Source organism: Schistocerca nitens, chromosome 6 (genome assembly GCF_023898315.1).
Source record: "Schistocerca nitens isolate TAMUIC-IGC-003100 chromosome 6, iqSchNite1.1, whole genome shotgun sequence".
Classification (NCBI taxonomy): Eukaryota; Metazoa; Arthropoda; class Insecta; order Orthoptera; family Acrididae; genus Schistocerca; species Schistocerca nitens.
In genome coordinates, this window is record NC_064619.1 from 639,853,324 (window position 1) to 639,997,502 (window position 144,179).

The following is a 144,179-nucleotide window of genomic DNA, read 5'->3' on the forward strand; positions in this document are numbered from 1 at the left end:
TCCTTCGCCTTTCTTTAATATTATGTTTTTAACCAACCTAGGATCAAGCTTCTGCCTGTGTCATTTCAAAATGGAGTAAGCCCACTTTTTACTTGGGCAGACTTCATTGCGAATTTATGTACTTTTTCAAACAATGGAAAATCCAGGATGAAATGTAACACTATTATGAGAGGGAAAGTTGCCACTCGCCATATAGCGGAGATGCTGATGTGGAAGCCCATAAGTATGAGGGTTGTTTTTTAAGTAAGGGCCATTTTTATTTTTAAAAAAAAGATATAAATACTTTTGTAAAAAAACTTTTATTTTCTGATTCTACACACTTTTACCTATTTTTCTACATAGTTGCCTTGTTTATTTAAGCACTTGTCATACCGTACAACTAAGTTTTTAATTCCCTCTTCAAAGAATTTGGCCGCCTGCTCCGACAGCCAAGAGTTCACGGCCACTTTCACTTCATCGTCGCCATTGAAGCGCTGCCCGCCAAGGTGGTGTTTCAGGTACCAGAAAAGGTGAAAATCGCTAGGAGCAAGGTCGGGGCTGTATGGTGCATGGTCCAAAACTTCCCAGCCAAAAGAATCAATCAAATCCCTAGTCTTTCGAGAGGTGTGAGGCCTAGCGTTATCGTGCAGGAGCAAAACTCCTTTTGTCAGCATGCTGCGCCTTTTGTTTTGAATTGCTCTGTGGAGCTTCTTTAGAGTTGCACAGTAGGCATCTGAGTTGATTGTTGTTCCTCGTGGCATTAAGTCCACTAGCAAAACACCACGCCGGTCCCAGAACACAGTTGCCATAATCTTGCGCTTTGACAGCGTCTGTTTGGCTATGACCTTGACGGGTGAGGTTGTGTGTCGCCATTCCGTCGATTGTCGCTTGCTTTCAGGAGTGATATGGGATACCCATGTTTCATCTCCAGTGACAATTTGACTCAACATGTCATCCCCTTCTTCCTCGTAACGAATCAAAAAGTCCAATGAAGGGGGAAATCTCTTCCCTTTGTGGTCCTCTGTGAGGAGTCTGGGTACCCACCGAGAACACAGTTTCTTAAAGTTTAGGTTTTCAGACACAATTTTGCACAAAACCGATCTTGAAACTTGTGGAAATTCCAAAGAAAGAGTGGAAATTGTGAATCTTCTGTCCTCATGAATCTTTGTTTCGACTGCAGCCACCAAATCATCAGTGATCACAGAGGGCCGGCCTGAGCGTTCTTCCTCATGGACGTTTTGATGGCCATTTTTAAACTCTCTAACCCATTGATGCACTTTACCTTCACTCATTGCATTCAAGCCATAAACTTCTGTTAACTGATGATGAATTTCTGCAGCTGATAGGCTTCTCGCGGTCAAAAAACGTATCACTGACTGTATCTCACACGCGGCGGGCGATTCAATAATCATAAACATTATAAAGTAGCACAGCGACTGCAACTTGCATCAGTGTGAATGGGAAGGATGCCGGCAAGTGGCGCGGTGGCTTGTTGCGGCGTCCGCGCGAACTACAGGACTATACACGCGAACGGCCCTTACTTAAAAAACAACCCTCGTAAGAATGCCACAACCTGGGCCACCATATGTTCTTCTCTTCTGAGGTGAAATTCATAGATCAATTACTTTTTATTGTGTTTGGGTTCTCACTATTTTTCATTTTGAGAATTAAGGTGCTTGACGGAATTTCATATCTGGAAATAAGTGAAGGGAGTAAATTTAATTCCCTGTTTTTGCCTGAAATTATTGGTATGAGAAACCCATCCTACAGATGTTACACTACAGAATTAATTATGCACTAGGCACAGGCCTGCCTTTCTAAAAGCCTTGCAGAAACCAATTTTCAGTAAAGGTTACCAGTATAGAATGGAACCCACCCTCCTGCCCCTACAATCTGATGCTGACATAAACATTCCAGTCACTTTGTTACCACAACCAGATTTCCTAATTTCACATTTGTTGGCTGTACCAACTTGCGACCAAATTGTCATCTTACAATCTAACCTAGACCCCGGACTGTGCTACAATCAGTCTATCACCACAACCAAGATTTAAGGGGGAGGGGTGTCCAATTCGTAACTTTATCCTTGATTTTCTTTCTCTTGATTTGATCTAGAACATCTACAAGGTTTTTACTGTGTAGTTTTGATAAGCCTTTGCCCCCAATTAATCAGTATACTGCCATGACATCGTTTCTGGAATGAGCATGTAGTTTTTTAGACACAAAATGTGTGTATCACACTCACCCTTCCAACCATTAGACTGAACAGTTATGCTAAACTGACAAGACCGAGCTTCATATTAACATTTTGTCTAATTACTACTGTAATAAGTGCAGATAGAAAAACAAATGTTATTGCAAATTAAACAGGGATATATAGTTGTCAAAATTCACACTTACCTTCAATTTGGCACAACAGGTGAGTTTTAGAACTTAACAACTCACTCCTAAAACTGATTTGTACATAACATCCTGTTGTGAGAATTCAGAATGGGAAGAACTGATTATTGACCAGTATAACAAACCCAAAGAAACTTAACCTATGTGATGAAACAGACAAATTCTGTTAAATTTTTGAACTAAAGTTTATCAAATGCTACAAAAACATACTGATGTAACCTCATTGTATGGTACTGTTTTGTGAACTGACTGTTGGAGTGTTTGCCAAATAAAATTCTCAGCAGATGTAAAAAAATATTAGATCTAAAGTATGTCAGTTTTTGGTGAAGCCAAGATGGGAAGTACTTGGCCTTAAATGTACTTCTGTTGACTGAGTTTGCTAAGGTGTTCTCAACTTCGAATACTGGCTGGCCCAGCTGCATTCACTGCTGCCATGTGAACTATCCTCAAGCATTGAAGAAACCATGACTGAAGACATTTGGCTCTGTTTTAAATTTCATAATGAAATTTTTTGGACAGAACATGAAGCTCAGGGGCTTCAGTATGGAAACTTGTTGTTGCAAAAGGAAAAACAATTGCTATAATGGAAAAGAAATTTGTAAGTGTTCAATGACCCCCACTGAAACCCTGGTAAAATGGATGACATAGGAGGCACAGTAAACTGTGTGAACTACTTCTGTGGAACACTTCTGTTCATGTTGTATTTCATTTTTTATGTTACATTAGTTGGATTACATGGATCCTGCAGAGATTTGGAAAGAGATCAAACATGTACATTTTAAGTACGACGGTGAGTCAAATGGAAATCTTAATATTTTTTTAAATATTATTTATTGCTCAGAAGTAGTACAAATCTCCCCCACACTCAATGCAAGTCCTCCAGTGCTTACAAAGTGAATAAATTCCTTTAGAAAAAAATTCTTTTGGTAATCTGCACAACTGCTCATGCTCCGTGTGGCGTACATCTTCATCAGAATGGAACTTCTTTCCCCCCATTGCGTCTTTGAGTGGTCCAGATATATGGAAATCACTTGGGGCAAGGTGTGGTGAGCATGGTGGATGACGAAGACACTCAAAATGCAGGTCTGTGATTGTTGCAACTATTGTACGGGCAGTGTGGGGCCTTGCATTGTCATGTTGCAAAAGGACACCTGCTGACAGCAATCCACGTCGCTTTGATTTGATTGCAGGCCGCAGGTGATTTTTTAGGAGATCTGTGTATGATGCACTGGTGACAGTGGTCCCTCTATGCATCTAATGCTACAAAATGACGCATTTTTCATCCCAAAAGAGCATAACCTTCCTTGCTGATGGTTCTGTTCGAAACTTCTTTGCTTTTGGTGATGAGGAATGGCACCATTCCTTGCTTTCTCCCTTCATTTCTTGTTGGTGGAAGTGAACCCAGGTTTTGTCCCCAGTAACGATTCTTGCAAGGAAGCAATCACCTTCTCGTTCAAAGTGCCGAGGAAGTTCTTCACAAGCAACAACACATCGTTCTCTCATTTCAGGAGTCAACTGCCATGGCACCCATTTTGCAGACACTTTGTGAAACTGGAGCACATCATGCACAATGTGGTGTGCTGACCCATGACTAATCTGTAAACATGCTGCAATGTCATTCAGTGTCACTTGGCAGTTTTCCTTCACTATGGCTTCAACTGCTGCAATGTTCTGTGGAGTCACAACTCGTTGTGCCTGACCTGGACGAGGAGCATCTTCCTGAAGTCACACCATTTGTGAACTTCCTACTCCATTTGTAGACTTGCTGCTGTGACAAACATGCATCGCCGTACTGAACCTTCATTCGTCGATGAATTTCAATAGGTTTCACACCTTCACTATGCAAAAACCAAATAACAGAACGATGTTCTTCCCTGGAGCAAGTCATAAGTGGGGCGGCCATCTTTATACTGATACTGCGACGGTATTTGTGCATCTGCACTATGCTGCCACCTACAGGCCATTCTGCATGCTGTTTGTAGTATGCTTACCAACTTACAGGATAATGGTGTGAAATTTCGATTTGTTATTACAAATTTAAGGTTTTTATTTGACTCACCTTCATATAATACACTAAAATGACATTAAATTACTTTATTATGCTAATTATAATTGTAAATTGATATGAAACATTAAATTTAAAGAGTTTCTGTGAAAGTAATAAACGAAGTAAAAGAAAATGCCCAACAGAGAACTCTTCAATTCAGCTTTAAAGTCCCCAATCCCATATAATACAGTAAGCCGTTTTCAAACTTGTTTCCAGATGTAAAGTTCAAGTATATAAGCTTGATCAAAGCTGGAATATTCAGGCCTGTTAGTTGGATTCAAGCTTGAAACAAACATCAAAGTTGGCATAGTTCAAGCTATATTTCAAGCTTGACTTATCAAGTTTGGCTCCAGCTGTATCTACACACGTGGAATACAGCCTGGTACTTACAGCTTGTTTTAAGCTATATAATTATTAATCTGAATTTATTGAATTAATTAAATAAATATGAGAATGGAAATGGTGTGAAAAAAATTATCAAGATTTTTATGTTTAAAATTTTTTATTTTCAAAGTGTTAAAAATTGTTTTATTTCAAAATTTAATTATTCTGAAGCCCCTCCGGCCCCAGGACACAGACCAGAGCAGGATCAAATTTTGCTGACTTCTACCGGTATAATGATCCTGTAACAGGTAAGAGAAAATGTTAGCCACACCTAAACATAACAAATGTAAAAAGTTGAAACTGATCAACCTAAATATGAAAAGTAATGTTACGCTTATTATGAATATGCTTAACTTTTGCCAAGCATGAGTCACAAGAAATTTTGTGTCCATCGCCAAAGAAAGAATTAACAGCTTCAACAAAATCTCTCAAGACTGATGGCGTAATAACAGACTGCAACTCTGATTTTAGTGTTGCCCCAACTTTAAGACTTTTTTGACTTGAATTTTTTGAGTATGTTTACTTTGTACAAGAGTGTCATACTAACAGGAAGGAATTTCATATTACCGCAATTAAAGAGCAGTCAAAGCTACGCAAATAAAAAAGACTGACACCTATGTAGTGACTGGTTCTTGATGTACTTTTTCCCGTTCACCACGTCATTACTATTTGTATTCACAAAGAAACTTTTCGCACTTCACGATTATTCATTCATGGTGTGACACACGCAAATACTTACAAGTAAACAAATGTAATAGGGCGATATATATAAAAAGGCGAGACTTTAAAAAGGTAAAATAACATTCAGTTTTAATTTATTGGTGCCACGTACTAGAGAGCTAGTTTAAAATGACCTCTTTTTGCTGAACAACTTGTAATATGTATTCTTAGCTGGTAATCCATTTCACTTTCATCCAGGCTCAATTTTTCTACGTAAAAGAATATGATATTTCTTTACGTTACGTAATAGTATTTAACATTTGTAATATTAACGTACCACTAGAGCAAAATGCACCAACATACCTGTAATACACTATATATCCTCTTCAGACCCGGTGTAGCAGTAAGGCACGAGACGCCACACACTTACCGAACTATTTTCCAGTATAAAACAAACTTCACAACAGTCAACAATCATTAATACGCGTCACAAAGTTAAAATGGCCGTAAACCTAGCAGAGTCAGTGCAAGGCTTATAAACGCTTGTGGCGCTTCCCGTGGACGTCTATGGAAGCTATGCTGCGGGCACATCTGCTGTACAGCCTTCCAGGGAAATTACAGTTTATTTCAAGCTTGGGAAAATTATTTTAATTCAAGCTAAATTTTTACAGCTTGATGTAAACTGTGTAACAGGTTGATTTTTCAATCTTGAATTTTCAACTGAACCTAAACTCAATATCCACCTTGAAATAAGCTGTATAACAGGTTGATTTTCCAATCCTGAACTTTCAACTGAACCTAAACTCAATATCCACCTTGAAATAAGCTTGAGTGCTATCTGGGATATGACATTGGACATGCTCTGGTGGGTTGTTAAATACATGTGTACCCATGTATCTATCTCCTTTCTGTTCTAATGTTAAACCCGGTTGTTTTTGTTCTTCATGTTAAAGTACCTTCACACTGAAAACCAACTCAATGAAAGTGAACGTGGTTGACAACTGGTGTAAACTTGAAGTTTGACTTAGTTATCAAACATTGTCAATAGTATTTTTAAATCCTAAGTTTGAAAAACCAATTGAGGGAAGCTATGTGTGGAGTTTGTAGTTTGTTAGTGAGCAATAATAAAGCACATTGGGGAGGCTGGCACTTGAGCATTGCCATCTCATCTGCTTTGTTTCTTTCTTGTGTTTACACAGCGTTGACTCCAGGACAGTCCACGTAAGTAATTATTGAGTTTTTATAAGAAAATGAAGCTAGGAAACCTCTGAAGGATCTGTCTGGTTCAATAATTTTATGGATAAATTATTTAAAATTTACCATGTTTTTATTATAAGTTTAAGGCAATGATACCTGCTTTGTTTGTTTTGGATCTTAAAATATGTGTTAGTTGCTTTCGGAGGGAAATCCTGGCAAGGTGTAGTGTTTCTGAGTATGGGTGTGTGTATTTAGTGTTTCCAGCCACTTTTGTTTTTTAGTTAAAGGTTGAAGTACCTGCTAGCTACTATGGTAATCAGAGACTTTAAAAATAATTTTTAGTGCCATGCCTTTAGATAGTGAGGTATTGGAAAGGAATTGAATATGACTGTGGTATTTGTTTATAAGTTCATGTATTAATGTCTTAAGAATACTAGAAAGTAACATAACAGTATTTACTTTCACAAAAATACTACAGTACATTCGTGATATCCCAGCACTTGTAGTACAGTTTCATATTCAATGAGAGTAATTAAACTTATTTAACCTTCACATGTTGCCAGAAAATGAAAGGTTACAAGAAGCTGTTCAGCAGGTGGAACTGTAACTCTGAAGTTTTGTCATTCCATTGAATATGTGGTGCTGTTAGCCTAAAGAATTTGTAAATTTGCCCACACCTTGTTCTGATAAAATTTTTGAAACCTTGCTTGTCTTCAGTAGACTCCTCCAATATGTGATTATAAGCTCTGTGGGTTTCTCTTTGTAACAAAACTTACTGGACCGTATGTGCATTTTTTGGTTTGATTTTTGTAAGAATCAATTCCACCAAGAATTATACCACAAAGTGCTAATGCATCTTCAGTCAGAATCCATTTTCTTTCCTGTTTGTGTGTGTGTGTGTGTGTGTGTGTGTGTGTGTGTGTGTGTGTGTGTGTGTGTGTGTGTGTGTGTGTGTGTGAATTTTGCCAAAGTTACAACAGTTGTGTTTGTTTCTTAGTATGAAGGTGCCTTAACATTGACACTTTAAACTATTTTTTGCGAAGAGGGAAATATTGGTAATGAGAGAATTTTAGTGTGGGTTAGGTGTTTCTTTGAGGGATTTGTGCATATAAACACCACATTCAATCTTCATATCATGGTTCTGTATTATGAAAACACTATTGCTGTAATTTGAATTTCTCAGAAAATGATTTCATAACTCAAAAGCAAGGAAACACGCAAAATAAATTACTTACTTCATTTTCAGTGTTCCATACCTCAATCTGCAAAAACTGAAAACAAATACTAATGTTTTGTTATCTGTATGTGCCTGCATGCCTGCCTGCCTGTCTATCTGTCCAACTATTAAGAACCATTTTACTCATGAACAAGTACATGTATCAAGTCCAAATTTGTCACACACCAAGGTATATGATCCCCTGGGGGGGGGGGGGGGGGGTGCAAGAATTATAAGATGCCAAGTAATGCAGTTAAAAGAGATGGCCACTTACTGTATGTCACATATTGTGATACTCAAAAACTCTCATCAAAACGTGTACGGTACTTCCTGTTGGGCTAGAACTGTTAAATTTTGCAAGAAGCAAGGCTTCACTGTAGAAGTAAAGAGAAAAAACACAAAATTGTTGAATTTTTAATTATAGCACATGAAAAATATCTTTTGTCATTTTTTATCAGACTTCATCCCTGGGACTAACACCTCGCCAGTATAAATGTTATGGATTTTTATATATATATATATATAGAGCACCTACAGAAGTGCGTGTGCACACTGCAAACACAGCTGAAGCAATGTATTTCAGTAATTATAGGCAATGGATCTTCCAGCTGAGGCTGTGATCTATTTAATGTCTCAAAAGCTGAACTTTTTGCTTTATTTCCTTGCTTGAGGAACTTACTTTCTGTAGCCTAGGAAGTTCTGTGAGTACTGAACTGTATGTACTGAGTCTTGTCAAAATTAAATAGTAATCCATTTGGACTGAACCATTTGTTGTTTTTGAATAATCATTAGCTGCCTTCTTAGTACAGGGGCTGGTATTATATTTTTATTCCTATTATTCTAATTAAGTGATTAATGTTGGCCTTCCAGAACAGTTTATGTAGACTGTAAATTCCCATTTCCATGTAAGAGATATTGAGTAGTGCTTTAGTTGTGCAGAGATAATTTTCCATTATTGAGAAAAAACTACATTCAACTTGATACGTGATCAGTAGTGTGTTTACCTACCTGCTTGAGCTGTTGCTTTAAAAGTTTGGTCTGAAAGTGATGTTAATAACTTTAGTTTAAAGATATATTATGAATTTCATTGTTAATTTACTGTGTAGTAGATGCAGGTGTAGACTTCTGAAAACTGTGCTTTGTTGTGGTGAATGCTCTTTGCTATTTTGTACTATTCCTTAAACTTCCTGACAATTTAGTCATTGTGTTGTCTGCAACAAATGTTCTTGTCTTTCTTAACCTTCTCTTGATTGTCTTTCCTATTTTTCTTTTAATATATTGTTTCCCTAAATCAACAAGTTGTCCATTTTTAATTTCTGAATGTTAAAGCCATTTTAAATGTCCATTGCAGGCTGTCAAATTCTGTACACACCTGAAATTTATTCGTAATGTATCCCATTACATTATGGATAATTGGTCTTTTTCAAGTGCCTGCAATAACAAAATCAACAAAGTTAAAATGTAAAAAGCTTTTTACATGGTTACATTCTGCAAATTTCTGTAGATTACCAGTGAAGATATGACAAATTAATGAGTGTAAAATCCTTGTCTCCAACTGGAAAAGTGGGAGTAAACACATAGGAAATCTAATGAAGATGTTCAGTTTAGCACATTTTGCTCGTCTTGGAGGTTAGAATCATTTCATTATGTCGGTCTAAAGAAAAGTCACCTTAATTTGTATGGTATCATTTCCTTGTCCTCCAGAATTTTCTTCTGGTGGATTACATCTAAAGTAAGTAGTGTTTATTCAGCAGAATCCAGCAGTCAGAAAATTTTGTAAACCAGATATTCTTTTTTAAGGAATGTGAAATGTTCATTCAATTAGAAATACATTTATTTCTTTACAGTTTTTCTTGCTGTCAATAACAATAAGTTTGGGCTGAAAAGTGACTTGATCAAAAACAATAATGTGCAAAAATAATTTCAGATTGACTTTGTGTACTTCAGTGGGGTTGTGGGTAGATCTCTATATACCAGTGCTAAGATAATCAATGAGTTCCCATCCAAAATAAAGCAAAAAACTGGAAACCCCTAGCAACAAGAAAATTAAACACATAGCTCATTAGTCATAATATTAAATAAATGTGTTGTCTAGATTGAAGGATTAAAAATATATCAGCCTAGTAACTACTCTGCCATGCTTCAGTGATTCACGGAGTATAGATGTAGATACTTAACCTAAAACATCACTTCTTCAACTCTCAACCAGGCACCTTTAAACCCCACATAGGTCTTGGGCTATGCACATAGTAGTCCTGTCCCACCAGTCTATATCCCAACAAATATATTGATAAAGTGTGTGCATACTCTTCTCTTCCTGTTTGTCCATGAATGTCACACACCATGGCATGTGACAAAGTCATCAGTGGGTATAGGTAGGTTCAGTTGACCTATTCAGCACATAATGTTAAAGCATAGGAAAATGAATCTATTCTGCTTTAGACACTGGAAGTGCGAAGAATACCACTTCACGTATGCTATAAACAGATAGCATTTGTAATGTCACAGTGTGATGAAGCAAGCTGGAATCTTTTTACTTCCTGTCTTGTTTTGTCATCTGTCTCCTTACATTCATTTTATTTTCATTTTTGCCTATTTACCATTAACATATGTGAGTATAATCTTCATTTCCATAAAAGAGAAAGGTTGGCCCTCAGTCTTAAGGAATGTAGTACCAGTTCTAATTTTGTGCTTAGTTTTGTGTATGTAATTAATCTCCTAACTTATTCTGACCATTCCTAGTTAATAGCTTTTGTTAGGGTTAAATCAGTAATTGTTTCGTGACTTAGATTCTATTGTTGACCTAAAAACAAATTTAAATTCTGTAATATTTATAAACATTTGGAAGAAGAACTACTAGGATTCTTAAATTATTTATTTGGCTCCATTTGAAAACATATTAGCAAAGCCAGCCCTTAATTAACCCCCAAATAATTACCAGGTCCACAAAAGCATTGTTTGCCTAATTATATCTGTTAATTTTGTTATTTAAATAAATAATTCGGCCTAACATTTGTGATGGAAGGAACTGTTAAAGAGGAGGTATTTGTCGATGTATTCAGTTAATTGAATGAGTTACATTTTAATTGTAATTTCTGTAACTTAAACATAAAAAAATATATAGTTTCAGTGCCTGTTATAGCGAGGATACATAAAGGATGGAGTTTTGGTCCTGAGACAGTCATTCCATGCCCAATTTTCAGATGGGAAGTCTGTATCAGATAGAGTAATAATAGATAATGCAGTAGAATTAGCTTAACACCAATAGGCCATGTGTTAAAACAATGACAGTGTCTGTTCACTTTATTTGAGAAATAGTGAACTGTGTAGTTAGGTATTTACTGATCATCGATATTCAACAGCAAACTATTGTAGCAGTATGCTGATGTTTGCCTGCAAACTATTAATCAGTCTTATCAAAAGTTAACCAAAATTGAACTGGCCATATAACTGTGAAATAAAGCAGGCAAACGTCACAACAGGTTTTCTTGGTATGATTAATAGCATACTATTAGGTGTTTAGAAATTGTTGATTCCATTTGTCTGCACAGTATGAGGCAGCAAGTACACATACACCAAGTCCCAGCACCTGAAGATGACTAATGGGTCGGTCATTGAAATGTTGTGCAGATAAATGCAGTTAACTAGACTGAATACTTGAAACCATATTATTAATACAAGTTGTGTAAAAGTTGGTCTGAATTACTAGAAAAATCTGTTCAGTACAAGCTTGTTCTTGTACAATAGGCCTAATATGTTATTTTCTCAACAAGTGCAAAATTCTTATGGTTTTAACTAACTACCATGTTTTATATTGACCACCTAGTATGGTATTAGACTTTTAAAAAAAATGGACACAGGAATTGTTTATCAAATGTTCAGCACTCCCCACTCTTCACACCTTGTACACGTCATCCGGCCTCTGGCGATTCTTGCGCCACTGCGTGAGCACTTTCCGGGTTTCGTCCAGTCGGGCCATGACCACTCTCAGCTTGCATGGTGTTTTCTGATATGTTTACATGGCCCTAATTCCGCTGTTTGTTCATGTTAATGTTCCACTCTTTGTTGTTCGTGTTTAGGGGTGTTTTATCAGCATCAAATTTTATTTTTATTTTCTAGGTCATTGCCACTCCCATCATTAAAATTTTTTTTAAAAAATACTTTTAAATTTTAACTACCACTTTCACTAGATGACAGTATATTGGACATGAATTGTGGAGAGTGGCTACAGGGCAATGTTCAACATTAATATGTTATAAGTAGCGTATGTGAGTACTTTCTTGTTTCTTTCAAAAAACTGGTTGTTTAAAAGTTTAATTTATACCTAAGAATTGAGGGATTGAATAGTTTATGAGCTCTTATTATATTATTTTTTGTACAGATTACCTGAGGATGCACCGATAAGTGGTGCGAAACCGGTTGCAGATTTAATAAAAATCATTCATACAGGCAGAGTGGAATTTTCTTTGGAAAAAGTGCAAAATCCAAATAAAGTTGCTTGAATTTTGAGCAGCAAGAGGGAGCAAAATGTTTTCAACTATTATTATTGTTGTTGTTGTTGTTGTTGTTGTTGTTGGGGGATCAGAAAGTAATGCACAATAATTTTTTTCCTCCACTAGTATTGAAGCTGGAATGTTGAAATTCCATGATGATATAGTTTGAAGTTTTCGCAACAGAGAGTATTTTGTTTCCCTGTGCAGCTTTAGTGAGAGAAGCCTGAACTATGAAACAAGCTTGGCATGCATGTTACTGTCAGCAACTTGTGAAGATTAGTGAAGTGTAGTTCGATATTTGTGGACCAAAGGCATAAACAGAGAGAAATTCACGTTTACTTGGGTGGCATGTATGGGGATGATTGTATGGACTGTAACATTGTCTTCAGGTGGTGTGCATTCCTCCAAGAGGGCTGTATGATCCTTAGTGATTTGCCATGTTCATGGCAACCGGTAACAGCTGCAACCCTGCAGAATGTAGAAGCCATTTTGTACTCACTGGGTACCTAAGAACCTGACAGACAATCACAAGTGCCAACAAATAATGACAAACTTGGATTACTTAACATGTTACACCATGGAATATGCATGGTGGATTGAACTTGTGACCACTGTGAATGCAGCATCCTGCATTAAAACTCTGGTTAAGTTGCATCATGCCCTACATGATGCATGCCACAATATTAATGGTGTCTAACTACTTCATGAAATTAGTAAACTGCATTACACTAACACTGGTATCTCAGTAGACATAGCTATCCAGTTTTTTTAAACATTACAGAACTCTGTACATGGACTATAGATTGTAACATCTAAGTACAGTAATTGATGAAGGGTGAAACATAAAAGGAGATCTTTCTTTGATGATTAGTGAAATTAAAAGGATCTTTCAGAGAAAGGCAAGATTTTTCTTGGCAAAACCAGTTGGGTAAGTTTAGACAATACATATTCGATGAAGATTGTGAGACAGTTTAGATGCAATCATCATGTATTTTGAGTAAGATCATATACACAGGAATTTCTTCCCTGCTCAGCACAAAAATAGGGCAGCAAATAGCTACTACTGGTTTAAAGTACCCACTGCCACACACTATACTGTGGCCTGCTGTAAATATATGAAGATGTAAGGGTAGGTTAATGGATTTATATATATCTAAAGACTGGTTTGCGCTAGTCCCTAGGCTTTACCATAATTGGATTTATAACTGTTTCTGTGGGAATAATGTTGTTAACTTTGCACACATTTCTCCAGAACACATGTAGTTAAATTTGCATTGCAGTAAATAGCTGTGGTAGAAGTTTTGTCTCCTTTAGTGGCCCATGTTAACGTAAGCAATGTGTGTGCATGATAGTGTGTGCAACGTCCCCTGCCCTCCCCCTGAGGGCTCAAATCTCTTTTGTGACTATGTGCTTGGCCAGCAGGGGGCCCTGACCTGTGCTGCAAGTCCACCCTTCTACTATTCTTCCTGCCCCACTGTACCTCCCCACCCCTCTGTCTTTCCAGTGGATGGTCTTGATGCTGACCTTATTAGAACATAAGTGGTAGTCAGAAAGTTTCTGTCTGTGATTTCTAGGAAAATGTGTGATTGTAGATGATATATACCCAACAATAATGAAAGCTCCTCAACTTTCAGTTATCTATCGATCTCAGCAATTATGAGTTGCTTGCACACAATGAGTTTGAGGGTTGTTTTAGTGACTAACTGGGGAGGGGGGGGGGTTATTTAAAATATCAAAATATCTTAATCCAACAATGGAAAATCCAGGATGGAATGTAACAGTGTTATGAGGAGGGAAGTTGCTACTCACCATACAGCGGAGATGGCGAGTCACAGATAGCCACAACAAAAAGACTGTCACAATTATAGTTTTTGGCCGTTAAGGTCTTCGTCAACAATAGACACTCATATGCACATGCACACCCACAGTCACACAACTGCAGTCTTAGGCAACTGAAACCACACTGTTGGTTTCAGTTGCCTGAGACTGCAGTCGTATGTGTGTGTGTGCGCATATGTGTGTGTATTGTTGACGAAGGCTTTAATGGCTGAAAACTGATCTGCAACTCATTTTACTTTTCTGCTTTCACCTCAGATGTGACATGCTGGTCTTAGTGCACAAGTCTCCAATTCTTCAAATTTCCAGTTCAGAGAGATGGTGTGACACTTCATTCTTTGTCAGTCAGATTCATTTGATCACAATGGACATCTTTGTCCACCCAGCCATTGTGTCCTATGACAGTAGCACTTGTTGCAGCATTGTACCCCTTTAAATACAGAAAACAAATTAGCACAAGATACTCCAGTTTATCAATGGGCTGTGCCATTCTGCTTTGTCTACACTAGCAGTGCTGTTATATGGAGATTTCAGTGTGCACTAGGATTTGTACATCTGTAGCTTAAATGAGACAAAAAAAGGCTGTGAACTTTTATTAAGATGATTATTAATACTCTGACATATGCCTGATGTGTGGCTAATGTATAATATTGTAGTTCAATAATTTAAGCACTAACAGATTCTGGGCACCTTCATTTTTAAATCATTATTAGAGCAGCATAATAAATACCTGTATTATTCCCTACACTAACACAACACTGTTAGGTCCATTCATGTAACCAGGAAAATAAATCACTGTTTATGAATAAGTTTATTAATCAATTTAAATAAAATCTTTGGTCCATAAGCTTTTTGGGCTGTGTATGCACTGAAAGTGACCAGTGTGCTCCTACTCTCCTTTTTAACTTACTGGTAAGAGTAAAGAAACCACTTCTCCAGGTTTATACCATCTTTTGACTTACTGGCGAGGAGAACTGACTATTGCAAATTCTCACTTGTGCAGAGAGTCTCAAAATTGACTATGAATTATTACAGTTCGGTAGAATGTACTTTCAGATCATACAGTGTAGCTGGGCACCATATAGTAAATCATCATTACAAACCAGATAATGAAACCTAATCTGTGTTCTGCTTACTGCTGGAAACTGCAGATCTGGCACAGCCACTTTCAGCATGAATGACAGCACTGCTTTACTGGTATCTGATTGGGTTAAACATTACAACATGCATGAAAATTTACAGAAACATGTTGAAACATGGTAGACAAACATGCTGTAAAAAATGTGTGCCCAAATTCAATCTTAGTGAAAGGAAGATAAAACAAGACTAGATTGTCACTAAACTCAATTGAATACCAATAGCTGTCAGACTTTAGTTTCCTGGTGATCTGTTTTCTGATCCTGTATGGAGCAAGGGAAAATATTGTTTATCTGCACGTGTAATACAGGGTGAGAACGGCAGTTGTAGAAAGGTCCTACCGCAATGGGACCAGAGAAAAGTGTAATCAATGAATACAGGTACATCTCGACCAGTTTTTAAGCAAACATTGTAAAGAGAATTGCTTGCAAACACATGAAGCTGAGTACTGCAGAAAAGGTCATCACAGCAGCAAATAAAGCTGCATGTCTTCAATACACCGAACTACATAAACTGGGCAGTAAAGAGCTGGAGGCATGTAATGTTGTAATGTTATCAGAGGAATCAAGATTTAGCCTTTTCTTTTTTTTTAATGATGTGATGAGCCAAGTGCACCGGTGGTCCAATGAGATCTTTAACATGATCATCAGCCAGTACAATTCATTTGAGTTTCACGTAGTGTCCATATCTGACTGTCAGAGCAACGGAATGTAAATAGAGCAATGATGCAACTTGAGTAGGTGCATAAGAGGTGATATAAAGCCACAGAGCCTTCAGCTCATTACAAAAAGATAAAGTGTTCAGCTCTGAAATTGGGAAAGCGATAAGCGATTTGGCTAGAAGACTACCTGTGATCTCACTGTATTTATCCCAGATCTGTCATCAAGTCAAAAGTATACTGTGTTTGAGATGCATGTCAGTGACCTTAGTATCCTCAAAATGTTCATTGGATGGCATAAAAGAATAATTGAAAGTGAGGAGAGTACTGATGACAAAAGCGTGTTTTAGACAAAAATAGAATTTCAAAGAGTTCAAACCTCAATACAGAGGAATGAAACAAAAGTGAAGAACTTCATGACACATTGGAAGAACTTGCTGCAGACAGAGAAGAAGAACTGAACTCTTTCGATGATTCATTCGACAGTATCCAGGGAAATGAATTCACTAACAGGCAACAGTCATTTCCATCCACTGAAAAAGGTGGGCTTCTGATAGATTTGCCATGTGGTATTATTGCAGAGTAAGTTCTTTCACTATTCTTAGATGAAAAAGTGATAAACTTGTTAGTCACAGAGACTAATAGATATGCTGAGCAATAACTGCATCAACTGACTGCATGACTGGACTTTCTCAAATGAACAGATGAAAACCCACCTCATCTGAGAAAATTACAAACTTTACCACACTGATTTGGATGAGTGTAGTGAAGACACCACTTGTCACATGTCGAGTGAATCTTCCACATAGCAAGATATCCCATAATTGTTTTGCATTACTGTTAGCAACCTTGTAACCTTGCTGTTCCTTATCTCCCTTTGCTGTTCCTTATCTATATAAACGATTTTGGAGACAATCTGAGCAGCCATCTTCAGTTTTTTGCAGATGACGCTGATGTTTGTCAACTAAAAAAGTCATCAGAAGATCAAAACAAACTGCAAAACGACTTAGAAAAGATATATGAATGGTGTGAAAAGTGGCAGTTGACCCTAAATAATGAAAATTGTGAGGTCATCCACATGAGTGCTAAAAGGAACTCATTAAACTTTGGTTACACGACAAATCATTCTAATCTTAAAACCATAAATTCAACTAAATACCTAGGTATTATAATTACGAACAATTTAAATTGGAAGGAAACATATAAAATGTTGTGGGGAAGGCTAACCAAAGACTGTGTTTTATTGGCAGGACACTTAGAAAATGTAACAGACTTACTAAGGAGACTGCCTATAATACGCTTGTCCGTCCTCCTTTAGTACTGCTGTGCAGTGTGGGATCCTTACCAGATAGGACTGATGGAGTACATTGAAAAAGTTCAAAGAAAGGCAGCACGCTTTGTATTATCACGAAATATGGGAGAGAGTGTCAAAGAAATGATATTGGATTCTGACTGGAAATCATCAAAAGAAAGGCATTTTTTGTTGCGACGGAATCTTCTCACGAAATTCCAATCACCTCTGAATGCAAAAATATTTTGTTGACACCATTCTACATAGGGAGGAACAATCACCACAATAAAATAAGGGAAATAAAAGCTCGTACTGAAAGATAAAGGTGTTCATTCTTTCTGCGCGCTATTCGAATTGTGAAGGTGGTTTGATGAACCCTCTGCCAGGCACTTGAATGTGATTTGCAGAGTATCCATGTAAATGTAGATGTAGATTTCACAAATAATGGAATGATCGACCAGAGTAGCAGACTTCGAAAAGTTTTACCACTCCCAGACATATTGGTAGACAATTATGAAAAAGTCTTTTTACCAGGCGAAGATATTGTGCTCAACGAGATAATTTTTCCTTGGAGGGGAATGACTTAGATTCAGATAGTACATAATAATGAAACTGTGTAAGTATGGTATAAAACGTTTCCAACTGTGCTCCACCAAAGGGTATACATGGTCTGAGAAAGTGTATTCTGGATGCAATATCAGCAGAAGAAAGCACGTTGGCTTAGCCAATAATGCCTGCACTGAACTTTTAGCTAAATTGCTAAATGAAGGGTGAACTTTTTTGCCAACAACATTTACATGAGTTATGAATTATCAGTCAGATGTCTAAAATTCAAATTGCAAGTTGTTGGAGCTATACAGTACAACAAAAAATGTATGCCATGTTTTGTAATGTTGTACCCATTGAATAGCACATAAAGATAATGGCATTGTGGTGCTAAAATAGAGAGATCTTCATGATGTTAGGATGTTAACAAAACATGCACCTATTATGACATCAAGCTTGTATTCTACACATTACAGTCATCACCCAAAACAGAAGCCTTTACTGATACTGGCATATAATAATGGAAAAACTAACAATGACCAACCAAATGGTGTCATGTGCCACAATACAGTAGGGTATCAAGTGGTATAGGAAATTAGCACTACATTTGCTTTTAGGGGCAAGTATATATGATGCATGGACACCTGGACTTGTACTGGCCACAGAAATGTATCCACAGATCAGCCCAACTGAACTATCAGTTGTATTGAATGGTTCAATAGTTAACGTCATCCCTTCCAGACAATTCTTCTCTATATTTTGTTGGTGCTTATTTTCAAAAAGGATGAACAAGCTCCAATATCTTTTACTCTCATAAAGATTCATGATGTAAACATCAATTTCAAGCTACTTTTTGAATTCAGATATATTGACGTTAGTTTCTGTTGTCAAGACAACCAGAGTTGCTCGGGTGTATTACAGATCAGTCAAGCATGCAATAGTGTTCAGAATATCTCTGATTTGCATAATGTAACTGTCAAAATATTTCACTTTTAACTATTAACTTTCAATAAACTTTCAAAACTGTCAAGAATTTCAGATTAACTTTAACTATTCACACTGTTTTCACAAAAAATACCTCATTATCAATTATGAGGAGAAATTATTCACACCTTAAAGCAAAAAAAGTGCAATATTCATTCAAGAATACCAGCGCATGTAGATACTGACATCATGCAACAGAGAATGCCATGAATACAAAAATAGAGATCAGAAAATTTTGGGAACATCTCATTACCAAATGGTTGTCCACTGACATAGTTCAATGTAATATGTAATCCTAAAAATAAATGAATGAAATGTATAGCATTCTCTGTATATTGTTTGTAGCCTACAGTTTTATTACAGTGCTTATTCCATCTGCATATAAGGCACACTGTAAACCATTGTTCTGTGAACAGAAAATCATGACTGTTATAAACTTGTACATATACTATGTTCTAATTTATACGAAGAAGAAATTACCAGAAACAAAAACCAGAGAAAATGTACACAGCCACAATACAAGAAGGTATAGGTGCCTCTATATTCCTTACCACAGATTGTCAAAGTCACTCAACAGTTACGAAATCATGGGGTACAAATTATTTAATAATCTTCCTCAATCTGTTCAAGAATTACCTGAACAATTATTCAAACAAACAATTCATGACTGGCTAGTCCTCCACCCATTCTATGACATAAGAGAATTTATCAACTGTAATATAATACTATAATGTTAACAAGAAACCTGTTGTTTCTTTCAAACTATTAATTGTATTTTAGTATTTATATGACGTTGTCTATTGCTGTAATGGCCGAATGACAATAAAATTATTATTATTATTATTAAATTCCTTTGAAAATTCCAACTGCAAGTCCTGTTGACTTTGAACAAAAAGAGCATCATCCATACTTCAGTGATAGGCACCCCATAGAAGCCTACCTGTTGCCCAGTTATGAGTGACACAGCGATGAATGTGTTAACCTGCAATGTGTGGAGGTGTAGTTCAGTGCCGAACTGATTTGTAATGGTTTCTGGGTGTTCCTTGAACCATGACTTGGGCCCATTCATACAGGTTGCACTGAATGTAAACCAGGATATTGTTTTCAGCATCCCTGGTGACAGTGTTGTCCTTCCCCTGTAGACATTCTGATCTTACAAGATGTCAACATAAATGTTCATAGGGGTGCAAGCATACAAAACTTTCTTGACAAAACTGTAGGCACCCTACTTCACTTCTGTTAGCCTGCTAAATAAACCAATTTTAATCTTGTAGAAAAGGTGTGGGACAATTTGAAGAATATGCTCATCAAAACTGCTGCATTTTAGTGGATCTGTGGGATGTAATCAGCAATGACAATTTATGCACACAGAAATAAATACATGTTGTGAACAAAGACATTGTGTAAGTGCTTCAATTGTGGGGGGGGGGGGAGATTATGACATTAAGAAATTATTATTTATACCATTTACAGATACTGTTCTACAGGCATCATTTCTTTTATATGTCTGTATCAAAAAGATATAATTGAAAATTTTGGTCGGTTCTGGTAGGACATTCTGTGTCAAATCAACGCACTGAAGAAGTTTGACATTCTCAAATTTTGATGAAAATAGGTGTACCTAGTGTCCTTACATAATTATGAATGAACAAAATAAAAAAAAATTGTTTTTCTGACTTAAAAAAATTATTAAGCCTTTAATTTTCCAATTTTCATTAGAAAATTGCTACACCCTGCAGTAGTAAATTGCCATTTTCTCTGGAACCAGATGAGATACAGACCTGAAGAAAGTATCACTTTAGAGCTCTTTACATGGGCTTTCATTTGGTATGTTGCAAAGTTTTCAAGATCAGTGTGTTGTGTGAAAAATGACTTTCATAGAGGTTCTACATTAAGGAATCACCATATGAATTTAAAAGGTTACTACATGACATTTATGAGTAGCTGTATCTATCACAACTTCTTACAAATAAAAATTAACTGTAAAGACTCTTTTGGTTTTGACCATGTCATTTTCAGGCAAGGTGTATATTGGCCTGTGGGAGATACTAGCTTCACCTTACATGGAACATCCCCCACATGAATCCACATAACATCCGTCTTCTTTGGGCATGCAGAAGGAGGAGATAGACAACATGCATGAAGAAAAGTCACCTTTAGTTCATCTGCTTCTTCATCTTTCCCCAAAATGTATGCAAGCTACCACTAGTTGTTATACACCGTAGTTATACCTGTCAATGACAGCATTTCTTGGTGTTTGGTGGTCACCTGTTGTAATGAACTTTGAGCATATGGAACTATATTGACAAAGATTTTTACCATATCTGAAACTACAGAAACGAATGCATAAATTGTTTGAATCGATAGAATTGTTAATGCTCTGCTGAAGCAACTGTTTAGAAACGTGGTTGTCTCTACGTATTCGTCCTGAGTTACAAATTTAAAATGTATGCCAGAGATGTTTTCCACTGCCCAGTTGAAAAGCTACTGAGCTGTAAGAATTTGTTTGTCATATGAATGTTCCCAAACTTTCTCATGCTCCCAACCTCTTTACTGTGCCACTAACTCCATTGCAAGACCCTTTTCTGTGAGCTGTTGCTGAAAAATGCCATTCATCCTCTGCCAAAATCAGCTATATGAAAATATAGATCTAAAAATTAGTCTTGTTTTTCTACTGACAAGTGAGCAGCAGCACCATCTGAAAAGTAGCCATTTTTTTTAGGTTCAAAGTGCTTTCTCAAGAATCCAATGAGCTCTTTCTGGACAGCTGTAGACAGCCACAGTGATATGTTCAAGACAGTGTGAAGTAATATTGTAACTGAGATGCTCTGTTTCTGTTTCTCCTTGGTAGTACACAACAAATGGGTGAACAGTGGCTTGCTGACTTATCCAGTGATAGCTCTGGATCTCATACTGCATCAGAAATGATCAATTCTTTGAAAAATCACAGTGCCCAGCCAACTGTGAATCTCACAGGCTTTATCTAATGTGTTTCACAAATTAACTTTGTTGTTTTGCAATAAAGTCATGATGGACCAACATAGACAGCTTCTTGCAAAATAAATAGATGAAATCTGTAATTGATGTTTGTAATGTTTCCAATTCACACTCATCCACAGAAGTCCACTGTTGGAACATGACATTGTCTGTCAGCTTTTCTTTGAATGCCTTCTGAAGTATGGTCTCGATTTCCTTATTCCCAGGGTATGAATTGCAGTCTCCCAACTGACAATCTGTTGAGGGTGCATTGCACAGAAACTTCACAAGACAATGTTTGTATGTCTGTATTTCTCCACTTGTTACTGAGTTCAACCTTGCGTTTTCAAGTTTTGGTGAATGGCTCATACACACTTTTGAGTCTTGTACTGCAAGGAAGCAAGGGGGAGGATATTGTCAGGGGTGGGCAGTATTTGATTTCTGTAATAAAAATGCACACATGGATTAATATGGCCCTTTATTTACATGATCAATTATTTCACTGGAATAGAGCGTGTGTCCTATGGCACAAGCTCATTAATGCAAAATAATGGTTAAAACGTCTTATTTTAAGTCTGACGACATCCGTAGGATAGGAGTTTCAGTGGACAACCAGGCCTCATCCCCTTTGATCCATCTGCGACTAAGACAGTAATGTTGGCTGCTATCACAGCCTTAACGATGCATCACACCTGACACGATTCACAACAAACATCAACAAAATGGCGTGGCCTCCTGTATGCTCCCAGATGTCTGCAATTAGAGTTCCTCCTCCAGACCGATGCTCTCTCACAAACATGGCACGCAGCCAGCTGCAGCAATGCCACAGTGGCCTCTGGCTAGGGTAAGGAAACAACAGAGCATGAAATGGAAATTTAAAAAAGGAATGCACTACAGACAAGGGGGAAATGCAGAGATCCAACTGTGACAATTGGTCACAGTTCAACCTCTCCCACCAAAACCACACAACAGGCGGTAACAAGAGATTACCCAACTTAAGGCTTATCCTGATTTACACGAACCATACGCATTTTACCAGTATGAGAGTCTTTAAGCAAGATGTTGGCAGGACTTAAAATATTCTGTATACAATACAGACCAGTGAAGGGTGATGCAAACTTCTCACCAGCCTGGGCCTGGAAGCACTTTCCAAGATAAAAATTCTTAACAAAAACTGTATCCCCAACCTTTCTCTGAAAGGAGTGTCGACCACAATTGTAACAGAGTGCCTCCCAACAATGAGTACGATGAATATTGGCTTTAGCACTCTCCCAATTGTTATTGATTGAGTGGGAGCCTATGACTTCAGATGAGATCGTTGATACGCCATAAGTTGGTGAGCGGACAATTCAAAGGCAGGAGTAGACCTAGAAGACTCATGGCAGACAGACTTAAAAGCAAAGTTTAGCCATGGAAAAGACTAATCCCACTTAGATGGAGAATGGGAATGATAAATAACAAGAGCCACCTTCAAATTACAGTTAACCCATTCCGCAAAAGAAGGCTGCAGGTAATAATGTTTAGTGCTGAAATGACGAACCCCATTACTAAAACAAAATCGTTTAAACTGGCGAGATGTAAAGGCAGGTGCATTAATACTGACTAATGCTTTAGGTGGCCCAAAGATCCCAAAAACTCTGGTGAGATGCTGGACAGTAAGGTTAGTTGTAGTAACCCCCCGACTGGAGAGAAGCCAAAGAAAACGACTAAAAGCATCGACAACCACAAATATATACTTATTCCCACGGCGTGTTCAGGGAAGGGGACCCACCTAATCAACAAACAATTTGTCCATGGGATCTTCTTCCCTTTCAGACTGGAAAAGCCCTGCCCCATAACCTATTATTAGGTTTACTAATTTCGCAGCATTGGCATCTACTTACCAACTTCCTAATATAGTTGTTGACTAACCTTGGCAATGGTTTTAGCAACCCCCAACTGGCCTCCCACAAGCGAATCATGGAAATAAGTAAAAACAGGACGTACCAACTGTTGAGGGAGACAGATCTTAAACTGACTAGTCTTCCCAATTCACTTACACAAGATGCCTCTATTTACAATGTACCCAGGCATCTGCTTTCCGGAAAGAATAGCTTCCCTAACGGCGCTCCATCTGGGATCCTCTTCCTGCTTCTCCTTGATGTCGTTAAATAATTCCAGGATCTCTGAGAGGACATTGGCCACACTAACTTCGTCAGAACGGAGGGGTTCCTGTTTCTCCTCAGAGAACATCTGACTGAGGGCATCAGCGACCTGATTGTCAACGCCAGGTATATGGCGAACTTTGAAATGAAAGGCCGATATATGGACTGCCCAGCGAGCCACCCTACCATTTTTCCTGGGTTTGGGCAAAACCCAACTCAACGTCTGGTAATCAGTCTCCAGTAAGAATTCCTGATGTTATAGATAAAATTTGAACATTTCAAAGGCAAATAAAACAGCTAAGGATTCACATTCATAAACTGAATACTTTACTACCACCTTCTGACTGCCTTATCCAAAATTCTTGAAAAAGTAATGTATTGTAAAGTAGCTTCACACCTTTGTAAAAATAAAGTTTTAACAAAATGTCAGTTTGGTTTCCTGAAGGGATTTTCAACGGAAAATGCTATTTATATACTTTCACTAACGAAATATTAAATGCTATGAGTAACAGGAAGTCACCCACTGGGATTTTTTGTGATCTATCAAAGGCTTTTGATTGTGTAAATCATGGAATACTTCTAGATAAGCTCAAGTACTGTGGTATGAATGGGACAGTGCTCAAATGGTTTAAATCATACCTAACTGGAAGAGTGCAGAAAGTTGAAATAAACAGTTCACATAATATACAAAAAACTGGTGATTTCTCAAACTGGGGAACAATCAAGAATGGGGTGCCGCAGGGTTCGGTCTTGGGTCCTCTGCTGTTCTTAATATATATTAATGACTTGCCATTCTATATTCACGAAGATGCAAAGCTGGTACTTTTTGCCGATGATACAAGTATAGCTATCACACCCAACAGACAAGAATTAACTGGTGAAATTGTAAACGATGTTTTTCAGAAAATCATTAAGTGGTTCTCTGCAAATGGGCTCTCATTAAACATTGACAAAACACAGTATATACAGTTCCACACAGTAAATGGAATGACACCATTAATAAATATAGACTTCAATCAGAAATCGGAAGCTAAGGTAGAATATTCAAAATTTCTAGGTGTGTGCATTGATGAGGGGTTGAACTGGAAAAAAACATACTGAGGATCTGCTGAAACGTTTGAGTTCAGCTACTTACGCTATTAGGGTCATTGCAAACTTCGGCGATATACATCTGAGTAAATTAGCTTACCACACCTATTTTCATTCTCTGCTTTCGTATGGCATCATATTCTGGGGTAACTCATCATTGAGTAAAGGAGTGTTCATTGCACAAAAGCGTGTAATCAGAATAATTGCTGGAGCTCATCCAAGATCATCCAGCAGACACTTATTTAAAGAGCTAGAAATCTTCATTGTAGCCTCACAATCTATATATTCACTTATGAAATTTGTTATTAACAATCCGAACAAATTCAAATGTAATAACAATGTACATGGCTACAACACTAGGAGAAAGGATGATCTTCACTACTCAAGGTTAAATCTAACTTTAGCTCAGAAGGGGGTAAATTATGCTGCCACAAAAGTCTTTGGTCACTTACCTAATAGCATCAAAAGTCTGACAGATAGCCATATAGCATTTAAAAGGAAATTAAAAGAATTTCTTAATGGCAACTCCTTCTACTCATTAGATGAATTTTTGGATATAGTATGTGGGTAATTTCCCCCACAAAAAATGTAATATTTTGTGTAATGTAATATCTTGTATAGACACCTTTTATTAACCTGACACGTTCCACATCATTACGAAGTGTCGTATTCATGATATATGGAACAAGTACTAATCTAAAAACCTTGAGGCATAAGCAACCAGCCACCTATCACCACTGAATTTCTGCATAAGAACGGCGGCAGTCCCACCTCTGGATGCATCTGTTTGGACATTAAACTTTGACTAAAGTCAGGAACAACAAGAACCGGAAGGTTGGTAAGAGCAGTTTTAATTGCTTCGAAAGCTGCCTGCTGAATTTCGCCCCATTGAAACACTTGGTTCTTGCCACACAGACAGTTAAGGGGAGCAACTAATTGAGCAAAATTAGGTACAAATTTACAAAAAGTAATTGGCCATTCCAACAAATATAGCACTCTCTTTCTTATTACATGGCGGGCGAAAACGTGTTAAGCTGACAGTACGCTCCTGATCGATCCTAATGCCATCAGCCGAGACCAAGTGCCCAAGGAAGAAAATCTCTCCACGACATAATTTAATTTTATCAGATTTGACAGTCAATCCCTCCTCACTCAAGCGATCTAAAACCAACGCCAGATGTTGTAAGTGTTGATCAAAGCTACGACTGCAGACTACAATGTCGTCTAAATAATTATACACACAGTTAAAATTTAGATCACCCAACACATTATCCAAAAGATGGAAGAGCACTGCTGTCGCAGTAACAAGTTCAAAGGGAACGCGATTGAACTCAAAGAGATTCCAATCTGTTGCAAATGCGGTAACAGACTTAGAATCCTCAGTAAGTGATATATGGTAATAGGCCTGATTTAAATCCAAAACGGAAAAATAGAATGCTTCAGTGAACCAAGTGAAACAATTGTGAAGATCGGGCATTGGTACCGACTCCAATATGACCTTCTAGTTAAGGCGGCGATAATCGACGACAGGTCGATAGTCTTTACCACTCTCCTTAGAGACTAAGAATATAGGCGAAGCATATGGGGAAGTAGACGGTCTGATAAACCCATTATTCAATCTCTCATCGATTTTATGACGTAATATCCGCATCTTGGGACTTGACAGGCAGTAAGGGGCCTGCCGGATCAGAACATCATCCACCAAACGAATTTTGTAACAAATACCACCCGTAACCCTCAATCGAGTAGTCAAGACCTGAGGATAACTAGTAATAATTGGAGCAAACGAGATGCCTGCACAACAGACAGAGGAAAGCCCTTGGGTGGACCATCCTTGCAACCGTTGCCCCTTCTCTTGTGACCTTATTTACTAGAACGAGCCGCTCGCTGATGTGGACAGTCACGAACCAAATGACCGGTAACCCCACACCTAAAACATCGACGCTGGGCAGGAAAAGGAACAACAACTCGCTTAGACTCCATTACTACAGATGTTGACCTTTCATCTGATGAGCTTGCACAGCGGTGTTCATCGGCAAAACTAAGCGCCTCAATATAACTGTTAACTGAACTCAGTATATGAGATCAGCTCACGAACAAACTGAGTCCGTGATCGATCCTTGGGTCTCATCCCTTGGACTATGACTGGAATGGAGTCACGTTCAGTAACCTTCATATCAAGAGCTCTTACTGCCATTTGAACCCATTCTACAGGGTGGTTCATTGATAGTGACTGGGCCAAATCTCTCACGAAATAAGCATCAAACGAAAAAACTACAAGAAACGAAACTCGTCTAGCTTGAAGGGGGAAACCAGATGGCGCTATGGTTGGCCTGCTAGATGGCGCTGCCTAGGTCAAACGGATATCAACTGCGTTTTTTAAAAATAGGAACCCCTATTTTTTATTTCATATTCGCGTAGTACGTAAAGAAATATGAATGTTTTAGTTGGACCAATTTTTTTGCTTTGTGATAGATGGCGCTGTAATAGTCACAAACATATAAGTACGTGGTATCACATAACATTCCGCCAGTGCGGACGGTATTTGCTTCGTGATACGTTACCCGTGTTAAAATTGACTATTTACCAATTGCGGAAAAGTCGATATCATGTTGATGTATGGCTATTGTGATCAAAATGCCCAACGGGCGTGTGCTATGTATGCTGCTCGGTATCCTGGACGACATCATCCAAGTGTCCGGACCGTTCGCCGGATAGTTAAGTTATTTAAGGAAACAGGAAGTGTTCAGCCACATGTGAAACGTCAACCACGACCTGCAACAAATGATGATGCCCAAGTAGGTGTTTTAGTTGCTGTCGCGGCTAATCCGCGCAGCAGTAGCAGACAAGTTGCGCGAGAATCGGGAATGTCAAAAACGTCGATGTTGAGAATGCTACATCAACATCGATTGCACCCATACCATATTTCTGTGCACCAGGAATTGCATGGCGACGACTTTGAACGTCGTGTACAGTTCTACCACTGGGCAGAAGAGAAATTACGGGACGATGACAGATTTTTTGCACCTGCTCTATTTAACGACGTACCGTCATTCACCAACAGCGGTAACTTAAACCGGCATAATATGCGCTATTGGGCAACGGAAAATCCACGATGGCTGCGACAAGTGGAACATCAGCGACCTTGGCGGGTTAATGTATGGTGCGTGCGGCATTATGGGAGGAAGGTAAATTGGCCCCCATTTTATCGATGGCAGTATGCTGATTTCCTGACAACATACGTCAGCGCATTGTCAGTGCATGTGCGAACATTACGGAAGGCGAACTACTCGCTGTTGAGAGGATTGTCGTTACACATATTGCCAAATGCATTGAGGTTGACGGACATCATTTTGAGAATTTATTGCATTAATGTGGCATTTACAGGTAATCACGAACAGCATGCGTTCTCAGAAATGATAAGTTCATAAAGGTACATGTATCGCATTGGAACAAGCTAAATAAAATGTTCAAACGTACCTACGTTCTGTATTTTAATTTAAAAAACCTACATGTTACCAAGTGTTCGTCTAAAATTGTGAGCCATATGTTTGTGACTATTACAGAGCCATCTATCACAAAGCGGAAAAAGTGGTCCAACTAAAACATTCCTATTTCTTTACGTACTACACGAATATGTAATAAAAAATAGGGGTTCCTATTTTAAAAAAACGCAGTTGATATCCGTTTGACCTATGGCAGTGCTATCTACCGGGCCAACCATAGCGCCATCTGGTTTCCCCCTTGAAGCTAGACAAGTTTCGTTCTTTGTAGTTTTTTCGTTTGACGCTTATTTCGTGAGATATTTGGTCCGGTCGCGATCAATGGACCACCCTGTATATATTCGGAGAGTTTCCCATCTAACTCCTGCACTCGCCAATAGTATTGGCTCTCTAAATGCTGCCGAACCCTTGCTGAAAGTTTAGGCCTAGTGATCGAGTCTCTTAATTCACCTAAGGTAGCCCGTCGGTGCAAGACCTTACGTTCTTCTATCAGATTTACTACACTCGTTACACATGTGCTGTCTTTTGCCCTTACCAGTGCTCCTCGTACACAGACTCCAGGTCTTAACTTCTTGCTCATGAGTGACCGCTACCGACACATTCATTATGTCTACCTGCATTCTGAAAATTTGTTCTTCTCTGGGACCCATGGTCAATCTTTGTTTTTATCTCTTCTCTAATGGGTTTCCTACTACACTGTCATTTTCTTCCTCCATGGCTCCAACCATAACCAAATTATCACTCTGCCATCGAACTAGCACCGACTATTGTATGTTCGACACAACTCTTCTCATATACTTTATATGGATATGTCCGAAAGAACAGACACCATTATGACCTGCAGCTGTCCAGAACGAAATTAGAATTATATTAATACCTTCAGCTGCTAACGGACGGTGAAAATGTGTGCCCCGACCGGGACTCCTCGAACCCGGGATCTTTTGCTTACATGGCAGACGCTCTATCCATCTGAGCCACCGAGAACATAGAGGATAGGGCGACTGCAGGGACTATCTCACTCGCGCCTCCCGCGAGACCCACATTTTCACGTTGTATTTCCACACACTACATTCGTAGTGTCCCATCACAACACACTCATTACTCTTGGAAGACATTCTTACCAAGTACCGGAAGAGTTAGGGGAATATGTGTGCATCCGCACAGAAGAAGGACGTCATGGCCAGTATTGCCTGAACTATATACTTTATATGGATATTATGTCCATATCCCTATGAAGTGTAGTTCTGTCCTCCTGACCTCTGCTCCTCCCAGAACCTTCTCTACAGCCAGTAACATAATCTCCTGCTTCCCAGCGTCCTTTTGGACGTTAGGTTACCCTTGTACATCCACAGACTGCGCGTTTTATAACTCTGGCTATTCACTCTTGATATCTCATGCAACTCGTTCATGACATATTTGCTCCAAACCGGAACTTTATCAGAACTCGCTGACACGAGATAACGTCAGTTAAATATGATGTACAAAGTCTACTCGTGTGTCAAGTACTAAGAAACGGCTCATATGCTTTCGTTAAGATAAACAGACTGGTAAGTTTATAATTAACCTATTATTAATTATTCTGATCTACCTACTTATTTCTAACCCCCAAATAGGATTCTGCGTGCTTCTCACGACGAGAAAGCTATATTATGTCGAACAAGGGAAGATCTGGTCCAATGGCTGCAGAAGCCACAAAGAAGCAAGATGTTAATGTTAAAGGCGCAGAAGGCGTAAGGAAACCATTATTGTTCAGGTTTGATTCGAGCTGTGGAACTGAGAAGAGTTAAAAGAAATTACAATTATATTAATGCCTTCAGCTGGAAGTTGCAAACTGAGTCTACCACAGGCACTGGACCTGCTGTACTCTGCCCCCAGAACGGGACATCTTTCGTGGCACTTAGCTGCAGGACGTACAAGAAGGACTGCACAACATAGGCAGGGTGTTCGTGCCTCATAAGATTCGGGAGCAGTTTTCTATTTTCACTTATCAGAGTTTCTCAAACTTTTACCACCCAGTTTCCTTATCTGCAAATATTTCACACCTTCAGGCACCAGGACTACGAGTTGGCCGAGCCACTTCAGAACCGGAAATAGCATCAGCTCCCACCTTCATCCACTCACTGGACGCTACATACGCGAAATGTTTTGACTAAAAATAGAAACTCCTGTTCTTTAAGGCTGGCTAAAAAGAGGCACCTCCGTTCCATGGAGTTGGCATAAATCAGGCGTCTCTATCGTCAGCTGTTGGCTTTCAGGAAACCACGGCCTTCCTGTGTCTCTACATATCATTGGGACTGGTCAGGCTATGGATAGGAGAAATAGGTATAGGGGCTTGTTAATTTTTCGTGGTACTCGGCTCTTTGACAGCAAAAGACTAATGGCTTTGACAGCTAAGACTGGGATGAGGTGTCGCTGGCATCTTAACCTGAAGGAAGAGGGAAGAAGAGGATCTACTATGGCGCTGGTTGGACTGTGTGAGAAGCAGGTCGACAACGAGGCGTTACAACACGCCAATCCATAGAGAGAAGCACCGTGAGAAATTCTGATGGGCTAGAAAGGTCCAACACAGTGTGGATTTGACTTCACAGGAGGTGCGTTGGCACGACATTCTGGAGGGAGCCGGTGACATCAGTGAACAGACTGTCCAGAGTTGTTCGCCAGCTGTGAGGAAGCAGATAATGTAACAGGGGGTGTGTGCCTAATGGGGCTGGCAGACAGCAAGGGCTGCATGGCTGAGAGGCGATGCTAGGTTGAAGTGACGGCATCGAAGGCAGTGCAGACAGCAGACACACCTACTTAAGATTAGCGAACTTGTTGGTACACCGTGCTGCAAAAGGAGCACGAGGAAGCAGCTGACGGCAGTGTTGTGCGATCGCCACGTCTGGAAGTACATTACTTTATACGATGTATTACAGTTACTGACATGACCTCTTCGTGGCAACAAAGCATAGTTAAGCGAGTTTTTCGATAGGGAATTTGAGCTAGTGGCCCAAATCAGCGTGATGTCTTTATGCTTAAGTTTGTCAAGTCTTTTTTTATTATGGATTTAGGACGCAAAACTGCTACGATCAAAAGCATCGATTCTGTGGCTTATCGGGGGGGGGGGGGGGGGGGGGGGTAAAAACCGAAATTTAAATCAGTAGCAATGGGAGCGAAACTCAAGAAGGAGGGAAACTAAAAACGCAAGGAAATCTTAGAAAACTGCTATCGAAGGGGATTGTTTTCCGCGGAAAGAGCTTCAATGACCGATGTCATCTCACTGACACTGATAAACTCAAGGACGCAATCGGCTAAGCGCGTGTCATCTGCTAAAAGGGACGATATGTCAGGCGACAGCTGTAAACTGGCACGTAACGGATTAAAATGGGGCCACTGAAGTAAAGGTGCCTCACCGTCCACAGTTGAGAGCAATGGGGATAAAGTGGGAGAGGATCGCCACTTAAAAGATGTTAATGGCTAAAAAGACAGTGGCCAATCTGGAGTCTAGTTAAAATAACCTCCTCCCAACGACGAGGTTTGGGAGGAAGAGGTCCAAGCAGAGGGAAGAGTTTTTATGTCCCATAACTTTATCGGGAAGTGTAGACCAATGTGTGTGCCATAAAAGAGCAAGCCGACATAAAACGCTCTGTAGGCCGGCAAAGGGAACCATAAGGGCAGCGGGCCTAGGAAGAGAGACAGCAGCCTTTGCCGCTATATTGGCTGCCTCGTGTCCGTAGATACCAACATGCCCTGGGACCCAGAGGAATACCACAGACACGACATCCAAAATGGAGCACGTGGAGGCAGTCCTGAATCTGGTGTACTGGAGAGTGGACGGGATAAAGAACTTGGAGGTTGAGAAGAGAGCTGAGCGAATCCGAGCTTATAATATACTGTACCCGCTAATGGCGACGGATTGATTGAACAGCCTCGAGTATGTAAGAACAGAACACTGGTCGGGAAGCCGAAATCTAATAGGGGTGTCGCTAACAATATAGGCACTCCCAACACCAAAGGCGGTCTTTGAGCTGTCAGTGTAACTAAATGTGGCATCCTCCATTTGTGCGCACAGAGCAGCAAATGTCCGACGGTAAACTATATGGGGAACACTATCCTTGGGATGCTGGCGAGGGTCACGGAGAAGGCAGGTCCAGGGGCGAAGCCAAGGTGGCGCCGTACCCTCATTTGTCAAGAAAGTTGTAGGAAATTGGAAGGAAAGGGAATGTAGGAGTTGACGGAAGTGGACTCCCGGTGGTAGTAGAGAGGAACGGCGACCTGCGTACCCTAATTCCAAGGAGGCCTTGAAAAAAAGGGCATGGGTCGGATGAGCAGACATGAAGACAGATGACTAGAATAACGACTCAGGACAGCTCACCGATTGGACAGTGGGGGTTCAGCAGTCTCAGAGTAAAGGCTCTCCATGTGGCTGGTGTAAAAACGCTGCACGCAATCCACGGTGGCGGACAGAGGCTAAACGCCGAAGAATAGATGGCCGTGCAGAGGAGTAAACTATGCTTCCATTGTCCAATTTCCAGCGCACTAAGGCGCGATACAGGCAGAGGAGGACCACTCAGTCCGCTCCCCAGGAGGAACCACTTAGAACTTGGAGGGTGTTGAGGGATCGTAGACAGCCAGCCGAAAGATATGAATTGTGGGAAGACCAGCACAGTTTGCTGTGAAACATAAGTCCCAAGAATTTCGAGACGTCCACGAACGGAAGGTCGACAGGGCCTAGATGTAGGGATGGCGGATCAAACTCCGTACGATGCTAAAAATTTACACAGATGGTGTTACAGGCAGAAAATCGGAAGCCGGTTTCGATGCTCCATGAGTGGAGTCGATCGAGATATCCTTGAAGACGTCTTTCAAGGAGGCCCGTCCGTTGAGAGCTGTAGCAGATTGCAAATTGTCACAAAGAGGGAGCCCGAGACACTGGGAAGGAGACAAAATGGCTCTGAGCACTATGGGACTAGAGTGCTGAGGTCATCAGTCCCCTAGACTTAGAACTACTTAAACCTAACTAAACTAAGGACATCACACATCCATGCCCGAGGCAGGATTCGAACCTGCGACCGTAGCAATCGCGCGGTTCCGGACTGAAGCGCCTAGAACCGCTCGGCCACAGCGGCCGGCGGGAAGGAGACAATCCATAATAGGATTCATAGCGATAGCAAACAGTAGAACACTTAGCACGAAGCCCTGGGGCACCCCGTTTTCTTGGGAGAAAGTAAGCGATAGAGTAGTGTTCACCCGCACCTTCAATGTGCGCTCTGTCATAAATTCAAGGATGAAAAGTGGTAGCCGACATAGAAAGCCCCAAGAGAACAGTGTGCGGTGGATGTCTGTGCTCCAGCAGATATCGTATGCTCTCTCTAGATCAAAAAGTACAGTTACCGTTTGGCATTTACTGAAAATTTTGCTCATGGTATAAGTGGAGAGAGCAACAAGACCATCAGCTGCCGAACGGTGCTTTTGGAAACCGCATTGGGTAGGTGTTAAAAGGTTTCGGGACTCCAGCCACAAGCCTAAACGGCAACTTAACATACGCTCCAAAACCTTACATATACTACTCGTGAGAGAGATGGGGCGATAGCTAGAGGGGAGATCTTTGTCCTTTCCAGGTTTCGTAACAAGAATGACGACAGCTACCCGCCATCTTCTGGGAAAGGTACTGTCAGTCCAAATCTGATTTTAAAGCCGAAGGAGGTAACGCAGACTACGGTATGATAAATGCAGCAACATTTGGGCGTGAATGCCATCTGGTCCTGGGGCGGAAGAGCAAGAGGAAGAGAGTGCGTGTTGGAGTTCCCGCATAGAAAAAACGGTATTATAGCTTCCGCGATTTTGAGAGGAGAAAGCAAGAGGTCGCACTTCCGCTGCTAGTTTCTTCGGGAAAAAGTTGGCGGTTAATTTGAGGAGCTCGAAATCTCAACAAGTGTTGACCCAATGGGTTAGAAATTGCGACTGAGTCCACTAAGGTATCTTGTGCAACGGTTAGCCCAAAGAGAGGGGAGAAACTAGACGTGCCGGATAACTGTCCAAGCTACAGATGAGGGAGTGAAGGTGTTACAGAAGCTGGTAAAGAAGGTCCCGCTTGCTTCTTGCTAGCGCGAATGATGCGACGGCATCGCACACGTACAGAGGATACAGTTGGCCAACGCAGGATGATGGCGGAAAACACAAAGAGCACGTCTCCGCCCACGTATTGCGTCACGGCACGCTTCGTTCCACCAAGGAACTGGAGGGCGCCGGGGCAAAGGGGAGGTACGAGGTATTGAACATTCTGCATCTGTAAGAATAACTTCCGTACTGTGAGTGATCTGATCGTGGATGCAAGGAAATTGACGGTCATTAAATGTTGCTAGAGAGGAGTAAAGTATCCAGTCGGCTTGGGAAAATTGCCAGCGTCTTGGGCACATATATGGCAATTGTGGCTGTAATCCAAGGACTCTTGAGTGTATATCAGCAAGAGCAAACCATTCAAAGCGCCGAACTAGCTGAATAGTACCGACCGAAAGGTCCAAATGAGAGTAAGTTGATTTGGAGGCAGACAAAATAGTAGGTTCCCCAATGCTGAGGCAAACAATATCCGCTCGGTGGAAGGGGTCAATCAAAAGGGAACCTCTCAGACAAGGATGCGGAGATCCCCAAAGCGCTTGGTGGGCGTTGAAGTCCCCAACCGGCAAATAGGGGGGTGGGAGCTGACCAAGGAGATGAAGGAGATCAGCTCTTGCGATTGGTGTGGACGATGGAATGTATATGGTGCAGAGAGAGAAGCTGTATCCACAAAGGGAAATACGAACAGCAACAGCTTGGAAGGAACTGTGTAAGGGGATTGGGTGATAATGGATAGTATCATGGTGAAGAATCAGAAGTCCCTCATGTGCTGGAGCGAATTCAACAGAGGGGTGATCAAACTGGACTGCTTGGAAATGAAGGAAGACAAAGCGATCATAGGGATGTAGCTTTGTTTCCAGATGACACAAGATGACTGGGGAGTACAATCGTAAGAGGATCGACAGTTCATCCCGATTGGAGCGAATTCCGCAGATATTCCAATGGATAATTGACATAGGGCGGATAGAAAAGAAAAACGTCACCACGGTTGCCGTCATCTCAACGACAGCTGAGAGCCGACAGCCGACGGCGCGGAACGGCATTCAGCCAAACGCAGAATCCTGATCCGTAGGTTGTTCAGGGGCAGCTCCTGCCGCCAATGATCGGCTGGTTGATCGGCCGCCAGCCGGTGCGTCTCGGCGACACGCAAGAGGGCCAACGGCGGCTACCGCTGGGTGGCGCTGTAGAAGAGACACGCCGTGGCGAGGGAGAGGAACTTTGTGTCTTGTGAGCCTTCTTGCAAGAAGGACGTTGAGATGAGGGAAGAGTCAATGGTTGTGACGTCTGGGTATGTAAAAAATCTTCACTAGGCTCTTTTGTACAGCCTGTGATTTAGCAGGAGCTGATGAAGATTGAGCCTTAGAATGAGCAGTTGATAGTGGGGAGGTTGAAGGGGGCGATCATTGGGCTGGCCGATCTGACGACCTTGGCGCTAAAGGTGAGATCGCAAGTCTGTTGGCTGCCTCCTTAGTAGGTCGAGGAGAGGCGAGGACGGTGCTATATTTACCCGCTGACAGAACAGTGGGCTTTCTACTGGCGAATAACTTACGACCAGCAAAGGTAGACACCTTTTCCTTCGCTCGGATTTCCTGAATACTTCGTTAATCTTTAAAAATAGGGCAGAGGAAGCAGCATGCTCGCCCATACAGTTGATGCAACGAGGGGGATGGAGGTGGAGAATCACACTCATGGGCATCCCTGCCACAGGTAACGCATTTGGTCGTATTGGATCACGACTGGCTAGTATGATTAAATCTCTTGACACCGATAGCAACGCTTAGTGTTGGGGATGTAAGGGTGAACTGAATTATCTCATATCCCGGTTTAATGTTCGATGGAAGTTTAACTCTGTCAAACGTAAAGAAGAGAGTGTGGGTTGGTACCAATTCCTTTTCAACCCTTTTCAGGACCCTATGTACTGCTTTTACGCCCTGATCAGACAGGTAATTTTGAATGTTCTCACTGGATAATCCGTCAAGTGATCTTGTACAAATCACCCCGCGTGATGAATTTAAGGTGTGGTGTGCTGCCACCCAGACAGGGAAGGTGTGTAGCAGTGTAGTTCGAAGCAATTTATGTGCCTGGAGGGCACTGTCTGTTTCTAACAACAAGGTGCCATTTCGTAACCGGGAACAAGACTTTACAGGAACTGCAGTTCCGTCGACACCTTTGTGAACAATGACAGGGTTGACTGTGGATAAGTCTTGACCTTCGTCCGACCGAGAAACAACTTTGGCAGTGACAGAAGAATTGTCTGTGGCTAAGACTCATCTAGCTTTCTCTTCTGGGCAGAAGTTGTAGAAGTAGGAGAAACCATTGCGAAAGTATCCACCATGATTACCGGCGTCTCCGATGGTGCACTCCTTCCTAGTGGCGGCCCTCTCTGAGGGCAATCCCGCCTTAGGTGATCGTCCACACCTCAGGTCACAGCTCCAGAGAAACGGAGAGAGGGACCAATCGGCACATTCGGGAGGTACCAGCTCAGGTAATCACCTCTCCCTTTTCCTGGCCTTTGCCAGGGGGTACATACATGTCCTACCTGTCTACCCAGGGCGGGGAATTATGCGTTACCCCGTCATTGGCTACGCGTGGGAACGCGTGGGTCGGCCTTCGGACACGCACAGAGAGGAAGGAAAGAGAAAGGGAAAAACAAAGGAAAAGAAAGAAGTGAAGGATTCTCAAACGCCGCAGTGGAGAAGAAGGTTCAAAATGGCTCTGAGCACTATGAGACTTAACTGCTGAAGTCATCAGTCCCCTAGAACTTAGAACGACTTATCGTGACTAACCCAAGGACATCACACACATCCATGCCCGAGGCAGGATCCGAACCAGCGATCGTAGCGGTCGCTCGGTTCCAGACTGTAGCGCCTAGAACCGCTTGGCCACACCGCCCGGCTGGAGAAGAAGGTAAAGAGAAGATTGGATTTGGATTTCGTAGAGGTAGAAGGCAGGGATCTGACTTAGGTTGGGTTGATTTGGGGGAAGAGACCACGCAGCAAGGTCATCAGTCTCATCGAATTAGGGAAGGATGGGGAAGGAAGTCGGCCATGCCCTGTCAAAGGAAGTAAAGAGAAGAATCAAGGAAAAGAGAAGGAGAGAAGGACAAAGTAAGGACTGAGGATTTCCAGTATAGAGATAAAAGAAGAGAAACCACGTCTTACAAGCGTCCATCTCCAGGCGTAGGCACAAAACAATACTCCCAAAGAGAGGGAAGAGAGGAAGGGAAGGGAGGGGGGGGGGGAAGGATCAGGGACAGGGAGGGATGTGGAAAGGGAAGGTACGCAGCCCGGAAAGGAAAGAGAGCTACACGAGCTCGGGGTCCCGTGCTCGCCAAGCTCGTATCCACTAAAGAGTTGTGGACCCCCTGGGAGATTTGTCAAGTCATGAATAGCAGGAACTGCCAGAAGTAAATTGTTAGTCAGGTGTATGACCTTGCCTGATGCACGCGCTATTTTAATGAAAAGTAACGCTTGTAATCTCACATCAGACTATTACACCTGTCAACTGTTTGCGAGTAGATAAGAACACAGTGAAAGCGTTGCGCAGTGGGGTTCACGCATTTACTGTTGTATCGGTAGAAGGAATAACTGCCGGATTAACTTTTTTGTATTCTTTATTTTAAAAATAAATCCATTTTATTCCACAAATGTCCGTTGGACTGCTGGCTTCATTTTAGCATGTCTACCAGCTGCTGTTTGTCCCGCTCCCTGGCGATGTCCAGCGGTGTGTTCCCCAGGTTGCTTGTGACCCCCTTGTCGGCCCCAGCCTCGAGCAGCGCGGCTGCCGTCTCAGCGACGCCACTAAATGCCGCTAAGTGGAGCGGCGTCCATCCGTCGTGATCCGTAGCGCTGTGGTTGGCGGAAAACGCCAGCAGCAGCCGCACCACGGCTGTGTGTCCCTGCTCTGCCGCGGAGTGGAGTGGTGTCCTCCCATACGGAGTCCTGGCGTTGGGGTCGGCAGAAGAAGCCAGCAGCAGCCGCACCACAGCCGAGTGGCCTCTCTCTGCGGCCAGGTGCAGAGGCGTGCTCTGCCCGTCGCTTCTGGCGTCAACCTCTGCGCCGGCCTCCAGCAGACACTTCACCGAGTCTGTGTGTCCCCATTGTGCTGCCCAGTGTAGGGCGGTCTGCCCGATCTCGTCCCTCGCCCCCACGTTTGCTCCAGCCACGAGCAGCGCTTGCAGATCCTCCACCGCCCCCTCTTCAGCAGCATAGATCAGTCTTGTGCCCTTCTCTTCTGCAGGAAGGTTCCTGCACAAAACACAGAAATATTCGCACTTTCCTGCAAATACACACACACCTGATAAATGGAAATATCATAAAAGAGACAGGCAAATTCTCTGTAAGTATATATACATATATATATCAGTTCTTTTGACCTTTCGATCACATCACTAGACAGTCGTTTCGCCCTATTGAAGGAAATGCTTCAAGCAGGTAGTTCTAGCCTTCTGACTGTTGCAAACAGGACACACAAAGCTAATCGCAATATGGTTCAAATGGCTCTGAGCACTATGGGAGTTAACATCTGAGGTCATCAGTCCCCTAGAACTTAGAACTACTTAAACCTAACTAACCTAACGACATCACACACATCCATGCCCGAGGCAGGATTCGAACCTGCGACGGTAGCAGTGGCGCGGTTCCGTTCTGAAGCGTCTAGAACCGCTCGGCCACAACGGCCGGCTGCACTTCTTAAGTCACTCAAAAGGAGAGAACACGTTTTCTTAAGCTGACTGTAGTATTACTTGCCCCATTGTCGATGTTAAAATGCTTGTTTTAGTCAGATATTTCCCCTTTCTGTATTCTGCTGTGCTTAATTACAAAAGGCAGGTTGAATACACTCGCTATTGCTGGTTCAAAAAAATGGCTCTGAGCACTATGGGACTTAACATCTATGGTCATCAGTCCCCTAGAACTTAGAACTACTTAAACCTAACTAACCTAAGGACAGCACACAACACCCAGTCATCACGAGGCAGAGAAAATCACTGACCTCACCGGGAATCGAACCCGGGAACCCGGGCGCGGGAAGCGAAAACGCTACCGCACGACCACGAGCTGCAGACTATTGCTGGTTCTGGGCCTGTGTTGTTCAGGTAGCAACTACATTGCTTAGAACAGTAACTGCATTGGCAACGAAATGCAGTTGCAGTTGCAACCCTATAAATACACTAGCTGACGCCGTTAATTTATTTGAAATGTTAAAATGAACGTCCACATGAGTCACTGATTTTCAAGTACAAAAGTGAACTTTAACTTAGATTTACTCAGTAGGTGCTCCGTGGTAAATAAAAGAAAGCTGCGCAGGGGATGCCTGCAAAACACTTCGACTCGACTACGCCCACAACATGATTTTCCGGACTTACTGATCACTGCGAGCGGCCGTCATAACCGTCAGACCTCCTGAGCACACCTGCAGAGCAGACTCAACCTTGCACTGGGCTCATGTACCCGTGGATGATTTCTGAGCGCTACCACCGGATGTCCTCACATACAGCTCTCCCAGTATATTAAACCACCATCCTCTACACACTCCATTCCCACAGTGCTGCTCTTCCCATATACGCCGTTTGGAAAATAAAACGTGTAAATGTAAGCGACGATGGAAGTTCGACCCACGGCTGGTCGTGTGCGGATCTATCTTATGGTTAAGGTGACTGCTTGTCATAAGCAAGAAATGAGCGTTTGAGGCCCAATAGTGCACGGTTATAATTGTTACTGAGTATGGAAGTGTCCAAAAGAGCAGTTTAAAGACATGTTTACAGAATTCACAAGACATTTCAACAGCCGCATCACAACATGTCTTAACCATATTCCGGAACTGCGTGTTGCTTTTGTTGCAAATTTCGCACTTATTTTTCCTATTGATTCCTTGTCTCCTACGTATTATTGCATCATCGTTTCTTTTTTAGTATCACCACATCAAATCTACATTTAAGAGAGCTGTAGTGCATCAATAACCGCTTTCCCACTCTTTTCCAGGAGGATTAATTTGGAAGATAGAACAGCTTAATTGAAAACCGAAATTGTGTCCAACACAACAATACATTCACTATCTTTCGAAAAGGATTTCCTTTTATAGTACGTTCCCATATCATAGCACTGAGTGGATCATTAATGTCTGGAACTGAATATACAGTGAGGCGACGAAAGTCATGGGATAGCGAAATGCGGATGTACAGATGGCGTTAGTATCGCGTATATAAGGTATAAAACGGCAGTGCAGTGGCGGAGTTGTAATTTGTTCTGAGGTGATTCATGTGAAAAGGTTTCCCACGTGATTACGTCCACACGACGGAAATTAAGAGACACTGAACGCGGAATGGTAGTAGGAGCTAGGCGAATGGAAATCGTTAGGGAATTCAGTATTCCGAGATCCACAGTGTCACGAGCGTGTCGAAAATACGAAATTTCATGAATTATTCTTCATCACGGGAAACGCATTGGCCGATGGCCTTCACTTACCGACCGAGGGTCCGCCTCGATAGCTGAATGGTCAGTGCGGGAGAATGCTGTGCAAAGGGGCCCGAGTTCGATTCAGGCTGGGTCTCGTGTTGTCTTCATCATTATCATATCATCCCCATCGACGGGCAAGTCACCGAAGTGGCGTCAACTCAAAACATTTGCACCAGGCGACCGATCAACCCGACGGGAGGCCCTAGCCACACGACATTTCATTTTCAGCGACCGAGAGAAGCGGAATTTGAGTAGAGTTGTTAGTGCTAACAGGCAAGCAACACTGCGTAGAATAACCGTACAAATGTGGAAGGTACGACGAACGAATTCGTTAGGACAGAGCAGCGAAATACGGCGTTAAGGGGCTCCGGAAAGGCTCAAAATCATGAAAAGTTCAATTTTTACTTTATTGCGTTTTCTGAATCTGCAGACTATTACATTTTAATAGATATATAATTTACTCAATTCCGAAGACTACAACTATTTTTACATTTTTTTGAAATGTGTTCTACATGGGCGTGACCCACTGTGGCGCTGTTAAACTGCTGTCAAATGGTGTTATTATTAACGTCCGTGTTCATCAGGTACATTTTAGTGATGTGAGATAAAGTATGTGTTGTGGGTAACCTGTGATGGTTCACTATATATCGCTGGTGTGATTGTCGATTGTTTCATGTTTATTTACTCTGTCGTTATCTCGAAAATATTCGTAATTAATTCTGTTTCTTGAGTCTCTGTTTTGTTGAAGTATAATAATGAGTAAAAGTAAAGTTATTAGAAATCCTCTGAAGGCTTTTAAGAAAAGGAGAAATGTTGGAAAGCCAAAGGTATTTAGAAATATGGGAATGAAGATAGGTTCTAACATGATACGAGCGATGCTTGCTTTAGACAAGGAACGCCTTCGGGCTGCAGACAGGGTTGTAAAGAGTCTAGAAATACAAGCAAGAGTAAACAGGAGGAGGAACAAGAGGAAGCTGGAGGAGGAGTTTGCAGAGGATGAAGATAATCCATCCTATGGACCTGGAATGCACTAAAAAGTTAATCCAATCTTTGTCGCTCGATTCCCAAAACTTTTATTTTCTCATACTAATTACATTTTTTCTAAGGATCTTCCAAACATATTTGTTTCAAACTTTCAGTAAATGTTACACAGTAACTTCTGCATAATTTAACACAGCCTTTTTCCAAAAAACTGTATATTTTTGAATATATAAATAAAAAATTGCAAAAAAATGTTGTGAATTTTCATTACAATTGAAAAAAAAATCATCTTTAATAACTGAACTGAAATTTTGTAAAATCCCTGTGTTAAAGTTGTAGCCCATATTCCAATAAATAATCTGTAAAAAGTTCAACTTCCTACCTCAAATACTTTGTGAGGAAAGATGTAATTTATAAGCGTTATTTTAATATTGCAAGTATAGAGCGTTCCGGAGCCCCTTAATGGATTGCAACAGCAGACGACCGACGCGAGTGCCTTTCCTAACTGCAGGACATCGCCTGCAGCGCCTCTCCTGGGCTGGTGAAGGTATCGTTTGGACCTTAGACGACTGGAAAACCGTGGGCTGGTCAGATGAATCCTGCTTTCTATTGGTAAGAGCTGGTGGTAGGGTTCGAGTGTGCCGCAGACCCCACGAAACCGTGCACCCAAGTTATAGTCAAGGCACTGTGCAAGGTGGTGGTGGCTTCATAATTGTGTGGGCTTTGTTTCATCCAAGGGGTGGGTCCTCTGGTCCAACTGAACAGATCATTGACTGGCCTTCATGTTCTCAAACTGTAGTATCATTGCCACATATACTACTACAACGCCGCGCCAACGCAAGGTTGGCAGCCCGTCGTCTGCCGAGCACAACGCACTCTAGCGGGCTGTGCAGCTCGACGGAACTGGAGTGGATTTCAACCTAGGCCTGTTTGCATTGATTCTCTGAGGACGGCCCATTAGGCTTAGTCCCTGAGAATATGTTGCATTAGTTCATGGCATTCCATGTTTCGAGATTGTTAGTTCATAGCCGCAGCTGCAGTCCTACAAACTACTGAAGATAAGTAATTTTCATTGTACTATGTGTTTCTTGAATAATAATACTTCTAACAGTGTGCCGTGCTGCATATTATTGCAACCTGGACTCCTTCAGCTCCTATCAACTCGGCCTCGTACTTATTTGCATTTAGTAACGAGCTGAAAACACCCACGCGTTTCGTGCCTCTAAACAGCGAGACACAATACAAACAACAATGAAATTTCTGTGGATGACAATGCGCCATACCAGAACATTTTGCATGAGCGAAGGGTTTGGTCACCCAGATCGCTAGACAACAGTCCCATCGACTATTTATAGGACATAATGGAGAGGTCAGTTCAGGCAAAAATTTCTGCACCCGCACTGTCGCAATTATGGACGCGTATGGAGGTAACACGGCTCAGTATTTCTTTGGGGCACTTCCAGCGACTTGTTGAGTTCATACCACATCGAACTGCTGCACTACCGTGCGCCAAAGAAGGTCCGACGTGATGTTAGGAGGTATCCCATGACATTTGTAACCTCAGTGTAAGTCACATTGTGAATTCAGAAAAGGATGTAGAGAATCACTACGTTGCATTGCTACTCGAGCAACTTAATTTAGAAAAGGAACAACCATCCTTAAGTCCACTATGAATGTTAAAAATGTGCTCATACAGTGACAGAACTCACCGCAGGAGAGACACGGCAGTGGCATTAACCGGACGGCTGCTGCAGGAAGCTGCAGGTGTGACAGCCGAGGCAGGAGTCCGGCCGTGGTCACCATGGTCGCTGTGCGACTCAGCGCTGGGGGTGGGCCGGCTGTCTCCAGTGGCTGGCGTGCTACACAGAGAGAGAGAGGCGACGTGGGAATGCATATTCACACTGATACCAGAGGTCAGCCTACTACGGACAGTACCGCTGAGGCATTCGTCCACATACCCTACTGGCCGTTAAAATTGCTACACCAAGAAGAAATGCAGATGATAAACGGGCATTCATTGAACAAATATATTATTCTAGAACTGAAATGCGATTACATTTTCACGCAATTTCGGTGAATAGATCCTGAGAATTCATTACGCAGAACAACCACCTCTGGCCGTAACAATGGCCTTAATACGCCTGGGCATTGAGTCAAACAGAGCTTGGATGGCGTGTACAGGAACAGTTGCCCATGCAGCTTCGACACGATACCACAGTTCGTCAAGAGTAGTGACTGGCGTATTGTCACGAGCCAGTTGCTCGGCCAGCATTGACCAGACGTTTCCAATTGGTGAGATCTGGAGAATGCGCTGGCCAGGTCAGCAGTCGAACATTTCCTGTATTCAGAAAGGCCCGTACAGGACCTGCAACATGCGGTCGTGCATTATCCTACTGAAATGTAGGATTTCGCAGGGATCGAATGAAAGGTAGAGCCACGGGTCGTAACACATTAGAAATGTAACGTCCACTGGTCAAAGCGCCATCAATGCGAACAAGAGGTGACCGAGACGTGTAACCAATGGCATCCCATACCATCACGCCAGGTGATCCGCCAGTATGGCGATGACGAATACACGCTTCCAATGTGCGTTCACCGCGATGTCGCCAAACACGGATGCGACCATCATGATGCTGTAAACAGAACCTTGATTCTTCAGAAAAAAATGACGTTTTGCCATTCGTGCAGGCAGGTACGTCGTTGAGTACACCATCGCAGGCGCTCCTGTCTGTAATGCAGCGTCAAGGTTAACCGCAGCCATAGTCTCCTAGCTGATAGTCCATGCTGCTGCAAACGTCGTCGAACTGTTCGTGCAGATGATTGTTGTCTTGCAAACGTCCCCATCTGTTGACTCAGGGATCGAGACGTGGCTGCACGATCCGTTACAACCATGCGGATAAGATGCCTGTCATCTCGACTGCTAGTGATACGAGTCCGTTGGGATCTAGCACGGCGTTCCGTATTACCCTCTGAACCCACCGATTCTGTATTCTGCTAACAGTCATTGGATCTCGACCAACGCGAGCAGCAATGTCGCGATACGATAAACCGCAATCGCGATAGGCTACAATCCGACCTTTATCAAAGTCGGGAACGTGGTGGTACGCATTTCTCCTCCTTACAGGAGGCATCACAACAACGTTTCACCAGGCAACACCGGTCAACTGCTGTTTGTGTATGAGAAATCGGTTGGAAACTCTCCTCATGTCACCACGTTGTAGGTGTCGCCACCGGCGCCAAGCTTGTGTGAATGCTCTGAAAAGCTAACCATTTGCATATCACAGCATCTTCTTACTGTCGGTTAAATTTCTCGTCTGTAGTACGTCATCTTCGTGGTGTAGCAATTTTAATGGCCAGTGGTGTACAAATAGCAGAACACACACACTGCCAACGACAATAGAGATTCTGCTAAGATTACCGACATGCCAGTGAGCTAATAACTTTACACACCACTTCTCCTGAGATCTCTAATCAGTAACTTAGTGTACTAAACAAGAGAATGTAAAAAGTAAAACTCAAATGAATGTTAACTACGAGATGAAAAGTATTGTGGCATGAGAGGGCAGGCAAGGGTCGAGTGTTCAACAGCTATTGGACAGCTCATTTGGAATACATAACTAAAGCAATTACGTAGATATTTAAACGGCAATAAGCATTCAGTATACAGTGATAAGCCAGAACATTATGACCACAGACCTAGCATCGATATAAACCCGACAAGGCAATAGCAGCGTCTCCTGGAGAGGAATGACTGATCGTCAGACGCAGGCATAGTGCATGTAGTGTCACTCGCTTTGTAATTCGTGTTCAAATGGTTCAAATGGCTCTGAGCACTATGCGACTTAACTTCTAAGGTCATCAGTCGCCTAGAACTCAGAACTAATTAAACCTAACTACCCTAAGGACCACACACATCCGTGGCCGAGGCAGGATTCGAACCTGCGACCGTAGCGGTCGCTCGGCTCCAGACTGTAGCGCCTAGAACCGCACGGCCACTCCGGCCGGCTGTAATTCGTGTGTAGAAGGGGGAAGGCAAGTGATCTGTCTGAGTTTGACCGAGGGCAGATTGTGATGGCCCAGAGGCTCGGCACGAGGAAGCAGGGTAGGAATGAAATACATCCCTTAGCCCTCAAAGCATGTTGATTGCGAATACCTACGTACAGCCAGAGCAGAACTGAACTTCTGGACAGAGAGTGCTGTCATTTGTACAAACGTCGGTTATTCAAGAATGCCGTTATTTACACAAACATCGAATATTCCAGAATATACCCACATTACAAACCTAAGATGTTTCTAGAGTCTTCCAGAAATGATAAATACTAGATAACAAATGCTGGTTGTCGGGCTTGAATAGGCGAACCGTAGCACCGCAGTCAGAGACGCTAACCACTATGTTACGCTACTTGCACAACAGCTCGTGGCCATATAATCGCACAGATTGAAACACTGATCGATAACCAGGTTTGATCCACATTGGCCAACGATCATTCTTTATGAATTGGCGGACACTGAATATCACCTACTGCGGAGTAAAATCAATTTGTGAATAAGGTCAGTAAAGTAAGCCAACATTTTGTACGTATACCTCTACGACAGGAACGGATATGAGATTGTCATTTCAGTAAAATTAAAAATTCTCTTCCGTTATTGCACTTAGTGTTACCAAGTATATCATGCTGCGATTAGATTTCTTGGAGTACGATAGAGTTAATGCGACTGAAATTAAAGAGAAAGAAGCTAAATAACAAAATGGACAGAATATTTGTGTAAAGACTCTTGAAAGCGTGATTGCACGACTGTCAGCTGTGCCTTCCCCTGAGGAGAAGGTGCAGGCTAATACCTGCAAAAGAAAATATAATAACTGAAGGGTGCATCTGTTTGAAAAAGCCTTGAACGAAAAGACATAGGACGTTCGTATTCGCACGACACTCACTTTATAATGAAATTTCCTGGCAGATTAAAACTGTGTGCCCGACCGAGACTCGAACTCGGGACCTTTGCCTTTCGCGGGCATGTGCTCTACCAACTAAGCTACCGAAGCACGACTCACGGCCGGTACTCACAGTGGTAGAGCACTAGCCCGCGAAAGGCAAAGGTCCCGAGTTCGAGTCTCGGTCAGGCACACAGTTTTAATCTGCCAGGAAGTTTTATATCAGCGCACACTCCGCTGCAGAGTGAAAATCTCATTCTGGAAACATCCCCCAGGCTGTGGCTAAGCCATGTCTCCGCAGTATCCTTTCTTTCAGGAGTGCTAGTTCTGCAAGTTTCGCAGGAGAGCTTCTGTAAAGTTTGGAAGGTAGGAGACGAGATACTGGCAGAACTAAAGCTGTGAGTACCGGGCGTGAGTCGTGCTTCGGTAGCTCAGATGGTGCGTGTGGAACAGACATCATTGCTAAAGAAGGGATCGAGATGACAAAAGTGTGCCTTTTAGAGTCGGGGAGGGGAATTAGCTGCAAAATTTTTAACACCACTTTTATAAACCTATACGCACCTTCAGGCAAAAGTGCGAGACGAGAGAGGGCAGCCTTTTTTAAAAGTGACATTTTATTTCTACTCCAAGAAAACCCTGCAGGAATTGTCATTGGTGGAGATTGTAATTGCGTTTTAAATAAAAAGGATCAGCAACCAAATTTTAACTTCTCCCAAGAACTGCAGGCGTTGGTCACCAACATGAAGTGGTTTGACGCATGGGAAATAAAATATCCGACGCTGGTTCGCTTCACATATATCACTGGTGCTACACAGAGCAGAATCGGCAGAATATATGTCACTCCAACTTCAGCCACCAAAGTCAGTAGTATTGAAGTGATACCAGCTGCCTTCTCTGACCACCTCGGAGTGAGATGCAGCATCAAATTAACCAGGCAAAAGACATATTGGGGTCGCCCACTATGGAAATTAAATATCAATTCCCTCTCTGAACACGCTCTAGTTTTAAAGATGCGAGAAACTATGCAGTCTGTTTTAAGTATGCGTACTAAATATAGAACAACTATTGAATGGTGGACTATGGCCGCTGAGAAAAAGATAAGAGCAGCGCTGATATCTTACGCCAAAGAAAGGGCAATATGGTCAAGACACACAACGGAGTTTTACTACTCTTGCTTAAGAGACCTTTACGACCAACCAATGTCTCAAGACGTCTTTATTAATATTAATAACGTTAAAGCCAAAATGATAAATATCAAGAGGGTACATTTGGAGGGATTACAAATCAAATCACACACTAGAACGACGGTGGAGGCAGAAAACACCTCCATCTACGACTTGATACAACACACAAAAAACAGAAGAAGAAATTTTATTGCCAGCCTCAGAACGGAAGATAAGAGAGTCCTGACAGAACAAAGGGATATCTTAAATGAAGCACATACATTTTTTCATAAATTATATTCTGGAAATGCTACTGACGACAACTCAGTACAAGAGTTTTTACAGAATTCCGGAATAGAGGCAGTTGTTACAGAGGAGGAGAACAAAGGTTTAACGTTAGAAATCACGAATGACGAGGTTTTTGATATACTCAAATCTTCACCTTCATGGAAGTCTCCAGGCCCAGACGGCCTGCCTGTGGAGTTTTATAGGACATTTGGCACCTAATAGGTTCCCAATTTACGGAAGTAGTTAATGACGTCTTGAGAGGAGAGGAAATTCCTGCTGCTTTCAAGGAAAGTGTAACTGTACTACTTCCAAAGGGAAGGAGCACGGACACGAAAGATATTACTAAAATGAGGCCGATTAGTCCAATGAACTCATATTACAAAGTAGTTGCACGTGTAATTAAAGAACGAATGGGACCGATTTTAAAAAAAGTCATTGGATGCCACCAGACGTGTCTCCCTCGACGTACCATTTTTAAGACTGTATGTGAATATCGAGACATTAACTCTATTTTCTCATCATCGTCAGCGAATGGAGGCCTTGCCTTCATTGATTTTGCTAAAGTGTTTGACAGAGTAAACTACGGATATCTGTTCAGAACCTTGAAACACATAGGTTTCAATGATGGCAACTTAGCGGTTTTAATGAACATCGTCAGAGGCATACGAGCCAAAATCTCGATCAATGGACAATATACTAATGAAGAATTGATATCTAGTGGAGTTCCTCAGGGAAGTCCCCTGTCCATGTTGTTTTATGTGGTTGCTCTGGAACCCCTTTTACGGCTTTTGAACACAACCTTAGAAGACATAACAATAGCTGGGCTGAAGACGGTTACTAATGCATACGCTGACGACGTGGAAGTTCTAGTAAGGAGCGATGATGACTGTGCCCAGCTAACGGACAAGTAATTGCTTTATAGCAGGGTAACTGGTGCGAGGATAAATGAAACGAAAAGTTCCTTTTTAAATTTACAGGGTCTTGACAATGTGCAGCTACCGTGGGCAAACAGGGTGGACCTTCACACTGCTTTGGGCATAACTTTTTACAGTTGCCCATCAAGAACAACGGCTGCTAATTGGAAACAGGTGTTAGGAAAAATCAGAGGCAGCTTAATACTGCATGAAACGAGAGACTTAAATATCAAGCAAAGAATTAATCTAATAAACTGTGCAGTTCTTTCGAAAGCTGCGTATGTCGCTCAGATTTTACCAGCACCTCCAGATATAGTGAAATCTATAACGAGCACAATCTGTCGATACGTATAGAAAGGCCATATTTTTAGAGTAGCAGTAGGAACGACTACATCGAGACCCGATAACAGAGGCCTAGGGCTGACAGACCTTCGGAGGAAAAACACTGCTGTCTTCATTAAAAGAACGCAGCCGAATAGCATAACTGCCGCTCTATTTGACCTTCTCAAACCCGGAAGCATGCAGCCACCAGTAGATGTTCACAACATAAACTACAACCTAAAGCATATTAAGGATTTTTATGTACAATTAAGCTACTTGACATACGTTTTAACAGACAAAAATAAGAGGACAAGTAAATATATAGTAGAGAAGTTACAATCACGCGAAAACCAAAATAAAATGGAGCTGAAGTATCCCAACAAAAACTGGGAAAAGATATGGACTAATATAAATAACAAAACACCGATTACGGAAATGCAAGCGTCATGGTGCAGAGTTGTCAACAACATTATTAGTACCAATGAAAAACTGTATTCAATAGGACTACATGCAACCAATGTGTGCCAAAAATGTCACAATTTGGACTCCTTAAAGCATCGCTTCATCTGTAATGGATACAAGAATATTTGGAATGACATTGTATTGCAAGTCACTTTTCTCAAACGGACCGATGGAAGAGAAATCACACTAAACGATATACTCTTTCCAGAAGAAATTTCCTTTCAACCACAAAAAAACAATGTCATCTTGTGGCTATTCGGAAATTTTGTCAATTATGTTGTTAACAACAAAGGCAGTGACAATCTACAAGAATATCGAGAATATATGAAAGACGAATACTTCAAAATATACCGGAACAAAGACCATAAAAAGAAGTTCGGGAATATGATACAAATTTTGTTTCAGAAACAAGGCATCGGTTAATACCTAAATAATATGAAATCGACTGAACAAGATACACTGCCAAAGTAAGGGATTGCTGTTGAGGGTGAAGTACGGTGGGGACTTCGTGTGCCCCGGGACCGATACGGTAGCCGTGAAGGCCTCAACAGAACCCCGAAAAAGCATGTTTTCCCAAATAGTAACAGGAGTCATGCCACAGCACAAGAATAGTAGGTACAAACTATTCTCATGCATAAGACGTGCATCACCGAAGAAGTTCAATTTCCTCTCTTAATTTATTTTTGCTTCTCTCTCATTTTTGTATTTTTGTATAAATTCCAATGGAAGAGTATTTTGCGTTCCGTTAATGCAGTCCATAGTATTATAGAGAGAGTTATTTTCGCCGTAAACAATTCGGATTACAATTTTCTAACGTTGTCTTCAAGATGCAATTCAGTTTCATAACCCATTAAAAAAAAATAAAAGTGGGGCATTGAAGCTCGCCGAAGGAGGCGCATGAAGAGAGATGGTAGAGCACTTGCCCGCGAAAGGCAAAGGTCCCGAGTTCGAGTCTCGGTCGGGCACACAGTTTTAATCTTCCAGGAAGTTTCATATCAGCGCACACTCCGCTGCAGAGTGAAAATCTCATTCTCTCATTCTGGATCACTTTATAATGTTCTGTAGAAATGGTTAGTGTGGTGTCACCGCAAGATACCACACTGGCTATGTTGTAGGTTTAAAATCGCCCGCGGTTCGTCGGTACACACCGGACCCGCGAGCCGCCACTGTCGACGCTAGCAAACCGAGCGCCGCCACTCGGCTGGTCTTACGAGACAAGCTAGCGCACTGGCCACTTCTACAGCCGACTTTAATAGGAATGGTTCACTTGTTATAGCTTCAGAGCTCTCATTTGCAGAGACGCTAGTTAGCATAGCCTTCAGCTAAGTCAGTAGCTACACCCTATCCAGGCGCCACATACAGTTTATGCATTGACAATTGATCTATATGTGTGAAGCAATCAGAACTGTAAAGAAGTATTCTCAATTCATTCTATAATTGCACTTGTAACTATTATTGTACAAAGTGAAGACCGACGTTCACCGTTGATGCTGAATTAAAGCTCAGTATTTAATTGTATTCCTGTCTACTAACTTTCTAATCACCTAAGATGTTCCAGATACATCCCGTCAGGTATAGTTCATTGGTCCTCACGTCAGCCTACGTGATAAAAGCGTGCAATTAATGGCCACACCTCGTGATCAGACTAAGAGTCAAGTTGCGTGACAGTCGGGTCACCCTTTTTCCATAAGGCTCGTAGTTCCGCCTCATACATGACAGTTAGCATTCGAACCATGTCGGTCCTCGGGTTCAAGGTCGACACCGATATCACGGCACAAGACAGCCTACTGTTGAAATGTGTCTGCGGCAATCGTTGTCGGTAGAAACCGAAGGTAATGGAGCAGTATCACTTGAGCAGACGCGCAGATTGCCTGGAAGCCGTATGCGTGAACAGTACCTTCAAATCAGTGTCTTTGAAAGAGGACGCATTATTGGCATTAGCGAATGTGATGCACCCATCCGGGCAATTGCTGCTCGTATGGGACGAAGTGTTTCGGCAGTGCAACGGGTGTGTACCGAATGGTTCACCGAAGGCCATGGAACAAGACGAGGTCGGTCAGGTCTCACCACCCAGACCCCTCCCCGAGAAGATCGAAACCCCATCCGAATGACATTGCAGAACTGATCTATTTCCTGTTCGTCTCTGGCACAACAGTGAAACAGTGTAACACAACGTACACAGTCACGGGTGACAGTCCACCGCGGTTTATTGCGGTATCAGCTACGTGCGCGTCATCCACTTCTCCTCCTACGTCTGACGAATGAGTAGAAACATGCTGGACGGAAATGGTGTATGGAACGACGCCGCTGGAGACAGGAGTGGCATCAGAAATGTTTTCGGACGAATACAGTTCCTGTTCGTTTGGAAATGGCCGCATTTTGGTTGGCCGCAGACAGGGGGAGCGGTCTCACAGTGACTGCATTCGCACAAGACTTACAGCGCCATCTCAAGGTCTTGTGGTGCGGAGTGCTATTGCGTGCAACCACAAATCACAGCTGGTGCCGTGTCCAGGGCGCTGTGAACAGTGCGACATACGTAGTGACATCCTGCGACCCGTAGCCTCACCCTTTCTGCACAACGCTCCAGACGCCATTTTTCAGCAAGACAATGCACGACCGCATGTTGCTGCACTAGCATGTGCCTTCTTTGTGTCACAAGATGTCAGCCTTTTGCCATGGCCCGCCAGAGGATCACCAGACTCGTTGACAATCTAAAACATGTGGGGTATGGTGAAACGACGGTTACAGCGCTGTGACCTAATGCCAACCACCACAGATGAGCCTTGGAAGCAGATGAATGCAGCATTGATAGCTATACCATTGGAAGCCATTCGCACCTTATACGCGAGCTGACATCCTGCATGGAACAAGTTATCCGAGCCCATGGTAGACCAAATGCCTACTAGGCAACAGGACAAATGCTGGACGAAGGCGACAGGACAAATGCTGGAGGAAGGCGACTGAAATGCTAATCATATCGGTAAAACATAGTAATGAACATGTCCTGTGAATATGTACGTCATATCTCTTGTCGTTCAAGGTGTTCAGTTTTTTTTTCTGAACATGAGTGTATTGTCTGTAGTAAGACAATATGAAAGACAAGAAAGGCACGTATTTCTCAGTGCAGTCCAGAAATATGGCAGGAATCCTTTGACAGGAGAGCTACACAAAGTAATCGACTTGGCGGGGCTTTGTAGGTTATAGGTTGACAATGGAAGCAACTGTGGTAGAAGTCTGTACGGTAGTGGTATTTGACGGGACAACTACGAGTGGAGCTAATAATGCAGGAGACGTTGTCATGAAAAAAGGAAACAAAACATTTTAAGACTTGCGCAAACCATGCTACATGTAGAAGCAATATTTACTGGCAGTAGATTTTTGAGACGCTCGTGTATCAAATGATGAACAGCTTTTTGATGGCGTGCCAGCTTATGGATATGGCACGAGTAGTAGTGGTATGTGTGTGTGTGTGTGTGTGCGTGTGTGTGTGTGTGGAGAGAGAGAGAGAGAGAGAGAGAGAGAGAGAGAGAGTGGGTGGAATGGAGGGGGAGAGGGGAGGGAGAGAGAGGGGGGGGAGGAACAGACAGATAGAGTGAGAGCTAGAGAGAGGGAGAGAGGCAGAGAGAGATAATGTCTGTGAGTTACCATTACTTAATCTAGCAAACTGGGACATGGAATTACCACTGGCGCAACATGGAGATTATCGCGGGGATGAAGTGAAAGGGAATGGGAAGTTTTATGAGAAATTGATGTTATCACAAGCAGAACGAATACTACCATCCAACACAGCGTGAAGAGGTAATGAAGAAGTTGACGGTTAGCAATTACGACACGTACCCCGTTTCCGTTATCAAGAGAATTTTCGAACTATACTTCTGAATAATGCACACAGAATTCTATTTGAAGGTAACGTGTTGGTAATACGATTTTTGAGTATTACTTTTCATATGTAATTATGGAAACACATTTGTGCGTTGATGCACCTAAACGAGAAGTTTTTCTATTAGTGTAGGCAATGTTATCTCAAAGACATCAGTTTGTGAAGCAGCTCGTTAAGTGCTTCATAAATATTTAAACATATTTGAGAAATAAAATAATTTTGTGAGAATTGTTAAGCTCTTAACACACAGAGAGTATTCGTACAATATACAGCACGTAACAGTTGGATCCAAAGGTATCATCAACACTAGTATTTTCACAGGTCAGTATTTACAGCAACACAATATAAGAGCCGGCCGGGGTGGCTGCGCGGTTCTAGGCGCTACAGTCTTGAACCGCACGACCGCTACGGTCACAGGTTCGAATCCTGCCTCGGGCATGGATGTGTGTGATGTTCTTAGGTTATTAGGTTTAAGTAGTTCTAAGTTATAGGGGACTGATGACCTCAGAAGTTAAGTCCCGTAGTAATCAGAGCCATTTGAACCTTTTTGAACAACATAAGAAATGAGAGATTTCAATTACGTTGGCCCTCGAACCGTTCTGCAGCACATCTCTAGAGTTCCTGGTGCTGGAGTTTTGGAAATTTGTGGTAAGTTCCTATGAGACCAAACTGCTGAGGTCATCGGTCCCTAGGCTTACACACTACGTACTTACTCTAACTTAAACTAACTTACGCTAAGGACAACACATACAACCATGCCTGAGGGAGGACTCGAACCTCCGACGGGGGCAGCCGTGCGAATCGTTTCAAGGCTCCAAAGGCCGCGCGGGTACCCCGCGCGGCGGTGCTGGAGTTACGCGACTCGCTTGCTCCCCGTCGCCGTCTTGCTCGTGAACGGCTTGAAGCCGTTTATCGATAGCAGCAAAGACGCCGAACAAGAACAGAGGTAACTTGGCATGTCCAGGTCTACAGTGACAGGATGAGGCCTTCACACTCAAATGCACTCGCTGTGAGTTGCACACGGGACCGTTTCTGGCCTGTTTCTGTCGTCAGCTGCACATTATTGTGCTCACCTTTAGAGTAACTCCTGCTGTTTCCACAGCAAATGACCCTCCTTTTGTCCAAAGACTTGATACCAGAACCTAAACAACAACTTGTGACACATAAGCAATTTAAAAGAATTAATGACTGTAAATAAGGCCAACACAATTTATGAAGCAACGAGGATCTTGGTTCGTCCTTGTTTCTTGTTCTGATAATCGCAGTTAAGATTGAAGATTAGGTGAAACTATCACGAGAATTCAACGAAATCATCGTAAGCTATCAGCAAATGGCCATCAGTGATGGTGTACCGTTCACCATCGACACGCACAGCGACGAACATTGCAGGCTTAGAAATACACACTCGTAGAATTTGCCAACAGAGATGAACGGCTTGCCTCGTGCTTACCTGGTTTCTGCTGGTGGCTCAGACAGCAGCGGGGTGTCCACGTCCAAAGCTGTCGTCTGTCTGGTCCCCTGAATAGGCTCCACTGTGAACGAATCTGAAACACAGTGTCACTCAGCAGATCTTTTCCATGATACAGTATCCTCAATAGATGCTTTAACAACAGGCACATCTGTGTCAAGCAACAGCTGTTGTATATTGTCCATCAGTAGTCAGATCGAAAGCGCTTTCTTACAGTGCTATTACAGAAGGCATAGAAATCAGTTGTTGCAATAAACATATGAACAATGCATAAGATAAAGTAACTGCAGAAGCAGCATCGATGTTTCGCGATTGTAAGTACGAGAGCTAGACAGCGCGCCATTCTCGCCAGTCGCCGATAGGGTGATTTCCAAACTAGTTCTTTACTAAGTCCATTCCCTCAAGAAATTGCTGGTTTTAATTAATAACATAATGGTTCAATACTGCCAGTTTACGATGTTTTCGTAAATAAACACATCATGAGGGTATCTACGAACATTTAATGCAGCTTCTTGCATCAACACTTTGTAATTCTATGTCCAGTAATGGTATTTCCACACAATCCGTCGGCGCTATTACTTCTTGTGCGAAGGACACCAACTGCGAGAGTTTTTCGGCCGGCGAAACAGATAGGAAAAATCCTATACAATGACTCACTAAGGTAATTCAAAGTTGAGTTCTCTTAATCTCTATAAGTCTCGGATGAAAAAGCGCGGCCAGTCATACCGTACGCGTCTTGTGCCATCATCCATGAACTACCTAACTAAACTGAGACACTTCAGGAGAATTAGTAGCGCGGGGTAGCCGCGTGGTCTTTGGCGCCTTACCACGGTTCGTGCGGCTCCCCCCGCCTTAGCGTAAGTTAGTTTAAGTTAGATTAACTAGTGTGTAAGCCTAAGGACCGATGACCTCAGCAGTTTGGTCCCATAACTTACCACCACCACCAAGAGAATTAGTAAAATGTGGGCGGCGGGGTACAAGGGGAGGATTTTTACTTGACATCCCTTGCGTGGGAAAATTCGATAGCATCTGGATAATTTGGGGTGATTGCATTTGACATTCTTCGATGGGAAAGTATAATCACATTTGAATAACTTACGATGGAAGGAACTCATTGTTGCAAACTTTGTGTTAAGAATAGGAAGTGCAGCTTCCACAGTAAGTGCGAAGGAAATGGAATCGGGAAGTGAACAGCAAATTTAAAAAGTGACTGAAATTTGTGATTTGCGAGTAGGAACATTAAAACTGAGACGCGGAGGGCGAATAATGTGTTTCGAGTTGTGACTGGTCCGCGTAGCGGAAAATAAAAATCGCGTCCAAGGATTACGAACATTTCGCGAGGGAAACTTAATGAAGGATCGTCGAGAAGACGTCGTAATGGAGGAGAAAGAACAGACAGCATGAAGGAAGGCCGCATTAGCAGAGGAAGTGGCGCAGAGCGCGAAGACTGCGCGGGATGCAGCAGAAAAGCGTTGCGCTGGAGAGCCCGCATAGATGTCTGGAGTCAAGTGTGCGGCGAGGAACCGGGTCGTTACTCTGACCATACTCTACTGTAATCTTCCAAAAATAATCTTAAAGTCACTCCGAGAGTACAAAAATTGTACTAATGGAAACGTAATGATCCTTGTAAGTGGTAGCGTATGTCAAATTGTAGGAATGAGTAATATCAAAGAAAGTGCAGGACAAAATCTGGGTTAAGGAAATGGAGATTTGTCAGATAATGTTGATATGCTTCCACTTGCAGAATCTAAGAAAGGATCAACAACTAAAATGAGTAGAAGACAAGGAGCAAGAAATGCCGTTGGTGACTTTAGAACGGACAGAAAATACTCTGACGGTTTTTTGCGAATGTGTGACTGCAGAACATGAAGATAACAAGAACAGGGGCACACAATTTAACAAGCAGGAAATGTTTACAGCTCAGTGAAGAACATAGAGGGAACTGCTAGGAATACTATGTAACAAATCAAGAAAAGAGACAATGAAATACATGCAATTAACAAAGAAATAGATGAAAAACTAGACCTCATTAACGATAAAGTAGAAGAAACTGCTACGAATACTAACCAAATGCTGATGACAGTGATTCAGGAAACGAACAAAAAAACCAAACAAACAAACAAAAAAATCACCGTTACGTGAAAAGGATTACACCAAGGATTATTAAAAAAGATTTGCAGAAGTGGGTGAGAAAATAGAGAACATAATACAGGAACAGGGGTCAGTAGCTAATGGTCTATTAAGAAGAATAACTCTTGAGATACCAAGGCAGGAAATCATGATAGATGTATTGAGGAACTCCAACAGAATGTTGGGACTTTAACTTGGAGATAGATACATTATAGTCCCTTCGCTAAAATTATCGTCTAAACAAAACGACGGTGAAAGTGGATCAGCATTACCTACCAGAAAATATTGAATATAGAATTTTGTGAAAATTAATACTAAAGAGATATTTGACAGAGTAGCTGGTATTCCGCAAGAGATCAGTGATTTTATTGCCGGAGTCATTGATACCTTTGCTGAAAGAGTAGAAGAAAGGCTAGATTCGGAATTAAGAAATCTTACTGGAGTAAAGAAAAATAGTGGAAATGCTGACAAAGAAGACCACTGTGTAAAAATGATTACTTCCTGCATATTTCATACCAAGAGAAAAATTCAAATGGTTCAAATGGCTCTGAGCACTATGGGACTCAACTGCTGAGGTCATTAGTCCCCTAGAACTTAGAACTAGTTAAACCTAACTAACCTAAGGACATCACAAATATCCATGCCCGAGGCAGGATTCGAACCTGCGACCGTAGCGGTCTTGCGGTTCCAGACTGCAGCGCCTTTAACCGCACGGCCACTTCGGCCGGCAAGAGAAAAGTACACACTACAAGTAACAATTGGAGGAAAAATGGGGATGTTGATAACGAAGGCCGCTATTTGAAATTCGGTCGTTAACATAAGCTTCCTTCTGAGAGAAAAGTACATTCCATAACTAACAACAGGGAGGAAAACTGAGACGTTGATGGAGATCGTTCCTTCAAAATGGATAGATAATTCCTGCACTGCAACCAAAAGGCAATTACGCGATACCGGGAAACACAGAAATAATATTTTGAAGGTGTCATGTTAGGTGGTTTTTTACCAGAAAGAGCGACAAAAGGTAATGCTTTGAAGAGCGTAAGGTGGATATCAGAGAATGATTCGAAAGAAAATTGTGGTGTCGAGGAAGCCTGCTTACGCGGTTCTACAGACAAACATCGAAACAAATCGTATTAATGAGATTTATTATAAAATGAAAATTACGGTACTTAGCTTTTGCAGTTACACAGATGTGTCGCAAGCAAAGGGTGACATACAAAACAGGCAATCTTCTTCAGTATAGACAGTCTGTGCTCCATAGGGAGTACAACCGAAGTAAATAGCGTTGATGCTTCTATCCAAGTCGCTAGTCTCGAAGCTACTATTGAATTGGGACGTCACCTGTCGGTCGCGGCGCTTGTGTCCTCTCCACATAGTGGCCACTGCTGTCGCGTTGTCGTCCTGGAGAGAGGTCCGGTCAGCTTGCGACTGGCGACTTCTTCCCACATCCTTCTTTTCCCAGAAATGAAAATGACAAATATGGTAACGGTTTCACAGAGAAAGCGTTGTTTGATTGTTTGTCTAGCGAACCGAGTATGTAGGATTCTTAGACACAACAGGTACCAGTGCAGAGATATGAGGTTGTCGATACTACTGAAAACGAGATGTAAAAAAAAAAAAAAAAAAATAATAATAATAGTAAGAATTATTGAGGTGGTGGTACTAGATCAAAATATTGCTTTTCTTATGGAAAGTATCTGTTGGTACACCATGCTCACGTCGTGACTACTGAGAAGGGCAGAATGACCATTAAGGTAAGCGGTGTGGGGAACACAATAAAGTTTGCAAATATTGATGGTCTCTTGCAGAGAAGCGCTAAAGCAATGCTGATAAGCAAATGTCTTCAACGTGAATCCATTAAAAGCGAAATTAAAGCAGGAAAGGTAAATAATTGTAAGAACTTTTGTTAATCGTATTAATTTCCTTTACTTTAACTCTCATTTCATAGTTTGCTGGTCCTGTTTCACTAAAGTTGTAAGAGAACTGTATCTACTTACAATTAGTACGAATGTGATGAAGAATGGTAGTAAACTGTATAATGTTATTGGCAGAATAAAAGTAATTTACGAACCTGTAAAAGAATGATTGAAGAATTTTTTTTTTCAAGGAAAGAGAATTTAAACAATTAAGGAAAATAACGAGAAATCATTCGGTATTGAAACAAGATAAAGAGGTGTTACGAGAATTTTGAAGGGCAGTATGTTATGAGCTGGGTACCTAGTCGAAATACAGTAGAAGTGGCACATCCTAATTCCAAAGTAATAAGAGACATATACACTGTTGAGACAGAACACTTTGACAACTGCCCACCGCGAGGTTGAATGCCTCTTGATAGTGTTGCTGGCACGTGACAAAATAAGGAAAGAATGAAGTGGAAGAGAGAAGACTTGTCAGTCATTACAGCGAAGATACAGACCGCAAATACCAAAGTCTACTTTGACAAAGGGGACATTGTTATGGCGCTACAGCTGGAAACGAGAATTTCTGAAACGGCGAACCTGATCGCCTCTTGGCGCAGTGATGTGAGCACCTGTGGAAGGTGGTTGAAGAATGGTGAAATAACGTGTAGGCCGTATGATATTGGACGACCATGTCTCATCACAAAATGTAGAGGTTGGAGGATCCCCCCTCAGCATTCCAGGATAGGCAGTGATCTGTGGCAGATCTGACGACAGAGTACAATGCTGGTGCACGCGCAAGTGTTTCGGAGCACACCGTTCAAACGCCATGGAGCTCCACATCAAGCGACCCCTTCGTGTTTCTGCGTTGACCTAATGACATCGTCAGTTACGATTGCAGTGTGCACAGTATCACTAAGTTTTTCACCGTGGATCAATAGAAACGTGTCGCCTATCGAATGAATCGTTTTTCTTGTTACACCAGGTCAATGATTGGGTTCTTACATGTCGTCATCTAGGCGAATGACTGCACGAAACGTGCACCACGCCACAGATGAAGGCTGGTGAGGGCAGAAATGTGCTGTGGGGTACACTGAGTTGGGCTCCATGGGGTCTGTGGACTTGATCGCTGACCACCTGCCTCGATTCATGCTCTACGTCCAACCGCCCCCCCCCCTCCCCCCGCCCTCTCCCCTATGGCAATAACATCTTCCAGCAGATGGTTCTAATGGCTCTGAGCACTAAGGGGCTTAACATCTGAGGTCATCAGTCCCCTAGAACTTAGAACTACTTAAACCTAACTAACCTAAGGACTTCACACACAACCATGCCCGAGGCAGGATTCGAACCTGCGACCGTAGCGGTTCCGCGGTTCCAGACTGAAGTGCCTAGAACTTCTCGGCCAAAGCGGCTGGCTTTAATTTCCACTGTCTGTACTTTTACAAATACATTCGTAAAACTCTGTCAGCATGATTGGAAGGATTCAGGATTCACTCATAGCAGTGAAAGTTGAAAAACATAACAAAATAATTTTTTTACATGTGAAATTTCATCATTTTTTTCACTTACTATTGGCTGAATTTGTTGCTATAGGTACACTTTTCTTCATAAGTAAGACATATTCTTCAATGAATTTTGCACAGCGTACAGACCATACTTACTGGTGTATGAAACTCAAGAATTTATTTCATTTATGAAATAATGAATGAGCTCTTATATTTTAAACTTCATGTTCAGGAAAAACTCAAATTTTATTCTTCTTCTTCTTCGCAGATGGATCACTTAGGATCATGCGTAATCAACATTTGTTGGTCTTCCTTTTCGCCCAGTATTCCTTCATAAACAACGAATGGGCTAGCTTTCTTCCTCAAAACCCCGTGTGTTTGTGAGTCTTCTGATTTCATTTCTATCGTGTAGATTTGGAGACTCTAATTCTCTCAGGTCTTTTTCCGTCTGTTTGTACCAGTTCGGTCTTGTAGTTTTGTTCTTTAAAAATGTATGGATTTTGTGCGTTAACCTGTTTGAGTCCATTCTTTCTAAATGCCCCATTAATTGGATTCTTCTCATGCTCACTGTGTCTGTTATTTTGGAGATATTTTTATATATTTCGGAATTGGGTTTTGGATAATGCACACCATCTTTAGTTCTTGGTCCTAGGATTTTCCTCATTATTTTACGTTGTTTCACTTCTAATTCCCCTTTTAGTGTTCTGTGTTGAAGGTTTAGTGTCTCAGATGCGTAGAGAGCTTCGGGTTTAATTACTGTTGTGTAGTGTCGTATTTTGCAGTTCCACGAGAGACTCTGTTTGTTGTGAATCTTTTTTGCTAACTGAAACGCCGTCTCCATTTTCTGGACTTTTGATCTGACAGATTTCTTTTCATTACAATTTTCTGCAATCCATGCACCTAAATATTTAAATGCTTTTACTCGAGAGATGTAGTGATTACCAATTTTGAGATTAGAAGGTGCAACTTTGATGTCAGTCATAAATTTTGTTTTTTTCAAATGAAATTAGTAAGCTTATTTTTGCTGCCTGCTCTTGTAATATTTCTAGCTGTTTCTGTGCATCGGTAATGTCTTGTGCGATCAGTGCCATGTCATCAGCAAATGCTAAACAGTCCAATTATATGCCCTTATCTCTTGTTCCCAGTCTGTGAACTGGTGCACCTGCTTTTCTCCATTCTCTAACAACTTTTTCAAGAGCACGATTGAAGAGCACTGTGGACAGTACATCCCCTTGTAGTACTCCTGTGTCTATTACAAATTCTGTGCTCAATTCTCCCATAAATTTTACTCTGGATTTGGTCTCCGTGAGTGTTTCTTTCATGATGTATGTTGTCTTTTGATCTAGTCCGAATTCTGCTAATACTTCAAAAAGGGATTTTCGGTCTATACTGTCATATGATTTTTTAAAGTCGACAAAAGTGATGACATAACTTTTGTTTGAAGTACTATGCAAATATTTCATTGAGTTTTTCAAGTTAAGGATTTGTTCTACGCATGATCGACCTTTCCTGAATCCACCTTGGTATTCGCCTAGTTTTGAATCCAGCTGAGGTTCTGCTCGGTTCAGTAGGGCTTTAGACAGAATTTGGTATGTTATTGACAATAAAGAGATTCCGCGATAGTTGTTGGGGTTTGTTTTACTTCCTTTTTTGTACAGAGGATGTATGATTGCTGTCTTCCAGTCTGTGGGGATTTTTTCAGTTTTCAGTTTTTTACCACAGTTTACAATAGATTCGAAAAATTCTAAAGTTTCGCATGAAGGAGTTTGTGTTTAATAAGCATACCAAGTTTGAAAGTAATAAGATATTTATTTTGGATGTTACATGTACCTAAGTACAGAGATTTGTGTTTTGCGGAAAATGGCCTGCTTATGTTTGGCACTCTTTTACAACTGTCCAGCACCATAAGAAGATCCTTTTTCATTTCCTAAATCAGTTTTCTTCCTTTTCACATTCCTATGATGCACTATTATTGATTTCATCACCTCCAAAAATGATTCATGTGCTTTCACTACACACTCTGTATCTATCGCATACAAATGTTTGATGCAGTTCACTCCGGGTTTAATTCTCATTTTCTCCAAAACATATTTCCTGGTTTGTGCACCATCATTAAAACATGAAACTCCACCATAAACACCAATAGCAAGTGCATTTCTTCCCACAAAAATGGTTTTTGGCATTCTTTCCCATACACATTGGTTAAAACATTAATTTGGGTTTTAGGCGCCACCATGAAGACATTTCTTCAAAATTTTTCATTTTCAAGGTCCCTGAGTATAGGTGTGATGAAAATCTCTGGCGCAAATATAAACATTGTAATACTATACAGCGAAATACACTTACGTATGACAGAAGAATGCTGTGCAAAGGGTTGTGGCGCTGCATCTTAGTACACTTAAGGCCAAATAACGTGCCTTATAATCTCTCAAATATATATGTTTTACACATCAAACTATTCAGGAAGATTTGAGCTACAAAATAGGTATACTTTTAAAAAATAGTTTTTTTTTTTTTAATTTTTGACGCTGATCTCACGTGCACAGTAATCAGCCTGGCCCCTATTCCGAGAGGCACCTGAAGGTACCTATTTCGGCTCGAATTCTGTCTGTCGTATGTACTTTAATGAATGGCAGAGGTTGAAAATACTGCTTCAGTTGCAAGGTCCTTTTTATTTAGAACATGACCAGTTTTTAGCTCTTATATGCCCATCATCAGGTGTTATACTGAAAATAAACAATAGACAGGAGCCACTAGCCCGTCTGTTCACAATTCGAATCACTGATTTACATTCAAAATAATAAAAAAAAAACATTACATATACAGTTACATGAAAAACGTCAAAGGTATATTATGAGTGGTAAAGAAACATATTGAACAGGGTCAGTACGGGTATGTAGTAAAACTGACTGGGAGTAGAAGCCTGCGACATAAAATTTATGTATAAACAGTAAGACACAATGAAGATTTTTCCATTTTCGCGAGTGGCGTGCAAGTTTGTAGTTTAGTGGGGATATACAAGGCGAACAACACGCCACAGTCATGACTTAAAAGAACATACATATGTGCCACTCTTATTGAAATGCATTCCCGCCACTGAACAAAATGACATGTAGCCGAACCTTACAGTCCACACTGTCAAAAGCTACTGCGCCAATTAATAGCTAACAGCAATAGCACTAAAGAGATACATTAAAAGCGGGATCAATTTAAAACCTGCTAACTAAAAGCCGACACTAAACGAGGTTAACGTAACATAAGACCTGAGACAAATTTTTCATCTTGACAGACAAGTAAATTTTAAATTAGTGAGAACACAAATAATGATGCACAATAATGCGCCGTAGTCATAGGATAAAAAATGAAAAATATGCAAACTTCTAGGAAAAGAGGACATTTTACAGCTACGTAAAATAAACTTGGTGGACCTTACAGGCATCACTATACGGGACATGTACATGCGCTAAGCCTAATTAAGGGCCACCGTAGTAATGGCGAAAAACGCTGACCCAATCAAGAAATATACATGTGTAGCGTACAGTAATCAGAAACCAGAAGAGCCGGCCCCTTTGGCCGAGCGGTTCTAGGCACGTCAGTCCGGAACCACGCTGCTGCTACGGTCGCAGGTTCGAATCCTGCCTCGGGCATGGTTGTGTGTTATGTCCTTAGGTTAGTTAGGTTTAAATAGTTCTAAGTCTAGGGGACTGACGACCTCAGATGTTAAGTCCCATAGTGCTCAGAGCCATTTGAATCATTTTTTGAAACCAGAAGGAGAAGAAAATGACGCTGGACGCTGCTCCAAAAAGGGAAGTTATTCAGCAGGACTGCTTAGTTAAGCGTAGTTTGCTCATTCAAAATGTCCGACGGATCACGATTAATGCTGCGGATAATTTGTATTTCTTCTAAAATGGAATTATAACCGCTTTCTACACCATCCGTAAGATCAGGCACCTATTGAAACACAACGAAACCGAAGTAGATAATCGCCACGGACAATCGGGTGCCTTTCTCATCCGTTGTAGTGACCGGCCCTCCGCCTACATAGGCATGAGGACTTTAGCAATTCTAAATCCGCTCTCACTGACCACCTAAAAGATCATAATTATTACATGATTGCAGCATTCTACATATCCAGCGAAACGGCCTCGTGTTTAACATTTCCCTGAAAAAAAAAAAGCGTCAGGTAATGGGATACCTTTGATATGTGATACCCGAGATATTCTTGTCAGAACGTGTCCCCCTCCCTCCCTCATTCTCTCTCTCTCTCTCTCTCTCTCTCTCTCTCTCTCTCTCTCAAGTGGCCACGCCCTGTCGTCTGCCGCTGCCGGTCCAGTACACACCGTTCAGCCACGGTCGGATCGAACAGCAGATAAATCAGCGTTTTCCTGGGAAACCCCCAAGCCGCTCCCTGCAGAATATTGGCGCACGTTGGGGCTCCTTCCAAGGCAAATGGCTGACTGATAATCGATCCAGAAATACTGCTGAAGTCAATACATAATTGAGTAATTACTTTCTGGTCACGTGATTGTGATGTAGGGGGTATAAGCTGAATACGGTAGCTCATCAGTCCCAGATGAAGTCAGTCTCTGGTAGAAGAAGAAGAAGAGCCACAAAGCATCGCCAACAGCAGTCGAGAGCCTCATCTGCCTCTCCATCACAGGAGAAGTATTAAAGTAAGCATTCATTACATGTCGTTGGTACTATTACCGCATCGCGGTTCCTGTTCCTCCTACCCTTCTTCTTTATCAAGTTTCGTTTCTTTGTTCAACTACATGTCATTGTCTGTGGATTCTTATTGTTTCTTCCTCATTGTTCAGCGGCCTCTGGGGTGTCTGGACCAGCAGCAGTCACTACCATCTCGTCGAGACTTGCAGCGAACTCTGGCCTGTCAGGATCAGCAGCGGTAGCACCAACGAGGGATCCTGTAGCGCATCTGACCAGCGTGCTGGAGCAGAACAACGAGCAGCTATTATCCATCCCACTAATTGATTTAGACACCCAGCAAGATCCCCACTCTCAGAAGAAGTGTGATTGGGGCCTACAGCATGCGGTGCGGTTCAGTACTGGTTTCCAACATACGCGCTGTCCCTGAATATCTCGGTGTTACTGCTAGGACAGAGTGTTGATGTGGTGGATGAGAAGCTGCCAATTCCTCCCAGTGCTCTACTGCTTTTTGCTACAAGCTATAATTTAACAGTTAGTGGTTCAAAGCGCTTAAATATTGGTTTAGAAGCATCAATGGACAGTGTCTGCCGTGGTCCGTCAGAGATTGAATATGCATCGAGAAGTGCTTAAGTGCGGTTTACAGAGCTGAAATGGGACGAACTGTGTCGTGCAGATTACTACATCAATCAATAAATAACCTCCAAGTATTCTCCATCTTCTGACATGTACTGTGCTGGTCTGACGCTTTCTATAACATCATTGTACCATGGCGTGACACTCATGGTGAGATCTGGAGGTCGGTCTATTTATCTCCAACACCCCACTACCACAAACTTAATCAGCATAAGGACGGAGCTATTCCGTGTGCTGGAAAAACTCAACCGTGGACCTCCGTGTGTTCAAACTGTGTATAAGGACATCGTGACCTGTCTCGATTCACATAGTGTGCATGGAGACGATTTGGAACAGGGTATCAATACGGTGTCAAAAGCTAAAGGAACATCCCTCAATTTGAGAGAAGTACACGCTGAATTTAGTGCATACAAGAAACAATTATTCAGGGAATAATGTAAAAAATGAATCAGCTGTTTATACGCTTTATGTAATGCAGCCTATGTATCATTGCTGAAATGTAAATAAAATATATATAATTCCAAATCTTTGTTGTGTCTTCTTGTTTAATTACGCCGTCATCTTATAACGTAGCTCACTCGGTAAGATGATTGTCAGGTTTTGGTGTGCGATAGGCTTTTATAGAGAAATGGACGCTTGAAATACTAATATATGTAGCCACTATAGCACATAGTCGTTATAATGGCCGGGTTGGTGAAGCATCAGGAATTTTTGTAAGGGACTGGTCATGTGATGGTTCGGAAGAAGATCAGAAGACGAAGAATGGGGTACTCCTACCCGATAACATAGGAGCGATAATTGTAGGTCTGTCCACCTGTGACAAGACAAATGTTCTCGTCACTCTTAACACAACATCATGGAGTCCGCTTTGAGAATGTATGTGTGTCTTCAAAAACTCTGTTTCTACCCAAGTACCAGATTCTGCCAAAGATACTGCAGGGTGTTTGTGATGTAACATACATGACATTCAGTCAAAGCAGTCAAATTCCCGACCAGAAAAAGTAAAGCCAAACACAGTGTACGTAATTGACGAGGTCGTTGTGGAAAACCAAGACCAAAAACTACGATATTTCTGCTTTGGTCGTCATACGGGTACTGACGTATCTTATATGAATCAGACATATTTCACAATAACGAAAGAGTTAGTAAGGGATAATGCAAATCTCATTATAGCTTTGAGACGAGGCAATTGGAATCTAAAACACATTTACCAGGCACATGTAGGAACCGACATGTCATTCGGCGATTTTGTAAAGGTACGTGGAGATTGCTGAAATCACAAACAATGTGGGTTTCTTGTTACTGGTAAGTCAAGAAAACTGAATGACGGTAGGTATAGATGGAACTTCCAGGAATAGCTATGAAAGAAGTGATGAACATGTCGGTATACACTCCTGGAAATTGAAATAAGAACACCGTGAATTCATTGTCCCAGGAAGGGGAAACTTTATTGACACATTCCTGGGGTCAGATACATCACATGATCACACTGACAGAACCACAGGCACATAGACACAGGCAACAGAGCATGCACAATGTCGGCACTAGTACAGTGTATATCCACCTTTCGCAGCAATGCAGGCTGCTATTCTCCCATGGAGACGATCGTAGAGATGCTGGATGTAGTCCTGTGGAACGGCTTGCCATGCCATTTCCACCTGGCACCTCAGTTGGACCAGCGTTCGTGCTGGACGTGCAGACCGCGTGAGACGACGCTTCATCCAGTCCCAAACATGCTCAATGGGGGACAGATCCGGAGATCTTGCTGGCCAGGGTAGTTGACTTACACCTTCTACAGCACGTTGGGTGGCACGGGATACATGCGGACGTGCATTGTCCTGTTGGAACAGCAAGTTACCTTGCCGGTCTAGGAATGGTAGAACGATGGGTTCGATGACGGTTTGGATGTACCGTGCACTATTCAGTGTCCCCTCGACGATCACCAGTGGTGTACGGCCAGTGTAGGAGATCGCTCCCCACACCATGATGCCGGGTGTTGGCGCTGTGTGCCTCGGTCGTATGCAATCCTGATTGTGGCGCTCACCTGCACGGCGCCAAACACGCATACGACCATCATTGGCACCAAGGCAGAAGCGACTCTCATCGCTGAAGACGACACGTCTCCATTCGTCCCTCCATTCACGCCTGTCGCGACACCACTGGAGGCGGGCTGCACGATGTTGGGGCGTGAGCGGAAGACGGCCTAACGGTGTGCGGGACCGTAGCCCAGCTTCATGGAGACGGTTGCGAATGGTCCTCGCCGATACCCCAGGAGCAACAGTGTCCCTAATTTGCTGGGAAGTGGCGGTGCGGTCCCCTACGGCACTGCGTAGGATCCTACGGTCTTGGCGTGCATCCGTGCGTCGCTGCGGTCCGGTCCCAGGTCGACGGGCACGTGCACCTTCCGCCGACCACTGGCGACAACATCGATGTACTGTGGAGACCTCACGCCCCACGTGTTGAGCAATTCGGCGGTACGTCCACCCGGCCTCCCGCAAGCCCACTATATGCCCTCGCTCAAAGTCCGTCAACTGCACATACGGTTCACGTCCACGCTGTCGCGGCATGCTACCAGTGTTAAAGACTGCGATGGAGCTCCGTATGCCACGGCAAACTGGCTGACACTGACGGCGGTGGTGCACAAATGCTGCGCAGCTAGCGCCATTCGACGGCCAACACCGCGGGTCCTGGTGTGTCCGCTGTGCCGTGCGTGTGATCATTGCTTGTACAGCCCTCTCGCAGTGTCCGGAGCAAGTATGGTGGGTCTGACACACCGGTGTCAATGTGTTCTTTTTTCCATTTCCAGGAGTGTATATCACTTCATTGACAAGTTCGCAATACGTCAGGCACTCAGACTGACAGGATAGGTGTGCATAGACAGAGAATGCGTCTGTGCATAGGTAAAAAATTTCAGTCTCCAGAATGTAAAGTTAAGGAGACGCATGCGCAGACCTTTCTGAAACTGATCAGTGAGTTAGATGGTAGGGTTAAGGAACTAGAGACATACACACACGTCATTCTGCGAAAGAAAGTAGACGACTTAGCTTTAAATGTACATGACTAAACTGTAAAGGTTGAGCGAAATGTATATAAGAACAGCCTCTGAAGCACCCCTCTTAGTATAAAGCAAGATGTCAACTAAGCGTAGGGTCATCGCTGCACGGAAAGCACTTCAAGAGAAGTTACGGATGCTGAGATTAGAATATTTGGATCGAGAGCAGACACGGCGAGAAACATTTAAAACGGTTACTGACTCTCTCGATGAGCTCACTGCGACATTACATAACGACGACGACGATACTATTGCCAGTTTCGTTAACCGTCACAGCAACGCTAGGATAGACAAAGCATTCAGTGTCAGTAGCGAAAACACATACATGTAGAGCATACAAGAATAACTTTAAATGAATAAAGAATAAGACAGAGGATAGGGACTTTCAAAGACCACCAGAACTACTTAACCTCATTTTCCCAAAAGCCCTAAAAACAGTAAAATTTTCACCCAAAGTTCTAGAGATGGTGAAATATTACCGTTGACCGGTGTACACAGGACAGCAGGAAACTTACGCAGTGTGAAATGCAGAGACATTTTAAAACTGTCGTTACTAGGCGGTCGGTACAGCAGTGGTGATGATATTGACATTCAGCACAAAAGAGACAGCAATCAGTATCCTCAGTTTATATTCTACGACGACCCCAGTGAGATAATACGAGGGTAATCCCAAAAGTAAGGTCTCCTGTTTTTTATAAGTACATAGACCTGTTTATTTCTACAATGGTTTACATCAGTTTACAGATTGAACATTTAGCTATTTTTCGACATAATCACCGTTTCTGTCGATGCACTTTTGTAGACGCTGTGGCAGTTTTTGTATGTCCATGTCACACCAGCTCGCCGACATGCTGCTCAGAAAGTTAAGAACCTCTTCCTTCACCTCGTCGACGGAGCTGAATCGCTTTCCGGCCAAATGTTCTTTTAACCTAGGGAACAGGTGATAGTCACTGGGCGCCAAGTCAGGACTATCGGGTAGGTGGGTGATTATATTCCACCGAAACTGTTGCAGGAGAGCAACGGTTTGCCGAACGATGTGTGGGCGAACGTTGTCATGGAGAATGTGTACGCCCTTACTCAACATTCCTCTTCTCCGGTTCTGAATTGCCCGTATGAGTTTTTTCAGAGTCTCACAGTACCTGTCAGCGTCAATTGTGGTCCCAGTGGCTCAACCTTCAACACTGTCTTCTCAGAAATTGACGGTCTCCCGTTCCTTTGTTCGTCGTGAATTTCGGTCCGCCCAGCGGAAAATCGCTTCACCACTTACGTTTTGACATCTATACGCGATTCACCATACACTTCCGTCAATTGGCGATGGATTTCAATCGGCGCAGTGCCCTTTGCGTTCAAAAACCGAATAACTGTGCGCAATGTACACTTGGCGGTAACATCCAACGGGAGCTCCATTCTCAACCGCTGCCAAGCCAGGACTGAGCGCCTCAGCGCGGCGTGCGCATGTTCACACACAGCGCGTGAAGCACTCTTCATAACAGTGTGACGAACTGTCACATAAACAGAGTTCTTTACTTCTAAAAAAATAGGAGACCATACTTTTGGGATTAACCCCGTAGATCGACCAAGACGGCTCATGGCATCAGCTGCTGAAGCCAATACCATTCATTCGAATGAGGTTTTCTCCATAACTTCATCCTTATTCGATTATACCTGTCTCTCTCTCTCTAAGCTCTGCAGATAGTAGTACGAGAACTGGATAAATCAGCAAGCATAACGTCCCCTTGTAGGCATGTTATGATTAGAGATTTGGATGACTTACGGCAGGTTGGTCTTGTAGATTTGAGAGATTTTTCTCATGAGAATAATGGATTAAAATATATTTTAATGGCTATTGGTAGTCCGCCCCCGGTAGCTGAGTGGTCAGCGCGACAGACTGTCAATCCAAAGGGCCCGGGTTCGATTCCCGGCTGGGTCGGAGATGGTTCAAATGGCTCTGAGCACTATGGCACTTAACGTCTAAGGTCATCAGTCCCCTACAACTTAGAACTACATAACCTAACTAACCTAAGGACATCACACACGTCCATGCCCGAGGCAGGATTCGAACCTGCGACCGTAGCGGTCGCGCGGTTCCAGACTGTAGTGCCTTTAACCGCTTGGCCACCCCGGCCGGCCGTGGTCGGAGATTTTCTCCGCTCAGGGACTGGGTGTAGTGTTTTCCTAATCATCATCATTTCATCCCCATCGACGCGCAAGTCGCCGAAGTGGCGTCGTATCGAAAGACTTGCACCAGGCGAACGGTCTACCCGGCGGGAGGCCCTCGTCACACGACATTTCATTTTCATGGCTATTGGTACATATTCCAAATTTTCCTTGGCATTTCCTGTTAAGCCAACAGCCTTGCCGCAGTGGTAACACCGGTTCCGGTCAGATAACAGAAGTTAAGCGCTATTGGGCTGGGCTAGCACTTGGATGGGTAACCATCCGGTCTGCCGAGCGCTGTTGGCAAGCGGGGTGCACTCAGCCCTTGTGAGGCAAACTGAGGAGCTACTTCATTGAGAAGTAGCGGCTCCGGTCTCGGAAACAGGGTTGGGCTGCTCTGTCCGCAATTAACATTATTTGACAATTGACGCACTCTTAATTTTGTATTACAATCGCGAATCTCTTGTTAAGTACTAAGGTTATTCAATTCACATACGTACAATACGAGAACACACACGTAATTCACTGTTCAAAGGGTGCTGCATAAGTCCATGAAAACTGCAGTTCTTGCAGTCAGTACTGGCAAGCTATTTTCTTCGCTACACGAGCGTGCGCGTGACCGAACCGCGACGCGGGTGCTTCAGAAGGTCGGCGTGCGATGTCCCAAACGAGAAAGTAGCCACGCTCGTGATGTTCTAGCAGTCCAGCCATACACGTTTCTTTCATTTGGAACGTGTCATCTGAGCCAAACAGTCCGCATTATCATCCTGTAACGTCCCGGGAAATTCTATTATTGATATCCCGAGGCGACACACGAGATCGAAATCGTCATCTTTAACATTGAGCTGTGAACGTTGATATGAAGTGTATAACTTGAATGGCAAACTTTTTAAATTATCTCACAACAACTTGAGAAACATGTGCTACAGCCACGGCATTAACACTGCTCTATACCCACGCCCTACTCTTGCACCATACACTTGCGAGAGAGGCGACTATTGATAGTTCAGGAGCACAAAAGTACGATTACAAGTATACAAAACGAGCTTTGAATGACCAACCGGAGCTGATGCCGAGGCAAATTTTGAGAATCGATTACTTCCTTTTGCAAATGACTTTAATTGGATTGAAGTTAATGCTCAGCTAATGGCACTATTTCCATGTTCACCGCTCGGATTGTAGGTGAAAAAAAAGGAGAGAACACCATTCCCTGTGAGGTTTCTGAAGCACGCTACTTCTATGCTTTAAACTTGTACCAATCGATTCAAACCCTAACTAGAGTAGGAAAAATAAACTCAAAACTAATTTTCAAGAAATTTTTATCCGTTGTCGAGACACGATGGTTTAAAATCGGGCTAATTGTAGCACGTAAAATTCATTCTTACGTGAACTGAGTACACAAAAATGGTTTAAAGTGATTCAGATATACAAAACAAATTAATATTTACTATTAAAAACAGTCTTGATCACGATTTATTTATCAAGGTGACCGGTTTCGACCACTACTGTGGTCATCTTCAGACCATTGAGTAGGAACCTCTTTCTGTTGGAGAAAAACCTCTTTCTGTTGATTCTCCAACAGAAAGAGGTTCCTTCTCAATGGTCTGAAGATGACCACAGTAGTGGTCAAAACCGGTCACCTTGATAAATATCGTGATCAAGACTGTTTTTAATAGTAAATATTTATAAGACATTGATCACTGCTGTTCCCGTAATGCATTCAAAAGTTAAAAAAAAATTAATTTTACAAGGACACGGAAAAATCACTTTGTAAAGTCTAGTTTCATTCAGATTTTACACGCAAAAAACGCGTTATTGTTAATTTCTTTCGCTTACCATTTATAGTTCCAAACTTGTGCCAATCGGTTCAAATGTTGTAAGATTGCAGTCACATACATGTCATTAATGATCGACCTGTTCTTTTGTGAAAGCTTTATCCGTCGGCACGATATAAGAAATATGGTTCGAAACACAATAAAAAAGACCTCCATCGGATCAGTCGTCTCCCGAGTCAAGAAAACTCTACATGTTACGTGAATTGGAGTGGCAATCATTAAGACAAAGGAGTTTTTCGTTGCGACGGGATCTTCTCATGAAATTTCAATCACCAGTTTTCTTCTCCGATTGCGAAAACATTATGTTGGGACCCACCTATATAGTGAGAAATGACCATCACGATAAAATAAGAGAAATAAGGGTTCGCACAAAGAAATTTAACTGCTCGTTTTTCCCGCGCGTCGTTCGAGAGTGGAACGGTAGAGAGACACCTTGAAGGCGGTTCATTGAACCCTCCGCTAGGCACTTCATTGTGAATAGCAGAGTAATCACGTTGACGTTGACGTAGGCTGTCAAGCTATGGCGATCTAATGGCAAAATTAGGGCTACTGGTATTTTTAAAAAATGTCGGTAGTCCCGTATATCGATATTTAGAAAATAACACTGTCGGCCCTCGATATATCGGAAAATATTATCAGTAGACCAATATATCGACGTACCTGCCTATAAAAAGATCGGCTGCACGTTGCAAATATACTGCCAGTTTTAGAACTGTTTTTTTTCTCTTAAATATTGATTTATTATTAGATATTCTGTACATCAACAAGCTAGCAGCCTGTCCATCCCCATTGGAACAAGAACTGAAAGGAAAGTGATGCAAGTTCACGATTTGCAATAACCACTTACTTAACAGTCGTCACTGTGTGTAAGTGGCACTATAGAAGATGTTCGGCAGGTCTGTCGTTCGGTTTCGTCACATATCGGATTTGTGCCTCATACTTCATGCCGACTTTCCTATTTTTCCATTTTTGCCAACGCCACCGACCTAGCAATTGTACAGTCAGAACCGCATGACTAAGCTAAACGTTGCAGTTTCCGCTGGTAGGGCCAAGGGCCGATTACGTCAGCATTTCCCCTCACACGTCTCCGCACAACGTGAAGACCAATCTTGTCATTTAGATTTTTGTTCATCGTTTTCAGCAATTATTTTTAAAAAATGCCGATGTAAAGAAATAGCACACAAGTTGCGTTAAAACGTTTTTTAACGCTGCTAGTGTGCTATTTCTTGACATCGGAAACCTTGTTATTCCATTCACCCCCTCCCCTCCCTGCAGTGCAATCGGAATACTTCTTTGCTCCTTCTATACTTGCTTCACACAGTCAAAGACTGGACATGATGAAACCTCAAAAAATAGTAAGACTCCTTCAGAAAGTGAAAGTAAAATTATGTTCTACTATACCTTCAAAAGAACAACTTCAAATATTTCCCGAAAATTGGCAAAAATATAATATAAATAAATATATTGGCACTCGAAAATGCCATTTTGATATCGATATTTTATCACCAGCCCTAGTGAAAATTATGCCACAATGAAAGTTGGGAACAGAATGAAAATTGTTGCTATCAAACACAAAATAGGCGAATTACGGATGTATAAGAATGGAACTAGCTATTCGGCTTATCTAGCAGCTTCAAAGACGTTTAAATGAAAGCATCTTGACATATCCGCCCCGTTTTATTAGTTAACCGTTCTTCCCCAGTGCAGTGAGCTATCATAGGCGCTAGATCTTGGCACACCAGCATCTTGTAAATAATAGGCTACAGTCCCTGATACTGCGCAAGAAATTTAGAAGATTTACCAGCCGTGGTAAAGAATATATAACATCATAAGGCCGATGAGCATACGCATCAAAGCTAGGAAAACTTTTTCTGGGAATACAAAATTTCTGGGTGTGGATTTGTTCCTGGAGGGACGACATCATGTATCATGTTAATTTACTTGACACTATTCGTTGTATTACATGACATGGGGACATGGGTGCCAATACTAACAAGTTAAAAAGGGCAAAAATGTCAAGATTTTTTTAATTTCAATGGCTTCAAAGGTGCCAGGTAAGTTTAAAACGTAGTTCCCTTCTTTTACATCCCTAACTATGTGTAGGACATATTCTTTTTCTGTACTATGATAGGAGCATTTTTCCATTCTGATAATAATGTGAGTACACTACGACTGCAGACAGCAATTAAATCACGAAATAACGCTGCCCCAATAAGTTATCACTAAATTAATTTCTTGACCCATGACTTCTCTTTAGGAATAATAGGAACTATATACTCACCTGGACTGTCGGTTATTGAACGGTTGATTGTGACTCCAGGATCGGAGCCTGAAAAAGAAATCTCAGTGCAAAAATTGAATATTTATTTCATTACTTGGTGTGAAACTGTTATTCACTATCATACTCAGAATTATATCAATTAAAAGAAGTTAAACTTTTACCTTTAATGGAATCTGTGCCGCTGTAGTCGGGAGCTATAACTACTACCACAAAAATGCAGATGAACCAGCTGATGCTTCTGCAGGACATAATGGAATAACAAAGGTCTACGCTCAAGTAAAAGACTTCACAATATCTTCAACGCTTACACACTGTTGATTAACCTGTAATTTGATGAAGAAAATACAGTTACAAATGCCATTTTCTTCCAACAAGCTATAAAGGAAATTAGCTAGTATGAATTTAATTTGGTCCTAACTTGGTTTGCATCAGCTTTCAAGATGAATAATCGCTTCGCTCTACCGAATACATAGTGACTACTTTAGGTTAGCCATTTGTCTAAAATATTTCGGAAACTGTTTAAGATACAATAGTTCTGTTTACATTTGATCAGCTGTGAGAAAGTGCTCCCCAAAATATGTGTATAAATATCTGCATCAATTTTGATTTTTAAAATGAAACTATATCATGCGAAGGCGTGCTGAAAAGCAACGTCTAAAATTATTATTGTGCTCTCATTATGGGTTGAGATATTACATGTCATGCACATTACTCGGTGGACTTTCCCTCTTAGATGACGGAAGCTGCAGCCTTCTGGCAATAGAGGGTTCCGAATCGTAGCGTGTAACACTGCAGTGTGTGACGTAGCTATGTCGGTGAGTGAGAAACAGAGTGCTATACCCGCAGAAAACTTCGTCCACACACGGACTACCCTGTCCTCATGACGAAGCCAGGCCACACATGAGCGCTGCAACATCAGCGACTATCCAGTGTCTTGAGTTCACCGTCATCAATCATCCTCCATACAGTCCCGACTTGAACCCCATCCGATTTTCATCTGTTTCCAAAACTTACAGAACGCCCTCGAGGAGTGATGAAGCAATGCAGGCAGAGGTGATGTTGTGGCTCCGTCAGGAAAGCCGAACACTGTACGGAGAGGGTATCAACAACTTGGTCTCTCGGTCAGAAAACTATATTTTTCGGCAGTGTGACTACGTTAAGAAATAAGGACGTAGAGATCAAGAACAAAGATGTAGAATGTTAATAACGTTAATAAAGTTTGTTTTCTTTTATTTAAAAAGCTTTCGCATAAAAATTCGGAGACGTTACTTTTTAGCACGACCTAATATGCCACTACTTGGCATTTCTTTCCAATTGCTAAAAATGTATGAGAATTGGATATAGAATTTAAATTCCTTCACCCCCCTACCCCCCTCCTCTGTCCATCGCCTCCTCCCATCTCTCTTTTTCCATCTTTCTCCTCGCCCCCTTCCTCTTGGCATCAGTTCTTCCCTCTGCCTCTGTCTATCTCCTTTTTCCTTTCACTCTCCATCTACTCCTCCCCCTCTCTCTGTCCACTCCTCCTTCCCCTCTCTATGACCAGTCCCTACCCCCCCTCTCTGTTGTTCTCCCCCCTCAGTGACAATGGCGCTTGTTCATTGTTGCTGTGAACGAAATCCTGATAGCGAACTGAAGTCACTTTAAATGAGTGGTTTAGTCCTTTGGGATCAGCGATGTACAGCGTGCGAGAAACAGACGTCTCCAGTTGCTGGATGTATGGCTTCAATGACCGCATTTTGCATAGTTTTAAGCCAGAATAGTGTTCTGCCCATAAGCCGGTAAATCTTAATTACAACACTCCTGTTTCCTATAAAAGAACACAAAACAGCAAATTCTTCCGTATACTAATTTTTGTTTAAAATTATGTATAAGGAGAAAGAACGTGTATGGGAGAAACAATTTGTGTAACTGTTTACATGTTCTGGTATCGTGGTTAAAACTAACTGTGAGAAAGACAACAAAACTACACATTTTCACAGCATTGCTATTTCTTTCTCGTAATCGCTTTTTAAGAGAAAACCTATATGTCGTCTCGAGAATGAGATTTTGTCTCGACAGCGGAGTGTGCGCTGATTTGAAGCTTCTTGGTAGATTAAATCTGTGTACCCGACCGAAACTCGAACCCGGGGCCCTTGCCTTTCTCGGGAAACTGCTCTAGCAGCTAAGCTACCCATGCACGACTCACGCCCTCCCCCCCCCCCCCCCAACAGCCCCACCTCCGCCAGAGCACCCCGCCATCCACCCTCCAAACCCCACAGAAGCTCTCCTGCGAATCTTGCAGTGGTACTCCTGGAAGAACGGATATTGCGGGGACATGGCTTAACCACAGCGGAGGGGATGTTTCCAGAATGAGGCTTTCACTCTGCAGCGGACTGTGCGCTGATATGAAACTTCCTGGTAGACTAAAACTTTGTGCTGGACCGAGACTCGAAGTCGTGACCTTTGCCTTTCGCTGGCAAGTTTGGAAGACGAGGGACTGGCGGAAGTAAAACTGTGAGGACGGGGCCTGAGTCGTGCTTAGGTAGCGAAGATGGTAGAGCACTTGTCGTTTGAACATATGTCTGTCTATTTAACCTACATCTGTTCGAATTTTTGATACGGTATCATGTAAAAATTGAAAGTAAATCAGTCAGACATTTTCCAAATTTGTGAGAAATAATGTTCCTCAATAATATTTTATATTAATTATGAGAATGTTCCCCAATTAGGTTTTATATGTACATGATTTATCAGGTACCAGTGCAGATGTCTTTGTATGTGGTACCTTAACGCGTACACACATCAGTGTGCTGGTAGTTTTTTCGGAGAACCTTTCCACAATTGCATCGGATTTTTGCGCGGCCGCAGCTGCCCCACTAATTGGGCTACGCCTGTCGATATCTAATCACCATTTTCTGTCCATGCATCACACTTCGACACCTCACCTGCTGCCCAGTGAAAATTAAGCATTAATTATTACATGTACTTGGAGTTACTAAGCAACCTAAAAACGTACTACTCCTATCGGTCTGCAAATGACTTTCATACGTCTGTAATGTTGTTCAGTACACCATCCCCACTCACCAATAGAACTATATGCACATATACTCATTACAACCTGTATATTTATACATTATATTAAAAAGTATGAAGCCTATGTCTGTCCAAACGTTTATTAATGCATCGTGTAAAAATTGGAAGTTATTCAGTCAATTTCTTTATACAATTTTTGTTAACCATGTTAAACAACAACTGGTCTTCATATTGTAGTGTAGATTATGAGCCGATGGCAGGAAATGGGGTTTGTTTTGCCCACGGCAGCGGCATCAGCCGACTAAAGGAGCCTCAGGTACGTAAGGAGAGGCCAAGGGGTTCCTTTTGGTGTGTTGGTGAGGGGAACCATCGGCCTTAGGAATACAACGGTGACTGTTGACTGCTGACTATGACAGGCAATAGAAAATTAATAACTACGAACACTTTGAGCTGTCACAGCATGTTGTTGTTGTGGTCCTCAGTCCAGAGACTGGTTTGATGCAGCTCTCCATGCTACTCTATCCTGTGCAAGCTTCTTCATCTCCCAGTACCTACTGCAACCTGCATCCTTCTGAATCTGTTTAGTGTATTCATCTCCTGGTATCCCTCTACGATTTTTATCCTCCACGCTGCCCTCCAATACTAAATTGGTGATCCCTTGATGCCTCAGAATATGTCCTACCAACCGATTCCTTCTTCTAGCCAAGTTGTGCCACAAATTTCTCTTCTCCCCAATTAGTTATGTGATTTACCCATCTAATTTTCAGCATTCTTCTGTAGCACCACATTTCGAAAGCTTCTATTCTCTTCTTGTCCAAACTATTTATCGTCCACATTTCACTTCCATACATGGCTACACTCCATACAAATACTTTCAGAAACGACTTCCTGACACTTAAATCTATACTCGATGTTAACAAATTGCTCTTCTTCAGAAACGCTTTCCTTGCCATTGTTAGTCTACATTTTATATCCTCTCTACTTCGAACATCATCAGTTATTTTTCTCCCCAAATAGCAAAACTCCTTTACTACTTTAAGCGTCTCATTTCCTAATCTAATTCGCACAGCATCACCCGATTTAATTCGACTATATTCCATTATCTGCGTTTTGCTTTTGTTGATGTTCATCTTATATCCTCCTTTCAAGACACTGTCCATTCCGTTCAGCTGCTCTTCCAGGTCCTTTGCTGTCTCTGACAGAATTACAATGTCATCGGCGAACCTCAAAGTTTTTATTTCTTCTCCATGTATTTTAATTCCTACTCCGATTTTTCTTTTGTTTCCTTTACTGTTTGCTCAATATACAGATTGAATAACATCGGGGATAGGCTACAACCCTGTCTCACTCCCTTCCCAACCACTGCTTGCCTTTCATGCCCCTCGACTCTTATAACTGGCATCTGGTTTCTCACAGCATATGAGTTACCAAATGAAATCTGAAGATGTCAGTAAACACTACATAAGTCACATTTCATTTATTTGACTTGTTCTAAAATTCTCAGACAATTTTACAAGAAGTAAAATGCATGGTATAACAGGTACAGGTATAATCGCAGATTTTTTTATCAGTGGCACCTTAACATGTAAAATACGTAAAGTACAGGTTGTAACAGGTACAAGCGCAGATATTTTTAGACGTAGGTCCTTAATGTGTACACAGGTCTGTGTGTTCGTTGTTTTATCTATCTGTCGAACACGCTTCCTGCACTGTCATAACTACACCACTATGTGAACTATGTCTTTCAATGTAGGCTAGACATTTTAGGCCCACAAGTTGACAGTTCAACACCTGAGCCGCTGCTGAGGGGAAAAATAAATATTAATAGCTTCCTCCTTCAACGCGTACATGAAGGCATTACTAGCCTCGTAACAGCTGTAAAATTAGTGAGTAAATGACTAAATACTAACGTGATATTGTTCAGTACACCGCTCTGAGTCATCAATAGAAATATCAGCACTTACGCTCGTTACACACTGTATAAACAATGCTAGGTAAAACCTGAAAGGAGATGCAAACTCTAAAAGCACAAATGAGCAGAAGGCGGAAGTATGCTCCTTCTGACCTGTTCGCGTTTCAAATGGTTCAAATGGCTCTGAGGTCATCAGTCCGCTAGAACTACTTAAACCTAACTAACCTAAGGACATCACACACATCCATGCCCGAGGCAGGATTCGAACCTGCGACCGTAGCGGTCGCGCTGTTCCAGACTGTAGCGCCTAGAACCGCTCGTCCACCCTGCCCGGCCTGGTCGCGTTTATTCATATAACTGTTCTTAGCACACATTTAGTGTGTGCAGGAAATCTTAAGTGAGTCTGATTTAGATTTGTTTTAACGTATTGTGTAATATTGTATGGTTTATGTCTTGTGAGGCCACAAAGCAACAACGATGGATCCAAAAGTTATTTTAATGTGATATATACACACGGAAATATTCATAATTTTGCATGTTGCTCAGTATTAAACTCTAATTCAGTAGTATGTGACGGCACAGGGAGCATTCTAGGGCTCAAACAGGCGCCTACGTGACCTTTGCACCAATCCGTGTCTTTCGGCTGTTGGTGTACTGTAGTCCTGGGTTTCGACAACCGTGTCAGCAGTTCCGTTGAGCAAACGACAGGCTGTTCGGAAATCAGTGTCAGGGCGGCGAAACGCAAGGACGAGCTGACACGGACTTATTCTGAGAGCAGAACGCTGGACCTGGCGTAATTCAACTGATTTCAAGCCGGGAAATCGGGATTTGATATATTCTGAACGCATCTTGATGTTGAAGCTCTTTTGTCTGTGTTTGCTTTAACAATAGCATATGTTTTTGAGTGGGGTCCGCCTTTAGCAAAACACAATTTTGTTTATGGTCCCAGACATGTTTCACTGCAGTTGCACCATCAGCAGGTTTTTTTTTATTGTTGTGGCTGTTAAACATAAGGAATGCTCTTTACTGTTTACATACATACAAATATTAGTTTCTAGATTGTAATTAATGTGTGTGTGGGACGTAATCGAGAGGTTGGTTCCTCGCACAACGTCCTTCATCGGCAACACTTTCGCATTTATGGAAACCTATAAAGGCAGTATGGCTCATTATTTCTGCAGGGTACTTCCAACGCCTTGCTGAGTCCATCCCACGTCGAGCTGCTGCACTACGCTGGGTAAAAGGAGGTCCGACACGATATTAGGAGCTATACCATGACGTCACCTCACTGTATGTGGATACCGTCTGCAGACTATGTTGCGAGTGGAGTTAATAGTAAAGGATTAACAAATTAAAACGTCATTTTTCACGCTGAGTTTTTTGATGATGATCAACGAGAATGTAGTAAGTGAAAAACTTATTTCATTTTATCATTGTGTTCGGTTGGTCACAAGAAACAATTTCGAAAAGGTTTGAAATTATGTACAAAGTTTGCAAGTCACTAAGTACTATGAGTCTCAAACACAGGATGAATGTAGTCTGAGTGTTTGCGTACGGTTTGCTGTAACGCCTCAAGATGTGCACACAGTTCCTAACTGTATTCCTTGTCGTGTTATACACAGTATTGAAACTGAGATTATTTCTTGCCCCTGGAAACTGTCAGATAAGCAACTAGAAAATGGATTTGCGTCATGGACCATGGACCAGCTTACGCGTTCAGTGATATAGATCATTAGTCCTAGGATATATGTTCATTCAAATTCTAGTCGGACCACGGATTTCTCAGTCTACGTTTTAAAGGAGCCTTATGTCTTCAAGGATGTCAGGAGTCGCTAGAAACGACTCGCCATTCGGAATCCTTGTTAAACTTTAAGTCTCCATTCCCTGCTGGATACGTGGGGCAGTCGAAGCAGCGTTTAATTTAAAGACTTGCACTAGGCTTTAGACTCACACGAAATTATTATTATCCATTCAGTCATTTTTTTTAAATAATTCGCCATCCGGCACAAAATTTTTGAGACCGAAGCATAATATCGTATGTGCACACTAAGCCGCTGAAGCACTGGTGTACGAGAAACTTCTATGACAGACAAAGACGAGCCAGCCAGTGGTGTGTTTACCCACGCCGTCTGTGATATTAATGTCTCACTTCGTCCATAATTATTTACAGAAGACAGTGTGCAAGTTAGCTTGAAGGTAATATTTGAAGTTTATAACTTATCTATTTTGAACCTCAAGCCCATTGTTTTCTTATTCGTGAATTCGTGATTTCATTCGAAAGAAATAAAATGCGAAGTTTTTTTGTCGGTATAGAGTTGAATAGTTGGAAAAAAATCATGAATCAGGAGAAATTAAATATTTAATTTCTATAGGAGCTATAGACAAAAGTGAATAAGATGTATGATTCAATGAATTCAACTAATCAAGAAGTAAAATTTTATCTGCCATGTCGGCAGAAAATCCTAAGAAGGTTTGGTCTTATGTTAAACCAGTAAATGTGTAAAAGCCATCTGTCCAGTGTAGCGTGACCCTAACGGCATCCAAGGGGAGAATGACATCCAAGAGCAGCCAGAAATACTAATCTTTCTTTTCCTTTCCACGTTGCTTCACTGAGGAAGATCGTACTGCGGTGCCCCGTCTGAATCGTCGCACGAACCTCTAAGAGACTATTGATTGGCGACTTCATGTTGTCCTGTGCACCACGACCAGATAACAGGTTTACTTGAAAAAAAGAGACGGCATTGGTCGTATATTTTTTACTATTGCAAAATCGATTTTCTGTCACTGAGTGACCATCTTCAGTGCTATATTGTATAACTTAAATTGGGATGCACTGTTGTCACTAAGCTTACGGCGATCACATGTGATCGCCGTAAGCTTAGTGACAACAGTGCATCCCAATTTAAGTTATACAATATAGCACTGAAGATGGTCACTCAGTGACAGAAAATCGATTTTGCAATAGTAAAAAATATACGACCAATGCTGTCTCTTTTTTTCAAGTAAACCTCTAAGAGACTGATATCGAAATAAGCGACTACGGGGCAGAAATGCAACTGAAACCCCTCACCCGAGAAAAAGCCATGGGATATGACGGGCTACCAAAATGGTTCTGCATAGAGTATGCAGATAAACTTCCTCCTCTTCTGGTTGCTGTGTACCCTCAGCCACAGGAGAAGTTAAGCATTCCGAAGAATTCGAATACATTCTTCAAAAGTTTGATGATATTAGGGGTAAAATCAGAGTAAAACGTTATCTACAACCTGTACAGAAACCAGACTAAAGTTACAAGGCTCGAAGAACGTGAAGAGCTAGGTGTAGCTGAGAAGGGAGTGAGACAGGACTGTAGCCTGTGCCCGATGTTATTCAATCTGTGCATTGAACAAAAAGTAAAGAAAGTGTAATGGCAAAAAAAAAGATTTTATAATTTTTTTCGTTTCGCATTACGTAATGGAGTCGCCTCAGATTAGTCTCGACAAGAAAATGGATGTTCAAACTTCGTAGAAGACATGTTTTAACGTGCATTCCTTTGACATGTTATAATATCCAAAGACCGAGAGAAAAAGCTGACGAAAACCAGGTCGCAGTCAGAGACGCTCCATCACCAGAGCGAGTGGTTAGCAGCGCGAGTCAGCAATGCTTCTACTACCACTGCAGCTGGCCACCAGAAACGTTACCGAAGACCATGAAGAATGAACTCAACATGTACAAGGGATAAACACCGTTCTAAGATTGTTCGAAAAATGGTTCTTAGATCGATCCTCGAGGAAGGAAGCGTAAGTAGTCGCTGTTATGATGCAGACCGGTAATGGTTGGTCGTAGGACACTCATGTATCATAGTTTCATTCGGAATTCTCGTTCGTCATCAGAAATAATATACTCCGACAAGTAAATTGAAACTAATTTGTTCAAGATTCAGCAGCCAGTCTTAAGGTTGGGAGTTTAATCGATTGGTTTAGTACTGTGAAGTGTTGGTGTCTGCGTGACAGCCCAACGTGATTGCTAGATGAGTGCGTGATAATTTAGATTCGGAAGATAGTTTGTAGGCGTCCGTGTAACGCTACGCACTGTGGATTATAAGTACGTAAATACCGTACGCGATTATATGGAAGATCTGTTGATGAATTTTGAAGAATAGTAGGTCGTACTGGCTATTAGATGTTGTGGAGGTTTCTTTTCTTTGGTTAGGGATTTATGTGAACGTTAAAGAACTCATCCGTTAACTATCCAATATTTTGGATAGTTTGGAGTATTGATCGCGTACACCATACAGGGTGACACAGCTGATATAATAGTGGGTGTGAAGGAATACGGAGTGAGTATCGGCCACTTGGATTATTTTTATTGCGTGTTCTAAGGTATCTGAACAACGTTTGAGAACCACACGACCACCTACTGAGGTGAGACTTGTAGTTTTGAAGTCCGGCTGGAGCAACTTTACGTTATTGTACATTTTATACTGTGCCATATATCGCGATTGCCTTTGGAAACAGACTGTCTTCCTGTATTTTGATAGAGTCAAGGCAGAAAACGATCCAATCAACAACCGTTTAAAGGAGGGACGAACGGTGATTATCTCTTACTATTCAAGTGCTGTAATTGATAAAGTAACTTCAAGGTGTAGTGGGTACGCGAATGTCAACGCCTGAAGAGGTCTGAATTTTGCTAAAATCTTGTTTTTTGTTGGTGTACCATCCATTGTTCGTTATAAATGGGGGTGGGTATACCAGGATTGAAAAGGTGGATCTTTTCTAATCTGTCCGCTGTGACACGAAGTGTCAATCGAATCTGCATGGCGCATTATAGAAGCCAAGGAAAGCGTTGAAAAAGTAATAAAGGATCTGCGAGAAGAAATAAAAACTTTGCAGAAGACATTGTTGCGACAGCAAAGCATGTGGAAGAGCAGTTGAACGGAACTGATACAGTCTTGAAAAGAAATTATAAGATGGACGTTAACCAAAGTAAAAGAAAGGTAACGGAGTGTACTTAAATGAAACTAAGTGATGCGTAGAATGTTAGACGATCAATTGGGACACTAAATGCGGTAGACAGGATTTTGTTATTTGGGCAGCAAAATAACTGACGATAGTCAACGAAGAAAGCTGACTGGCAACAGCTAAGGAAGAATTTCTGGGAAAGGCAAATTTATTAACGTCGAATATAAACTGAACTGTTGGAAAATGTTTTCTAAAGGTATTTGTGCGGAAAGTATCATTTTCAAATGGTTCAAATGGCTATGAGCACTATGGGACTTAACATCTGAGGTCATCAGTCCCTATAACCTAGAACTACTTAAACCTAACTAACCTGACATCACACACAGCCATGTCCGAGGCAGGATTCGAACCTGGGAAAGTAGCTGTCGCGCGGTTCAAGACTGAAGCGTCTAGAACCGCTCTGCCACACCGGCCGGCAAAGTATCATTTTACAGAAATGAAATTGCCTCATAAGTAGTTCAGACAAGAAGAGAATACAATCTTCTGATATGTAGAGCTACAGAGAAACGTTGGCAATTAGACAGTAAAGTGGGATAACTGATGAGGAGGAACTCTATCGAACTGAGGAAGAAAGAAACTTACAGAAAAATTTAGCTAAAAGAAGGAATCGTTTAATAGGATATATTCTGAGAAATAAAAGTGCCATCAATTTGGTTGTGGAGTGAAGTTTGGAGGGTAAAATCTGTAGACGGATATGAAGGCTTGAATAGCGTATATCATCTCTAATAGATGTGGTAACAGTAATTCCAAAGACATATTGAGTCGCGCGCAGAGAGCTTCATCTTCGGACTGAAGACCACAGCAATCAATACGCAACTGATGAAGTGCGTTTCCGTATCTGTACAATGGTAATGTGGTTACATGTTCCGACTGTAGAGTCACAGATTGATGCGAACTTGTTGCCTCGCGCCGTCCTTCAGTTCCTCAATATTCAGAGGTACAGTTTTCATTCTTTTCTTGTCTCCTATTGATAATATGCCAGTTATCGTCGTCGCTATGTACCATGCCATTCAGCCATAATTGCTGTTACCGACAGTGTACCAAATGTCTGAGCTGGGGGAGGGGGAGGGGTGAGATATGAAGATTGAGTTACTATTAATTTGGGAATGGGAGATGTGTGAAGGAAACAAGGCACAATTTCTTCCAAAGTAAATCTGAAAAGTTTTGAAAACTGTTTATTAGTTACCGAGCATATTAGACGCAACTCTTCGTGGTGGGTACGTGATAAAATAAATAACTCTGGGAAGACGACGGGGTCATCATGCTATGCTGACGTGCCACACTACAGTCCTATGTTAAACGGCGACACTGTTTACTTCCTCACAGGGTCAACAGATCAATACGGCTGCTTTACATTTATAATACGTTGCTGCGTTAGTTTGTAGTTTTTTTGTTTTCATGCTGGTGTTCGATTGCTATGGGTTTATTTATCGATTGCCATTTTTTATTGGCTGTTCACTGTTGCTATTTGGCCGGCCCCTGTGGCCGAGCGGTTCTAGGCGCTTCAGTCTGGAACCGCACGACCGCTACGGTCGCAGGTTCGAATCCTGCCTCGGGCATGGATGTGTGGGATGTCCTTAGGTTATTTAGGTTTAAGTAGTTCTAAGTTCTAGGGGGACTGATGACCTCAGATGTTAAGTCCCATAGTGCTCAGAGCCATTTGAACCATTTTGGAACTGTTGCTATTTGAGTTTACATATTATCGTTTTGTCGTTTGGAGCTGTGGACGCTAGTAAATGGGATGCCAATTGGAGAAATCGGAACATCTGCGATACAGTCTTCTGTTTGAGTTTAGCAGAGGGGTGACAGCAGGAGCAAGAAAATGGTTTACCCGGTTTAAGAAGGACTGTCTTGACATTAGTGACACTTTGTGTTGTGGATTGGCCAGAGCGCCAACCCACAATGAGAGGAAGCCGAAAGGCACGCGTTAAGCTCACGCAGGCTGGCGTGAGGTCTGGAACAAGGCCAAGGTATTTAGACTAGCAAAAAAGGTACGTAGCTTCTGGAATACTTAACTTTAATCCATAATTGGTGAACATCGGTCTGACGGTACATGCATCACAAGATAAATAGCAATTGATAATGGCGCCTTGCTAGGTCGTAGCAAATGACGTAGCTGAAGGCTATGCTAACTATCGTCTCGGCAATTGAGAGCGTAATTTGTCAGTGAGCCATCGCTAGCAAAGTCGGCTATACAACTGGGGCGAGTGCTAGGAAGTCTCTCTAGACCTGCCGTGTGGCGGCGCTCGGTCTGCAATCACTGATAGTGGCGACACGCGGGTCCGACGTATACTACCGGACCGCGGCCGATTTAAAGGCTACCACCTAGCAAGTGTGGTGTCTGGAAGTGACACCACACTTTGCGTTTGGGAAGAGCTTCGGAGTTCGATAGAGATCTTTTAAACTCATTAATCCACTCGAGAACTGGCAAATGTGATGAACTGTGATCAGTCCACCGTCGTGTGACATTTGGATGTAATCAGGGAGGTTCAAAAATCGGGTGTATGGGTATCGCAACTCTAAGCCAAAATCACAAAAATCAGCAGGTGGCCTTATAGGCATCTCTGCTGCTCGCCATCAATTGTTTCGTGAACAACACCGACCATTTCTGTCGTGTCGAGAAATGGTGCCTTTATGCTAACGTAAGGAAAAGAGAGGAATGGTTGAGCCCAAAGAAAGCAGCAGCTCCTCGTACAAAGAACTGCGCGCATCCACAAAAGACAATGTCATGTAATCGCCACTGCTGACATTTACTGTCAATAGCTGAGACGTCCTTCAGGAACAGTCCGAGAGCAACGAACAAGGAGATTGCGTGAAGTGATGCTACTCCACGATAACCCCCGCATTCTGGTAGGCTGCCAAAAAAAAAAAAAAAAATAAAATAAAAAAAAAAAAAATAGAAACCAGCACAAAGGAGATGGGTTAGGAATTCATTCCGCACCCACGTTATTCAGCTGATCTTGTGCCCTCAGATTTTCACCTTTCCCGCCATGTACCAAACAACCTTCAAGGAACTTCCTTGCCGGATGAAAATGCGCTCCGAACATGGCTCGACGAGATCTTCGCCTAAAAAATAACGTCCTTTCTACAGTCGTGGAATCGAAAAGTTACCCCAGCGTTGGCAAACTGTTGTAAACAATGAAGGAGAATATATTATTGCTGGCTAAGGTCTCTGTTATGTGTATCTGTTGTATTTAAATGGTTAGAAAAGCGCTACGAACTTATGCACCAACCTAATATATAAAGAGAATGCACTACCAACAACAAGAGTTTCAAAAATACAGCAACTAGGAAGAATATAAAAGGCTGTAATCATGTTGACCGTAATGGAGCTCCTAGTAAAATATTTAAATCTCATGCATATTTCGTAGGATTATCCTTATGCTATCCGTGTAATCTGTGAGAAACTTGGGGACTATTTCATAACATACTTGCATATGCTTAGGAACAGCGATCTGTAAAACTGGAGATAAGCGAAACTTCACTCCTTGCAGTGATTTCAAAAGTCTATGAGAAAGCGGCCGTGATAAAAAAAAAATGGCTTTTTAACTGGGCATAAGATCTCTCCACAGAGAAAGCAATACCGAGTCTGAGAAACTAATTTGTTGTTAAGGTAAGCTAGTTATCGTACCCTGTCGCTATATTTTGTGTACTTGCCGAGATCTTTGAGTGTGTAGATGACATAATTCTACTTGGGAAACTAGTTAATTGTGTCATTAATGGCATTTCTCCTCCAGAGATGGAATCTCACCTTCATGATGGAAATCATATGGAGTCACAGGCATGGGGTAGAGGGCGGGGGGCACATGACGTGTGAAGTCCCACAGATATCTGTGCTGAACCCAATTTTTTTCTTAACCTACGTTAATGATGTTTCGAAGACTTTAAAGTGCTGTTCCGAAACTAATAAGTTTGCTGCTGCCACAGGGACATTAATCAAAGGTACAATCTCAGCCTTACAAAACAATGTCAGTTGATAGCTGAAGAAGATTACGTGTGATTCACAGTTGACATTTTGAGTTTTAATATCAGAACGATTCATATTATGCAACGTGAGACATGCAATAATGATCAGGTGCCAACAGAAACAGGCACTGCTGGCCACAAACGAAGTGAAACGAAATGTGTAAAATGCATTGGGAACCAAATGGAAAACAAGATAAACTCATAAGTAAACTAATCAAGGAGCTCAGTTTAGCGTGTTACGCCGAGAAGTATTTCCCACAGTGTCGATCTCAAGACTAGAGTGTTAGCTTATTCTGCGTATTTTCACTCCGTGTTTGCTTACGGAATTACAGTTCTGGGTCATTGCACCTAAAGGAAACCCTTAATTCACAAGGTGTGGCCTGAGAGACCACACTAGAGTTTTCGAAATCTCGCTCCAAGGTAACTTCTAGCGGAGTGCTTCTGTGTTCCACCTACCTTCCTGAAATCGCCAACTCTGTAATGTTCTACTCTTCGAGGAGTTACTGTCTTCCTTTGTTGCTGAACGTGTTCTTGACACACTTTGGGTCCCCTAGACCGCGCCTCGTCGATTGCGTGCCTGTTTTCTTACTATAGCAAAAAATTTGTTCCCAGGAATGTGTCAATTTTAACGATCCTAAGTTTGATGAATTTGCTTTTCGAAGATCAGAGGAACATGCCAATGACATAGATCAAGAAATAGAGGAACACCACGACGGTTTGTCAATAACCTGTGATCACAATTCTGCTGGTGAACAAGACCATAATTCACAGCAATAAATTCAGGACAATGTTGTTGGACTACTTCCTGTTTCTCCAATAAAATATTTAAAGTGTTACTATCGGATGTGTCCTGAGTTACGGTACAAGAGAATACAGATCCCATCGAATGCAATTTTCATTTGCAAGTTTAAACGCTAGAATTTAGTTTTATGTGAAAATTTACATGCAACAAAGGTAACATAATTTCTCAGAATGTAAAATTCAATCCTCTAACAGTTTGTTTATGTGTACTACTTAAAAAACCGCACGACGGTTATGATTTTACGAGATAAAAAGTGAAATATCGCACGTTTTATTTAGTGGAATAGAAACAAAGAAGATCATTTAAATAACACTGAAGTAATTGTAAAAATAAATGTTATATAATTGACATGAAAGTTTTCAAATGATTTTTCCCCTAAATCTCAGTTTTAACATTGAGTCCCTAGAGACCGTATGTCGTAGAATATGTTACAGAAAAGTCACCTCGTGAATTAAGGGTTTATCAATGCTTTATCGAGTAACAGCGAACAGCAAAGACAAGTAGACAACCCTACAGAATTATGTTTAAGAATTTTGAAATTGTTTTATTTCCTAACAAATTTACTGTTTAATGGGTTTTGTCGCTGGCAATAAAACTCATTTCGAAGTAAGTGAGATTTAGACAATCACAGTACATTACACCAAAATAGTTTCATCTGGACTTTGACTCTTAGTCCACGTGTCAGAATGAACTTACGTGCTCTAGTGGGAAGATATTCAAGAAGCTTCAATCTACAATTAAGCAGCCTGCCTAACAGTTGAAAAAGCAATAAAATAATTCCTCAGTAGTTACGCTTTCCACATGTTATCGGTATTTCTGTATTCAAGAAGTGTTCAGTTGGATTGACCAGAAAGAGTAGTAGTAAAACTGCCTGACAAGTAGTGAAGCGCTGCAAATAGGACTCAGTGATTAGAAATGGTGGTCAGTATCATCTTTCAAGAGAAAACGATCGTAGTGAGTAGTGAAGTAAATATTAAGGTAAAAGTGGCAGGAACAGCTGTTTAGAGTATCTGCGGAGATTGCAGCTCTTTCCAAAATAGCACCTTTCCATCTGATTTACTCGATTTATTTTCGCTATCATAGGCACATTAATTAGTGCAGAGACGGGTTATAGCTGAACTGGTAGAGATATGAAGTTCTTGAGTTCCTGCCACCCGCTTGTCTTTTGTTAATGTATACGAGTACCTTGGCTCGATCGACATCCATGGAGGGAGTTCTCGAACTGCTGGTAGAACGTGCAGAACACGGTTAATGAATAACTGGGAACAATTTCTTTAAGAATCATCGTTATGGATGTGAACGAGCAACAGATCTAGAGACACTGGAAGGCAGACAGACAGCTACCTAGTGCTGAGACAGAGACAGAATAAATAGTACGTATTATTTTTCTGTTAGGCGTGTGACATTCTTTTAGACGCGACTACTTCTCATATTCTGATTTTACTAGTTTTGGCTTGCCTGATAGCTGGTGATTTACCGTCAATAACGTAATAAATCAGACATCCAAGTTGCCTCTTCTTACTTAGTTTAGTGAAAATGTTTATCACACACAGTCATCACGGATTTCGAAAACATCGTTCTTGTGGAACACAACTAGCTATTGACTCATACGAAGTGCTGACTGCTGTCGACAAGGGGTTCCAGACTGATTCATTGATTCCATGGTTCTATATTTCCAGAAGACTCCTTGAACCGTATCTCAAAATCGGCTTGTAATCAAATACCATGCTTATGTAATACCGTCTCAGTTACTCGACTGCCCGCATCTCGTGGTCGTGCGGTAGCGTTCTCGCTTCCCACGCCCGGGTTCCCGGGTTCGATTCCCGGCGGGGTCAGGGATTTTCTCTGCCTCGTGATCGCTGGGTGTTGTGTGCTGTCCTTAGGTTAGTTAGGTTTAAGTAGTTCTAAGTTCTAGGGGACTGATGACCATAGATGTTAAGTCCCATAGTGCTCAGAGCCAGTTACTCGACTAGAATCGTGATTTCCGGTCAGAGAGGTCACAGTTTGTAGTAACTGTTCTAAAGTCATCGAGTAAAGGAGAAGTGATATCTGCTGTTCCTTAAGGTAGTGTTATAGGGTCTCTGCTGTTCCTTATTTATATAAAAGATTAAGGAGACGGTCTGAGCAGCCAACTTAGATTATTTGCGGATGATGATGTCGTTTATCGTCTAGTAAAGTCATCAGAAAATAAGACAAATTGTACGATTTAGAAAAGAGATGTGTATGGTGCGGAAATTGGGAATCGACCCTACATAATGAAAAGTGTAACGTCATCCAAATAAGTGCTAAAATGAAACTGTTAATCTTCGGTTACACGATAAAAAAATCAAATCCGAAGGCCGTTAATTCAACTAAATGGGTAGGAATTACAATTACGAACAACATAAATTCGAAAAAAACACACGGGAAATGTTGCAGGAAAGGTGAACAAAGAACTGTGTTTTATTTGCAAAACACTTAGAAGATGCACCAGATCTACTAAAGAGACTGACTACATTACGCTTGTCAATTTCTTTTGGAGTACTGTTGCATAGTATGGGAACCCTACCAGGTAGGATTAACAGAGTACACCGAGAAAGTCTAAAGAAGGACAGCAAGTTTTGTATTATCGATAAATGGGAGAGGAGATGCCAAGGACATGATTTGGGAGTTGGGGAGGATATCATTAAAACAAAAGCGTTTCTCGTTGCGGTGGAATCTTCTGACGAAATTGCAATCACCAACTTTCTCCCCCAAATGTGAAAATATTATGTTGATGTCGACCTACGTAGGGAGATACGATTGTCCTACAAAATAAGAGAAATCAGAGCTGACGAGGAAAGATAAAGGTGTTCGTTTTTTCCGCGCGCTGTTCGAGAGTGGAACAATGGAGAATTATTGTGGAGGTGATTCGATGAACACTCTGCCAGGCACTTAAGTGTAGTTTTCAATGTCGCCATGTAGATGCAGATATCTAATACTTTTTTTTTTGTAAGTTCCGAGAGACGTTAAATACAGTTGAAATGCATTATCGTTTTACGGAAGAAGTCTCTACCGTTTCTATTTTCATTCTGATGTGGCAAGCTTATATAAAAAGAAACGTCTGTCCGGGTACATGTTAAAAAACTTGCGACAAGAACAGTAGCAACTACTGCTATTACCGCCATTATTTAAATTATGCTGCTCAAGTGTGTAGCTGACGCGAACTGGTAAAGGGTCTTGCAGAAACTAGAGTAAAATAGAAAAAAAAGCCTCGGTTCTATCTTTTAGTGTCCCTCATTTTCACGGTCACCTCTTTAGAGAATGAGTGACACTTGGAAGAGGAGACTGCCAAGCTGAGTGGAGTCACATGTACAGCACACTACACCATATCGCACCATATTACACCATACCACACCATACACCACACCACACCACACTACACGCGTGGCGCAGAGACTCACCGGATACGGCCCGTCCCGCGCCGAAACAGCCAGTGCACAGTGGCCGGCCGGCTGAGACACCTCCTCCCCCCCCCCCCCTGCCTGACGCTGCCGTGGCTGCATCCTCCCACCCACTCTGCCCTCTATAAGGCCTCTGCTCCCGACCGCCTGCCACCATCACAGCGATAACCTCTGCACACGTCTGACGTTCGTTACATTTCTGCGCAACGCCTCACACCGTAGGCGCCAAGGGCGCGCGATAACAATTAGGCTGCGGTCAGAGTGCCCCCGCCAACGGTCATCAGAGGCCATCGCCAGAGGTCACACGGTAGTACCTGTCGACAGCTGGGTCAGAGTGCGTCCTATCTCAGTTGTCAGTTTTTGACCTGATCGAGGTGGTTAGGCTAGCTTAGACTCTGTGTTATGTATGAAGTAAGCTATATTTTAACCTCCAAGGACAGGGCAGACACCACGACACTTCTGTGCTTGGAGACGAGTGCTGCAGTACGGCTTTTGCAATTATAAGATGGATGTAAATGAACTGTGTCTGTCTCGAAACGAACGTAGCGAGTACTGCATACTCTGTCCTCAGTTGCTGGAATTACCAGGCGAGTTTCACGAATATACAAGATGGAGGAAGAAACACCCTGCCACAAAACGTAAAAACGCTTTAACTTTGTGACAGCTGTCCTTCTCTCACCAGCTATTAGCGTCAGAAGCGACCACCATCCTAGAAACTAGCAGGCTGTAATAGATGTTTTAGTGTCCTGCGGTCAGCAGGAAAGAACTAACGATCCAGCTTGAACACACTTTATTTGAAACGCCTTCTTGGCGTGTATTAATTTCCAAACTCAGGAACAATAAGAAACACAATAATTATTGTGGTGGCAAAACCAGATAAGAATTACAAAGTAATGAAAAGAAATAATAACAACCAAAATACTACGCTAAACAATTCAAAAGTGGCGTTATGCCCAACAAGATACAAATTTGTACACACGACTACGGTGAGTATCTACTGGGCTAGAGCCCACGTAGGTACTGGCCAGAGCTATACTAGCTGTAGGTATATACTGCCCGACTGCCCCTGCTGACGTGCTTATCACACCGATTCTGTGGAGCGCTACACTTAGTCGCATTTTCATTCGGTGGATTTCTGTCGCACGACTTTTCACGAAATAGTGCCGTGTTGATGCGGAAAGTCTCTTGATGTTTACAGTCACTGGCGATGTTTTGGTATGAGCTCTTGAAGGGTGGTCGGCAGCCCACCTTGCTTGTCTGTTGTGCAGGCCCTCTAACTGATACGAGGCCTCTATGACAGTTGTTTTTCATATTTATACGCGCGCATTACGAAAATATGTAGTTTCAGTTATCCAATGCACTAATGATCTCTTCAAAACACGTTTTTCAGAGAGTGGTTTATTATGTTACAGTGTCAGGATGTGCGACTTCGGTCTGTAAAGTTCTTGCCAATGAGGTTATGAGCACATAATTGTTAATTTACATGGTGCAAGTACATATTTCTGTTATATGATGCGTGAAAGAATTTTGTATGTGAGGGAGCAAGTATGATCTAATTAACGGAAGACGGATTTGTAATTCCACAGCGACTCATTTTGTTCTAAAAATGGTGAAAATTAATGCAGCACTGGCTGGATATTCCGATAATCAGATTGTAGCACACTTGACTGCACTCTAAACACTGACCCAGTTGATCTGAGAAATGAAATAAAAAGTGCTGATTTTAATAAAGAAAATCAATATTACAGTGCCTTTTACTGCACTTGCACAGCTTCAAAACACGGTTTAGAAAAATTTTGTGCAACAGGTACTTGATGTGCAAGAGTGAAAATATTAGATTTTAAACTAGCGTTTAGAGCATTGTAAATAACATCTAATGTATCTCACAAAAATGTTTGAAACTACTATCCACAATTATTAGAAAGGTGTATTCGTCAGATGTCAAATACCAAAGTGTCACTTCTGGTTTCACTTGAACCAGAACTGCATCTTTAATGTGTTTTTAATAGACCTCGAATCACATTTCTACAACTAGGGATCTACTAGAAATCTTTTTTGCGGAATTTATTTAACGCTGTGCAGGGATACGTCAAATAATCTTCAATGGCTGTCATTCAGTATACGAATGAATGACGAACATGAACTTTAGTGTGAGATACTCTTAACACCCAAAGAACTGCGAAGTGGGAAGACATACGTACACCAGATTTGCAAACCACTTAACAGAATCACTACCGTACTGCCATAAAAACAACGTCAGTAAGCAGTAATAATAATCTGTAGGCAGCCGATGTTCATCTGCCACAACCCTAAAATATCCACCACAGTAATTTTAAGCAAAAGACAAGCCATCCTTATCACTTGAGCAAATTATTTTTCCTGGTTATAATTCCACACCAAAAAAACCTTCCTGCCTCCTGAAGAACATGACGAGTACTATTAACTCTGTCCTCAGTTATCGGAATAACCAGACAAGTTTTACGAATGTAGGAGATGACGGGAGAAACGTTCGGGCACACATTCGAGGTAATTCGTGGTGACCTTGAAATGCAAGTTATAAACAGTCTGTTTCGCTATATGTATTTAAAGTTGTGCTGAAGCATGTCAATTAATCTTCAGTGACTGTCATTTAGCATACGAGAGAAAGTAAAGTGTAGCAGAAGGCACTCTGAAAACCTAGAGCATTTGAGAGCGCAAATACATACCGTGCACCACATTTGCAAACCCCGTCATATTAATAATATCACTACCCCACTGGGTGGAAACGCTAGTAAGCAACAACAATAATTTGTAGACAACTAATGACAATCTACCACATAAAAGATCCAGTACAGTAGCTATAAGCATATAAGATACGTCACCCTCTTTATCTTAACAAATTAATTTTTAAGGCTATAATGTATGACTAAATTTCCAGTTAAAATTTTGCCTATTGAGATTTCCAATAAACCTGTGATTTCAGTACATACATTCCGAACTATATCCCGATTATAATTTCGTCCTCACAATGCCACAAACTCATTCTTTCTTGGACTAAATTTATCTTTTTCTCGCGCTCCATATTTCGCATACGAGAACGTCGGTCGATTTAACCGAAGAAAACAAACTGATTTGAGTTTCACAGGTTGTCCGAAATCTGTATGTTTGGGAGATAGGATCGGCTATAGTGTGAATACGCAGGTGGTGGCGTACTGATTTGTAAAGATGGGCCGTCTCCGGCCGATTTCAGTCGGCGGCGGAATCCACCGATGTCGAAGCCACTGTGACCGCAGCCCTTCGGTAACTGCTCTGCCGACCAGGCGCTGTTCGCGCCCTCTACCGACTCGCTTCCGTGGCGACCACTTTCCTGCCCACCGCGCCGCGTTAGTTTCAATGACCTTTCTATCCGCACAGACATTTTTTTTTTCAACCTCAAGAGACGTCACATATCTACCGTCACACTAACCTTATCAGCGGTACCGATTCGGCGACGGAAAGGGTCCACAAGTTTCTTCTCACATGTCATTTAATGGATAATTAAATCCAAAAGTCTTCCGGCGTGTTTCATGGGATTAGGATTTATCAGTTTAGTTGGCCAGTCGAGGTCACCTGGTTGCCTGATTGTTGAGTCAGGGCCTAGTTTCTCTTGGAACGGCGATGCGACACCTCCCACGGACATGGTTTTTAACTCGCTGGACTGGAACAAGGCAGCACCGGAGACTTACTATAGTATACGTGCATTACGTCGAAATGCACTGTACACTAAGGTGACAACAGTCATGGAATACCTCCTAATATCGTGTCGGACATTCTTTTGCTCGGCGTAGTGCAGCAACTCGGCGTGGCATGCACTCAACAAGTAGTTGGAATGAGATTTTCACTCTGCAGCGGAGTGTGCGCTGATATGAAACTTCCTGGCAGATTAAAACTGTATGCCGGACCGAGACTCGAACTGGCGGAAGTAAAGTTGTGAGGACGGGGCGTGAGTAGTGCTGGGGTAGCTCAGTTGGTAGAGCCCTCGCCCGCAAAAGGCAAAGGTCCCGAGTTTGAGTCTCGGTCCGGCATATAGTTTTAATCTGCCAGGAAGTTTCATATCAGTGCACACTCCGTTGCGGAGTGAAAATCTCATTCTTGAAACATACCCCAGGCTAGAGCTAAGCCATGTCTCCGCAATATCCTTTCTTCCAGGAGTGCTATTTCTGTAAGGTTCGTAGGAGAGCTTCTGGAAAGTAGCAGACGAGCTACTGGCGGGAGTAAAGCTGTGAGGACGGGACGTGAGTCGTGCTAGGGTAGCTCAGTTGGTAGAGCCCTTGCCCGCGAAAGGCAAAGGTCCCGACTTTGAATCTCTGTCCGGCACACAGTTTTAATCTGCCAGGAAGTTTCAAGTCGTTGGAAGTCCCCTGCAGATATAATGAGCCATGCCGCTTCTATAGCCGTCCGTAACTGCGGAAGTGTTGCCAGCGCAGGATTTTGTGCACGAACAGACCTCTCGATTATGTTCCATAAATGTTCGCTGGATTCATGTCGTGCGATCTGGATGGCCAAACTGTCCAGAATGTTCTTCAAACCAATCGCGAACATTTGCAGCCCGGTGACATTGTGCATTGTCATCCATAAAAATTCCACTGTAGTTTAGGAACATGACAGCCATGAGTGGCTGCAAATGGTTTTCAAGTAGTCTAACATCCAGACGACCTATTCCATACAAACACAGCGCGCACCATAAAGGAACCACCACCAGCTTGCACAGTGCCTCGCTGACAACTTGGTAGGGTTCGAGTGTGCCGGAGACCCCACGAAGCTATGGACCCATCAACTCCTACGAACTGAAATCGGGACTCATCTGACCAGGCCACGGTTTCCCAGTCGTCTAGGGCCCAAACGAAACGGCCACGAGCCCAGAAGAGACGTTGCAGGCGATATCGTACTATTGGAACGACACTCGCGTCGGTCGTCTGCTGCCATAACGCATTAACGCCAAATTTAGCTGCACGGGTACTTTCATCATAAGACCCACACTAATACCTGCGGTTATTTCACGCAGTGTTGCTTGTATGTTAGCACTGACTACTCTACACAAACGCCGCTGTTCTCGATCGTCACGTGAAGACCGTCGGCTACTGGGTTGTCCACAGTGAGTGGTAATGTCTGAAATTGGGTATTTTTAGCACGTTCTTGACACTGTGAATCTCGGAATATTGAAATCCCTAACGAATTCCGAAATGGAATGTCCCATGCGCCTAGCTCCAACTACCGTTCAGAGTCTGTTCATTACTTTCGCGCGCTCATAATCGCGTCGGAAACCTTCACACGTGAATCACCTGCACACGTATGACGGCTCTGCCAAAGCACCGCCCTTTTATACAGTGTGTACGGGATACTACCACCATCTGTATATGTGCGTATGGCTATCGTATGACTTTCGTCACCTCACTGTATCGCCCATCATCAGTTGCTCGCTGCCCATACAGCAAAACATATCTGCAGATTTTACTGGTTCATTTCCCAATTTAGTCACCCCAGCATCACTACATTTAATTCGACTGCAGTCCGTTATCCTAGTTTTCGTTTTATTGCTTTTAGTCTCGTTGTCTTATTTTAAGATACTATACATTTAGTTCAGTTGCTCTTCCAAGTCCTTTGGTGGCTGTGACCTAACTGAAATTTCATCAGGAAAACGGGAAGTTTTTATTCCTTCTCTGGAAACTTTTATTGCTTCATCAAATTTCTTTTTGGTTACTTCCCAACTTGCTGAATGTACTGATTCAATAGTATCAGGATTATACAGCAACCCTGTCTCACTCCCTTCTCGAACACGGCTTCCTTTTCATATCTTCCGACTCTTATAACTGTAGTCTGGTTTCTGTACAAGTTGTAAATATCATTCGCTTGCTGTATTTTATCCATGCTACTTTCAAAACTGTAAGTGTGTAGTCCATTCATCGTCTCCAAAAGCTTTCTACAAGTCGGCGAATGTTATATAAGTATATTTGCCTTTCTGAAGTGTGCCTTGCGTGCTCGTAAATTTCTCCGACATCACAACTCATCTTCCCCGAAGCTCACTTCTGTCAATTTGTTTCCATCCTCCTTTCAATACTCGTATCAATATTTTGTTCTAATGACTTATTAAACTGATGGTTTGGTAGTAGTCACAAATGTCAGCACATGCCTTTCTTGGAAGAAGAAATATTACCTTCTTCCTGAGGTCTGGTGGTATTTCGTCACACCCGTGCACCTCGCACAGCAGATAGGGTAATTTGACACGGGTGGCTCTGTCATTAGTGTCAATAATTCTTACGGGGCGTCTTTTGCCCGTCTTAGGGCTCTGCCACAGTACTATCGTACTAACACATTTCTCATTTCATCTTCTCCTACTTCCTCTCGTATTTCCTCAATACCGACCGCAGTTCTTTTTCCTTTACGATCCTCTAATTACCTACCACCTATTCACCTAGAAAGGTGTCATTCTACCTCCATTATGCTCTCAGTACAGCCGTATTTCCAGCTTCCACTCACGTCTACTCTCACATCGTTTATAGAGCCAGGTGACGCTGTGGTTAGCATACTGGATTCACATTCGGGTGGACGACGGCTCAAATACGCATCCGGCCACTAACATTTCGCATTTCCGCGATTTCCCTAAACCAGTCCATGTAAATACTGGGGTTGTTCCTCTGAAAGGGCAGGCCGATTTCCTTGCCCATGCTTGAAACAATCCGAACTTGTGCAGAGTTTCTAATGATGTCGAAGTCGACGGGACGTTAAACCCTAGTCTACATCTAGAGTTACTTTGCAATTCACAATTAAGTGCCTGGCAGAGGGTTCATCAAACCACCTTCAAGGATGTCTCTACCGCTCTAGCCTGTAACGGCATACGGAGAAAACGAACATTTAAATTTTTATGTGCGAGCTCTGATCTGTCTTACTTGATGATGAAGATGACTTCCCCCTAAATAGGTGAGCACTGACAGTATTTTCGCAGTAGGAGGAGAAAGTTAATGACTGAAAATTCACGACAAGATCCTGCATCAACGAAAATGCTTTTGTTTTAATGACTGATACCCAAATGGTAGTGGTGGGAATTTAAGGAGGTGGGACCTTGATAAACTGAAAGAACCAAGGGTTGTAGAGAGTTTCAGAGAGAACATTAGGGAATGATTGACAAGAACGGGGGAAGAAGAATGGGTAGCTTTGAGAGATGAAATAGTGAAGGTAGCAGAGGATCAAGTAGGTAAAAAGACGAGGGCTAGTAGAAATCCTTCGATAACCGAAGAGATATTGAATTTAACAGATGAAAGGCGAAAATACAAAAATGCAATAAATGAAGCAGGCGAAAAGGAACACAAACGTCTCAAAAATGAGATCCACAGCAAGTGCAAAGTGGCTAAGCAGGATGACTAGAGGACAAATATAAGGATGTAGAGGCATGTATCATTAAGGGTAAGGTAAATACAGCCTAGAGGCATGTATCATTAAGGGTAAGGTAAATACAGCCTACAGGAAAATTAAAGAGACCTTTGGAGAAAAGAGAACCACTTGTATGAATATCAAGAGCTCACACGGAAACCAGTTCTAAGCAAAGAATAGAAAGCAGAAAGGTGGATGGAGTATATAGAGGGTCTATACAAGGGCAACGTACTTGAGGGCATTATTACGGAAATGGAAGAGGATGTAGATGAAGATGAAATGGGAGGTACAACACTGCGTGAAGAATATGACAGAGCAGTGAAAACCTACGTCTAAACAAGGCCCCGGGAGTAGACAACATTCCATCAGACCTCCTGATAGCCTTGGGAGAGCCAGCCCTGACAAAACTCTACCATCTGGCTAGCAAGACGTGTGAGACAGGTGAAATACCCTCAGACTTCAAGAAAATATAATAATTCCAATCCCAAAGAAAGCAGGTGTTGACAGGTGTGAAAATTACCGAACTATCAGTTTAATAAGTCACGGCTCCAGAATACTGACAAGCCGTTTTTACAGACGAATGGAAAAACATAGAGGCCGACCTTGGGGAAGATTGGTTTGAATTCCGTAGAAATGTTGGAACACGTGAGGCAATCTTATCTTAGAGGATGGATTAACGAAAGGCAAACCTAGATTTCTAGCATTCGTACACTTAGAGAAAGCTTTTGACAATAATGACGGGAATAGTCCCTTTCAGATTCTGGAGGTGGCAATGGTCAAATATAGGGAGCGAAAGGCTATTTACAAATTGTATAGAAACCAGATGGCAGTTATAACAGTCTAGGGGCATGAAAAGGAAGCATTGGTTGTGAAGGGGGTGAGACAGCCTATCCCCGATATTATTTAATCTGTGTAGTGCGTAAGCAGTAAAGAAAACAAAAGAAAAATTTGGAGTAGGAATTAAAATCAGTGGAGGAGAAATAAAAACTTTGAAGTTTGCCGATGACATGATAATTCTGTCAGAGACGGCAAAGGACCTGGAAGAGCAGTTGAACGGAGTGGACAGTGTCTTCAAAGGAGGATATCAGATGAAGATCACCAAAAAAGAGGATAATGGAATGTAGTCGAATTAAATCAGGTGATGCCAAGGGAATTAGATTAGGAAATGAAGCACTTAAAGTAGTAGATGAGTTTTGCAATTTGGGGAGCAAAATAACTGGTGCTGGTAGTAGTAGAGAGGATATAAAATGTAGACTGGCATTGGCAAGGAACGCGTTTATGAAGAAGAGAAATTTGTTAACATCGAGTATAGATTTAAGTGTCGGAAAGTCTTTTCTGAAAGCATTTGCATGGAGTGTGGCGATGTGTGGAAGTGAAACGTGGACGATAAACAGTTTAGACAAGAAGAGAATAGAAGCTTTCGAAATGTGGTGCTTCAGAAGAATGCTGAATGTTAGATGGGTAGATTAGGTAACAAATGAGGAGGTACTGAATAGAATTGGGGAGAAAAGTAATCTGCGGCACAACTTGACTAGAAGAAGGGATCGGTTGGTAGGTCATGTTCTGGGCATCAAGGGATCACCAATTTAGTACTGGAGGGCAGCGTGGAGGGTAAAAATCGTAGAGGGAGACCAAGAGGTGAATACACAAAGCAAATCCGGAAGGAAATAGGTTGCAGTAGTTATTCGGAGATGAAGAAGCTTGCACAGAATAGAGTAGCACGGAGAGCTGCATCAAACCAGTCTCTAGACGGAAGACCACACCAACAAGTGTTCGAATAACACCTACTAGCCGGGAGTCCCCTCTGTAGTACTCCGGCTGCCTGATGCAAGTATTTCTATTCGGCGACACTTGCGCGTCTTTGTTTTTGTTGTTCAACTTCCTGACACTCAGTCCCTGAGCTGAAATAATGATAGATCCGGCCGGTAATAAAACATGCAGTCTAGAGCCGGCGGCGATAATCTCTACTAAGTGAGGTGTAGTTCATGGTCAGAGCTCGCGCCTACATTTGAAAACATTTCTGTATTGTCATTATGTAATCTGTCTCAAACTCTCTGGTCTCCCCGGGCCTTTTCCAACAATACGACATTCTTTCATGATTCTTAAATCAAATTTTAACTAATTTTAACTAGGTTTACGGATACGGAATCGATTTTGAGTGGAAAAAATCGATTTTCGTTATGTTGGCTCATTCGATTCCCTCAACTTTCCTCTTTAAAATATCATACATGGCTCTACTATTTTATTTTTATAGATTTGTGAGGTTGGATGTTGCACTTTTATGATACATTTCAGTCACGGCTGACATTTCGGTCACGGCTGATCATAATCTTTCTGCCAGTATATTCATGTGACATGAATTCAGATACCCCGCTTTCCAGCGACTCTTTATACACTATTTGTCCGAAATCGTTTATCTCTGGTTTCATGAAGTTACTCTTTGATTATTTTAGTTTGGATTGTTATACGAAAGTTGTTGTATCAAATTTTTTCGTATTTAGTGCTTCATTTTCCTCAGTGAAAATGCATAGAGCTAGGCAAAAATGTTTAGAAAGCGTGTGAGCTTGCAAAAGAAAAGAAACGACGATTCACCAGCAAAGCGAAGCATTTCTTCATCAACGTTGTTGGAAAATGTGAGTCCACTTACTTCTCATTCACAGAGCAAATTTACTCCAAATGAAAAGGTGCTTCTCTTAAAAAGAAATTTGGAACAGAAATTTAATATATTTGATAAATGGAGCGAAAAACTCTTAGAAACAGTGTGTGTTGCAAAAAAGTCAAGGAAACGTTTCTCTGAAAGTTGAATTCCATGTTGGCCTGGCTTCCCAGTTTCATTTAATGAGCAGTGTTTGTAAATGCAGCTGTAAGTTTCCTAGCTCTGTTTCAGTAATTTGTAATAGCCGCGCCTATATTTAACCAGAATAATATTCACGACAGCATTGTGTGTGGAATGTGAATGAACATTTTCGCGCCGACCGAAGTGGCCGAGCGGTTCTAGGCGCTACAGTCTGGAACCGCGCAACCGCTACGGTCGCTGGTTCGAATGCTGCCTCGGGCATGGATGTGTGTGATGTCCTTAGGTTAGTTAGATTTAAGTAGTTCTAAGTTCTGGGGGACTGATGACCTCAGACGTTTAGTCCCATAGTGCTCAGAGCCATTTGAACCATTTTGAACATTCTCGTGATATTAATAAAACGGACTTCATCGTTAATAAAATAATAAATAATTATTCTCAGTGACATAATTTAATATTTTGTAAAATTTATATCCCAGACAATACGCATGGAAAAAGGTAATGGAAAACTCAATCTTTTGTTACCTATGATTCTTCTAGAATAATCCTTCTTCTTGTTCGAACTGTTGTACTGATAGGTTGTGATTTATGTCTCATAACAAACAGAGAGGTCTGAAAAAAGCTGTTTTATGTTGCTAATTTAATATTTGAAAAATAAGGTTTATGTGTCATTGAAACGAATCTACACTCCTGGAAATGGAAAAAAGAACACATTGACACCGGTGTGTCAGACCCACCATACTTGCTCCGGACACTGCGAGAGGGCTGTACAAGCAATGATCACACGCACGGCACAGCAGACACACCAGGACCCGCGGTGTTGGCCGTCGAATGGCGCTAGCTGCGCAGCATTTGTGCACCGCCGCCGTCAGTGTCAGCCAGTTTGCCGTGGCATACGGAGCTCCATCGCAGTCTTTAACACTGGTAGCATGCCGCGACAGCGTGGACGTGAACCGTATGTGCAGTTGACGGACTTAGAGCGAGGGCGTATAGTGGGCATGCGGGAGGCCGGGTGGACGTACCGCCGAATTACTCAACACGTGGGGCGTGAGGTCTCCACAGTACATCGATGTTGTCGCCAGTGGTCGGCGGAAGGTGCACGTGCCCGTCGACCTGGGACCGGACCACAGCGACGCACGGATGCACGCCAAGACCGTAGTATCCTACGCAGTGCCGTAGGATACCGCACCGCCACTTCCCAGCAAATTAGGGACACTGTTGCTCCTGGGGTATCGGCGAGGACCATTCGCAACCGTCTCCATGAAGCTGGGCTACGGTCCCGCACACCGTTAGGCCGTCTTCCGCTCACGCCCCAACATCGTGCAGCCCGCCTCCAGTGGTGTCGCGACAGGCGTGAATGGAGGGACGAATGGAGACGTGTCGTCTTCAGCGATGAGAGTCGCTTCTGCCTTGGTGCCAATGATGGTCGTATGCGTGTTTGGCGCCGTGCAGGTGAGCGCCACAATCAGGACGGCATACGACCGAGGCACACAGGGCCAACACCCGGCATCATGGTGTGGGGAGCGATCTCCTACACTGGCCGTACACCACTGGTGATCGTCGAGGGGACACTGAATAGTGCACGGTACATCCAAACCGTCATCGAACCCATCGTTCTACCATTCCTAGACCGGCAAGGGAACTTGCTGTTCCAACAGGACAATGCACGTCCGCATGTATCCCGTGCCACCCAACGTGCTCTAGAAGGTGTAAGTCAATTACCCTGGCCAGCAAGATCTCCGGATCTGTCCCCCACTGAGCATGTTTGGGACTGGATGAAGCGTCGTCTCACGCGGTCTGCACGTCCAGCACGAACGCTGGTCCAACTGAGGCGCCAGGTGGAAATGGCATGGCAAGCCGTTCCACAGGACTACATCCAGCATCTCTACGATCGTCTCCACGGGAGAATAGCAGCCTGCATTGCTGCGAAAGGTGGATATACACTGTACTAGTGCCGACATTGTGCATGCTCTGTTGCCTGTGTCTATGTGCCTGTGGTTCTGTCAGTGTGATCATGTGATGTATCTGACCCCAGGAATGTGTCAATAAAGTTTCCCCTTCCTGGGACAATGAATTCACGGTGTTCTTACTTCAATTTCCAGGAGTGTACTTTGGAGTTTTATTTCAATGTGATTCTCGTATTATAAAAAAGTTAAGATTTCTGATCACTTACGAAGGAGCGCAGCTATTAGCGCTGTTGATCTACACCGCGGTTTATTGGTAAATGCTGAATAATAAGCGATTAACATTGAGAAATATTTTCAAATGTTAATGCTTATAGTGAAGATACAAAATGATTTAATATATATTATTTGTTCGTAGTGATTGTCTTATGTTAGCCGCCATCTTAGTGAAATATTGCAGCTTCAGTTTTAAATTGATTTTCTATACAGACATAAATGTTGTTGGTCATATTTGCGACAGTAATTGTGTATTGGTGGCCCAGAACCCAATATGAGGTAATAAATTCCAGTTAGACTGTGAATAATGTCTAAATGTAGTGAACCTCTATGGACATAAACAGCATCATACGTGATACAAATTCTTATATGCTAATGTATGAAGCCTGGTATTTCGTAACAACTTTAATGAAATATTTTGACAGGAAAAACTACATTAGCATTGTGTACGTGTAGTATTGTGTGCCAGATCTGTCCATTTGGCCTAAATGAATGTGTTGCCACATGGAATAACAGTAGCGTTAAATTCGATAAACGATCTGCAACTAGTAAAGAGACTATAAAATCATTACTCTTGTTCAGTTCAGATTATTTATCACACATTTAGCTTTTTTGCTGGTTATATATGATTACTTTTGTGCACTGCTTGATAGACAACATCGCTACATCTTCCTAGGTGGAGATTTATTTAACAAAATAGCGATCATTAGCCGGAAAAAGCAATGATTAAGTAAAACATCACGTTACATTACTAATAAGTAACTAGTTTTATTGAAATATTGCTGTCATTGTAGAACACGCAATCAAACAAAACATCACGCCACAAACTGTATGTAATGGACACGAGAAAACTGAAGTTTAACCTAACATTTACGCCATAGTCTGTGATTGCGCGGAATTCGTAAGGGCAAAGCAGGAAGTGATAAGCTATACACCACGTAGGTTCCAAATTCTCCCTGTATACCTTTGAAGTGCGATGCTTACACTAGAATCTGCAGTTGAAGATGTAGCACAAAAGTCAGTGCAGGAAACTGGGGAAGAAGCAGTGAAAGAAAATGATGACAAGCGTGACCTCACAGTAGCATCTGATGGCACGTGGCAAAAAAGGGATCACACTTCCAACAATGGTTTTGTCACAGCAACTAGTATTGTCACTGTTGAGGTTAATGATGTTGCAATAATATCAAAATACTGTAAGTGCATAGATAGGCTGGAAAATGAACATGGTGATGACTGTGTTGCTAATTATTATGGAAATAGTGATGGCATGGATGTTGCTGAGGTGAAAAAATTTTTCATCGCTCTCCTGAATGGTATAATGTTCGCTGTGTCCAGTACTTGATAGTTACCATATTCAGAGAAGTTTTGGAAAGCAAAACATATGGGAACAGTGTACATATGAGCAAACTTGAACGCATAGCACATGTGCAGAATAGAATGGGTGCCAGGCTGGAAAGGTTGAAATCAGTCATGAAAGGAAAAAAAAACTAGATGATTGGAAAACCATGTGTGGGAACGGAAGATTGACTGATTCCATGATAGACCACACTGAGAATTGCTATAGTCTAAATATTAGGCAAAATATAGGCAAACTTTAAGAAATGGAGAAAGCGACATGGGCTCTGCATTACTAAACCGCATCCACAGATGAGCATCCAGTACACGGTTTGTGCCACAAAAGTGAAAAGAGCTGGTGTAAATTCAATAGGAGCTAATAACTGGGGAGAGCTACAGTCATCTACACAGTCTGCCATCAGCGATCATGGAAATAATAAAGCCCATTTCAGAAATCTGGCTGACAGAAGTCTTATATTGAAATATCTTCATGGAAGAAAGCAAAACACCAACGAGTGCTTCAATTGTGTGATATGTCTCCCAGAAACAGAGAAACAGCGTTTGTTGGAATTAATACACAGCATTTTCGAGTGTATGATACTGTGGCAACCTTCAGTCTTGGGAATATTACTAAATGCTAAGTCCTTGAAAAGTTTGATTTGCTTGTTGGTTCCTTCACAGCAAGTGTTATGTTGGCTTTAGTTGGGCATAGTCTGAGGCATGCCGACAGTATACACATTAGTGAAAAAGCAAGGCAGGTGAAAATGGCTGTCAAAAGAAGACTTTAAGGAGATTATGAGGACTTAACGAATGTTTTAATCTTCTTTCTCTGCTTTCAGAAAGTTTACTTTTCACTTCTAGGAACATTATTTTAGCTGCTGTTGAACCTCGAAGTTTTGAAATTTTTATGATGTAGTCTCATGATTTCTTGTACATACTGAAACAATGATTTTCGAATTACTTGACTTACAAAAGATTTAGAGGTTATAATGAAGTGAAAAATTATAGAAAGATATTTGATGTTGATCTTACAGTAAATTTTTTCTAAGCAATTACTTTTGCGAAAACCGTGTTTCAGCAGTGTTAGAACATGTCAACGCACACACAGTAAAAATTTTCTCTCTCTAGCTAAAGCAGTTTGCGAGAAAATGTACCCTATAGTAAGCATAATTTAACACTGCGGGGATAGCCGATTCCGTATCCCCTTACATAGATTCCACATTGCGGAATCAAGTTCAGGCCACACTATATGTAACTATTTAACAGCCTCCGTATTGTCTCTCCCGTATTTTAACTTTAATATATTATGTTAATGACATGGGAGTTCAATAGTAATACAACACTTTTTATAGATCGGCCAATCTTTGTCTAGGGGTAGTGTTGCTGATTACTACTCAAGACGTTCTCAGTCCATGGTTCGAAACCTGCCACCTCTTACATTTTGACTAAGCATTGGCGGCCGAAGACTTCCGGCATAAGAAGTCACCCTCATTCTATCAATGGCCTTGTTAAAGATGGCGGAGGAGCAGACAGAGAACCAGGGCACTGTCTTATCTTTGGGGTGGGAAACTGCCCCTAAAGGAGGAAGAATCAACAATATCAACGGCATGAGGATGCAGAAGGATGAAAACCACTGAATTACAGACACATAACGTGCATGCAAAAGACATGTGGCCTGTAACTGAAAAAAGTGTCATAACGATCTCTCCACTGGCAAAAGATTCCGGAATAGTCCTCATTCGGGTGTGAGGAAGGAGACTGCCAAAGTGGAGCTGACGATGAGAAAAAGATTGAATAACCAACGGAATGATAACGTTCTACGAGTCGGGGCATGGAATTTCAGAAGTTTCAATGTGGTAATGAAACTAGAAAACCTGAAAAGGAAATGCAAAGGCTCAATCTAGATATGGTAGGGGTCAGTGAAGTTAAATGGAAAGAAGACAAAGATGTCTGGTTAGAGGAATATGGGGTAGTATCAACAGCAGTAGAAAATGGTATAGCGGGAGTAGGACTCGTTATGAATAGGAGGGTAGAACAGAGTGTGTTACTGCGTACAGTTCAGTAAATAATAGGGTTATTCTTATCAGAATCAACAGCAAACCAAAACCGACAACGACAGTTCACGTGTACATGCCGACGTCGCAAGAGTAATATAGAATGTATAGGCATATGAAAATATAATAGTCATGGGGGACTGCAATGCAGTAACAGGGCAAGGAGTAGAAGAAAAGGTACAGGAGAATATGGACAATGAATGAGAGAGGAGAAAGATTAATTGAATTCTATGATAGTAGATAGCATGTGTATGTTCTGGACCAAATTCCAATATCAGCTATTTAAACCCTTTTTATGGCTATTTTTAGACCATTTTACATCGAAATCAGCTATTGTTCATATTTTTACCAATGATACAACCACAAAATTAGGGAAATGCCAAAATGAGACACTTTTATAATTTTTAACTGTTGATAGCAATGAAAAATCTAAACAATATAAAAACTACTAATAATGGTGTTGGTTAATCTAAATATATACATATATACAATGAATGATGATGAAACAATAATACACAATATATTTACATATATAAAACATAGACAACAAATAGTGGACAACAAATACTTACATTCTTTTTCTATAATAAATGGACAACATATCAAAGAAGTGTACCAAATGTGATATGGTAAAAGATATATCTGAATATGGACTTAAATTACGTAAACCAAGATCTATATGTAAGAAATGTGAAAATCAAGATAGAAAAAATAGATATTATTCAAAGAACACTAGTAACATTCAAAATGAAACAGTACAAAAATGTACTAAATGTGATATAGTAAAAGATATATCTGAATATGGACTTAAATTATGTAAACCAAGATCTATATGTAAGAAATGTATAAATCGAGATAGAAAAAATAGATATTATTCAAAGAACACTAGTAACATTCAAAATGAAACAGTACAAAAATGTATTAAATGTGAGATGATAAAAGATACATCAGAATATGGAATGAAATTAGGTAAACCAAGATCTATAAGTAAGAAATGTATTAATCAAGATAGAAAAAATAGATATCATCCAAAGAAAACCAGTAACATTCAGAATAATGTAAAAAATGATGATAGTAGACTAGTTCAACAATTCGAAAAAGCAGTTCAAATTGATATACCTGATAATATACATTATCCATCTGAATATTATGCACCTGAATATTGTCAAAATTGCTCACAATGGAGTATTGATGGTACAAGATGTTATATTTGTAATCCCGATAAAGTAAGTGTTCATAATAGTAAAAAATATAGATTTAAATATTTTAATAAACATTTAATGAACTTACGTATAACTATAGAAAATGGTGCAATAGTAGATATGTTTACTGGTTATGAAAAGGATTGTATTATAGAGTTATTTGAAATTTTTAATTACTATTACAAAGGTAAGACATTACCACACAAATACATAATTGCAAAAATAGCTGAACTATTAAATATTGAACATCAAATAAAAATACAAAACACAAAACGTAATATTAGTATATGGGAACAATTTTTAAATGAGAAAAAGAAACATGAAGAAACAAGAAGAAGAAGATATTGATATATGGGATTAAAAGTTCTCTGTCAGTATTCTGTGTTGTGCATCATAAGTGAGATTTTTCTTTCCATACATGACTATGTAGGCTAGTGTATTATCAGCTATTTTATCCTTAAAAGTAGCACATAACTTCATAGTTGTTTTTTGTGTAACTACTGTATGTTTTCTATGTGCCATATTAATTACATAAATAGGATAATTTGTTATGTAATTATATGGATTAATATCAACATTTCAATCTCCATTTTGTTTTAGCCTTTTAAAATCACGAAATGAATCATAAGCTTTCAAATAATCGTATGGTGGATCTAAATTCCACATTTCTTGAGGAAATAATTCATTTCTTCCATTTTTCAGATATAGGTTTTGTAAGATAACATGATCGTATAATGATGAGTCAAGCAATTGATTATTTTTACGATTTGTTTGAAATACAACAAATATAAAGTAAGGCATATCAAATTCCATTGAGTTATAATAATTTGTGATGTCTAATTCGAATTTTTCCTTACCATTTAATCCAGCTACTTCTACAGTTTGCAATTCATAGAATGGTATCAGAATTTTTGGATTTTTCAGTATATTTTCTCGTAGTTCAAGTTCATAATTAGGTTTAAATTTAACAACAGGTACACTAATTTCCATATTCTCAACTATGATTTTACCTTCACTTGGAAGTGTAACTTTAATTTCAACTCCAGCATCATTATAATCAGCCCATCTCAAAATACAATCATTTGCACTTGATGACCATGTGAAACATACAGTAAGATCACCTTCAAACATTATTTCTTCGTAATCTTTAAAAAATCCGCCTAACATTTCCAATGGATGTAATACTTCATTTTTCTTCTTTCTTAATCTTCCATTGTTAACTATATGTCCTTCCATACTTATTTTATCAGTAACACATGATGTTAAATGCAACAGAACTGATGATGAAATAAATGGATGTTCAATTCTAGATAAAACATGATTGCCCTTTCTTATGGTTATAAAGTCAAATAGTTTTGCTACATAGTTTTCAATTAGCATCTTATTAGGTTTTCCATCATATTTAATAATACTAAAATTCATGTACAATTGAGCCATATTAGGATGCAACCATCCATCACCAACATGTATATTAATTTCTGTATCCTTATTGGGAATATTTAGGTTATTTTTTTGTTTTATCATTCACTGGGAATGATTGAAATTGGTAGCTTTCAATTTTCCTCATTTATTAAGAATAAAATTCTAGAATGACAGTTACAGTAGCACCACTGAAATCGATTAGATTATCATTTTCATCTGTTATAGTTACCACTAAATCCTGAATTTTATCATGGATTGGAACAAATAAAGGATGATAAGGCTCATAAATTATTGGCACACCAAATTCAACATTTGGCTTAAATGAAGCGATAATATTTGTTTCACGATGAAAATGATCATTATGCTTTACATACATTCCATCAGCTAGATTAAAATTTACATTTATTAATTCAAATGGAATAATATTAGGAACATCTTTAGCAACAGTCTTTTCATTTGTGTTAATGGTCTGATTACTAAAACCAAGCATACTTGCAACACTATCTTTAATATCCATATACAATTTTACATTGCTCTCAATTGTAACTCTATTTAAATTTTCATCTGCTTCAATATGGATATTAGGGTTCTTTGTATGAATATATTTTTCCAAACTTTCTAGAGTATATTGCCCAGTTGGAATAATTATTGTTTCACCATCACAGTATAATTTATTATTTTTTGTTGTAACATTTGGAGTTAAAAATGTAGTATAAAATCCAACCAATGCTACACTTTTAAAATTGTCTCTCATAGGATCAGTTAATCGTTTTTTGAGTACTGATGAATTATCACTTAGTTGAATTATTCTACTCATTTATTATTAATTAAATGAACAAAATTGATTGGGAACCAAAAATTAGAATACCAGAGAAAAAGGTAAAAAATAAGCATGGTAAATTATTACCTAATTCCATTGGATGTGCAATTATAGGACCAAATGGATGTGGTAAAACAATGTTAATGATTGATAACTATTTATTAGCACCAGGCTGGTTAAATTAGGATAAAATAAACCATGTATGTATTTATTCTAAAAGCTTAGATCAATCAAAATATCAACAACTAATTAAAAAATTTAATAAAATTGAAGATATAACAGGTGATTCATTAGCATCATTTATTAGTAGCAATGATGACATTGTACCATTGGATGATTATGATGATAATTCAATTGTAATATTTGATGATTTTATACTAGAAAATCAAGATATAGTAAGAGAATATTTTACTAGAGGTAGACATTAAGGAATTCATTGTTTGTATTTAGCTCAAACTTACTCAAAAATACCTAAACAGTTAGTCAGAGATAATCTGAATTTCTTAAATATATTTAGACAGGATGATACAAATCTATATCATGTTTATAATTAATTTGTTGATGGTGATTTAAAACTTAATGAATTTAAAGAAATATGTTGTAAATGTTGGAATGATGAATAAGGTTTTATAACAATAGATATAACAAGAAAATGTAATAATGGAAAATATAGAAATAAAATACAACATTTCATAAGAACACAAGGGTAACGAATCTTTCACCTTAAATGGAAACATAAACATAAATGTTAACATAAACATAAAAAATAAATGTTAAATATAAACATAAATGTTAACATAAACGTTAAAAGTCAACACAAACATCAACATAAACCCATTTTCAATCTAAATAAATGTTTACAAAATATGATCCAGCTATAGATAAACAAGCTAAACGTAATAGAAAAAAAGTAGAAAAATTAAAAGAACAATTTAAAACATGGGAAAAACAACCAAGAACAGAATATGAAAAATATAAAAAAGAGGATCAACCTGTTATTGATGCTATAGAACAAGTAAAGGGCTTGAAGGAATAGGTGATAATGTTCTGAAAGCTATTGAAGAAAATAGAGATGTAGAAAAACAAATGATTCCATGTCATCACCATCATGACATAGCACCAATTAGTGATTCTACATTAAGTGAATCTGAAATACGAGATGTTTTAACTCAATATGACGAAGAAATAAAAAATTAAAAAATGCTTAATCAGAATGATGATAAAAAAATAAAAGAATGCTTCTAGATGTAAGTGAAAGAATGTTAAAATATATCAATCATAGTGAGGATCCAGTTTTTTGATTAAAGCCTGTTGGTATGTTTAAGTATATTGGTAATTTACCAGTAAAATTTGATGGAAATAAATTAATTATTGGTGGAAAGGAATATGAAGGCACAGATGGATTGATGACACTTTTAACAAAAAACATGTTACTATGGATGATTTGAATGATAAATTTGATTATGTTGGTTTATCAAATTATGCAGATATACTATACGAATCAGACGCACTATATTCCGATAAAAATCCTAATAAAATCAAATCAAGTAAAGGTGTTAAATACAATAATTTGATAAAAGAAATTGTTGATGTTTATTTCCCAAGTTTAAGAAAACCAACTATAGATAGTTCACCTGAAAAAACAGGCGAAGGATTTGTTAAAAAATATACTGAAAAACCAGTTGATTATGTTTGGATGAATGATGTACGTGAATTAATTGTTAGATTAGCAGTAATTCATGGTGAAGAAAAGGCTGGTAATAATAATTATTACAATGAAAAAGTAGGAATAACTAAAATGTTAACAAATAAATTTAATGACTTTATAATTAATGATCCAAAAGGTATTCCATATTTAATTAGGATCTTGAATAATATACCACACACATTTTGGAAGAATGAAAAATATGGTAAAGGATTGATAAATACATTAATTAATAAATTACCATTTGAAATGCATCTACCTGTTTATAATTATTGTGGACCAGGTACAAAATTAGATGAAAGGTTATTTAGAGGTGATAAAGGTATAAATCCATTAGATGAAGCATGTAAACAGCATGATATTGCATATAGGGATAATAAAGATATAGAAAAAAGACATATAGCTGATAAAATATTACAAAATGTAGCAAAAGAGAGAATGTATAGTTCAGATGCATCATTAGGTGAAAAATTAGCTTCTACTGCTGTTAGAGGTATAATGTATGGAAAACGGAAATTAGGAATGGGACTTTATCTTGATGAGATAGATGGGATTTTTAATCTATATAAATGAATACATTTAGTATTGACTATACTTCACTACCTAGTGGAAAAATTAAACCAAAAGCACTTAAAATTAAAGCCAATAATGATCAACTAAATAGTATTGATCAGTTTTTAACTGATGTTCAGAAACGAAAGAAAGAGAAAAAAACTGGTGGTAATTTACTTATTGCACTAGGTATTCCAGTTGTGAAAAAGATTATTGAATATCTAACAAAAAAGAAAGAAGGTAAAGGATTAACACGACATGAAGGTGGATTTTTACCACTATTATTAGCAGCATTGCCATATTTAGCTAGTATTGGTACACTAGCTGGTGGAACAGCTGCTGTAGCAAGTGCAGTTCTGAATAAAAAGAAAAATGATGCTGAATTAGAAGAACAGAAAAGACACAATTTAGAAATGGAAAAGAAAGGTACAGGGTTAAAAAAACGTTCCAAAAAGTAGTCGATAAGTATCCAAATGCATTAAGTAACTTTGACATCGAAAAACTTGTAAAACATTTAAACATTAAACACTTTAGAGGTGTCTTCATGATTGACGAATTACCAAATAAACCACAAATTGTAGAATGTGGAATAGTTAATCTAGACACATCTAATCATCTTGGTACACATTGGATTTGTTACTATAAGAATAATGGTAAGAAATTCGTGTTTGATTCATTTGGTGGTAATGTACCTAAAGAACTAGTTAAATATTTGGGGATAGATAATCAAAGAATCCAAAGTTTTAATGAAGTAGTATGTGGTCATTTATGTATATTTATGCTAAAACTACTATCAGATGGTTATAAATTCAGTGATATTTTGAATTTAATAAATGGACATTTTTGGAAACAAACTGTGGCCTAAAAATGAGCAAAATAATGGAAAAATAAAGAGGAATGAAATAGAAGAAAAAATTGAATCAAAAATGACAAATTTAGTTAAGGAACAAATAAATCATTTAGTTAAGGAATTTCAAAAAGATTTGATTAAGATTTTTGGAGTTACAAAAACCTATATTAGTTTTAAAGGTAGTCGATTAGTAAATATAAAAAATCCAGTTAGTGGTTATGATGCAGATACAAAACAGTATTTAGAGAAAGAATACGTTACGAAACCTGAATACATGTCTATTTTAACTCACTTTAATAACTATGTTACCAATACAAAATTTAATGAAAAAATTAATCAGATTCTTCAAGATAACCACAACACTTTTAAGAATTTCTTCACAAAAAAGGAGTTTGAAAAGGCTTTTTCAGATTATTTCTCAAAGTCAGATTTATCACCATACATAAATAAAATCTATGATAAACAAACAATTGAATTTACTTTTCTGACTGGTAATGAGGCAATAGAACATCAGTTTGAGTACGATGTAAAAATTAAGAAAATTATTATATCTGGAGCCAATATAAATGGTGAAGTGTATCCTTATAACTTTACAGTAAAAATTAAAAGATCTAATGATAAGATACAAAATGTGTATACTGATCAGCTAGATAAAGTATGTGAGATGAAAGGGAGGGATAAAATGCTGATATCTATGAATCAAACAATTAAAACAGTTCCAGTAGATGTAAAGATATTTTTATTTGGTGAACTAATGGATTTATGTGAAGATGACAGTTTAGTAGCATAACATTTTCCCACTATATAAATGAATGATCACTTATATTGTTTAAAGTGCAAAAAATTTACAGAAACCCATTATGCTCACAGAGTAACAACAAAAAATGGACGACAAAGAATTGAAGGTCTTTGCACAGTATGTAAAACTAAAAAGAGTAAATTTGTTAAAAAAAATTTGTAGGTGAAGGAATAAAACCTAATGTTCGTGAAGAAATAATAATGAATTACATAAACCTATGAGAAAAACTTACAATAGAAGAAAAGTAGTTTCATTTGGGATTGACAATTTATGGCAAGCTGATTTAGTTGAAATGGATTCAGGAAATCTGAAAGAAATATCAAAAATAAATGAAGACTATAAGTATATATTGACTGTAATTGATGTGTTTTCTAAATATGCTTGGGCTATTCCAGTTAAGGGCAAATCAGGTAAAAATGTGGCTGATGCTTTTGAAAAAATGTTTAAATACAGAACTCAAAATATTTACAAACAGATAATGGAAAAGAATTTTATAATAAAGATTTTCAAGAACTAATGAAAGAATATAATATCATTCATTATTCGACATTTAATGAATTAAAAGCATCTGTTGTAGAAAGATTCAATAGGACATTAAAAGAAAAAATGTGGAAAAAGGTTAGTCTTCAAGGCAGTTATAAATGGATAGAAATTGTCTCAAAATTAGTTGATGAATATAATAATACAATAAATCGAACTATAAAAATGAAACCAATTGGTGTTAATGATAAAAATTATAAACCTAATGTATCTGTTATACAACCAACTAAAACAAAATATTCTATTGGTGATAAAGTTAGAATAAGCTAACTATAAGGAATATTTGAAAAAGGATATACTGCTAATTGGTCAACAGAATTATTTGAAATTTCAGATGTTATTTATTCAGATCCAATTACATACAAATTGAAAGATATTAAAGGAAATTTTTATGAACACGAGATACAGAAAACAAATTATCCAGATGTATATCTTATTGAAAAAGTATTAAGGAAAAAAAGTGATAAAGTATATGTTAAATGGTTAGGATTTGATAATTCACATAATAGTTGGATCAGTAAGGACAACGTAATTATGTGAATAATTTTTATATATATAAATGAAGAAGTGCAAATTTCTGTTTTTTCTATCTGTCTGTTATCCTGATGGTGATGTATCTATATTCATTAATCAGTTAAATGACGAATCTTTAAATTATGTATATGATCTGAATGGTGAGGAAATATGTGTTGTTTATGAATATTTTAAGAAACAAACAGTTTATTTTTGAATTTAGTAAATGAGGCTGATTGAAGTCATATCTAAACTTGAAGAATTAAACATTGATTTTTATTTATATAATAATCTTAGGATTGGTTATATTAAATATGAAAAAATGTTCTATACGACTTATAGAATCATTATTTATAATTATGATGAAAAGGTATTTCTAAATTTTAAAGAATCAATTACATCATTTGATTGGGAATTTTCTTCAACTATAGATAACCATATTATTGATTTATATTTTAGTGATAAGAGTGAGAATATTAAGATTGAATTTTTTAAGTCTATAAAAATGAAAACAATAATATTCTTATTGTTGTTTAAAATTATATATGCCAATGATAAGAGTAAAGCAATAAAGTATTTAAATGATTATGGTTACTTGGATATTCCAGATAACGAAAATAGTAAAGTAAGTGATGATGCATTTAGAGAAGCATTAATGTTATTTCAGTTAACATATAATCTTGAAATAAGTGGTGAATTAAGTGATGATACATTAAATTTTATGAACATGCCTAGATGTGGTGTAAAAGATGAATTTGGTAGCTTTAGAACTAGTTTGTATAAATGGAATAAGAAACATATCAAGTGGCATTATAAAGGTGCTACTAAAAATGTATTACATGTAGCAGAAGCAGCATTTAATTTATGGCAAAAATATATTGAAATTCAGTTTCATCATGATAGCAATAATCCTGATATCTTAATTACAAATAAAAGACAAAAACATAGGTTTGAAATTGATAAAAGTATACATTGTTCAAAGGATTTAGATGGTAAAGGTAATGTTTTAGGTCATGCATTTTTTCCAGATATGAATAATAATCCTGTAGAAATACATATGGATGATGATGAATTGTGGTACTTGGAAATTGATGGAAATACACCAAAATATCAAACGAATCTATTTGAAGTGCTAGTGCATGAAATTGGTCATACATTAGGTTTACGACATTCAGATGATTATGGTTCAATAATGTATGCATACTATAATGGATCGCATTTAGAATTATCTCAAGATGATATTGACGCTATTCAAAGTTTATATGGTAAAATATCACAACAAACTACTACACCAAAAATAAGTGTAAAAATACCTACACTATCTACACCAATTGAACCAGCTGGATCATTATGTGAAATTAAACATTTCGATCACTTACTGTTCGCAAATGGAATGTTATATACATTTTATCAGAAATGGGTATGGATTGGTGATGATATGAAACCGAAATTAATAAACAATTTTTAAACTTCTAACCACAAGATTTACAAAAAGTAGATGGGATGTTTCAGAGACCTGGTGGTGAAGTTGTAATATTTGTTGACAATATGATCTATATGATGAATTTACATACATTAATATCGATATCAGGATATCCAAAACCATTATCTAGTACAGGTTTACGCAATAATTTAAAATTAAATGGTATAGTCACCACATATTCAGGTAGAACATTTTTATTCTTTAATGAATTTTTCTATGCTGAATTGGATGAATGTAATTTTAAATATTAAGTACGTGGTATAATAAGCAGACAATTTTCAGGATTATCAGCAGGTATAACTTCAGTATTTAGGTACATTAATGGAATATTGTATTTTTTCAAAGATGAGTCATTTTATGAATATAATGAATTCACGAAGAAGGTAATAAGAGCAGGTACAACTGATTTGTCGTTATTTGGAATAGACTGTGCAATAATATCAGAACTAATAGATGTACTAAACAACATATTACATAAAATTGAATATTTTTCCACTATATAATTGGAGCTATTAACTAGACTTAATAGTGGTAATAAAAATACACCATTGGTGAAATTATGTGACATTGAAGTGGATAAAGTGTATCATATTACAAATGTAGAAATCATACTAAATTAGGTTTTAAAACATTTATTGAACTTAATAATGAATTTAATATAATACTACCAGATAGATATGCAAAAATGATTGGTTGGGATGATTGTACAACTATAATTGGTTGTAATATTGCATATAAAGGAATGATTGACAGATCAGATAAAAAGGTACACATATTGGAATTTAGACCACAATAATTGAATAATTTTTATCTATAATAAATTGATACTATCAAAATGTGTACTCGATGTAAAAATGTAAAAAATATTAATGAATTTCATAATGATAAATTTCAAAAAGATGGACATCGTAGAGTATGTAATCAGTGTGCATATTATTATAGTAAAAACTATTATGATAACAATAAGGATAAAATTTTGGAAAAGACAACATGTGAATACGGTAGATCATTAGTTAAACATGTATTAAAAAGACATTTAGACACATTAATTCATAACAATATCATGGCACTTAAAAATTCGGAATAATAATTATATATATATATAAATGTACATCTAGTTGTTACTAAATATTCTGAATAATAAATATGTACATAAATATAAACATCTAACTGAATATTGTCTATAAAAAAAGACAACAAATATAGACAAGAAAAATAATAGTTTTTATCCTTAATAAATAGAGCTACAATCGATGAATATTAATGAACTTAAAGCTATAGCTAAACATTTAAATCTGAAACAATATTCTAAATTACGTAAAAATGAGTTGATAGAGTATATTCAATTTCAAACACTATTTCCATATGCTACATATATATTTGAACATCCAAATGAACGAAAAATTCATGTTATAATTCAACTGAAAAAGCATTCCAAAATAGATTACAAACATACAATATTGAAAACAACTTAAAAATTATAGATCCACAAAACATTATGACATCAGCAAAACCTATTGAATGTCTGTTAATAAAAGATAATCTTAAAATATACAATGGATTAAAAGTTAATCTAATATTGTACTGTGAATTCAAATTGAATACTACTAATGAAATAAAAGAATTTAGATTCTCAACATACAACTATACAATCACAAATGAAAAATTTCTAAATAAATTTTATACAAAAGGTAAACAACAAATATTAACACACATGCAAAATTTTCAAGATAGAGGATCAGGCTGGATGTTAAATACTGTAATTGGTTTACAATTAGGAATTAACAAATATACACCACTTAATGGTTCATCATATATTGAACTACCAAAAACAATAAAAGATAAAAAAGCATGTATAAATGTTAAGAATAATGACGAAAAATGTTTCTTGTGGTCTATAGCATCAGCATTAAATCCAGCTGATAAACATGTCGATCGAACTAGTAACTATATAGAATGTATGAAACAATTAGAAACTAAAATTGGTCAAATAGAATATCCAGTTAAAATTGATAATATACCTAAATATGAATGTAAACTTAATATATCGATTATTGTGTATGCATATGATGAAAAGTATGAAATATATCCATTAAAGATAACTAAACATGAAAAATCATCACATATTGTTTTATTATAGATGAAAAATAATAATAACTCACATTATTGTTGGATTAAAAATCTATCTCGATTAATTAGATCTCAGTGTACGAAACACACTGAAAATATTCATCTATGTAAAATGTGCCTACAACACTTTAATTCAGAATGTAAACTAAATACACATAAAGAAGATTGTTCTAAAAATGAATCAGTTAAAATTAGAATATCAAATAAAGATGAATACATAACATTTAAGAATTATAAACATACAATGCCTGTTCCATTTGTTATATATGCTGATTTTGAAAGCTTATTATTGAAAATGGACACATGTGAACCAAATCCAAATGAATCGTACACAATGAAATATCAAAAACATGAGCCATCTAGATTTTGTTACTATGTGAAATACATTCATAATCATTATAAAGATCCTGTTGTTTATAGAGGACCAAATGCTAAAACTAAATTTATTGAGATGATTAAAAATGAAGTTGAAGAAATAGGACATATATATTCACAAATAGAACCAATGAAACAGTTAACACATGATCAAATAAAAATACATAACCTATTTAAAAGATGTACATTATGTGAATCACCATATACACCAAATAATAAAAAAGTACATCATCATGATCATTTAACTGGTAATTATATAGCACCATTATGTAATGAATGTAATCTTAAACTTCAACAACCAACATTTGTGCCTATAATCTTACACAATCTAACTGGTTATGATTCGCATTTGTTTATAAAAGAACTTGGTTATGATGATAAGGAAATAGAATTGATACCAAATAATGAAGAAAAATATATAAGTTTTGGTAAACAAACAAATAACTTAAAAATGAGATTTATTGATACATTTAGATTCATGGCATCATCATTACACAAACTCATCTAATATGTCAAAAGATAAAACGAAAAATATTGAATAATTCTTTCAAAAAGATAAAGTAGAACTAGTTATTATAAAAGTTGTTTACCCATAATATTATATGGATAATTGGGATAGATTCAATTAAACACAATTACCTCCTAAAAATGAATTCTATAGTAAGATAAATGAATGTAATATAAGTGATGATGATTATGAGTAAGCAAAATTAATATGGAATAAATTTAATATAAAAATATGGGTGAATACCATGATTTATATTTGAAAACAGATGTGTTATTATTAGCTGATGTATTTGAGAACTTTAGAGATACATCTATGAAATCATATGATTTAGATCCTGCATGGTATTATACAACACCTGGTTTGTCATGGGATGCAATGTTAAAAATGACTAAACAACCACTTGGATTATTACATGATTATGATATGATTTTATGGTTGAAAAAGGCATTAGAGGTGGTATAGCACAATGTTGTAAAAGATATGTTAAAGCAAATCATAAATACATGAAAGATTACAATAAAAATAAGGAATCAAACTATTTAATGTATTTAGATGCTAATAATTTATATGGATATGCAATGTCACAATATTTACCATATGGTGGGTTTGAAAGGGAAAATAATTTAGATATTGATGTAATGAACATCCCAGATAAATCTGTATATGGATATATATTAGAAGTTGATTTAGAATATCCAATAGAATTACATGACAAACATAAAGATTTACCATTAGCACCAGAAAATGGACATAAATTATTAACAACATTAAATAATAAACATAAATATGTTGTACATTACAGAAATTTGAAACAGTATTTAAAATTAGGTTTGAATTAACAAAAATACATCGTGCACTAAAATTCAGACAAAGTGATTGGTTGAAAAAGTACATTGACTTAAATACAGAAATGAGAACAAAAGCTAAAAATGATTTTGAAAAAGATTTCTTTAAACTACTGAATAATAGTGTGTTTGGAAAAACAATGGAAAATATAAGAAACAGAGTTAATATAAAATTAGTATCAGATGGTAAAAAATGTGATAAATTAATAGCTAAACCAAATTTCAAACATAGAACAATATTTAATGAAAATCTAGTAGCTATTCATATGAATAAAACTGAAATTAAATTTAATAAACCAATTTATGTTGGAATGAGTATATTAGATTTATCAAAAGAATTAATGTATAGTTTCCATTATGATGTAATGAAACCTAAATATGGTACAAATATTGAGTTATGTTATCAAGATACTGATAGTTATATACACAATATAAAAACAGATGACTTTTATGAAGATATGAAAAATATTATTGAACATTTTGATACAAGTGATTATGCAACAAATAATGTGTACAATATACCACAAATGAACAAAAAGGTATTAGGTAAAATGAAAGATGAATTTAATGGTAAAATAATGACTGAATTTGTTGGTTTGAGAGCTAAAATGTATGCATATTGTGTTGGTGGAATAGAAAATAAAAAATCTAAAGGTGTTAAGAAATCAGTAGTAATGAATAAAATATCAATGGATGATTATAAAGACTGCTTATTCAATAATAGCGAATTATATAGATCGATGAATTTAATTAGAAGCTATAAACATGAAATATATACAGCAAAATTAAATAAAATAGCATTAAGTGCAAATGATGATAAAAGACACATTCTGAATGACGGAATAAATACATTACCACTTGGACATTATAGTTTATTGTAAATATTGTATAAACATAATTATTTGTAATTGTATATATGAATATGTAAATAATTATTAGTTGTTATATATTATATTTACTATATAAACATTATTATGAGTAGTTTTATATATTGTTTAGATTTTTCATTGCTATCAACAGTTAAAATTTATAAAAGTGTGTCATTTTGGCATTTCCCTAATTTTGTGGTTGTATCATTAGTAAAAATATGAACAATAGCTGATTTCGATGTAAAATGGTCTAAAAATATCCATAAAAAGGGTTTAAATAGCTGATATTGGAATTTGGTCCAGAACATACATATGCTATCTACTTATGATGAATATCAGCCAGTAATAGCGAATACTTTGTTCGAGAATTACAAGAGGCGGAGGTATACTTGGAAAAGGGCGGGTGATCAGGAAGATTTCAGTTAAATTATGTCATGGTCAGACAGAGATTCCGAAATCGGATACTGGATTGTAAGGCGTACTCAGGAGCAGATGCGGACTCAGATCACAGCCTAGTAGTGATGAAGTTTACGGCATTGGTAAGGAATGATCAATACGCAGGGAAGTGGGATAGGGAGTACTAAGGAACAACGGGATGCGCATGAAGTTCTTTAAGGCTACAGATGCAGCAATAAGGAACAGTTCAGTAGACAGTGCAGTTGAAGAGGGATGGACATCTCTAAAAACAGCCTCTATAACGGGGAAGATTTGTTTGATGTGATTGAACGAGGCGTCGATTTAGAAGCTATATGCGATCCATTACTGGAATCAGAACTTAAAAGAACATTGGAGGACTTAACATGAAATAAGGCAGAACGGATCGATAACATTCCATCAGAATTTCTAAAAATGATTGGGGGAAGTCACTGCTAAACGACCGTTCACACTGATGTGCAGAATGTGTGAGTCTGGTGACATGTCAGCCATTGCAATCTTCGGAACTGTGTGGATGATAAGTGCGACAATTTTGGCACAATCAGCGTAACAACTTATGCATCCAAGTTGCTGTCAAGAATAATATACAGAAGAATGAAAAAGAAAACTGAAGATCCATTAGTTGACGATCAGTCCGACTTCAGGAAAAGTAAAGGCACCAGAGAGGCAATTCTGATGTTGCGGTTGCGATTGATAATAGAACTAAAGAGTAAAGAAAAATCCAAAAAACGTTCATAGGATTTGTCGAACGTAAAAAAGCGTTCGACAATGTAAAAAGGTGCTAGATGTTCAAAATTCTGAGAAAAATAGAGGTAAGCTATAGGGAGAGACGAGCAATATACAACATGTAGGAGAGCCAAGAGGGAATAATAAGAGTGGACGAATAAGAACGAAGTTCTCAGATTAAAAAGAGTGTAAGACAGCGATGTAGTCTTTCGCCCACACTGTTCAACCTGTACATCGAAAAAGCAAAGATGTAAATAAAAGAAAGGTTCAATAGTGGTATTAAAATTCAAGGTGAAATGATATCAATGATACGATTCGCTGAAGACATTACTATCCTGAATGAAAGTTAAGAAGAATTACGTGATCTGCTAAATAGAGCTAACAAACTAATGGCCAGCCGTTGTGGCCCAGCGGTTCTAGGCGCTTCAGTCTGGAAGTGCGCGACCGCTACGGTCGCAAGTTCGAATTGTGCCTCGGGAACAGATGTGTGTGATGTCCTTAGGTTTAGGTTTAAGTAGTTCTAAGTTCTAGGGGACTGATGACCTCAGATATTAAGTCCCATAGTGCTCACAGCCATTTGAACCAGTTTTTAACAGACTAATGAGCACAGAATATGGATTGAGAGTAAATCGAAGAAAGATGAAAGTAATGAAAAGTAACAGAAATGAGAAGAGCAGGAAACTTAACATTAGGATTGATGGTCACGAAGCAGATGAAGTTAAGGAATTGTGCTACCTAGACAGCAAAATAACCAATGATGGAAGGATCAAGGACATCAAAGGCAGACTAGAACTGGCAAAAAAGGGCATTCTGGCCAAGAAACTTATTAGTATCAAACATAGGTCTTAACTTGAGGAAGAAATTTCTGAGAATGTACGTTTGAGTACAGCATTGTATGATAGTGAAACGTGGACTGTGGGAAAATCGAAACAGAGGAGAAGCGACGTATATGACATGTGGTGCTACAGACGAATGTTGAAAATTAGGTGGACTAATAAGGTAAGGAGTGAGGAGATTCTGCGAAGAATCGGAGAGGAAAAGAATATTTGGAAAACGCTGATAAGGAGAAGGGACAGGATGATTGATATCTCTCAGGACGTGAGGGAATGACTTCCATGGTGTTAGAGGGAACTGTAGAGGGCAAAAACTGTAGAGGAAGACAGAGATTGGAAAATCCAGGAAATAATTGAGGACGTAGATTGTAAGCGCTACTCTGAGATGAAGAGGTTGGTGCAGGAGAGGAATTCGTGGCGGGCCGCATCAGTCCAGTGAGGAGACTGATGACTCAAAAGAAAGAAAAAAGTAGAAAATGTGGAATTTGTCGTGCAATATTCTTGCTTCAACCCCTACAAAGTCATGACGTTCTGATGGGCGGCGGCGCTATATGTAGCCTTCAGAATGGTGTCTGTAGTGGAGGTGCGTTCCAAGTAGAGAGCTGTCATTGAGTTCTCTCTGTCGGGAAAGCAGGCATCGTAGATATTCATAGGCTCTTGCAGAAGTTCGCTAGTACCTGGCGGTGAACAAAAGCACTGTGAGTCGGTGGGTGAGGCGGCTGTGATCATCGCAACAAGGTCGCTCAGATCTGTCGGATCTCCCACGTGCCAGCCTGCCGCACACAGCTGCGCAATTGGACGTCTCTCTTGTTAGTGGTGACACACTTGTCCACAATTTGGGGCACTCAAAGGTGTATGTGTCCGCTTGGTTCCTTCCCTGTTAACAGGAGATCATTAAGAGCAGCGAAGGACCATCAGTGCGGACTTCCTTGCGCGTTAGGAGGCTTATCGTGACAATTTTTGTCGAACATCGTCACAGGCGATGAAAAATGGGTTCAGCACTTCGAACCGGAAACAAAACAGCAAACCAAGGAGTGGCGCCTCACCACCTCTTTTCCGAGCCACACCCTTAGCTGGTAAAGCCAAGGTCTCTGATGGAGTGCCATGCGGGATTAGCCGAGCGGTCTAGGGCGCTGCAATCATGGACTGTGCGACTGGTCCCGGCGGATGTTAGAGTCCTCCCTCCGGCATAGGTGTGTGTGTTTGTCCTTAGGATAATTTAAGTTAAGTAGTGTGTAAGCTTAGGGACTGATGACCTTAGCAGTTAAGTCCCATACGATTTCACACGCATTTGAACATTTTTTGTCTCTGATGGAGTAATTCTGTTTGATGTCTCCCCTCGTGGTGCAACGATCAATTCAGAAATGTGTTGTGCTATCCTCAGGCAACTGAAGAACTTGGAGAAATGTGTGAAACACACAGTGCGTCTTCCAATCCATTTAGTGGCTGTCCGCTTTCTCATCTTACAGGTTTAATGTTATCAGCATTGTTATCTGCTTGGGTGAGCCTGTATTAGGGTGTCAAGTATCTATTTTTCCGTTCTCAAGTCAGCAGTGGCCTACACTCTTTCCGTTAAACAGCATGTATGACATGTGAAGTTGTTACAATAGATATTTTTCCACTGTGTAGATGGTCCCTGATCGAAACCGGTAGATAATAAGTATATTGTACGACAGCACCATGTGTAGCATTTCTCCAAGTATATCGATGCTGTTGGCACTTGCCTGAAAAAAATCCTGAACCTGAGGAAACAACTCCAGCGTGTTCGTCGTTACAAGAATACAAGCGAACTTCTCGTTCTCAATGAGAAGCAGTCCGGGAAAGAGGGGGAGGCTATAGATGCAGCAATTCGTTAGCTCCGACGTCAACTAGCAGAGTGGTAGAATGTTGACATATAGGCACTCCCAGTAACTTGGCATAGGGCCGTCGCATTGAACAGAGATTAATTGGAAACATAGGGTGTTGTAGCCAAAAGTGTGGGGAGTAGTATAGTGTACTGCAATACAGAATATGGCCAACCTGCTTTCAGAAAAAATGTTTTACATTACTTACTGAACGCCAGCCGTAATTTATGAGATTTTGCATAAGTGTGACAAACGATTCCTGTTACAAGTAACCGTAACTTTGTCGTAGCGATGCCTTGATATGCCACATGCACAATGTTTATCACTTAGTATTATGCAGAGCTGCTGATGGTTGAAAGAGGATCTAAGCAGCGGCGTCACACACTGCAATTAAACATTTGCAAAGTATGACATTATTTTTATCGTTGGCCGATTGGCTGGTTTGGAGATTAAAAGGACTTAACTACAAGTTTATCAGTCCCTTTTTCCTTAGGCACACAGATCACGGATTAAAACCACACCCCAAATAATCCTATCGTCTGAAAACCGTAGAAGGAACAAAGTACGTAAAACTGTCTCGGTAATCAGACTGAAGTAGAAAACGAAAGAAGGAAGCCAAAATTGAAAACTAAAAGAAATAACAACGTTAGAAGCTGTTAAAACAATGTAGCAGACGGCCTGTGCTTGCTAATCGCAAGAATAAAAAAAGGATGAGGCAACCACTCTGAAACTTAGTAAAATCTCCAGTAAAGACACAAGGCTAGAGAAACACAGATGGTGAAAATACGAACACCAAGTGGAACAGACAGCAACAGAGGGAGCTACGAAGAGTTAAAATATAGGGAGGGGGGAGGCCTGGGAGATATGGCCAAATTAAGTCATAAAAATATCTCTATCGAATAAAACTTAAAACTAGATCAGCCGTTGAGGCAATGTCACGTGGCATCATGTGTAGCGCGTCAGAAAGGTTAAAAGTCCCCCTCAGAGCGGCTAGATTTTGACAGTTCAACAAGATGTGGGCTAGTGTCAACCGAAAGCCGCAGCGACACTGGGATGGATCCTAGCGGCGGAGTTGATGATCATTAGTCAGCCAGGTATGACCAATGCGCAGTTGGCAAAGGACAATGGAGGCCCTGAGAGAGGCTCGCATGGAGGACTCCACACATTGGTCGTCTCCTTTACCATACTAACTTATTTGGGAAAGTCAGGGAGCGCCATTCTGGTTTCCAAAGCCCAAAAACCTCCCCGCGTTATACCGATCGAATATCAGATTCCGGTATGCCGATCTCAAGGCTCAGTTTACGAGTAGCCTCTTTGGCTAGCCTGTCAGCAAGTTCAATTCCCGGGTTTCCCACGTGTTCCAGTGTCCATAGGAAGACGACTGACCGTCCACATAGTTTGGGGACGTAAACGGACTGCTGGATGACCATTACCAGAAGATAGAAATGCTAGCACTGGTCGGGAGAGGCGCTCAATGATGAATAACTCCACAGGGACGGATATGCTCAAGAGTGCGAGAGCCGACTACCAGCTAAGCAGTGAATGACTGTATCTATCTGACAAGGAGCGCTGTTCAGTATGTCCTGTATGAGCATGTTGTTCTTGTGGTCTTCAGTCCAGAGATTGGTTTGATGCAGCTCTCCATGCTACTCTATCCTGTGCAAGCTTCTTCATCTCCCAGTACCTATTGCAAACTACATTCTTCTGAATCTGCTTAGTGTATTCATCTCTTGGTCTCCTTCTACGATTTTTACCCTCCAAGCTGCCCTCCAATACTAAATTGGTGATCTCTTGATGCCGCAGAACATGTCCTACCAACCGATCCCTTCTAGTCAAGTTGTGCCACAAATTTCTCTTCTCCCCAATTCTGTTCAATACCTCCTCAATAGTTATGTGATCTACCCATCTAATTTTCTGCATTCTTCTGTAGCACCACATTTCGAAAGCTTCTATTCTCATCTTGTATAAACTACACTCCTGGAAATGGAAAAAAGAACACATTGACACCGGTGTGCCAGACCCACCATACTTGCTCCGGACACTGTGAGAGGGCTGTACAAGCAATGATCACACGCACGGCACAGCGGACACACCAGGAACCGCGGTGTTGGCCGTCGAATGGCGCTAGCTGCGCAGCATTTGTGCACCGCCGCCGTCAGTGGCAGCCAGTTTGCCGTGGCATACGGAGCTCCATCGCAGTCTTTAACACTGGTAGCATGCCGCGACAGCGTGGACGTGAACCGTATGTGCAGTTGACGGACTTTGAGCGAGGGCGTATAGTGGGCATGCGGGAGGCCGGGTGGACGTACCGCCGAATTGCTCAACACGTGGGGCGTGAGGTCTCCACAGTACATCGATGTTGTCGCCAGTGGTCGGCGGAAGGTGCACGTGCCCGTCGACCTGGGACCGGACCGCAGCGACGCACGGATGCACGCCAAGACCGTAGGATCCTACGCAGTGCCGTACGGGACCGCACCGCCACTTCCCAGCAAATTAGGGACACTGTTGCTCCTGGGGTATCGGCGAGGACCATTCGCAACCGTCTCCATGAAGCTGGGCTACGGTCCCGCACACCGTTAGGCCGTCTTCCGCTCACGCCCCAACATCGTGCAGCCCGCCTCCAGTGGTGTCGCGACAGGCGTGAATGGGGTGACGAATGGAGACGTGTCGTCTTCAGCGATGAGAGTCGCTTCTGCCTTGGTGCCAATGATGGTCGTATGCGTGTTTGGCGCCGTGCAGGTGAGCGCCACAATCAGGACTGCATACGACCGAGGCACACAGGGCCAACACCCGACACCATGGTGTGGGGAGCGATCTCCTACACTGGCCGTACACCACTGGTGATCGTCGAGGGGACACTGAATAGTGCACGGTACATCCAAACCGTCATCGAACCCATCTTTCTACCATTCCTAGACCGGCAAGGGAACTTGCTGTTCCAACAGGACAATGCACGTCCGCATGTATCCCGTGCCACCCAACGTGCTCTAGAAGGTGTAAGTCAACTACCCTGGCCAGCAAGATCTCCGGATCTGTCCCCCATTGAGCATGTTTGGGACTGGATGAAGCGTCGTCTCACGCGGTCTGCACGTCCAGCACGAACGCTGGTCCAACTGAGGCGCCAGGTGGAAATGGCATGGCAAGCCGTTCCACAGGACTACATCCAGCATCTCTACGATCGTCTCCATGGGAGAATAGCAGCCTGCATTGCTGCGAAATGTGGATATACACTGTACTAGTGCCGACATTGTGCATACTCTGTTGCCTGTGTCTATGTGCCTGTGGTTCTGTCAGTGTGATCATGTGATGTATCTGACCCCAGGAATGTGTCAATAAAGTTTCCCCTTCCTGGGACAATGAATTCACGGTGTTCTTATTTCAATTTCCAGGAGTGTATTTATCATCCAAGTTTCACTTCCATACATGGCTACACTACATACAAATACGTTCAGAAACGACTTCCTGACACTTAAATCTATACTCGATGTTAACAAATTTCTCTTCTTCAGAAACGCTTTCCTTGCCATTGCCAGTCTACATTTTATATCCTCTCTACTTCGACCATCATCAGTTATTTTGCTCCCCAAATAGCAAAACTCCTTTACTACTTTAAGTGTCTCATTACCTAATTTAATTCCCTCAGCATCACCCGACTTAATTCGACTACATTCCATTATCCTCATTTTGCTTTTGTTGATGTTGATCTTATAACCTTTTTTCAAGACACAGTCCATTTCTTTCAACTGCTCTTCCAGGTCCTTTGCTGTCTCTGACAGAATTACAATGTCATCGGCGAACCTCAAAGTTTTTATTCCTTCTCCATGGATTTTAATTCCTACTCCAAATTTTTCTTTTGTTTCCTTTACTGCTTGCTCAATGTACAGATTGAATAACATCGGGGATAGGATACAACACTGTCTGACTCCCTTCCCAACCACTGCTCCCCTTTCATGCCCCTCGACTCTTGTAACTGCCATCTGGTATCTGTACAAATTGTAAATAGCCTTTCGCTCCCTGTATTTTACCCCTGCCACTTTCAGAATTTGAAAGACACTCATGTCAGGAACGTCAACGAAATTGTGCATGGCAATCGAAAACTGTCCGAGAGACTACAGAAGAATGTAATTTTCCATTTGCATCATGTCATGAAATGTCGACACAGCATCTTGAAATGCATCGTGTGTTCGTCTCACTGCTCGTAAGTCGAGACTAGAACGACCTTCGTCTCGCAATCTGTGAAGAGCTTTTAGATCGCGTAAATGAGAACGAGACGTTCCTTAAGAGAATCATAACTGGTGCTGAGGCGTGGGTCTACTGTTATGATGTTGAGACCAAGGTTAGATCTTTACAATGGATAGGGAAAAGTTCTCCAAGACCAAAAAAAATGCTCGTCAGGTCAGGTCAAATATGAAAGGCATTCTGATGATGTCTTTGACTTTGAAGGATTAGATCATCATGAATTCGTGCCTTGAGGACAAAACGTTAATCGATAGTACTGTCGAGGCCTGTTTCTACGCCTGTGGGAAGGAAACGGCCTTAAATGCGGCGAGACGATAACGCATCCGCACATTCATCCCTGTTGGTGCGTGACTATTGCACAAAAAACGAAATCACTAAGCTGCTTCATCTTCCATACTCTCCAGACCTGGCCACTGCGGACATTTTTTTTATTTCCAAACTTGAAAACCCCTTTGAAAGGAGGAAGATTTGCAACGATCGACGAGATAAAAGAAAATTTGCAGACGACACTTCTCGCGATCCGGAGGCGTTGGAGGACTGCTTCCTGTAGTGGAAACAGCGTTCGGAGCGGCGTATCAATTATGGAGAAGAGTATTTCAAAGACGGCCACGCAAAACAAGTAGAAGGTAAGAGTATAAAAATTTTGTGTACGAAGTTCCGCAATTTTTTTAACAGATCTCGTATGCAACAAACGGTTTCACTCGCAGCGAATATTTTCGGCCGGGTCATTTGACCGTCGCCGATTTTAATGCGTTATGTAAATTATTCATTGCTTTTATACGTACAATTTATTTGAAATGACATACAGTAAAATCTAAGTTTATTGTTACTACGTCGACTAATGAAAAGGAGAATGAAGAACTGTCTAATCTGAGATCATTCAATTAATTTAAGAAGACACGGGGATGGAGCTTTCACCACTGTACGGAAGGTGCTTCAAACCGCTCTCAAATGGTATCCTTACAGGACCCATATCGTACAGCAGCTTGCACCACAGGATGCACAACGATATGGTGATTTCGCTATTGACTTTCTCGCAAGGTCTGAAGTTGACGAATCCTATGGACAGACGAAGCCCATTTATCTCTGACGGTTCACAGCTTGCTTCATCATTGGCCCGTTCTTTTTTGAACATGTTGGCGCTCAAAGACCAAAGATGTGCAGTGTGAGAGGCCAGCGCTACTGCGATATGCTTCGCCAGCATGTAATACCAGCCCTAGAGGTGAGAGACGAATTGAACTCAACAGTTTTCATGCAGAATGGGGCCCCATCTCACATCGCTCCTGAAGTTCACCGGCTTCTCCGAAACACATTTGGAAACGCTCAAATTATCAGCCGATCTTTCGCAAATGCTTGGCCGGCACGATCATCTGATCTCACTCCCTGTGATTTCTGGTTATGGGGCTACTTGAAAGATAGGGTTTACCAGGGGAACAGTCACACATGTGCTGATCTGAAGCGCAGCATATCAAGAGAGTTAGCCAATATACCTACGGACATTCTTCGGTCTGCTGTGCAGAATGCAAAAAAAATGGCTCTGAGCACTATGGGACTTAACTTCTGAGGTCATCAGTCCCCTAGAACTTAGAACTACTTAAACCTAACTAACCTAAGAACATCACACACATCCATGCCCGAGGCAGGATTCGAACCTGCGACCGTGGCGGTCACGCGGTTCCAGACTGTAGCACCTAGAACCGCTCGGCCACACCTGCCGGCTGCAGAATGCGGTCCTGCGCTTTCACACTCTTCTGGACACTGACGGGCGCCACATGGAGTCTCTTTTGCAGCAGTTATGGTACCGGTATGTAATGGTATGATGTGCCGTAGCAGCACATTAAAAGTGTTTTAATTGAATTGATTGTGTATTATTTCTCTTCCCCAAGTCCTTGAAATTAATGCTACCATGTTTAGCATTCGTACGGTAATTAGTTTCAGTGTTATAACGTATTAAATAGGGGAAATTTAATTATAATCAGCCGGTATAACAGTAATGCAAGAAGTTGTACACAACACTATTTATAATATGATTAAGCGACAATTAAATAGACACTTGTTGCACGGTGGTCAGTGATCGATTGATGTGACGTCGATGTTTAGAATATTACCGCCCTGTGTGTAAGCGCTACAATAATGTTGGAGCGGCGACGGTAAAAAGTCCGGTCGTACAAAAACGCCAAGTGTGTTCCCGGCCCTACTATGTGCAGTCACGAACACTCAGCTCCCACTGAACAAAACAGCTCTCTACGGTAGAAAAACCGCCACGTGTTTGTAAACGCGCATTTGACACACGCGCCGCTACTTGGGCGGTGTCAGCCGACGGCAAATTTGCCGGCCGTTCTTTTTTCAGCTTAACGTCGAAGCTGTAACTAACTGCAGTGCTCACTACGGCTGGGACGGCAGAGACGCTAAACTGACTGCTGCGGCAAAACCCAACCTGTGTGCAACGGGCCTAAATGGTTCTGTGTGAAGGGGCCTAATTACAGAACACTATTGTTCGGGCGTTTAATGAAGTTTTCACGGCAATGAAGATAAATCATTAACCATGAATCCTACGCAAAATAAAAACAAAAATTATTCTTCATATGCTGAAAAAGAAACAGCGAATGCAAACATTCCAACTACCGCTGAGTTATGCTTAATTTATCGGCGGTATTGCTGACCTAGTGCTATCCAAAATATTGGGTACCGTACCCCTCAGCAGAGCTAATCGGTACGTGGTTAGTTTTTTTATGATTTTAGACAAACATTATGATTGCTTTAAGAAAGTGTTGCCTTTGCGTTTTATACCACTAATAAATATGTAAGAAAGTGCAATGAAACGTCTGTCAGGAAATGCAAGTCATAACTTTTTACGTCATATCACACGTAAAACATAAATGGAAACACTTCTTTACAGCAATCAAAATTCTTTTCTCTGAAACAAAACACATACCAGCCTAGCGCCGTTTCTCTAGGTTTCACTGCAGGTGATAATATTTTGGGTAAAGACAGCTACAGTTCGTTGCAGATTAGTTGGCGATAGCCACTGAGTTCTCTTAGTTGTATTTCGACAGAAATGGATATACTTCATGAGGACTTTGTGTTCTGTTCTCGAGTGCAGCCAACGTCAGCGATGTAACGGTTGTGACATTCTCTGCCTCGTGATGACTGGGTGTTGTGTGATGTCGTTAGGTTAGTTAGGTTTAAGTAGTTCTAAGTTCTAGGGGACTGATGACCATAGCTGTTAAGTCCCATAGTGCTCAGAGCCATTTTTGAACAGTTGTGACACTGTAGTACCGCGGCGAAGTCTTGTTCTCTTAACATGTGTCAACTGAGAAATAAGCAACATAGTTGCATAAGTCATCTTCAGTCCCGAGGTACGCATGTATGTATATGAGGTCTTTGCAGTGCAGTCACTGCAAGAGTCATTTCTACGTACTGAGATCTGAGGTAAAAATGAAAATGAAAGGAAATGATCGTATGGCATAGTTGGCCGGTATGTCCCAGTCGGGTTCGGCCGGCCAAGTGCCAGTCTTATTTCAGTCCTCGCCACATTGGGCGACTTGTGGCCGATGATGAGGCTGAAATGATTATGAAAACAACCCGACATCCAGTCCACGAGAGGAGAAAATCTCCAAACCGGCCGGGAATCGAAGCCGGGCCCAGAGCATGGGAAGCAAGAACGTTATCACCCAGCTAAGCACGCGGACGGATATGAGATGTACGACTGTTACAGTGCAACGTTAGTCATACGAATGATTGCGGCACAAGTCAGATCAGAACAAATGTCTAATGTTATGAGTGCACAAAAAAGACCAGATGTGCACATCTATGTACCTCAGGACTGCAGGCATTAATCCGAACGTCTCTACAACGCGCTTTCACTAGTCCTTATAACTTCCGTGTGTAATTCATACCAAAGCTCATGATGCGTAAGAAACGTGTTCTAGCCTGAGATGTCAGCATTCTAGGACAAAAAGAACATTCCTCCTCTCATTCTTTCTCTTCCCCAGCTCCTCGCGCTCCAACGAGTAATTAATCTGAAACAAACTGAATAATTACATGTTTTGCATTATCCAACAGCTTTGCGTGAGCGGGAACTGGATATAACTTCCACATAACTCAATACGAAAATCAATGTTGAACCTTTTGACAGTGGTTCAAAAGCGCAAAATGTGAGAAACTTTATCCATATAAAATTTCTAATATCAGGAAAACAATTAGTTCAGAGAGAAAAAAAAAATGGTTCAAATGGCTCTGAGCACTATGGGACTCAACTGCTGTGGTCATAAGTCCCCTAGAACTTAGAACTACTTAAACCTAACTAACCTAAGGACATCACACACAGCCATGCCCGAGGCAGGATTCGAACCTGCGACCAGAGAGAAAAAGCTTGCAACGAAACAAAACGAACAAAACGAGAATGGCGGGAAAACTTACAGTCTGTGAAGATAAAAACAGGTTTTACTAGAGTTATACTGTAAGCTTTTTATGTATATAGCCCTGCAGCAGTACTAAAAATGCAGTGAAGAAATTAACAGAGGAAAATGATGAACAGATAAAAAATCATCAGTATTTTTAAATTGCATGTAAGGGGACTTTTGGCTTACCATGAAACTACAAATGCTCCTCAGTGAACGATCGTACAGGGCGTATCAAAAAGAATCATCCAATTTTTAAAAAGTCATAAATATTATGTAATTTGAGATATGTGCGTGACCAACGTGCTGTTGGAAAATGCAAACTCTGGAGTTCTACATGGTTCCCGCTAGGTAGCAACAGTGTGGGCCCGCTTCAGTTTTACTAACAATGCTGTCGGGACAACAGAAAGCGTTGTGTGTTCTACGTTTTCCCCACTCCCTCTCGCGTCTGCCCAGGCCCCACCCCCCTCTTATGAGTCCACGTCCTCCGTCGGCTCCTCCCCCCCCCCCTCCCCTTCCCACACTTCGGTGAGTAATAACCGTTCAGCTTTACTTTCGTTCTAGGCATAGTGTGGATCTTTCTACAGCACAGAGCATTAGACGACGGAATGAACAATTCTGAGAAACAGGTTGTGTAAAGGCAAATCGCAAGGGCCGTCCCCAAGTGTCTTGACACAGACGTAGAATGCATCCGCCGTAGTTTCACAAGGAGCCACAGAAATTCGTTCGCCGTGCAGCTCGACAGCTCAACATGCCCTCGATGTCCGTCTGGGGTGTGTTGCGTCGACGTTTACACCTGAAACCATACAAAATTAAGCTACTGCATACTCTTAGTGAAGGTGAAAAACAACAACGTGTGGAGTTTTGTAATTTCGCTCTAGGCAAGATCTAGGATGACAGTTTTCTTCGCCGCGTGGTCTGGGGCGCCTTGTCACGGTTTGCGCGGCTTCCCCCGTCGGAGGTTCGAGTCCTCCCTCGTGCATGGGTGTGTTTTGTCCTTAGTGTAAGTTAATTTAAGTTAGATTAAGTAGTGTGTAAGCCTAGGGACCGATGACGTCAGCAGTTTGGTCCCATAGGAACTTACCACAACCACCATAGTTCTCTTCCACGCTTAGTGTTTAGTGGCGAGGCAACATTCAATTTAAATGGAGAGTTGAATGGTCATAATGTGAGAATATGGAGTACGGAACAACCACGTGAAGTTATACGGTAAAGCGTACATTGTAACAAGACATTTCATTCTTTTTTTCGATGAAACCTTGAAATAGTAGAAACTCTTGTCAAGAGTAACGCGGATAATGTTAGTGATTAACTAACGGATGTTAATGAAAAATTCAAAGATTGTATGTTGAAACGTGAAAAGGAAACATCTACAGGAAAAACTACGTTCATTTTTCTAACGAAAAAAGTGGTCTAGAAACGGCGAGTTTCTTTGTTTATGATTCACTTCAGTTTTGACATTCGATGTACTAAAAGGTGTGTTGTCGAAAACCCTGTCTTAAATCTTGTTTGTGGAATAATAAGATTATCGTTCTCATAAATATCGGCGTCTGCAGTTATTGCAGCGAAACTGTTATTATTGCCACATTGAATTTGTTTAATGATTTTACGTTTATCAGGAAGATGTATCAGGAAATAGTGCTCACATTATTTGTAGTCAGAGCGACGGGTGGCTTACGCGTCGTGTCGTTTAAGTAGATTATTCTCCGCAAGTCGAACCTTCAGATGTGGTTTCACGAGGTCCGATCGAATGCTCCTGTCTTAGTTCGACCTATACTTAAGTATTGCTCATCAGTGTGGGATCCGTACCAGATCGGGTTGACGGAGGAGATAGAGAAGATCCAAAGAAGAGCGGCGCGTTTCGTCACAGGGTTATTTGGTAACAGTGATAGCGTTACGGAGATGTTTAGCAAACTCAAGTGGCAGACTCTGCAAGAGAGGCGCTCTGCATCGCGGTGTAGCTTGCTCGCCAGGTTTCGAGAGGGTGCGTTTCTGGATGAGGTATCGAATATATTGCTTCCCCCTACTTATACCTCCCGAGGAGATCACGAATGTAAAATTAGAGAGATTCGAGCGCGCACGGAGGCTTTCAGACAGTCGTTCTTCCCGCGAACCATACGCGACTGGAACAGAAAAGGGAGGTAATGACCGTGGCACGTAGAGTGCCCTCCGCCACACACCGTTAGGTGGCTTGCGGAGTATAAATGTAGATGTAGATGTCACAATAGTACTTTCCGGTCAAGGAGCCTTCAAACGGTAACAGTACTCCTTAACCACCAAAGTCTGATATATCAAAAGAATACAACAGCGATGGCCTAAAGGTATAAAAATAGTAATTGTTCAGTATGATAAAAGGATTAATTATATATATGTAAATGTGCGTAAGGTAACAAACCATATCGTACCATCGCATTTCGGGAAAAATTCATACTCATGCATGGCATTTATTTATTAATTTAAATATTTCTCTCACTTTTACCCGCCAGTAAGAACAGATGAATTACAGCAGTCACTACACTATTTTCTTCCTTACGTTTGTGGAATATCGCGTTGATTAAATTTCCTGTAGATGTGTGTAAGGTTACGAACCATATCGTACCATCGCACTTCGGGAAAAACTCATACTCATGCATTGCATTTTTTTTATTAATTTAAATATTTCTCTCATTTTTACCCGGCAGTAAGTACAGATGCATTACGCCAGACACTACACTGCTTTCTTCCTTACGTAAGTGGAATATCGCGTTGATTAAATTACCTTCGGATGTTAACTGAAACTATTTATCACACGCCAACGAATCGATGCACCGAACACCACAGCCAAAAACTGAATACGCTGCGCAGTCCCAGAAACCAAGGCTTTTCGTATTAAAATGTAAATCCGATGAGGGCAATCGTGAGTGGGAAGCCTGCCCTGAGAGTTCGCTTCCGACATATAGAGTGCGAGAATTGTCTGATATCGAGAAGTGATTCCTTGTCGATTGCTGGTACGGACGGTGCTAGAGTCGATTCACGCGGTATTTGCCCATACTGTTGCGCCCCATTAACTCGTCTAGCGCTGACTGCTGCGATTTAGGCGCGTGGCTTACGACTGTCATTTGCTCTGGGGCAAGTCGTAGCGTCAGAGCTTACGGTGATGTACGCGTACGTCGTATCGTGGACGGAGAGTTCGGGCGTTAGATGCAGTTACTTTTTATTTAGTGCCACGTCGACGACTTGTAATGGAATGAAGACGATGACAACAGCTATGGAGACAGCTGTTGCCTGTATCCTACGAGCGGAATGTTCTGGGTCTGTATCTCATTGCTGTTTACTGGTTGACTTTGCAGTCCTTGGTAAGTACGGAGTATGCTTTGCTGATGCTCTACACAGCGCAGCCGTTACTAAATATAGACTGTTTGACAGGCTACGAAAAAGCTAAGTCGTGATGTTGATGTACTTTGTAAATCTAACTTCGGATAACTTTAACTATATCCTTACAGCATTCTTACGTATGTATTGGGAAAAATGATGAAATGTGAGTTACGTCCATATATTTAGTAGGTGAAAAAAAATCTTTTTGAACAAACGTTAGTTCATTTTTTTCTAGCGGTTTGTGCAGTAACTGTTGAGGGATCTTAGCATCGTAGTTGCACTCCGTATTAAGTGTGGAAGAATTTTTAATGCGTAGAAGACTCGCTTCAAAGTTGAACCGCAATTGGTGTTACATGTCAGGCGCGAAGTGTGTCCCGTAAATGCTAGTAACTAATGGTGCGAAATACGTTAAGAACTTGTTCGAAAAGCTATTATGTGGCGACCACAACGTGTCAGTTTAAGGCGGGGTGGGCTTGAACAACGGTTGCGTGAACCCCCCCCCCTTCCCCTCCTTTGATACATTATCAAACAATTGGCTACATTTAGTGCGTTTGCCAAACAATTGATCGTGTACGTTGTTCTGATAGTTATGAAGGGTGTGTGGGTTTCGCTGCCTGTGTTTAGTGAAAAATTGTTTTATTACAGTCTCACTATATCGTAAGTTTCCCAACTATAGAAACAAAATAGCACTGGTTCTTACTAAAATGGGAACGGTTTTGCGTCTTTCCCAGCCATGTATTACGCATGACGAGGTTAAGAACATCAATATTCTACATTATCATACAAAGTACAAGCGGGAGCAAACTGAAATGAAAAAATGGAAGTTCTCAGATTCTTCCACGAATGATATGGGCTATGTAACCACGTAGCGCTATGTTAATGAATGTCGTTAGAGGCACAAGAACAGTGGTTTTTCATTGCGACTGCGAGTTAACATAAAATTGCTTTCACTATCCACTTGCAGGAATATCATGTAATTATCAGGTGCTGAGCATAACTTTCCATTTATCTTCCATCTTAAACCAATCCTTCCACTGTCTTGTTTAATTCTGTAGATGGTTTGAGTTGATGTTAAAAATGTTTAATCTCCATTTGTAGTCACTCCCACTAATGTCAAAATACAGCGCACACTAAAACCGTCTGCTTCAAAACTAACGTTAAATTGTCAAACTTTCTTGGTACACGAAGGGCTCGTTCAAGAAATCCGCAGCTAGAAAAGGGCGAATTTTGCAAAGTTTTTGCGTTCACGACGGTTTAACTCCTACGCAAAGGTTCGGTGATCCCTAAGTACAGAACACGGTCAAGGCAGCCAGCTCTCTGAAATACGGCCGGGGGGTGTGGTGTATCTGAAACCAACCATCTTTCACCCCACCTACCCTGCCAAGGTGATCTAAATCCTTTACGCTCGCGACAGATGACCATTTTGTGGAGTCTTTACTACAGGTGAATTTGTGGTTTCAGTAACAACTGTTCCCTCTGATATTTTGGGAATGTATGAACTGCACAAGTGATCCTCTCCTTCCACTAAAATTGTTAGTGGAAAGATCGATCTGTAGCTCAAATCGAAGTCCAGGTCAGGTTTAAAGGATGTGCTGAGAGATAAAGCCAAAGGAGGTTGCTGAGACTGATCTTTAGTGGAGCCTAATGTTCCACGCAAAGTCTCGATGCACCTTTAATCATAAAAAGGAAAACTACGTACACTCAGGAAACATGTAATAAGTGGTGATAGAGTATCCTAATGCGTATTACGCACACTTGGAGCACACAAACTACTGAAAATGAAAATGGGGTCCGTTGCTAAATTTTCTCCAGTTGCCATGCCGCGTATTAGTACGGCATGGAAGTTTCTTGAAAGAACTGAATAAGGTAGCATTGTTTTTACGAAGTATTAGCAATAAAAGATGCTTACAGCCATTTCTTGGATTTTTCGTGAAACAAAATTGTGAGAGTTCGTGTCGTGCTTCCATGCAGGCAGGTTTTTCTTCGGTTGAAAAGAAACATATCGTTGACAGCAGCTTCAACGCTGGCTTCATGCTAGTTGTTTGATACTGCTTGGACGTTAACTTCTCTCGTTCCGTCGAAATCAAAATGTCTTCGCAAATATTAAAACGTAAGTTACTCGCCGTAAATACAACATTTAATTTTGGTGTGAACGCTTACCTCATACTGAAATAGGTAACTTGATTATAGTTCGGAGGTAGGTGACATTTCACGTGCTGAAATCTTTGTTGGTTGACCGAAATTTTCGTTCCCGTAATGTTACCGGAATGTTAAGATTATAATTTTCCGTAAGCGCGCAGCTATTATCAGGTTTTCTGTACGAATGGAGAGATTCATTCACTGCTGCGTATATCTTTGCGTTCAAATTAAAAGAAACACTGTAGCAGAGGTGAGGTAGGTGGTACGTCTTACGTGCCGATAAAGAAAATTGCCAATGCTGTATTATCAGGTAGAAAATAAAATCGTAATTGGTGATACATTAACCACTAGAATTTGAGAATATTTTGCCAACTGAAACCTTATGAGGATGTCAATCGAAATATGCTGAAAGCAGGAAATGGCCAGAAAATTCCACGCAAGCCAGAAAACACTTAGAGTCGAACAAGTGAGTGTGGTTAATGTACGCTATTCTACCGTTTAATTCGTGACACAGTACGTTACTTACCCCGTAGTTTTTCTGATGTACAGCGTGAACAGTTCTCACTATTTTGCAACTTATTAAACGAAGATAAGTATTACCAAATTTTAGCTACATGGTACTTGGAACAGCCTCACCTAGCTCTACAGATAGGTACACTTTGTTTTAGCCGACCTTGCAGCAAGTCCTGACGCCGACGAAACAGTTTGTCACAACTCCCACTTGCTGTAGGTCATTAAGCAACAAAGCAGGAGCAGTTCGTTGTTTCCGTGGGTGAAGTAATTAGTCTGCACTTTTATCGCTTTCTATATTCGTGTTATCGTTGTTTGCTAACGTGGAACAAGAATACAGTCATTAATTTTGATGTAATTTAAAACGACTCTTTCCGGAACACGTGTTAGGTGAAAAATGAAACTGAATAATGTAAGTTTTGTTAAACTTATTAAAGTATTTAGACTTGCGTCCTGGGTTGTAAGTGTAGAATATGGTAAGACTAGTACTGGAGCAGTCGTTACAACGTTGCGTTAACTTGTATATCTGATGTAAGTAGTACTGAACTGTTTACAGCAAGGCTATGACCAAGTCGTGCTTTTAGTGTAACATGGATCACTTCATATTCCCTAAGATAATTTTTACTAACGTATTCGGAAAACTTCGGTAGCGACATTAAACAATATTTATTCGAACAAAAGTGAACTCCGTAAGTACAATGCTTTGGATTATTGGTTTGTGCACTAACTGCTGAGTCAACTTACGCATCGTCGTAGCGCTATATAGTCAAATGTGGTAGAAAACGAAAGATGAACAGCAGTTGGCATTGACGTTATAAGTCGGGCACGAAAGGTGTCTGGTAATTGCATGGAGACTGTTTAAACTTCTACAAATGGCTACGTGGCAACTGGAATGCGACAGTTTTGGTTGGGAAGGGAGGTGCAAGGGAAGAAAGGAGTAGGAGTGAACTCGGGTTGTTTTAGGTAACGATAAAGACCTCTATCTCGTCCACGATACTCCCAGCGCGAACTTCAAGTAACAGCACATTAGACTTGATCAAAAGTTTTGTGCGCTGAGCTTCACTCCTGTTGTGCGTGTTTCGTTATCTAATTTTCTAATGAGTGAAAATACTGACCGCAGAGTAAGACCCACACAAGACGTGAACGACAATCCTTTGCGAATTTGATTCAGTTCTGGTTTAGGAGAAGCACAGAAAGTGTCCACCAGTCATGCGATATGGAGGTGGTGCGTTATCCGCCCACCATCCCTTGAGAGGTTTTAGTTCTCATTTGTTTACCCATTCGCGAACCACCATGTTGCGTTTGTACTTTAGGCGAAGTTTGTGGTTTCGGTGACATATTTTCTTTCAAATGATGGGCACTTATAAAGAGCAGTGTGTGGTATTGCTAATCCCCGCCCCCCCCCCTCCCCCTCCCCCAACCCTTACCTTCCGTGAAATCATGGTTGTGGTCAGACAGATCTGTAGCATAGATTGAAGTTTGTTAGGCTGAAAGGTGATAATTCGGTGTCGTTGGCGAAGCCAGCGAATGTTAATGCCAAATAAAGGAAGCGGTAACACTGACCTGTAG

At 40.7% G+C, this 144,179-nt stretch overlaps 1 protein-coding gene across 2 annotated transcripts; it reads right to left on the bottom strand.

Moving 5' to 3' along the window:
* Positions 1-38,231: 38,231 nt before the first annotated feature.
* Positions 38,232-93,851, bottom strand: LOC126263054 (26S proteasome non-ATPase regulatory subunit 10-like). Of its 2 annotated transcripts, none has more exons than XM_049960030.1 (6): positions 93,766-93,851; positions 75,816-75,977; positions 75,655-75,702; positions 55,481-55,574; positions 43,782-43,931; positions 38,232-38,883 (listed from the first exon to the last, which is right to left on the bottom strand). In XM_049960030.1, the coding sequence occupies exons 2-6, from the start codon at positions 75,901-75,903 to the stop codon at positions 38,304-38,306; spliced, it is 960 nt and encodes a 319-aa protein (XP_049815987.1). In that variant the 5' UTR covers positions 75,904-75,977; positions 93,766-93,851; the 3' UTR covers positions 38,232-38,303. The 2 variants fall into 2 exon arrangements, with proteins under 2 accessions (XP_049815987.1, XP_049815988.1); XM_049960031.1 differs by lacking the exon at positions 93,766-93,851 and adding an exon at positions 93,615-93,637.
* Between the last annotated feature and the right edge of the window lie 50,328 nt (positions 93,852-144,179).

Bases quoted from the DNA above. Each gene is read 5' to 3' on its own strand.
- LOC126263054 (XM_049960030.1), bottom strand. From the start codon at position 75,903: ATGTCCTGCAGAAGCATCAGCTGGTTCATCTGCATTTTTGTGGTAGTA. The intron at 55,575-75,654 runs GTGAGTATATAG...ACTGTGTTTCAG, and splicing joins TTCAATAACCGACAGTCCAG to ATTCGTTCACAGTGGAGCCT. The intron at 43,932-55,480 runs GTAAGCACGAGG...CTCTCTGTGTAG, and splicing joins GAGCCACCAGCAGAAACCAG to CACGCCAGCCACTGGAGACA.